This window comes from Zingiber officinale, chromosome 8A (assembly GCF_018446385.1).
Source record: "Zingiber officinale cultivar Zhangliang chromosome 8A, Zo_v1.1, whole genome shotgun sequence".
NCBI classification, from domain to species: domain Eukaryota; kingdom Viridiplantae; phylum Streptophyta; class Magnoliopsida; order Zingiberales; family Zingiberaceae; genus Zingiber; species Zingiber officinale.
This window is the reverse complement of record NC_056000.1, coordinates 45,786,841-45,931,019: the sequence shown is the minus strand read 5'-3', so window position 1 is coordinate 45,931,019 and position 144,179 is coordinate 45,786,841. Positions and strand designations below refer to the sequence as shown.

General features: G+C 41.3%; 5 protein-coding genes across 9 annotated transcripts; 2 read left to right on the top strand and 3 right to left on the bottom strand.

The window, feature by feature from the left end:
* Positions 1–26,361: 26,361 nt before the first annotated feature.
* On the bottom strand, positions 26,362–28,298 carry LOC122008792 (probable serine/threonine-protein kinase PIX13). Its single transcript, XM_042564636.1, has 5 exons — positions 27,823–28,298; positions 27,598–27,733; positions 27,357–27,499; positions 27,146–27,269; positions 26,362–27,058 (listed from the first exon to the last, which is right to left on the bottom strand). The coding sequence occupies exons 1-5, from the start codon at positions 28,192–28,194 to the stop codon at positions 26,697–26,699; spliced, it is 1,137 nt and encodes a 378-aa protein (XP_042420570.1). The 5' UTR covers positions 28,195–28,298; the 3' UTR covers positions 26,362–26,696.
* Positions 28,299–28,930: 632 nt separating this feature from the next.
* LOC122012082 (zinc finger CCCH domain-containing protein 48-like) lies at positions 28,931–31,762 on the bottom strand. Its single transcript, XM_042568537.1, has 9 exons — positions 31,089–31,762; positions 30,864–30,959; positions 30,666–30,755; positions 30,456–30,557; positions 30,223–30,366; positions 29,837–29,956; positions 29,662–29,721; positions 29,233–29,321; positions 28,931–29,154 (listed from the first exon to the last, which is right to left on the bottom strand). The coding sequence occupies exons 1-9, from the start codon at positions 31,755–31,757 to the stop codon at positions 29,022–29,024; spliced, it is 1,503 nt and encodes a 500-aa protein (XP_042424471.1). The 5' UTR covers positions 31,758–31,762; the 3' UTR covers positions 28,931–29,021.
* A 611-nt stretch (positions 31,763–32,373) lies between these two features.
* LOC122008790 (cysteine-tryptophan domain-containing zinc finger protein 7-like) lies at positions 32,374–41,973 on the bottom strand. 3 transcript variants are annotated; one of them, XM_042564635.1, is made up of 14 exons: positions 41,798–41,973; positions 41,113–41,185; positions 40,893–41,026; positions 40,293–40,658; positions 38,892–40,210; positions 38,379–38,791; positions 36,376–38,303; positions 36,130–36,281; positions 35,070–35,230; positions 34,319–34,479; positions 33,429–34,137; positions 33,194–33,290; positions 33,004–33,117; positions 32,374–32,627 (listed from the first exon to the last, which is right to left on the bottom strand). In XM_042564635.1, exons 1-11 carry the CDS (start codon positions 41,933–41,935, stop codon positions 33,946–33,948), a joined length of 5,037 nt encoding a protein of 1,678 aa, XP_042420569.1. In that variant the 5' UTR covers positions 41,936–41,973; the 3' UTR covers positions 32,374–32,627; positions 33,004–33,117; positions 33,194–33,290; positions 33,429–33,945. The 3 variants fall into 3 exon arrangements, with proteins under 3 accessions (XP_042420569.1, XP_042420567.1, XP_042420568.1); XM_042564633.1 differs by having other exon boundaries at positions 33,194–34,137; XM_042564634.1 differs by lacking the exon at positions 33,194–33,290.
* Positions 41,974–82,237: 40,264 nt separating this feature from the next.
* On the top strand, positions 82,238–93,581 carry LOC122008789 (potassium transporter 7-like). Of its 3 annotated transcripts, none has more exons than XM_042564632.1 (10): positions 82,238–82,465; positions 83,619–83,629; positions 83,721–83,862; positions 83,935–84,177; positions 84,284–84,334; positions 88,771–89,031; positions 89,133–89,185; positions 91,381–91,495; positions 91,583–91,837; positions 92,358–93,581. In XM_042564632.1, the coding sequence occupies exons 3-10, from the start codon at positions 83,775–83,777 to the stop codon at positions 93,443–93,445; spliced, it is 2,154 nt and encodes a 717-aa protein (XP_042420566.1). In that variant the 5' UTR covers positions 82,238–82,465; positions 83,619–83,629; positions 83,721–83,774; the 3' UTR covers positions 93,446–93,581. The 3 variants fall into 3 exon arrangements, with proteins under 3 accessions (XP_042420566.1, XP_042420564.1, XP_042420565.1); XM_042564631.1 differs by adding an exon at positions 82,593–82,731 and having other exon boundaries at positions 82,241–82,465; positions 83,619–83,862; XM_042564630.1 differs by having other exon boundaries at positions 82,240–82,465; positions 83,619–83,862.
* A 10,319-nt stretch (positions 93,582–103,900) lies between these two features.
* On the top strand, positions 103,901–106,126 carry LOC122008788 (inactive beta-amylase 9-like). The gene is made up of 3 exons (XM_042564629.1): positions 103,901–104,282; positions 104,465–104,938; positions 105,016–106,126. Exons 1-3 carry the CDS (start codon positions 104,031–104,033, stop codon positions 105,898–105,900), a joined length of 1,611 nt encoding a protein of 536 aa, XP_042420563.1. The 5' UTR covers positions 103,901–104,030; the 3' UTR covers positions 105,901–106,126.
* Positions 106,127–144,179: the final 38,053 nt, after the last annotated feature.

Here is a 144,179-nt window from a genome sequence, read left to right as displayed (position 1 = left end):
ACAACGCTTTTTGAAAAGTGTTGTCTATTATCAATTTTTTAGTGTCTACGACAACGATTTTTAAAAAACGTTGTCTATTGTCAAGTTATCATCTCAATCTGGGATGTTATGAACCGTTGGATCAAGTAAGGAGTAATAAAACCCTTAGTTTCACTCGGCACCTACCTATCTCCTGAACCCCTTGGTTTCACTCAGATTTAATCTCAGCCGCTCCATCAGATCTGGATTGATCACTACCGTCGGATCAGATTTGGGGAAATAAACTCTTCTCTTCCTCTCTCGTTCATTCTTCTGCCTTCACGTGGAGAGAAGCCACGCACACCACCTTCTCCTCTACTTCCTCTCCTTCACCAACGGCCGGAGGCCATCTCTGCTCATTAATCGCCGCCAGCCGGAACTCCCCCTCACATCCTCATCCTCTCCATCTCACCATATTCTTCATCCACTCTGCCCTTCACAATTTTTTGCCCCGACGCAACCGCAAGTATGGCCACCCACTTCACCGCAATCCGACAGCCCCTTCCTCTTCGGGTTAGAGGAGGAAGCTAGGGCACGCAACTTCAATTCCGACTCACATCAACCCCAACACCATCCTGCTCGCCACTGCCGAAGCTGCTGCCACGTCCTTCATCCGGACCAGATCTGAGCAGAACAAGTTCTGATTTCACTTCAGATCTGGCCACCATCTACCATCTTCGAGCATCCTTCATCCGGATTAGATCTAGACAGAACAAGCTCCAACTTCATATCAGATCCGATCTTCTTCAAGTATCCAACAACAACTTCTTTGTCACCATTATTGGTATATTTCTTTGATTGTTGATTGCTTCTTTGGTTTTTATGTTTTGAATGATTGTTGATTGTAATTGAATTCAAGTTCCCATGTTCTAGATTCTATATATTAGGCTTAAGTTGAATGTTGCTCACAAGTTGTTCGATGTAATGCCCCAAACAACTTTTATAGCTTTATTAATGCATTTTAGTTTCTTAATTTCTTTCAATGCTTTGTTTAGTTAAATGTTAGTGATAGTTGTCCTTAGATTGAATGCAATTAGGATAGATTAGATTTCTTTAATGCTCTAGATTTCATTCAATGCTTACTTGATGTTACTTTAATTTCCTTGCAATTATAGTTTAAGTTAGACTAGATTTTTTAACTTGCATTGTCTTTCATTTACTAGATTAGGTTTCATTTAATGTTTTGCTATTTCATTCCTTAGTTTAATTCCATCTACAACAACCATCATCTACAAGATCCGTCCAAAGCTTGGGTTCATCCATAAACACTTGTGGTTTCTTATGTGTTTGATTTCTTTCATGTTGAGTCATGTTTTATGTGAATGTTAAGTGCTTGTATTAATTTGACCTCCTATGTTTCAACTTGCACACATTATGATTTCATTGACTCATGTCCATCAAGTGTTTGATTAAATGTCTCTTCCATTATATAGGTTTTAGTTTATACAATTTCTTTAGTTTAATTCCATGTAATGTTTGTTAGTTTAGTGATTTATGTTCCCATGATGTTTGTTCTTTATTTGAATGCAATTAGTTTAGGTTTTGTTACATGCTCTAGTTTTTGTTTCACTAGATGTTTACTTGATGTGTTTTTACTTTCCATGCTCTAGGTTAGATTGGATCAAAAATCCAGACTACGAACAAGTGAGTTTCCTACTTTCCCTTGCAAATTGTTGACATGCATATATAGTTTGTCATTGGATGATTATCTCATCTATAATAATTCTTTTAAGAATTCAGTTTGCTCAAATTTTATTATCTTGAATCTGTTAGTTCTTTTATTTTTCTAGAAGTTATGCAAGCATGCTGAATTGGTTTATATTTTGAATCTTGTTTTTTCTCCTATTTCATATTTTATGTCTATTATCTAATACTTGAATTTTCTTTGTTCATATATTTTTTTCTTTTCTCACAGAATGGATTTGCATCATTGTTGGAGTTAGTTTTGGATGACAAAACTTTAATTGAGTTTGTATCTCAACATTGTGAATCTATAAACAACTACAAAGAACAGATACTAGTTATCCCAGTCAGACCTTGCCATGTGGACTATAGAAACAATCTTACATGTCATCTACAAGGTATTTACTTTCCTTATGTTTGCTTTTATGTTTAGTTGATAGTTTTATTCCGGTTGACTCTGTTATGATACATTAATTTCTTAACTTTTTTGAAATAAGGTTTTGACTTCTTGGATGATAGAAGTTGAGATTGTGAAAATTTCACATGTCGTTTGCTTATTCCTGTTGACTTTCATTAAATATTGAGATTTTGGAAATTTTACATGCAGTGTCTTTTCAGATATTTTGAATGGTGAATAGAGGTATTCAGAAACTTCAGTTAAACAGCTCGAATATGGATGATTATAGGAGCAGCAACTACATGCTATGTGGCACTGCATCCAAACCTCAAGGGTGTGACTGGAAAGTATTTTGACAAAGAACTATTAAGAAGACTTTGGTATTTAAATGAGAAGATGGTTAAAGCCAATGAGTAAAAAACATTCAAGTCAAGAGGATAAGTAACATCTATCAAGATTTTTTAAGTTCATGCAATAAGATGTAGTCGATAGGAGTAGTTTTGAGTGTCTCCTAATTAAAATTTATTTGTATGCAAGTAATTATGTTTGTTATAGAAGTGTAAGGTTGATAATTTCTATATTAATCTTAGTTGTTTATTTAATAATATGTTGTTGATTGAAATAGATTTATTTTTATTTATCTTTTATTTGTCTTTGGTATTAAAAGACAATAGTTTAAAACTTCTTATCTTTTACTAAAAAAATAACGCTTTTTTATGCGTTATGAAATTGTTGTCTTTGCTAAAAAAGACAACACTTTTTATGCGTTGTCTTTAACAAAGACAACGCTTTTTGTGTATTGTCTTTAACAAAGACAACGTTTTTTATGCGTTGTCTTTGTAAAAAATGACAACGCTTTTAAAGCATTGCAAAAGTGTTGTCTTTGCTACAAACGACAACGCTTTTTAAAGCATTGTCTTTGAGCAGACTTTTAACAACAGTGCTTTTAACAACGCTTTTTCAGCCACATAGACAACACTTTTAAAGCGTTATCTATTAGCTTTTTTCTTATAGTGCATGTAGAAGCTCCGTTCGAGAGCCTACTACCTGCGGGACGAGAAAAGAAGAAAGCTCAATCGGCCTTGGAACACGAACCATCTTCAACCCTATAGGGCCAGTTGAGAGGTGTGTGGTTAAATATGAATAATACTGTAATAGATTATGTCTTATATGTTGGGTGCTACTCGGAATTCCGTTCTGTTTCTCCTGTACAAAAATTTGTATAAGTATAGAACTTTTCTTAGCAACCCATGTGTTCTTCAAAAATTAAACTTGGATTGCAAACGAAACTTAACATTATTAATCCAAGTTCAACTCATGTGTTCTTCAGAAGTTAAATCATATTACAGAAGTTGATTAAATATCTATTTCAAGTATTAGCTTCCAGGTCGTTGGCGAGACACTCAGCCTTCTTGGTTATGGGATCATCCACCACTTCCTAGACAAAGCATTTCAAAGAAATTGAATATTTAAACTCCTTACAGTAAACCCTAGGTTTAACTACAGAGAACTCAATTGAAGCACAAAATCGATAGCCTCTTGTGTTGGTATTTCAGGATCCATACAAAGAAAAATTAAACTAGTTTTGCTGCAGAATAAAGAACTAGTTGTACCTTTCTTTGTAGATAAAGACCTCTTAATCTTCTGTTGTATTCCTCTCCTCCTCTTGGACGTCATGTGGGCGACGATCTACCAAGACAAAACATCCGAACCTTTTCTGTTGGTCCCTTTGGAGGCCGGCAAGAGGGGAGGGGTGAATTGCCCTACAAAATAAAACTCGAACCTTTCTCGGATTTCAACTATATAATGAACACTTGTAATAAATAAATAAAAGAGACTAAGTAAAGAAAAGAAGACACCAGAGTTTTACTTGGTTTGCAATCAGGGGATTGCTAATCCAAGGAATGTAAGCACACTATCTGATTCTCCTCTGGGCGGAGTAGCCTCTTTACAACGTTGACAGCACAAATGAAAAGAACAAAATTGAAAGCACAGAAAGAATTGATTACAAGTAAGTTGTTATCAAGCTTCTGGACCAAGGCTATATTTATAGCCTTGGTCGGGGCGCCTGGAAGGGTTCCGGGCGCCCTGGGGGGGATAAAACTTATCCCCCAACGTTCAGATCGAGTCAAAACTCAATCTGGTCAACTTTACTGCTCAGGGCGCCCCGGAGGGTTCCGGGCGCCCCGGAGGGCTCCGGCCACCCCGGAGGGCTCCGGGCGCCCTGGAGCCCAAAGTCAACAATGTTGACTTTTTTGCCTCCAGTTCAGCTCGTCTCGGTCCGGGTCTTGTTCGCTCCGGCTCCACTAGCTTGGGTGATCTCGGCCATCCGGAATAGGGCTCACCCGAACCCAAGTTCCGGCCTTCTCCTCGAGCAGCCTTCCTTCCCAGTTTCTCGTCCCTCAAACACCGCGCACGTTCTTCTCGTCCACCGGTGTACTCTTCCGCGGTCACCTCGTCCCTCGGACGCACCGAGCCCGTCGGCTCTCTCCCCGTGCCGTCCTTCTCGTTAGCCGCGTCTTCCGCTCGACTTCCTGTGTTCCTAAGCTCCTGCTCACTTAGACACAAGGGTTAAACAAACGCAGGACCTAACTTAGCTTGTTTGATCACATCAAAACACCTTGGGGTTCCAACAATCTCCCCCTTTTTGATGTGAGCAACCCAAGTTAAGTTAGGGTAACCATATGCAATAAAAATAATTTATATTCAACTAAGTCCAATATTTTTCAATTGAAAAATTATAGTACCTCCCCCTAGACTTAACATACTTCTCCTCCCTTTGATCACATAAAAATTGGGGTTATAAATAAGTCTAAGGTAAATTCAAACAAAAAACTTTAAGTGTAAAATATTTAATAATGTCTAAGTAAAATTCAATTTAAAGACACTCTTCAGAATTTTTCTTTCGAAAAAAAATTTAAGTAAAACATTTTTCAGATAAAACAGTCATAAGTGTTAAAAAAAAATTTAAGTTTGAAACAAAAAAAAATTATAAGGCAATATTATCATAAAAAAATTCTAAGATAACTTAAAAAAAATTTCTAAGTCAATTTTCTAAGATAATAAAAAAATTTTAAAAAAAATTTAAATATTTTTTTAACATAAATTGAATAACTCTTTTAAAGCATTAAGTAATTTAAATTAATACTTTTTCAGTTAGTCAATTAAACTTTTCATTTCGATACTTGGCTTCCAGGTCGTGGCGAGGCACTAGGCCTTCTTGGTTATTGGAGCAACAACCACTTCCTTAGACAAAGCCTCATAAAGAAATTAGTTGTTTAATTTCCTTGCTGAAAATGCTAAGTCTAATTTTTAATTTTAAATTAAATAGGTTTTTGGAACCCAATAGAGATTCCTACCTACAGGATTAACCAAGTATTTCCTAGGTATATAGATTTTTGATATATTTCTAATTTGATTTTGATGAAATCTATAATACCAATTTAAACCTCCATAATTTCTAAAAGTAGAAATATTTGAACCATTAGATTTTTTCAATCTTTCTATTTCTTCTTTTAGTTTTTCATTTTCAATTTTTAAATTTTCAAAATCCTCTATAAGATATGATTTTGCCAAAATTCTCTTTGTTTCTAAAATTTCATTTTCTAATTTGGCATTTTTATTTTCTAATTTATACATGGATTTAGTCATAGCTTTGATACCAAAGTAAAGTTCATCAGGGGGTAAGAGGCATACCTCACTTACCATATCAGACTTGAAGCCTGAATCTCCCCCTGCTTCGCTACTTCCATCTGAGGTCGCTCCTCCTTCATCGATGTTGGGTTCTGATGTACTTTGTCCTTCGTGGCTTGCCATCAGTGCAATCCCCGCATATTCTTGAGCTTCTGATTCAGATGAAGAAGTGTCATCCCAAGTTGCTTTTAGGTTGTGTTTCTTGGGTGTCTTCATTTTGACCTTCTTGAGTTCTGGGCAGTCTTCCCTTAGGTGTCCCTCCTTCTGACACTGGTCGCACCGTACCTTTCTTCTAAATTTATTAGATCTAAAAACTTTTAAAGTTTCTTACCATGTACGCTTCTTGATCGCCTTCGAGTGAGGATCCTGGTTCATCCTTGTTGGTTACAGCTAAGTTGTGTTGTCCTTGTCCTTTCATATCCTATGTATCTAGTTTCTGTAATTCAAGGGTGAAAACAACTCTTCTAAAGTACTTATCTCCGTGTCTTTTGAGATGTAGTAGCAATCGACGATTGATGTCTCTTCCGGAGTTCTTGGAAACGCGTTGAGTGAAGCAACCAGTGTGTCTGATTTGTTACCGCTTCACCAAGGTTGATGAATCCGAAGGTTAACTCTTTTATCTTTGCATGTAGACGAGCCATTTCCTCACCTTTTGCCATTCAGAGGTTTGTTCACTAACTTTGAAGGATGTCCCTTCTAGCGAGCTTTACTTGCAACGTCCGTTTATGGAGTTCCAAGAACTTCTCCCAAAGTTCTTTAGTAGATAAATAGTTTCCGATGCGGTTGACCTCTTGAGGCGGTAACACGCTCAGCAGGTGATGTTCCGCACGACTGTTTGCTACCGACTCATTCTGCTCCTTCTTTGTCCAATCGCTCTCTTCTTTTTCTTTTCCATCTTTATCTATTGGAGCTACAAAACCATATTTCATAATAAACCGAATTTCAAAATCTATTTTTAGGAATACCTCCATACGACGCTTCCAGTCTGCGAAATTCCCCTCGAGTTTTGGTGGAACGATGCTTGGTCCGGCCATCTTGTTGCTTCGATCGGCGGTTAGTCCTCCTGAAGCGCCTTGCTCTGATACCACTTGTTGGTCCCTTTGGAGGCCGGCAAGAGGGGAGGGGTGAATTGCCCTACAAAATAAAACTCGAACCTTTCTCGAATTTCAACTATATAATGAACACTTGTAATAAATAAATAAAAGAGACTAGGTAAAGAAAAGCAGACACCAGAGTTTTACTTGGTTTGCAATCAGGGGATTGCTAATCCAAGGAATGTAAGCGCACTATCTGATTCTCCTCTGGGCGGAGTAGCCTCTTTACAACGTTGACAGCACAAATGAAAAGAACAGAATTGAAAGCACAGAAAGAATTGATTACAAGTAAGTTGTTATCAAGCTTCTGGACCAAGGCTATATTTATAGCCTTGGTCGGGGCGCCTGGAAGGGTTCCGGGCGCCCTGGGGGGGATAAAACTTATCCCCCAACGTTCAGATCGAGTCAAAACTCAATCTGGTCAACTTTACTGCTCAGGGCGCCCCGGAGGGCTCCGGGCGCCTTGGAGCCCAAAGTCAACAATGTTGACTTTTTCGCCTCCGGTTCAGCTCGTCTCGGTCCGGGTCTTGTTCCCTCCGGCTCCGCTAGCTTGGGTGATCTCGGCCATCTGGAATAGGGCTCACCCGAACCCAAGTTCCGGTTTTCTCCTCGAGCAGCCTTCCTTCCCGGTTTCTCGTCCCTCGAACGCCGCTCACGTTCTTCTCGTCCACCGGTGTACTCTTCCGCGGTCACCTCGTCCCTCGGATGCACCGAGCCCGTCGGCTCTCACCCTGTGCCGTCCTTCTCGCTAGCCGCGTCTTCTGCTCGACTTCCTATGTTCCTAAGCTCCTGCTCACTTAGACACAAGGGTTAAACAAACGCAGGACCTAACTTAACTTGTTTGATCACATCAAAACACCTTGGGGTTCCAACATTTTCTTCTTCTCCTCCAAGCATCGTCGGCCACAAAGATTGAAGCAAGGTGTCGTCGGACTCAAGAGAAAGAAAACAATAGAAGAGGGTCGGCCACACAAGAGAATAAAATAGAGAGAGCTTAGGTTATATGTTTAGGGAGCACCTTCTCTTTTATAATCTTTGCTAGCGGCTAAAAAGGAAAGTTTTAAATAAAATTTTCCTTTTATTTGCTATTATGGATGGTTACAAAAAAAGGAAAGATTAAAATCTCTCTTTTAAACCATTGTAAATAGCTATAAAAGGAAAGATTGTAACAAAACTTTATTTTAAACAAAATCTTCCTTTAATTCCTATAATGGTTGGTTACAAAAAAGGAAAGATTTTAACAAAAATTAAAATCTTTCTTTTAAACCATTGTAGATATTTACCAAAAAGGAAAGATTTTAACAAAATTAAAATCTCTCTTTTAATCCTATGTAGAAAGCTATAAAACGAAAGATTTTAACAAAATTTTATTTTAAATAAAAACTTCCTTTTCTCTTCTATTATGGCCAACCCCTATTAGTTAGAGCCCTAGAGCCAATCATTTGATGATTATATGGACTCATTGTATCATATTCTTGTATATTAATAAAGGCATTTGGATTTTGGTTATTATACTTACTTGTATTGGTGCCAAATAAACTAAGTATAATAATGTCCTTGAGTAGATGGTTCTCACCTATATCAATCGGTTAGTTGAACCGATAGTGAGATGATATAGGGAACACTACTCTTAATCATTCCTAGTCGAGTATTAACATTCAGGGACAATGTTAATGCAATAAGACTAGCATGTAGGTCAACTCGATGACTTGATCTCACAAGTCATGGATATAGAGATATCAAGTTGACACATGGGTATACATTAGAGAATGTATACTGAATGACCCACCATGAGAAAGTATCATGGATCGTTATATGAGTGTCATATACTTTCTCATGTGGCTATTAGTATGACTACTAGTCCTTAGACCTGAAGTCACCATAGATCCCTACATAAGGAGTTATGTACTTTAGTTTCGTCAAACGTCACCCGTAACTGGGTGGACTATAAAGGCGATTACTGGGTATGTAACAAATTATGCGGAGGGATGTGAGTGATGTAGATGGGATCTATCCCTCCTATATGACGGGAGTGACATCGGTATTCTTGATAGAGTGAGACCACGAAGTGCATGGCCATGCCCAAATGAGTCAATATAGGATATTGAGCTCATTTGATTTAGTGTGTCTACTTGGTGTTCAAGATTTAGATTGATCAGAGGATGACACGGTCTATGCCTCACATTGATCAATCTAGATGTCTAGGATAGAAGGACACTTGTCATATATTGTGAGGAGTCACAATTAGTAGTCACAAGGTGATGTTGGATCTCGACATTTCTTGTAACTTGGGTAATAATGATGTGTTGCTAGATACCGCTCATTACTTATGCTCCTAAATGGGTTTAGGGCATTGCCAACGTTACAAGAACTTATAGGGTCACACACTTAGGACAATTAGATGGAGATTAGGTTCATATGATGAACCAAGAGGATTAGATTCATTTGATGAATCAAATTGGATTAAGAGTAATCCTAATTGGGCTAACTTGAGTTCGACTCAAGTTGATTCATGTGTTCAATGAGTCTAATTTAGATTTTGACTCATTGAATCAATTTAATTAAATGAATTAGATTCATTATATTAAGTTGGCTTGAATCAAATGGTTAGATTAGATCAACCATGGAAGAGATTGGGTCAAGTTTGACTTGACTTAAGAAGGAAGATCAAAGGTTAATTTTGACTTGACCTTTTGCCACCTCATTGGTGAGTTGGCATTAGGTGGACCAATGATGATATTCCACATTATCATGGTGTGCCACCTCATGAGAGTTACTAGTGAGTGCCACCTCATGGAGGTTACATTCTCTCCTTGATGATAACTTAATGCATTAATGAGGGGAGTTACAATAGAGAGTGGCCGACCACTTTTGATTGAATGAGAAATTCAATTTGCTCATTCAAGTGATTACTCCTTCTTCTTCCTCAAGCTCTCCCTCTCCCTCTCCTCCTTGCTTGGCCGAATCTTACCAAGTTGCTAGCACACCTTTGTGTAAGGTTTTCTCCACCTACGTGTCCGTGTGGATACTTCTAGAGGACCGACGCTTGACGGTCTTGAGATCCGACAATTCCTTGGACGAGCGGGAACGCGAAAGGGCACGCAACAAGGGTAAAGCTCTCAACACATAGATCTAGGAGTAGATCTAAAGTTTTTGAAACTCGTATTTGTATTTCGTTCGGTTTTCCTTGCACGGATCTACGGCTTTGGGTGATTCGGGGTTTCCGCGACGCGAAAAGCGATTTTCGCGGCTCGAAGAACCCAACAGTGGTATCAGAGCCACGTGCAAGGCGAATACGAGTTTGTTTTTTGGTTTTATGAAAACTAAAGTTTCTGTAATTTTCTGTAAAATTATGTTTTTTGGGTTTTTATGAGTATTTTTCTCAAGTAATCGAAGCACAAGTGTTTAGACGCTTGTCGGCTTCGACTACCGGGAAGATTTTTCCAAAACGGTGATGTTTCGACCCAAATCCGTTTGGGACAGCGAGCGAAGGCGCTGTAGGATCGCTTAGGAGCAACTCACGATGGTTAGATCGTGGGTAGGGGCACTCCCCTAACCCCGCAAGGGGATTTGCTTCGCGATTGCGCCCGAACTCGCTAATCGGGACCGCCGGGAAAATTCTTCTCAAAGGTTTCGTCCCAAATTGTTTTGGGACAGCGAGTTTAGGCGCTGTTGGATCGCAAAGGAACCCTCGCGATGGTTAGATCGCGGGTAGGGGCGCTGCCCCTGGCCCCGCAAGGGGATCCGTTCCGCGATTGCGCCCGAAACCGCTAAACGGGACCGCCGGGAAATTTTACTTGTAAAAATTATTAAAAAATTAATTTTAAAATTATAGAAAATTATGAAAAATATATAATTTTGAATTATATATTAATTTTGTGATAGTCATGGTCCAAAAACCCAATATGATTGGATTGTGTTGTAATTCATAATACGGCCTACGTGCCGTTATGTGTTTGCGCGTGTTGTATATTTTTAGTTTTCGCGACCTGCGCGTCGTGCCTGTCTCATATATTCTGGTTGTAAATTAGATTTAGACTCGAATGTAACTCGAGTTTCAAATTGTAATGTACAAATTGGAGCGGTGGAGGGTCCACACGAGACGAAGTTCCGAGGTGGGCACGAGCAACACAAGGTGGTCAAAGGGAGGAGCTTGGAGAAGCTGTTAACCCTAGGTTGACCATTCGATCTTCTCATTGGCTTGAGAGGATCGTAGTAGGGCCATGACTAAATCACAAATAGATTAATTAGTTAATTGCTTATGTATATGATGCATGTTTAATAAGTAATTAATTAATTAGTGCCTTACGATTAGATTAGATCTAAGTCGTGCACATGATGCACCCTTGCGATTAGATTAGATCTAAGTCGTGCACAAGATGCATCCTTTTCGATTAGATTAGATCTCAATCGAACCAACTCTAAATGCCTAACCGTGCCGTGATACCTATCACTATCTCGATCACATGTATTGTTGAATCTGCCAAAGCAGAGCAATACATATTATCTTGGTAGGGTACGGAGGGACAATCTTGGTCCCGCCTATCAATGCATGGGTGAATACAAACTCAATTAGATTGAGTATTCCTAGTTGCTCGGTTAGATCGAGTCAACTATAGGCATTCTTCCAACGGTTGGAAAAAATAGGTCAAAATCACATCTATATTAACTCTCGGGCGTATTAGCCAAAGCTAACTCGAGTTTTAATATAAATGCGGATATTGATTTTATAAACAAGAGTTGCATAGAGATGTAATTGGTAATCGTTACCTACCGATCATACTAAGCATTAGCCAAAGCTAACTCAAGGGTTAGTATGATGTGGATCTTGTCCCACAAGAATTATAGTATTTAGTGGGAGCATCATTTAGTTAAAGGCCTAATTAAATGATTTTAAAAGAATATGATATTTATTTCTACAAATTTTCTATTGTAGATAACCATGACGTCGAACACGAATTCCTTCTCCCTGCGATCTGTCCTTGAGAAGGACAAGCTCAACGGAGCGAATTTCCTGGACTGGTACAGGAACTTGAGAATAGTTCTCACCCAGGAACGTAAACTGTACGTTCTGGAGCAGCCCATTCTGGAGGCTCCTCCTGCCACTGCCACGCGAGCTGACCGGGATGCTTACAAGAAGCATCAAGATGACGCATTAGATGTGTCATGTCTAATGCTCGCAACCATGAACTCTGAGCTTCAGAAGCAACATGAGTTGATGTGTGCTTACGATATGGTTGAACATCTTCGTCAACTATATCAAGGATAAGCAGGGCACTGGAAGAGGAACTTCACAGGATACCTGAAAGATCTTAACAAGAAGAGAAATAAGATTTCTACTTCAGGTATAAATGTTATAGAAGTCAACCTCTCTATTTCTTCGTCGTGGGTATTAGATACCGGATGTGCTTCGCACATTTGTACTAATGTACAAGCACTGAGAAATAGCAGAGCATTGAGAAAGGGCGAGATAGACCTACGAGTAGGCAATGGTTGCTGCTGTTGCTGTAGGGACTTATTTTCTATCTCTGCCCTCTGGGCTGATACTAGAGTTAGACGATTGTTGTTATGTGCCTGCATTGACTAAGAACATTATATCAGTTTCTTGTTTGGACAAGAAAGGATTCTCGTTTATAATAAAGAACAAATGTTATTCTGTCTATTTAAACAATATGTTCTATTGTAGTGCACCTCTGATGAACGGACTCTATATTCTAGACCTTGAGAGCTCTATCTATAACGTTAGTACCAAGAGGTTCAAATCGAACGATATGAACCACACCTATCTCTGGCACTGTCGCTTAGGTCATATAAATGACAAGCACTTATCCCAGCTCCATAAGGATGGTTTGCTGGACTCATTTGATTTTGAATCATATGAGATATGCGAGTCATGCCTACGAGGCAAGATGACCAAGACTCCCTTTAGTGGGCACAGCGAGAGAGCGACTGATTTGTTAGGACTCATACATAGTGATGTATGTGACCCTTTCAATGTTGCGGCTAGAGGCGGTTATAGGTACTTCATCACATTTACTGATGATTTCAGTAGATATGGTTATGTGTGTTGGTGCGGTTAGCACTAACGATTTAACCCAAGTTTTGATGAATGACAAATCAGGTTAAGTTAGTTTTGTTGTTGTCTGACACTTTGATCCAGTGTGCAGGAGAAGTCCAGACAGGTCGACGGGCTGACCGGATGTCTGACACGTTGCAACGGCTAGTTTCTTCGCTGTTTCTTCTTCGCAGGTATAAAGGAGACGAGGGCATCTTCTGTGAAAGAGCTTCTTCCTCTTCTCTTCTGCTACAGAGCTGCTGTTCTGGTGCTTGAGCTTTGTTGAGCTCTTCTTCGCAAGCTTCGCGTGAGCTTCTTCCTTCGGCTGGGACTCCGACTGAGCTGCTGATGTGGTTGGCGTCTGAGAAGCTGTTGCTTCTTCAACAGTCGACAAGAAGGCAAGGGTTGTTTACATTTGCTGTGTATTTACTTCTTGCTTCTCTTGTATTTGTACTCCTTATCTTGCTATTGCAAGAAGTAGTTGTGGCGAGGTTTCTCCACCCATAAGGAGCTCATATTTAGCCGGTTCTCCGGGGACTCATCCACCGACGGATTGGTAGGCTTCGTCCACCTTACGGACAAGCCGAGGAGTAGGAGTTCATCTCCGAACCTCGTTACATCGGTTTGTTTTTCTTCTCCTCAGTTTCTTCCTTGTATTTCCGCTGCGACTAACCCTAACTGTAGGAAGAACGCGAGAATTTGGGGCGGCTATTCACACCCCCCTCTCTAGCCGAGTACGAACGATCCTAAGAGTGACTACCTAGCTGAGTGTGGGATTCTATCTCAACTCACTCCTCCTGGAACACCACAGTGGAATGGTGTATCCGAAAGGAGGAATCGTACCCTATTAGATATGGTACGATCTATGATGAGTCACACAGATCTTACGACATATCTATGGGGATATGCTCTAGACACGGCAGCTTTCATACTCAACCGAGTTCCATCAAAGGCAGTGATAAAGACACCATATAGGATATGGACTGGGAGAGATGCCCAGGTGTCTTTCATGAGGATTTGGGGTTGTGAGGCTTACGTACGACGTCAAGTCTCAGACAAATTAGGACCCAAATCCGACAAGTGCTATTTCATCGGATATCCCAAGGAAACTAAGGGATATTACTTCTGCATTCCCAGTCAGCACAAGGTGGTTGTGGCAAAGACTGGGGTCTTTCTAGAAAGGGACTTTGTTTCTAGAAAGACTAGTGGGAGCGCGTTCGATCTTGAAGAAGTTCAAGATGCGAACAATAGCACTGATGCCTCGATGGAAATTGAACTGGAACTACAAAGTGTTATGGATGATGTTGTTCCACAAGGAGTTGAGGAACAACAACCGGTTCAAGTAGACATACCTCTTCGCAGGTCTGATAGGGTACGTCGTCAGCCTGAGAGATACTCATTTCTCTTGTCTGACCATGATGACGTTATGCTTATAGAGGATGAGCCTACCACCTATCAGGAAGCTGTGATGAGACCAGATTCCGAGAAATGGCTAGAGGCCATGAGATCCGAAATGGAATCCATGTACACCAACCAAGTATAGACTTTGGTTGATCCACCTGAAGGGGTAAAACCCATTGGGTGTAAGTGGGTCTTTAAGAGAAAGACTGACATGGATGGACTTATCTATAAGAGTCGCTTGGTAGCTAAAGGTTTCAAGCATATTCATGGTATTGACTATGATGAAACCTTTTCTCCAGTAGCGATGTTTAAGTCCATTCGGATCATGCTTGCTATTGCAGCCTACCATGACTATGAGATATGGCAGATGGATGTCAAAACCGCGTTTCTGAATGGAAACTTGCTCGAGGATGTGTACATGACACAACCTGAGGGTTTTGTAGATCCACAACATACTAGTAGAGTATGCAAGCTGCATAGGTCCATTTATGGACTAAAGCAAGCTTCTCGGAGCTGGAATCTTCGATTCGATGATGCAATCAAACAGTTTGGTTTCATCAAGAACGAAGATGAACCTTGTGTCTACAAGAAGGTTGTAGGGGATATAGTTGTCTTCCTCATATTGTATGTGGATGACATACTACTCATTGGGAAGGACATCCCTATGCTTTAGTCTGTCAAGACCTGGCTAGGGAGTTGCTTCTCAATGAAGGACTTAGGTGAGGCATCCCTCATTCTAGGGATACAGATCTATAGAGATAGATCTAAGAGATTGCTTGGCCTAAGTCAGAGTACATACATTGACAAGGTACTCCTACGGTTTGCCATGCAGAACTCCAAGAAGGGATTTCTGCCGATGTCACATGGCGTGAGTCTTTCGAAGACTCAAGGTCCCTCTTCTAGAGAGGAGAGAGACCGCATGGATCAGATCCCTTATGCCTCAGCCATAGGATCGATCATGTACGCCATGCTATGTACTCGACCTGATGTCTCGTATGCTTTGAGCATGATGAGCAGATACCAGTCAGATCCAGGTGAAAGTCACTGGATAGCGGTCAAGAATATTCTTAAGTACTTAAGAAGGACTAAAGAATATTTCTTGATATATGGAGGCAATGATGAGCTAGCTGTAAAGGGTTACAGTGATGCTAGCTTCCAAACCGACCAGGATGACTATAGATCGCAGTCGGGGTTCGTATTTTGCATTAATGGTGGTGCTGTCAGCTGGAAGAGTTCGAAGCAGGATACAATAGCTGATTCTACAACAGAAGCCGAGTATATTGCTGCATCAGAGGCAGCAAGGATCCGCAAGTTCATCACTGAACTTGGGGTGGTTCCTAGCATCGCTGACCCAGTTGAGCTCTATTGTGACAACAATGGAGCTATAGCACAGGCGAAGGAACCTCGCTCACACCAGCGGACCAAGCACATACTACGGCGCTTCCATCTCATTCGAGAGATTATCGATAGAGGAGATGTGAAGATTTGCAGAGTACCTACAGAGGCTAACATCGCAGATCCCTTGACCAAGGCTTTGGCACAGAGAAAGCATGATGGTCACACTAGGTCATTAGGCCTTAGAGCCTATACTGATTGGCACTAGTGCTAGTGGGAGATTGTTAGTTAGAGCCCTAGAGCCAATCATTTGATGATTGTATGGACTCATTGTATCATATTCTTGTATATTAATAAAGGCATTTGGATTTTGGTTATTATACTTACTTGTATTGGTGCCAAATAAACTAAGTATAATAATGTCCTTGAGTAGATGGTTCTCACCTATATCAATCGGTTAGTTGAACCGATAGTGAGATGATATAAGGAATACTACTCTTAATCATTCCTAGTCGAGTATTAACATTCAGGGACAATGTTAATGCAATAAGACTAGCATGTAGGTCAACTCGATGACTTGATCTCACAAGTCATGGATATAGAGATATCAAGTTGACACATGGGTATACATTAGAGAATGTATACTGAATGACCCGCCATGAGAAAGTATCATGGATCGTTATATGAGTGTCATATACTTTCTCATGTGACTATTAGTATGACTACTAGTCCTTAGACCTGAAGTTACCATAGATCCCTACATAAGGAGTTATGTACTTTAGTTTCGTCAAACGTCACCCGTAACTGGGTGGACTATAAAGGTGATTACTGGGTATGTAACAAATTATGCGGAGGAATGTGAGTGATGTAGATGGGATCTATCCCTCCTATATGACGGGAGTGACATCGGTATTCTTGATAGAGTGAGACCACGAAGTGCATGGCCATGCCCAAATGAGTCAATATAGGATATTGAGCTCATTTGATTTAGTGTGTCTACTTGGTGTTCAAGATTTAGATTGATCAGAGGATGACACGGTCTATGCCTCACATTGATCAATCTAGATGTCTAGGATAGAAGGACACTTGTCATATATTGTGAGGAGTCACAATTAGTAGTCACAAGGTGATGTTGGATCTCGACATTTCTTGTAACTTGGGTAGTAATGATGTGTTGCTAGATACAGCTCATTACTTATGCTCCTAAATGGGTTTAGGGCATTGCCAACGTTACAAGAACCTATAGGGTCACACACTTAGGACAATTAGATGAAGATTAGGTTCATATGATGAACCAAGAGGATTAGATTCATTTGATGAATCAAATTGGATTAAGAGTAATCCTAATTGGGCTAACTTGAGTTCGACTCAAGTTGATTCATGTGTTCAATGAGTCTAATTTAGATTTTGACTCATTGAATCAATTTAATTAAATGAATTAGATTCATTATATTAAGTTGGCTTGAATCAAATGGTTAGATTAGATCAACCATGGAAGAGATTGGGTCAAGTTTGACTTGACTTAAGAAGGAAGACCAAAGGTTAATTTTGACTTGACCTTTTGCCACCTCATTGGTGAGTTGACATTAGGTGGACCAATGATGATGTTCCACATCATCATGGTGTGACACCTCATGGGAGTTACTAGTGAGTGTCACCTCATGGAGGTTACATTCTCTCCTTGATGACAACTTAATGCATTAATGAGGGGAGTTACAATAGAGAGTGGCCGACCACTTTTGATTGAATGAGAAATTCAATTTGCTCATTCAAGTGATTACTCCTTCTTCTTCCTCAAGCTCTCCCTCTCCCTCTCCTCCTTGCTTGGCCGAATCTTACCAAGGTGCTAGCACACCTTTGTGTAAGGTTTTCTCCACCTACGTGTCCGTGTGGATACTTCTAGAGGACCGATGCTTGACGGTCTTGAGATCCGGCAATTCCTTGGACGAGCGGGAACGCGAAAGGGCACGCAACAAGGGTAAAGCTCTCAACACATAGATCTAGGAGTAGATCTAAAGTTTTTGAAACTCGTATTTGTATTTCGTTCGATTTTCCTTGCACGGATCTACGGCTTTGGGTGATTCGGGATTTCCGCGACGCGAAAAGCGGTTTTCGCGGCCCGAAGAACCCAACAACCCCATGCTTGGGCACCAAGCATGGCTTGGCCACCAAGCATGGCTTGGCCGGCCCACATCTTGGGCACCAAGGAAGGCTTGGTCGGCCCCTTGCTTGGGCACCAAGCAAGGATGTGGTCGGCCCCTCACTTGGGTAGGAAGGAAAATCAAAACGGGTGAATGCGAGGTTTTATAGAGGCTACAGCATGGACCGAGATGAGGAATTGGTTTTGACCTCCTGATGTGCTTGAGCTTCCTATGTTCGACCCGAACACTCAACTCAAGTTCATCAATAATAACTCATACCACTAAAGAGTTATTATTGAACTACCACATCAATCTCATATTTTATTATGGGCTCATTCTTATCATGAGTGCATTAATCTCCCTGTGTTTAAGATATCGAATATCCATTAATTAAATGAGTTACTAACAACTCATTTAATTAATATTTAGCTCCAAGAGTAGTACCACTCAACTTCATTGTCATGTCGGACTAAGTCCACCTGTAGGGTTTACATGACAATCTTTATGAGCTCCTCATAGGGGTATCATCAACCTAGATAACTAGGACACAGTTTCCTTCTATAATCAACAACACACCATATAAATAATATTATTTCCCAACTTATCGGGCTTATTGATTTAACGAATAAATCTCACCCTTTGATAAATTAAAGAAATAAATACTAAGTATATGTTCTTGTTATTATATCGGGATTAAGAGTATGCACATCCATAATAACATAGGTTATGTTCTTATATGCAGTTAGTATAAAAGGAACAACCTCAAATGATCCTGTTCAATACACACATAGTGTACTAGTGTAATTTTATAGTCAAGATAAACTAATACTAAATTACACTGCAACTATTCCAATGGTTTGTCCCAATCCATCTTGGTTGTGAGCTACTATTTATAATTTATAAGGAACTGATAACATAATCTTCTGTGTGACACCATACACCATGTTATCTACAATATAAATTAAATGGACAAATGCATTTAACTAAATGCAGATATTTGACCAATGTGATTCTCATTTCAAAATAAATGTTTATACAAAAAGCTAGGCTTTTAGTATACATTCTAACATTATAAACGCGGGTGAACGATGAATAAAATTCACAAGTAACCTAGACTCTTGGGTCAATCAACCAAGTTAAAAGTCGAGCGGTGATTATAAACCCTAGTTTACACCAACGGTCGAGCAGCGCCCTTAAACCCATGTCTTCGTCAACGATCGAGCGGCGACCTTAAACCCATGTCTTTGTCAACAGTCGAGCGGCGACCTTAAACTAATGTCTTTGTCAATGGTCGTGTGTTGACCTTAAACTCCTGTTGTCGTCAATAGTCGAACGACGACCTTAAACCCATGTCTTCGTCAACAGTCGAGCGGCGACCTTAAACTCCTGTAATCGTCAACGGTCGAGTGGCGACCTTAAACCCATGTTTTCTTCAATAGTCGAGCGGCGACCTTAAACCCATGTCTTCGTCAACGGTCAAGCGACGACCTTAAACTCATGTCTTTGTCAACGGTCGAGCGGCGACCTTAAACCCCTATCGTTGTCAATAATCGAGCGGCGACCTTAAACCCCTATTATCGTCAACAATTGAGTGGTGACCTTAAACCCCTGTCTTCATCAACGGTCGAGCGGCGACCTATCTTCATCAACGGTCGAGCGACAATCATAAATCCCTGTCTTTGTCAACGGTCGAATGACGACCTTAAACTCAAGTCTTCGTCAACACCCGAGCGGCGGCTACAAACCTGAGTCTACAACGAATAACGGATGATCGGTCCCTCTAAAAATAAAGTGTATGACAAATGAAGAGGATCGACGAATATATGAGCTGAGAATAAGGCTGACTAGGAAACATGCTGCTCCAATAAGCAGTTTTCACTAAAATAAGGTCATTCAGCAGCGTTGAATTGATCGCTCAAACATTCCAGCGATTGGTTACATCGACGATAGGGAGGATATAGCACCACACTTAGAAAATTTTGGCAAAATGGTAAGTCTTTCATTGTCCTACTCGATCCGAGCGGTGGTGAATGCATGCACAAGTGCGACAACCAACAAAGCAAAGAAACGTCGAACGGTGATGCATGATGAAATACAGAATCAAATAAACAAGGATACGTCGAACGGGCGATCATGCATTAAAACTTAGAAAATTTTTACAAGCTTGTGAGGGGTAGTACAAAAAGAGGCGAACTTCGCATGGGACGGGTTCACTCCAGGTAGTCCAGCACATCATCGGGCAGTAACTCAGTCATCTTGTCCTGACTGATGCCCTTGTTGGTCAAGGAGGTTGGCATGTAGACGCCACCCTTCAGCTGGTCGAGCGTCTCATCAATGGCGAGGTTGAAGAGGCGGAGCGCCAGGTCGGTGAGCCGGTCATTAAAAGGGTCTAAGCGGAGGTAGTCTCGCTTCAGAATCTTGAACTGGCTTGACTCGACACCGTGATATATTTCCAATTCCATTCGAGAGGCCTCTAGCTCAGCTTTTAAAGTAGTCAGCTCGGCATCCTTAGCAGTTAGTTGTTCTTGCGTCGCTGCTTGTTCAGCCGATCAGGTCTCTTGCTTGTCATTCAGAGTTGCGACTGCCTCCTTTAGGTTTTGAGTCAGGATCCAAGTCTCTTTGTTCTTGATCTCTAGGTCCTCAATAGCTCGAAGCTTCCTGGTATTGGCCGAAAGGATCTTCACCTCGAAGGACCTGGTCTACTTATTGAGCCTCGGTAGTTATGAAGCCTGCTCGATGCTCTTGCCCCTCTTTGCCTCCAGCAGCTCGGCGCTCTTGCCCCTCTCTGCCTCCAGCAGCTCGGCACTCTTTTGCAAATTGGCCTTCAGTTGAGCGGCCTCAGCAGTCAACTGCTCCAAGCGCGCCTAAGAAGCCGCTGAATCGCCGCTCGGAGCACGCAATTGCTAGATTTTATGCTCCAAAAATGCAAGCCTCTGACACATGGTCAGGCTCTCGACCCAGTACTACAACAACAGAAAAATTGTAAGAGTCGAGCAAATAAAAAGAAGTAAGTATGAAGGTAACGTACATACCCCAGTGGACATCTGGATATAGCTATTCGCAAACTCCCCTGGAGAGATGACCACCGCACGGGCCGGGCATCGACCCATATTTCTGCGAGCGACCCTTGGATCCGTATCTAGTGTTCGAGGGTGTGGGACGTAATGTCGTCCGAACTACGCCATTTGTCGGTCGGCAAATGGATAATTACCGGTATCTACCTCTGGCCGCTCAGACTAGAGGGTTCTGAGGTAGCTTTGCCCGCAGACTAGGGCGTGGGGACTCGTCAAATGCGGGGCACTTGGGTCGCCGACAAAGATTGGGGCGGCATGAAGGCGACTGGTGGTGCGCAAATTGTCCCCAGCGACAGCCCGAACAACGACGGTGTCTGGTCGGATGACAGTGAGTGTGGAGTGCTGCGGCTCCTTGCTCTGGAAGAGTAGGCATGGGCGTCTCACCCTGCTCGGAAGATGGTCGTGAGTCGGCTTGGGTTGGAGTCTGCAAGGAGGAACTGGTGGAACGGGAGGACGCTTCAACGCGGTGCCTCTTGTGTTGTCGCAGGGATTTGCCGGAAGTGGCTGACTTAGAAGATATCACAACCGGCTGCATCGAGGACCATTCGAGGGGAAGGTCCGCTGTAGCGGCTGCCCCACTAACCGTAGTTTGACTTCTTCCACCCTCGTTGGTCGGCGCTTTCGCTCCTTCGGCCTCGCCGAGTGGATCCTCGTGGGAGTCGACCGGCTGTAGGCCTCGGCTCTCCAGTTTGACCACTGTCGCAGCATTGATCTCGACGTCCAAGAGTTTGCTCTTGCCGGCCAGACGTTCCCTTAGCATGATGCGAGCTACAAAAAAGAAAGCAAAATCAGTTAGATTAAAGCGTGAAGAGAAGAAAGGGCATACCTAGGCTGGACGGAAGGCTCGTGCGAATCGGGCTCAAGCCGAACACGTAAAGGACGCTCTCCAACAGCAACCGGTGAATGTGATATTTCTGACCAGCTAAACTGGACGCTGTCTAGAGAAAGTCTGATCAGCATTTGTACTTCCCGAGAGATAGGGGATTCGTCACCTCTATCTTCCAGCCGGTCAGAAAGTTTGGCTGCTCGAAAAAATGGAGGAAAAAGTAGTGGCCCCTCCAATGCTTATTGGAGGACGACATCTTATCAAAAAAGACCAAGCTCACTCGGGCTTGGAACAAGGTCCCCGGCTCAGAAAATTTAGGGTAATAAAAATAATGGAAGAGTCAAGGAGTCAGAGGAATATCGTGCAGGTGGAACAAGATAACTACCCCGCACAACAGTCTAAAAAAATTCGACACTAACTGGATAAAGGAAATATGGAAATATTTATAAACAACAGAGAAGAATGGATGAACCAGGAACCGCAAGCCAGTGGTAAACTAGTCCTTAAAAAAATACAAAAAAATCCGCGGGCAGATCATGTGGTCGGTCGTATGCAGATGGAATAGCAATTTGGTAGTCTGATGGAAATTGATAGGCGGATTTTAGACTTTCAATATCGTCCCCGTCGAACCTGGACTCAGCGGAAGTATACCAGATCCTAGGGATAGGGAAGGGAGCTTGCGAAGAACTGGCCATCGAAAATAAAAGATGCAGGAAGGAGCAGCGCACGGATTCAGATAAGGAAAAGGTGAAGAAGCTTACAAAAAAGATCGTCGGAGAAGAAGAAAAGGTGAAGCGTCGCAGAAAGCTCGAAGACGAAGGCACCACAGAGTGAAGAAGATGACGATGCAAGCGAGGTTTATAAACCTCGCGGTCAATCGCCCTGAGCCATTCGATCTAGGGTTAAAAAAACTAGGAGAAGATCTGACCGTAGAATTTGAAAAGGCGTCTATCACATCACCAGCAAATATCCACCTGTTACGTCAAACGTGCGGTGGCAAAAAGTGGGGCATGGTATTCAGTTAGCGGAAGACATTAATGAGGCTTAATTAAAAGGTATGGTCGCATGCTCGGCCATAATGATCAGAGATTTGCACGGTCTTCAAGAAATTTGGATGATGTCAGCTACTATGAAAGGGCGCTCATCCGAGGGAGCGCAGGGAAAAGAAAATTTTTGCCAAGTGTTGTTGCCATTGTCCTGATCGACACAGAGAGTGGGTTATCACACTGCCGAGTGGCCGATTCACTATCTACCTTGGTAAGTATGATCCGAGTGGCAGCTACAAATCAAGCCTGGTGAAATAAAGCCGAACAGCGTAAACTCTTATTCCGAATAAAAACTTGGGAGTGTAGCTGGTCCGATTGAACGTGGAAGCCACTGAAGACTCTACTGGTCCAGTCAGTCAGACTTGCAGCCTCCTTCGACTAGACTTAAAGAGGAGGTTTGTGATTCAGCGATAGAGGGGGCCCAATTGGCATGGGTCAACTGCCGAGGTGGAGGTCAAAGTCAAGGTGGTCAACTCCAAGGTGTCAAAAGGCTCACATACGGTAGCCAAGCGTGAGGACGACTACAGCGGCCGGTCGAAGCAATCAGGGCCCGATCGGCAAGAGCCTACAAAGGTCGGTCGGGTAATAAGTGTTCGGGCGAGCCAACCGTCTAGTTCGGATAATACGGTACGACAGCCAAATGCTCAATGTGGAGTAGCAGAACGCTAAGGAGACCGGAGAGCTTGTTCGAACGGGAGGAGCATGCTACTACACTCAGTCACCGCAGGGAAGAGAAATTAAGGTCGACAGAGCGGAAGAATCCCGATCGAGCGGCTACCCCGCTCAGCCAAGCAATGGGACCTGACTATCAATGGAGCGGAGGAGTCCCGGCCGAGTGGCTACCCCGCTCGACCAAGCAGTAGGACCATTGTCGTATTTCTCAATATCCTTCTGGGAGATAGTGCCGCTGACATAAGGCATGGTCGACAGACGAATCGTACGACGGAAACTTCTACTATCTTGTCAGGGATATGTATGCCCTATTAGGGTATGGTGTTAGAGGTACTTTTCTGACATATAAGGGTGTAAATGAACCAAACCGCTCATGAGCAATTCGAACCTTGATTCGATAAAGCTCGTTTGAGCTCGTTTAATAAGGTTCATTAAGATAAACAAACCAAGCTCAAGCTTCACAATATTCGGCTCATTAGCTCATGAGCATATGCGTTAAGCTCATGAATCAACTTTTAAATAAAGCTACTAATAATTTTAATATTAAATTTATAGATTTTACACTTTACTTATGAAATATAAAGATAAATATAAATATATTAAGTTTATTTTTTATAATAAAATTATAAATTTTCATAAGAATATTATAATTTTCTCTAAATATATAATTTAATTTTTAATGAATATTTAAATTTATAATTTATATATATTAAGTTTGTTTAAGATCGATAAAAGCTCAAATAAATTCGTGAGATATGAATATAATCATTAAATAAAGTTCGAGCTCGACTCGATTATAAACGAGCCTAACTCAAATATTCAAGAGTTCGGCTCGGCTCAACTTGATTACACCCTATTGACAGATCCCTTCATAAGACATATTGGATATCGTGTCCATACCTCGAAGAACGTGCACGCCCCCCGGCAGGGCTCTATATAAAAGGGGTCCATCACTAGTGAAGGTACGCGTGATTACTGTTTGCGCTTGCGTTACTGTTGCTCCGCTTTCCTCTATATTTTCGATGACTGATTTAAGTATCGGAGGGTCAACGCCGAAGACACTTTCCTAACTCAGTACTGACATTACTTATTTTATAAAATAAAGCACGTTCTACCGTCAGTCAACATAACAGTCACATCTCTAATTTTTCATCCTCCCGTTTTCAAACAGGATGAGATGAGTTACACGTGCTAGATCTAAAGTTAGTTTAACTTAGATGAGTGTAGGTCTGTCCACAGGTCGTCGGGTCCTAATCAGATCCAGTCTGAACCCGTAACTACGTCAAAGGCCGGAGCCAGTTATGATTCAAACCAAAAAAATAATCATTGAACCAGCGATTCAACGGGTGTCATCTTCCACAGCGATTCAAACTAGTCCACCACCACCTTCTCTTCCTCGTCGCTTCCCTCTTCTCTTCCTCTCTAGGCACCGTCACACCGGCGCCCTCCGCTCCTCTCTCTCCTAACGCGACCGCACTAGCAGCCTCCGCTCTCACTTCGACCAAAGCCCTAATCCTTCGCCCGTGGGCCACAGCATCCTGCCCCGCGCAGCAACCTTTGCATGACGAGTCTACCTCCTGCAGTGAAGGCAATGGTGAAGGCTTCCTCCTCAATGAGGCGGGCAACGGAGGAGGCTTCCTCCTGGGGAGGACTCCGTGCCGTTTAGAGAGGATGGAAGGGGTGGAGAGAGTGTTGATCAGATCTCGCGTCCACTCCGATTGAGGTCAGATGTGAAGGAAAGGGAGGAGAATAAGTGGCCGGAGAAAGACGACAAAGCGGAGACTTTGCTGCCTTTAACAGCGGGAGGATCGCCATAGGCGAGCGTCGCTATTGTGAGGGTCAAGGCCGGCCTAGATTTTGAAAGGTCGAATAAAAACTAAAAATAAAAAAGAGGTCATTTTATTTATATCAAAAATAATAAAATCGTAAAATCAATGTTATAAAAATAATTTCAGTAACTAAATACATAAATTAAATTTATATTTAGATATTTTAAATTTTAAAGAGATATAAATAGAAAAAGGCTGGTGAAGCCACTGCTCGAGTACTTCATATTTTTCTTTTTTTATTGGATACTTTTATAAAAAAAACAAAAATATATAGATTTTTTTTAATTTAATTTTTTAAAATAGAGGTTAGAATTATTTACTTTTTAAAAAATATAAAAAATAAAAAAAATAAATAAAAAAAAGTGGGCTCACTTTTTTATTTTTTTAATGAATTAATATTTACTTTAAAATATTTAAAAATTAGAAAAAAAAAAATGGACCCGCCTTAAGTGAGGCCTTGTGTGTCGCCCATCTTGACCACCCAGGCCAACTCTGATAATGATAGATAGATACAATAGGAATGGGGATTTCCTTTAGGATTTTTTTTTTTTTTTTTTTTTGTCACGAGTCAAGACATCGTAAAAAGTGAACTATATTGAATTCGTCGTAAACTCTGAATTGAATCATAATCGACGGTTTTGAAAGATTAAGATTAAGAACCGATTTTTTATGAACTGTCAGAATCGTCGATTTCTAAACTATGATCGGGTCTAGATGAGTGACTCAATCCGTGGGTTCTAATAAGCATGATTCGCGTGCCAAACCTAATTCAAAAGAGATCCAAACATAGGTCGATCGGACTTGGACCCACGACAGACATTTCCTGCTGGCAGTCACAATCTACGACAAATTGCGTCATGCCTAATTCGATGCGACACTCATTCCGAAACCTCTAGCCTAACCATTTCTCTAATCATAAAGGTAGATACCATGATCAAACTCTTTTTTTATAAAATATAGTTTAACGTTCTTAATGATCTCCCAAAAGAGGAAGAAGCTAATAAGTTGCCGCCAACCTACTTTGCCTTTTTCATTTTTAAAATCTTATCTTTTTTGTTCTTCGATCCTTCAAAATCAACTAAAGCGTTTCCTACATATCCAAAGAAAAACCTTGTTTATTTGTTAATCCGATCTTAGAATTCAACAGAGCAACACAATCCTCCCTTTTGTTTTGTTCTCACCTCCTTCTTCCTCCTCCAACAGTTTGGTCATTGCTTCCACCTTACTGACCAATAAATGCCTCTCTTTGTGAAAGCTCCATTAATTCATCTTTTTGTGGAGGTGCAAGTGGAAGGCATGCACATTGCACTAATCTCTCAAGTCATCATCAGAAAATAAAAATAAAAAACAAAAAACAAAAATTAAAAGAAAATAAATAAATAAACGGCCAAAACTGTGGGACTCGTGCAATCGAAAGGCCTTCGACGGATGGCTAGTTCTGTGAGTTGCTGGAGCTCTGGGAAACACTTCTGGGTCTGCCTTTCAGGGTTTCTAGCTCTATCTGCTCCAGGGCCTGCACCACTTCTTTCATCGAAGGCCGGCTCTTTGGGTCGACCGTGAGGCACTTGAGGGTGAGTTGGGCGGCTAGGCGAGCCCCCTTGGAGGGATACTGCCCCTCGAGCCGGGGGTCCATCAGTTGGGCTAACTTTCGGCGGTCCGCCAAGTGGGGTTTGGAGTATTCTACAAAGTTGTGCTGCCCGCTCGGTCGACTCGGGTCGAACGCCCGCTGCCCCGAGAGCACCTCGAGTAGCACCGCTCCGAATCCGTACACATCGCTCTTTACGTACAAATGACCTGAGTGAAATGTTGAACGAAACAACCGTAAAGGGACATGGTCCAAGAGAATAGAAGTATCTTCTTGGGAGTTGTGAATATGCTTACCCGTGCTGACGTATTCGGGCGCGGCGTATCCATAGGTGCCCATGACTCGCGTGGTGACATGCGAGTCCCCTTCGCCCGGCCCGTGCTTTGCTAGTCCGAAATCCGAGAGCTTCGCGGAGTAATTCTGCATTCACCCGACAAACGAACAGACGGTCAATCAACGAACTCCGCGACGGGAACATAGTAAAAAAAAAAAAAACACAGCATTCACCGAGTCGAGGAGGATGTTCGAAGCCTTGAAATCGCGATAGATGATTTGCCTCTCGGACGCATGTAGGAACGCGAGCCCTCGGGCCGCGCCTATGACTATCTTGAGCCTCAGGCTCCACGGAAGTGGCTCGAAGGCGGCCCCTCCTGCCCCCAAATTTCCAAAGGCAAAAACACAGACCCTTTAGAACTGTACGCTGCATTGGGAACGAACACTTTCTAACTGAATTAACGGCTGAACTCACTTCTGAAGAGGTGGTTCTCGAGGCTTCCCTTGGCCATGTACTCGTAAACAAGAAGGTGCTCCTTCTCGTCCAAGCAGTAGCCCAAGAGCTTGACGAGGTTCGGGTGCGAAAGCCGGCCGAGGAAGTCGACTTCCGACTGCACTCAAACCTTTGTGGGTGAGCCCAACTGGTTCACAAACTACCAAATTTGTTGAGAGAGAATTATGTTATTTTTTTTTCTTTTACCTGCCACTGTTCAAGGCCCTGCATGCCGTCGATGTTCAATTTCTTGACGGCCACCACCATGCCGAAGCCGCTCTTGGCCGGGTTCAGGGTCTTCTCCTCCACCCAGCCCTTGTACACCCTCCCGAAGCCTCCTTCGCCGAGGACCGCGTCGGCCTTGAAGTTCCTCGTGGCGGCTCGCAGCTCCGAGAAGGTGAAGACCCGGAGGTTGGGCGCCTCGAGGATCCGGCCGTCGGGGAACGCGTCGTCGGCGCTGATGAAGCTGCCGTCGGACTGGCTGAAAATGCTCCCGCTGCGCGTGGAGAGCCTTTCGATCGCCGGGCCGCTGCTGCTTGCCCCTGAATTGGTTGCAGCGACGGGCAGGCAGTTCCCCATGCCTGGTTCTGAACTGGTGCTCGTAGCTCTGTTCTGTTGGATTTTATCTCTGCTCTTTAAGAGAAGAAGAAGTGTGGAGAAGGGAAAGGGAAAGGGAAAGGAAAAGGATAAGAAAGGGAGGGAGAAAGAGCAAGGTTGACCAGTGTGTTTGGATTGCGTCAATGGGCACTAGCAATGGATTATAGGAAAGTAATGCACTTGTTTATCATGAAGAGCATGTGTCTACTTGTGTGCCATGGAATAATCATCACTCTGCCTTTCTGTCGCTATTCTCGTTGACCTCGATCAATTTGGCCTCCCTAGTAGACTCTCTCTTTTGGTCATTGTATCACCCTGCAAATAGCTTCTCTTGTTTTATATCTCGGGCTATAATGTTTAATGGTTCGAAGTGAATTGATGTCGATAGTCTAACTCAATTTCAAGTCGACTGATGATGCACAGCTTTTGTCGCTGAACACTAAGCTTAAACTTTGTTTTGTTGTGTACAAAAATGAACACAAACTTTTGGCTCAGTGTTTTTGATGGGTGTACCTAGACTCTTTGTTTCTCGTCTTCTGGCCCTCGTTTTTGCTTTTTCACTCGTCCCTTTTGCTAATACAGTAAGGACAATCTTGTATGTTTGTATTGAGAAGTATAAGGATACAAATTTACAATGTGTTGTAGGTATGAAAAAGAGCAAAAATATTATACAGAAAAATAATTGAAAAGATATACATACAAGATCATCTTATCTCAATTAACTCTACAAGAATAACTCTCAAACTATGAAAAAAAAATAAGGAATGAAGTCACACTCTTGTCTAGCTAATACATCTTGCACCATATGACTAGATACTAGCAGTCTCACACTTCCAGACATCGAGCAGTCCAGTAACATGTCCAATGTAAAGATATCCACCAGGGGAAACTTGAATACTGTCAATTTCTTCTTTGCAACCAATATAACCTCTATCAATGAATCTGCAAAACAACAGAACATTTTCTATTAGTTTTTGCTCAATTCAATAATGAAGAAAAAAGACAAAGTAATAGACATACGATGGCAGTTCATAGATGCGAATGGAGTTATCACTACAAGAGGATAGTAGGATGGGTGCCCCCTGAATCCCACGTAAACAAACAGGACCCTGAAAATAATAACAAAAAAATAGAATTAATTAGTAGATCCTTATAAATGGACTACAAAGGTGTGTTTTCAAAACATAAGCATGGGGTTTTGTCTAGTCACAGTAGCATTTGTCGAATTTAATTTGAGCATAAAAATTCAAAATAAGTTCAACAAGAATGTCTATGTTTCACATAATTAATGTCAACAAAACTCACAAATGTTTCTTTATCTCTCATTACCAAATAAAACTAGATTTTTATGAACATGTTGCCTAAGGGTAAGGGAATTCATTGCTTGCTTGCTTCTTTATAATCATGTTGTGTTTAAAAATTTAGTTTAACAGTACAAAGATTACTTACATGGTCTTCTTGGTGGGAATATACCAATTTTAGATTTCCACCTTTGGTAGTTGTCCAAATCTACATCGAGAAGATTAAAAACAATGATTAGAAACATCAATCACCATTTCAGTGAAGTCAAATTGAATGTTGTGCAATAGAAAAAAAAACATGGAGAATGTAAAAGAAAACTAACTTTTATTGTGTTGTCCAAGGAACATGAAATCAAAAATTTATCATAACGTAGCAACGACAAGACTGCCAACTTATGTTCAATGACTGTCTGTACACATTCCAAGGTATTAAGGTTCCACACCTGAAGGAGAAGATAATGAAATATTAGAGAAACAACATTCTTCTACACAGATAAAGCTGAAATCAAGTTAAAAAATAGAAAATACAGCATTTATTTCCTTCAAATATCTTAGCAAATGGAAAAATGAGGAGATGCAAAGTCTTCCATTGTGTATAATATGCAGGCATCATTTGTTTTAACTAGAACTAAAGAACTCATTTCTGTAACTAGTATCAAACGAAACAACAAATGACTAACTTGACAATAATACATGACATGATTCTTACTTTGATAGTGTGGTCCATGGAGGCAGAGTAAAGCATGTCGCCCACCATAAATGAGGTTACTGTAAGTTTATGAGCAACAAGGGAGGCTGCTAGCTCCAGAGAGTTATTTTCTGAATCAATTTTCCATGTTAGTATACTTCCATCCTGCAGCAAGAATATAGGGATGAGAATTCAGCAATCAAACAGAAAAATGTAAAGCATATAAAAGCAGGATAAGCAAGCATATAGAATACCTGAACACCAGCAAATAGCAATCCGTTGGCAGCAGCCAAAGAATGGACCTGTCCATTTGGTCCATCAAGACAAGTCTGAGTTCCCATTTTAGTGTTCCAGACCTGCATTGCCACAAGGAACAGGGAAAGAAAAAGTAAAATTGAATATGCAATTACTCTCTGAACAGGGAAAGAAAAAGTAAAATTGAATCGAAGTATCTATTTACTGACCTTGATAGAATTTGGAACTCCTACAAATATCCAGGGTACTTCACTTATCAGAGAACCCACTTCCCCTCCCATTTTGAAGCTAGCAAGGAGCTGTATCAGGTGAATGTAAAGGGGAGTTTGGACATCAGCGATACATGAATGCAAGGTTTTGGAAGGGAGAAAGAAAGAGATTATGTTAACAGGTGTTGCTGTATATACCTGACCAGTATGGCAATCCCAAATCCTTAACCTTTCGTCCTTTCCTCCAGAGAACAACGTGTCTGAGTCATCTGGAAGTGTGACTCCTGAGACGGCCTGCACATAACAATGATGTCAAACACACAATTAATAATGTGCGAGCAACTCGGAGATCATAGCCTAAAATTCGTTTTCTTTTTTTGAAATTAAAAAAAATAACACACAGGGGAAAGGAAAGTAACTCACGTTTTTGTGCCCTCGGAGAGAAGCGAGATGGGAGAATACTCCTCCGCAAGTAGAGTTCCCGGCGAAGAACTGGCCGCGAATCTTGTTGTCGTTGGCCTTTCCGATGGGTGGGCTGGCGTCCCGGGCCTTCTCCAACTCGGCGGGAGGGTCAGAGGTGTTAGGGTTGGTCCACGCCAGCCGCCGCTTCTTGATTGTGGCAGCCACAGGAGGTAGTGCGTCGGCGGCATTGTCGTTCTTCTTTGCGACAACGGGTGGGCTGGCATCGCAACACTTCCCCAACTCGGAGGGATGGTCGGAGGTGTTAGGTCTGGTCGATGCGGGGCGCAGCTTCTTGATTGTGGCATCCAGAGGAGGTGGTGCGTCGGCGGCATGGTCGTTCTTGTTTGCGACGACGGGTGGGCTGGCGTCGCGGCGCTTCCCCAACACGGAAGGAAGGCCAGAGGTGTTAGCGTAGGTCGGCGCCAGCCACCGCTTCATGATTGCGGCAGCCACAGGGGTCGGTGCGTCGGCCAACTCGCCATGCAAAAAGCGGCACGGGTGGCGATTGCACCTTCCCGCCCGCCAGTAGTAGCAGACTCGGAGATGGGAAGGCGCCGTGGCATGGTAAGAGGAGTTCGGCCTCTGGTAGACGCGCTTGATTCCCCGTCGAACGAAGTCGGTCTTCTCCATCTCTGGAATCGCAGATTGAAAGAGAAGAGTGGAAATAGTCTCAGGAAAGGGTTTGTCGGAGCTTATATAGGTGGCGTAGACGAGAAGCAATCCGAACAAGTTTGGAATTGGAATCAATTCATTAACTCAAAATTATCAAGTTCATTAGCTGGTCCATTATCCTGCTCAATTTCCAGACCCATTATCAGGTAAACTAGGTTAAGGCCATGGATTTGGGTATCATTATGTTGGGCCGCCCATTAGCAGGATCATCTATCTACAATTTTGCCCCAGACCTTTCTTTCGTCAAAATATTTTTGTGTTTTTTTTGCTGAATGCTCTACGATATTAAAAGGTATATCAGCATCCGCTACGATACATTTGTAAGGTTTACTTGAAGTCAAAAAAAAACTTCCGTAAATTTAACCTGGTCGTCATAAACTCAGTGTTGTTAACTAGTTCAATATTTTTACGACATTAAAAGGTATTGTCGGATCAAAAATGATAATTTCAGTAAGAGCATTAATAATAAAAAATACTACCAAAATTTCATACATACAAGTAATGTGTTTCTCGCTTTTACTATCCTGGATTCATGATCTTTAAGTGCAATAATAAAAAACAAAGGGGGAAAAAATTCTCTTGAAGCTTTTCAAAGAACGCATCTTTATTCAGTAAAAATAATCAACAGCAAACAGCGGAGAAAAAAAAATATTCATCTCGACTAATAGACTATAGAAATTTATAAAGGAAATGAATGAATTAGTCAGTGGTGACGTTAACTATGCATGGGGCAAGAGGCTCAGCGCTTGAACTCTGAACTCCAAACGCTCGCCTGTACAATTCGCACAACATTATTGTGTTGATGCCCATCTTGTGGCCTCGTCCAACCTGAAAAAACAAAACAACCAAAAAAAAAGAGCGCTAACGTTAGTACAATCATGTCATGGTGCACGATCAAAAGAGCAATTTTCATATTGTTACCCATTGTATATGCTTATCAATTTACAATAATAATAATAATAATAATAATAATAATAATTCCATTGGGAGATTCACTTTCTTATTGATTTCTCACTTAACAAAAATAGATTGCATAAACAATATTGTTAATAAATTACAGTATAGCCTTCTTCAATAAAAGAACAAGGTGTGAATATTTTCTTCAATATATTTTTTTTTTACTTTAGATTGGGGGGCATTCTTTTTGAATTTTACCCTTCTGGCTAAGATTCGAATCTTCCAAATATAAGTCCAACAGTTTTACCACTTAAGCAGCTCAGCAGGAAAACTGACATCGACGTGAACATAGCTGCTGCAATCTTGCCCCCCAGCTACTGCTACTGTTAGTATATTTTACACTGTTATGGATCGAGATACCCTGCAAAGAAACTAAAGTTAAAATAACCCAAGAAGACCCAACTAAAACTAAAATGAAAAATTCCAGGTGAATTAACCTCTCACTGAATGGTTAGCAGAAGATTCTGTTAGAAAATGGACAACTTGATTGATTCCTTTAAACCATGAATGTCAGTCTACCTCATTGACGATAAACTAGAAAACATGGAAAAATGCAAGTACAAATATAACATGCCAGCAAGATGACAGAACGTGAGAAAGATAAGTCCAAGTAGTAAGCTCATCTGGCGCCAGTAATTGGATTCATATATAAATGAGATAACACGAACTTACCGTATTTGTTGTATCCGATGTGATGGGGCTTCAAGTATTTGAAAGAAGTTATTGGGCCTCAGCACTTGGTGACTTTATAGAGCAGTTCATGCATCTGTACCAGTTCCAGTCATGTTCACAGGCATCTCTCTTTAACGTTTATGGCGGAACCTCGACAGAACAAATCAACATGAATATCAGGGCCCATGATACAATCAGCTCGTGTAAACTCCACTTCTTTTACAGGGAGACCGACGATAGATATAACCCATACTCATCTCTTATGCATTTCCTAATCCCTGGTCAGTATCTAACAAAGCCTGCAACGTCCAATGTACAAAAAATTGCAAGCCAGCTTTTCTCTTTACACATTCAATCAATCGAGCTGGAAAGTACCCAGTCTCTTCGTGGAAAACATTATTCAACTTGCAGCAGAAAATTAGTTTTGAGCCTAGGATGTCTGCCAATGAAGAGACTGCAACAGCAGAAGTTATCTACAGGTCTATTCACAGAGGAGTTCTCAACTAACCACAAGCTTCTAACGACCAATAGACTCCAGTGAAACTCTTACAAGTCGAAGCAACCCTTCCACATCATGAAAGTTGAAGTCGAGGGCCTTTTTCACTGAAGACAGGCTGTCTGGCCTGTCCTTGTCAAGATTGGCACTAGCAGCTGCAATCGAAATTTGTATTTTCCTAGTTGCTTCAAATGCACAGTTTAGGTCGTTTGCCTGCAATAAAGTGCAGTGGAACCTTTTTTTATATGTACAAAAAGGAAACTACCACGGAACACTTTAGACACTAGGACAATAATCTAGTCAGTTTTCAATTGTTACACAAACAGAATAAGAAAGTTGGCGTGTATATATACGGATCACAGTATGAGAAAGCAAGAGTAATCTATTAACTTACATAATGAAGCAAACGCATAACTTGAGGATGATGGCGTGCAGCTAAAATATGGTTGCCAGCAACTTGTGGAGAACTTACACCTTTCACTGAAACATTCTTACTCAATAACGCCTGATTGTTTAAATTATCAACATCCGACGCAGAAGAAGATGGTGATTCACCTAAAATCCAAAGACAAACAAATATCAAAAACCAGTGCATGGTATGCTAACTGGCATGAGAAAAGGAGGGGGCTAAATTAGCCCAAAAAAAGGTAAAAGGAAATATGAATACTAAGATGGAAGGTCATCCTCAAAGTTTATTCACTTCTTACCAAGAAAATCATACTTTCAATTAAAAATGTACTTAATTATTAAGGCATGATTAAGTAAAGGAAATCATTATAGCTATAGCAAAGCATCAGATACAATTCACGACCAGAACTCAATGAATAAATTAAGCTACTAAGGAATTGGTAACTGGTTATTTAAACATGCACCCAGAGGGGAAAAACAAATAATTGTTAACCAGTAAAATAGACATCTAAATTGAGTGCACTAATATTGTTCATAGACAAAAAAAAAAGTTATAATCACTTGAAGCACGAACTGAGGGGAACTTAAAGTAAAAGGGCACCATCAGCAAAACTACCCTAACATGGCTTCAGTGATCAAACAAGCAAGTATGATCTCTAAAGACAATCAAACACATTAGCCTTCAAAGATAATGGAACCTGAAATGTATGACTATTGAAAATGCCACACTTCCAAACCTGGAGGAAGAAACTGAAAAACAGCTTGCAGCTCATGCCGGTCTCTACATGCATTAGGATTTTTACAGTATGCAGCCTTCAGATAAGCCACTTCGATGCACTTGTATGCTAGAGCAGCTGAAGCCATCTCCTTAATTCTCTCACATTCACGGGCTACAAATCTGTCAAGATAAAGTATAACATTATTGCATAATTTTTTGACGTGATAGATTTATATCCCTGACACAGATATTGAAGTAGTGCAGCACTATTGCATAGTTGTCTTTGTTATAACCTATATTTAATTATTTATTCTTGGTTGCTAAATTTTGTACAACATTGCTATTTTAATCATACATAAAAGATGACCTTAACATCTAATTTAGACCAACCATTTTAACAGCATTAAACACCTGAGAAGTGGGTAAATCTCATTATTTGAAGCTTACTATATAAATCTAGTTAACTATATTCAAAACTGTTTTAGCACAACCCTTGATCGTCATGGATAAGAAGTGACCCTATAATTAACAGGTTGGTGGTAATTAATAAATATCTCAAGCCACACAAAAAATCAAACAATTTGGTTCAGCTGAACCAAGATTCAAAATCTCAAAATATATTGTAGGTTCGGTCTTCAACCAAAACAATTCAGATTCAGTATCATATCATGTCATGTTGGTACCGTTATTGTATGCTATACACACACACACTGGTATACACACACACATATGCATGCGTACACACACAATAAAACATATTTATGCATACATATAATATGTACATACAATAAAACATATATATATTCTTACTTATTTTTGTCATTCGCTTTGCTCATGAAATTCCGAAATCGGGTTAACAGTCAGTTATGGTATAATAATCAACCGTCCTCAATGTGTTTTACAACATAAAAATAAAAGATATCATGAGTTCGTGACTTTAGGATTGGCTACAAAATTTTATCCAAACACATTTAATTGTATACAAGAACTTGGTGTATACTATGAGGCCTTGGAGTATACTAACTTTAATATTGCATATAACATTACACCAATTAGTGTTCATGTAATTCTTAACTTACTCGCAGAGTTTTGCCGTTTCAAAGTACATTTGTGCTGCTTCTGCTAATTTAGCACTATCAAAAGTAGCAGGTTCTATAAGAGAGGCAATATGTAGAAATTTCAAGGCAGCCTGAAAAAACAGGTCAGTGCTTTCAAGTTCTCGTCCTTCAATCTGCAAAACATCATTTGTAAGAAGCAAACAAATTTTTTAATCACATTGGAATAGCAGTCAGTGTGATCAGAGTGATACGTGAGAGTACATTTACCTTTAGGCGATTGGCAGTGTGTTTAAGATCTCTTGCTTCTTTAATAAGAACAGTATAGTTTTCCTTTCTTATTGGACTGGATGTGTCCGGACCATTAGAAATGGCATGTCTCGTATCAGTATGGTGTGATCCACAATGACTATCTGGATGCTTCTGTTGTCTTACCACTTTCAAGGCATCAGTAGTTACTGCATCACCCATCTCACCATCAGATCTATGATGCTTGAGAGGTGTAGAGACAACACAGCGAGCTTGAGTTTCTTGTTTATCTCGAGAAGCTAATTTGAACAGTGACTTCTCTTGTCCAGTCAGTAGATCTGGGATACGAGTCTTATGTGAACCATTTTGGTGCACTATTTGCTCATGTTCTAAAGGTGCCACTTGAATTTCTGGTTTGGAACTTCTAGCTCCAGTAACTAAATTTTTTGAATCTACATTTCTTTGTTGATTGGCATGCACAGAATTACCATTCATGTCCATATGATCCTGCAAAGCAAATGACAAACTATTATCTATTTTACTTGTTGTCCATCTCGAACTGTGTTCCTTCTTCACCAAGCAATCCTTCACACACTTGTCATGGGTGCCATCTTTTTCATTCCTACAGGAATCAGCAATAGTCGCAGGTCTGTAGCTTCTCAGATTATTTGCAGAGTTCAAATCTTTGTTATCAGAAAGAGAACCAGAAGCCTTAAGCCTACTTTTTTCTGAATCAGACTTAGAACCTCGATGTTTCTCTTTAATTCCTGAAGCGCTTTTACCAGACATCCGCTGTAAGGGGTCACCCATTTGGTGATGCCTACTGGCTTTCTTTATGTCCTGATAATCATCCTTGTACGGATTATCTCCATTCTCAATGGGGAAAGTCTTATCATGAGCACTCTGTTTCACAAGCAGTTTCTCATCATATTTGCCAGCAGTCGACAGGGTTTTTCCCTTCTCCAAATAGCCAATGGTCCCTCTGAAAGAATCTAGATTAGCAGAATTTGCTGCCTTATGATCTTCAATAGATTGTTTTTCAAAAGAAAAGCAATTATCCTTCCTGCACTTTGCTGCAGGTCTATTTCCCCTGTGAACTTCAACAGCTGTACATCTCTTGGGACTTCCCAACACAGATGAATCAGTGTGAGTAGCATATTTTTTATCAGAATTCTTTTTGCTTGATTCTTTTTCTATAATTGGTATCCTCAAAGGTGATGATGAAACTGACTCAACAGGAGATCCCTTTGGTTCTGGAATATTGGATCTACTTTTCTGGGAACCAGAAACCTTTGAAGAACTTGAATTAGCAGCTAAACTAGGTTGCACAGAGTTAGAACCCCTCCACTTTGAGGAATTCCTCTTTAAGGAATCAAAGTCCAGATCCCTTGAGAATGCTGCATTCTCCTGGCCCCGATTTGAGGGGTGGTCTTTCTCAACCAAATTGACGGTTTCCTCATCCATTTCATCAGGTATGTAATCTCCATTGGCAACCAAGACCATTCTAGATATTGTTTGCTTTTTATCCTTCCTGTTATTGAGGTTACTGATCTTAGATATCTTTCCTTCAGACACTGATAAATCAGCCTTTTTATCCGGAACACACACCAATTGACTAAAATTTTCTTTGATATTGACCCCATTTTCCTCATTTTGGTTAGTTGCAAGTGCTTTCCGGTTGCGCTGACTTTCTTGGTGCAATAGTTTCTTCTTTGTGATAAGGGACTTCTTTACATCCGAAGTACTGAGGTGCTCCTTGATATGTCCATTATCAAAACACAGAACATCATCCCTTACTTTGTTAGATGGGGTTGGATTGTCTTGCATATCATATTCTAAGCTCTGCAAGCGTTCTTTCTTGTGCTTCTTTGGTGATCTAAGATCATCTTGATCAACAATTCTCTTACTTTTTGATTTCGAATGTTTCTCATTTTTTTCACTATGAATACCTGAAAAGAACAAAGAGACAAGGAAATATTGTCTTGTTCACATGGCCAAAAAAGATTGACAAGCAAAAGCAATACCTCCACTTGAATAGAATCCATGATTTTTATGTTTGTCTTTTTGCTTTGGCTTGCGCTTTTCTGTGCTGAAAGTAGTTGATCTTCCTAGAGTACTGACTGTACCTTTACATGACGAATTAACTTCAGCAGGCAGATTTTGATTAGCATTAACTGAGACTTGGTCATCCTTTTTTACAGAATTTGGAAACTCTGAAGAGATTGATTGATTTAGTACCAAAGCATCTTTTTGAGAACTTTTCTTCTTCATAGTAGTAGGCACTCCAAGATGGATTCCACTAGCCAAAGATGTGCTTGCAGCAGGAGGGTCAAAGCCATCTAGGCTAGCAACATTTTCTGAAGCAGGGGCAACATACAATGCATGCAGAGCATTTGTTGTGTCATCCTCACTGAAATGGCAACTATTCATCCCCGGCCTACGCAAAAATATCAATATGTTAGACCATAAAGAAAAGGTAATATGTCAAGAAGCATAAGCAAAGAACTGATCCAGTTTGTTGATGAAGAGGCACTTACAACCAATTCAGCAAATTACATTGCCATTTGGGTGGCAGCTGACCAGTATTTGTGCCATATGGTAAGAGGCGCCATTTTTGACATATGTCACATAGTACCCAATTCTCTTCAATAACAATGGAGGCTTGAGGAGCAATGGGTGCATCTGCAGCAGGGGCATTGCATGTCAATGGTACAGAAACTGGTTCACCAGCAGATGTACCTAAAGCTAGAGTGTCCCCCATCTTTTTACCACCAGACCTTTCCTTGAATGGCCGAAAAGGCACAATGGATTCTTCATGCTTGTGTTTCATGACCTTATTCTTAACCTTTAAATTATTTGATGAACCAACTCCAGTCTCTTCGGTTTTGATATCCCAGTTGCTATTTCCATAAGATTCCTTAGCACCAGACCCACTAAGACATTTAAGTGGTTTTTGAGCTTTAGACTTCTCCTCATGATCACCTTTTCCATGAAATTTTTTCTTTTTTTCATTTAATGCTGCAGATGAGCTTCCACTTACACTGTCCTTCACAACCTCTCCAAAATCAGATTGACTTGAGATTACTTTTCTTTTCTTCTCAGGTATTTGGTCCTTTGCTTCAGCTACTTGCTCATTCCTCCTCTTCTCTCCACTTGAGTCAGTGTTCGAAATCTCAGAACCTTTATCAACCTTGACTCTCCCTTCTCTCTGGAGATCAGGTTTCCCATTCTTTTGATTATTTGTATTTTGATCCTCAAATGCTCTCTCTGTCATGCTTGTTTTTTCACTTGATTTCCTTTTTGACTGAATGATTCTGTTTACTGAATAGCCAACCACATTATTTATTGTGCTATCAACTAGCTCAAACTTTTTTTCTTTTGTAGGACCAGTACCAGGATTCTCCTTTGGTAAATCCTTTCTGATTTCCATTGGGTGATCCAGGGCGTTGCATTCAGTGTGTACAGTGTTTTCACCTATTTGTCCATCTGCTTTTTTAGTATTTTTTGAATTGGGAGAAACCCTAGCAAAAGAAGTAGAGGCAAGCACTTGAGCTGGTTGAACTTCTATGTCAATTCCCCTATTCAAGATTAGGGCACCTTTGTCTTCGGAAGACTTTGCTCCCTGTGGCCTCCCATTCTGCTGACTCAACTTAGTTGGCTTCTCCAGCAGACCATTTGATTCTCTTGAATGTGTAGAAAAATCAATAAAGCCAGGTGTAGTTTCAGACCTTTCCTTGGACAGTTTCCCTTGTTTATATGGTTTGTTCAAAGAGAGCTCTTTTTCAATTGAGTGAAATAAACAATCTTGGAGTGGTGAAAGAAAATGGACACCAGGAATAGGAAAACATGTCATAACCTGCAGAAGAAGATTGATTAGGATTATAAAAAAATATGAAAGAAATCCTACCCAATATGACAAGAGATAAAAGCAAATTTACCTGGATAATAGTCCTGGGAGATTCATCAGATGCATTATCCGATTCAGGAAAAATTCCATTGCTTCCATCAGGACTTTCCTCAGAAGATGGTGATGGAGAAATATCTAGGCCTAGTCCACTGTAAATAGCAGCATTATTTCTAGCCAAGCTGTTGTCAGTACCCACTTTAATGCGAAGCTTCAGCGTTTTGTGGTCAGAACAATTGGTTGTCTTAATAAACGGTGTCTGCAGCAAACTAGGGTCCTGAGTGTTTGGTTTATTCATAGTGATATCCCATTTGCATGAATTGTCCACTAATGGAACTGCTGCATTATTACTTTTAGGAAAAGATGAACTCAACGTAACTGAAGTGTTCTGCTTTGTGACCTGTAAGTATGAGCTGGTGAACTCAATCTTGCTTACTAACTAACGAACATCATCTAGCATTTAGCAGTGATTCTGTGAATAAACTTTTTCTATTTGAATCGGCAGAAAAATGTGTTTTCACATAATAAATGAAGGAAAAAAAATGATGCTGAATAACCAGATTTTTGTTGCAGAACATTACTTAGAACCGATTTTAATTGAGACTTAGCACCTAACATAAAACCAATTGCATACCTCAACTGACATGTTTGAGGGAGATTTAGCGACAATTTGATTTGCCACTTTATTTGGACTTCTAGGATGAGATAAAATGGAAGGAGAACGCTGATAGGTAGGTAAGAATGAACCATATCCTCCAAACTTTGCACCTGTAAATTGGATGCATCTTTATGAGCTGAGAAATCTATACAAATTGGATGATCAATGAGTTCCTGGGACAAATTTTCTGCCTTACCCAAGTTTTCTGCAGAGACCCCAGCTTCAAAGTCTTTCTGAAAATGTCCCAAGACATCCTGTATTTTTTCATCCTAAAAGAAACAATTAAAAGAAAATAATATCACATACCGCCTACCGGTGATGAATGTGGTCTAGACTTTGTTTAACAGTTTGCAAGGAATTTTCCAATCTTGTTGATTGGATGTAATCCAAATTGCATCATATTAAAGATAAATTCCCTAGTCTTATGCACTACAATTGTCATGCATTTAGAAGCAGTATAATTTTCACGGCTTCAGGAAAAAAAATTTATCTAATTCTCTGATGCCATAATGCTGGCAACTGGAGCTTCGCTCAAGAACAAGAAAAATCCAAGACTAAAAGGATCTTTTTTATTTTGAATTATCAGATGAACCTTTTTTTTCTTTTAACAAAAAAGAAACTCATCTTTAGAACCATACCCGCTTCCACTCGTTCTAAAACGTGATTAAGATCAACACTCATTAATTAACCCAACCACCAGTAATGCAAATGTACGACCAAACAAAAAATTGACCACATCAGATTACCTGTTTCCGCAAAGCTCCAGCATGAGATGAATATTTCTATCCTATTTCAATCGTAAAATACAGAATTTCCAAGAGTTCTACAACAAAGAAAAGAATGCAAACAAACGAGTGGGGAAACCAACTGAGAGGACTTACGATGTAGGAGAGAGCATCGGGATCGATGCTGCGGTCTTCCTCCTGACTGGAGTACGCCTCGCCTTCCTCGAGCTCGATTTCCTCCTCCATGCTTCCTAGCCCCCTTCTGGCATCCTCCCTCCTTACCGCCGACAGCATCCAATTACGCAATCCTCACCCCCTCCACACTTCTCCCCTCCCTCCCTCCCTCACTTGAAAATCCAAAAAAAGCAAAATATCTTGAATCCCCTTCCTCCGGCGGTCGAAACCCTAGACTCCCTCACCGGAGGACGGCGGCTCCCAGGTCCCGCGGCGATCGGCGCCGGCGCAACACGCGGGGTGGTCGATCCCCGAGATCGAGATCGAGACTTCTCCGGACGAGATCGGGAACGGCGATCGCCACGAGCGCCCTGCCACTGGTTCCTTTCGATCTCGTTCGCTTGTTTGGTGTTCTTCGAGAATGAGAGAGAGAAAGCGAGAGGAAGACGGGGAAGGAAAAGATAATAAATAAAAATAACTATATTATTCCCAATTTTTTTCCCCCTACGTTTCTCCTTTTATGCAAATTGATTGTAAAAATTGTAATAAAAAAAAATTAACTACTTTTTATTTCCCCTCTATTTAATAGTATTTCAATAATTTTCGTTAGTCGGAATTTTAATTTTCTTATTTGAAAAATAATAAAAGGTAAGAATTTTCTAATTTTCGTTAGTCGAAATTACTGTGGTTACTAACTTTAAAACTTTAATTGAATCGGCCAAAACCCAACGCTAGCTGTTTGGAATTATGAGAGCCTGACATTAATTAAAAATAGATAAAGCTCAAAACAGTAATTTTTAAAATTTTATTATTGAAAGAATATTTCTTTTTAAAAAATAGTAAGAAGGATATTTTTATTCTATTTTATATTTAAAAAATATTTATTTTAATATTATTATAATATATATGATCTAATTTTCGCCAAAGTTACACTACTATAAACGTAATCATTATGTGAATGAGTGAAATTTAGATATTGCGTTAGAAACTGAACGACGGAAATCGAATATTTCTCAGATATAAAATCATTATTAAATTTTAATATTTTTCTCATTATCATTAAATTTTCTTGAACTTTGGAATCTTGCTCATTTAGTTGTCGGGCACGTGTTTCTTAATACGGGTGATAGTCTAGATTGGCAGGCCGAAAGCCCACTTCTAGGTACCCATGTTTTTACCCGATAGTAGCTTCACTATGGACAGATGACGAAGACCCGTCGAGTACAGTTGCGGCGGGGACTGCTTGTACCACGTTGCGTCTTGCGTGGCATATTCCAATAATAGAAAGTGTTTGGATTTTTTTTTTTAAGAATTAGGATGTTCCCGTTTCACATTTGAAAAAGAAAAAATTTACATACAGGCCAAATACAATTTTACATGTAATCCTCATTAAAATAAATCTTTGTTTCTATTTCCTAGTCAAATATATTTATCTAATTATTTTTGATATTTTAAATATAAAAAATTTAAAACTGAGTATAATTCCTCTTAAATTCAGTATATTAAACTAGAATCTAGTATATTTTTGAGATTCTTTTTCCACCTCAATTGGATGGAAAATATATTAGATTTTTTTTAAAAGGGTACTCAATTGAATAAAAATATACTAGATTTTCTTTAAATAGTGTTGAATTTATGAGAAATTATATTAAGTAGGAAAAAAGTCGTACTCAATTTAATAGAAAATATACTCGATTGTAGTTTAAAGTGTTAAATTTAATAGAAATTATACTCATTTTTAGACTATTTATACCTAAAAATATGAAGGACATTTTTAATAAAAAATATACTCAAATATATTAGATTTTCTTTAAATGATACTTAATTGGATAGAAAATATACTAGATTTTCTTTAAATGATACTTAATTAGAGAGAAAATATACTAGATTTTTCTTTAAATAGTATTGAATTTAGAAGGAATTATATTAAAATAGAAAAAAAATCATGCTCAATTTAATAGAAAATATACTCGATTAATATAAAGTGCTGACTTTAAAAGGAATTATACTCATATTTAGATCTTTTGTATCTAAAAAAATTTTAGGGACAATTAGGTAACAATATTTGCATGAGGGAATTGAAGCAAATAAAATTTTACATGCAGGGAGTGGAAACAAAATTTTTTATAAATGAGGATTGCATATAAAATTCAAATTGTGATTGACGATTTTTCTCTACTTTACTCTTTGAAAAAGGTATATTTTATATTAATTTACTACTCCCATTTTAGTATTATATAATTATATCTTATATAAAACAAGTAAAATTATTTTCAACTAATTAAACTATTTTAATAATTAATTAAAAATTGTTACAAATTATAGCAACTGTCAATATGTTATAATTGCTATACATTTTAGTTTTTAAACTATAAAATAAAATATATTTTAGTATATATTTTTTAAATGTGATGCCCTTTTCATAATAACAACAAGAGTAATCTTGCCGAGTGAAGTGTATTTATTAATCAATAATTAAGCAACTCTTATACATCGATCAGACATGAATTACTCAATAGAGAGAGATTAACCGCAGTGACATCCAGTATATTTACAATTTCACCTGAGTAAGTAAAGGGATTAATAAAACTTAAGAGTACTTCGAAAGGATAAGGATCAGTCGACGACAATAATTGGAGCAACGTTGTGTGGAAAAATCAGGCATTCAACTTAGTTTAGTTGTTGGCTCATGAATGGTTGACCACCAAATGACAAAAATTGTCCTTTTTGTATCAATACGTGTTAAGGAGACATAGGAGCATTTAGTCCCGTGGTAGACTTGTTGTAAAGAAAGGTCTACAACAGAACAGGAGATGGCTATCCCCCTAAGAATGTTCAGAGTTTTCAAATAACAATATCGAGGCATTCGAATTTTGACGATCGGGGGAATCTCTTATTATTGTTATGATGTAGGAATGCTTCGTCGGTCAGTAATAATACGGTGTGGTATATGGGTGGTTCTGAAAGTAACGTGTATGGGTGGTTCTGAAAGTAACGTGTAATTGATAGTTAAAGATGATATTATAATTAAAGTTAAGGAGATATTATAATTGATCATGTTCAGGAGTTGAGTCGATGGACACTGGAGATATGGTATTCTTTGTTATATTTGGATGATGCAGTTGTTGTCTTCGGATGACGCGGACCTTCGGCGAACCTGTAACAAAGCCGAGTCGGGAAGGGGTTCCCGATGACGACCCTCCGATGCTCAAATCAGGCAACGGCAAGGAGAAGCAGAGTAATAAGACGAGGACTATAGCTACAGTAAAGATGAATGCGTACCTCCGTCGAAGTTTAGGGGTCCTTATATAGGATCCCTGGGAGGTGTGCACGCTCCTCAAAGCATACCTCGGAATGGACGTGTCAGAAAAGTGTGTTTAACTCCATACCGTAATCGTCCGAGCATATCTCTGACATGACAGTAGAAACTTCCACCGTACGATTCTCTGTCCGATCCGGCCGCCGACCATGTTGTCTGTCAACGGCACATGTCTCGAGAAGGATATCACCAGCTGTCCCTTTTGTCCTCTTCTGAGTCTTTTGTTGGTTACTAGGCCGAGCGGGAGGACCGCTCAGCCATCCTAGCGTCCGGGAGTGCAAGCATACCGAACCGAGTGAGAAGATCACTCGGTCACATACTCGGACGGGCTTGCAACCTTAGTCGATCTGTCGCTCAACCAAGCAGACAGGTTGCCCAGCGGATCAGCTCTTTTATACAAGCACTCATGAGCATCGGAAACCCGACCTGAGGTCGAGTTGTCGTCGCGCCGGCCTGAGCGCTATTCCAGCCGATCAGCCAAGCGAGTCTCTCCGCTCGGTCAGACTCTTAGGTTGACCATCTTGACTTTGACCTCCATGTTTCGTTAACCCCTACTCGTGCAGGCTCCCCTTTCTTACCACCGGATCACGTGCCTTCCCTTCAAGTCTAGTCGAAGGAGGTCGTAAGTCCGACTGACTGGACTATTAGTTTGGTGGCCTGACGGCCGCTCCGCCGTTGACGTAAGTGCTTCTCTGCTCGCGTGCTATGAAGGTGACACACAGCCGCTCGGCGGTCTAACCATTGAGGCACTACGCTGGTCGCTGATTGTCTTGCCAACCCGGTGGCGATCAATGCTAACGTCTTAAAGATCTTCTCGGAATTCGTGCAAATCATCGTCATTAAGGCTGAGCATGTAAAATACCAGAAAATAGAGAATAATGATAAGAGAATTTTCCTGAATTTTTGAAAAATTTTCGGGAATTTTTCGGAACTCGTATGGACGAGTTAATGGGGATAAAATTTGGGTTCCCGAAAAGGCCTGTTTAGGCTACCCTATTTAAGTGAGGAATTGTATATTTATTTATTTTGTTTCTTATTTCTTTTCTTTCTTTTATTTCTCCGTTTTCCTCCTCGCCGAACCCCGCGTGCCTTCACCCGAGCCTCGCCTCGCCCTTTTCTTCTTTCCCCCGTCGAACTGAGCCCTAACTGCTCCTCGCCGGTTTCCTTTGTTCTTCCCGAGCCGCCGCGATCAAATTCTCCCCTTCACCGTCGGCGCGAAACCTTCTTCTCTCTCTCGCGCGCGTGGGATGCCACTTCTCCTCTGCCCTAGCGGTCGCGATGAGGACTGAGCCGACCAATTGATCCACTGCCTTCGATCTCCCCTTTGCCGTTGCTATTCCGTCGTCGCCGACCGCCGTGCCCTAGTCTTCCTTATCACTGCTGGTTTCTTCCTCCTTCCTCGGCCATCTCTGCACGGACACATCCCGACTCTAGCCTCTGCCCCGACTCCAGCGACGCCGTCCCTGTGCCCTAGTTCATCACTGCCGGCCCCTCTTCTAGCCTCCAGCCACTGTGCCCTAGTTTTGCTCTTTACTGTGGTTCTGTTTTGTTGTTCCAGTAGCCACAGCAGTTGTGGATCGAGGTAAGCTTCGTTTGTTGATTAGGATTATTGCTTGATTGGGTGTCAATCTATTTCATCTGATCCGAACAGTGAAGTATCCAGCAAGGAGGTTGGGTTCGGTGGAGGGTCTTGGTTTCGGCAGCTATTCCATTTGTAGGCATTTTGTTGTCAATATCAACACTCCCTGCTATGGATCAACAATCACAGCCGTTGATTAAGGTAAGCTATGTTTGGAGTTTCGGTTGTATTTCTATGAGTATTTGGAGGATATGCATTTGTATTGGATTATGTTGGAGATGTTGTAATCTGCAGTTGCTTGGTTAGTTGTGGATTTAGGTAAGTTATGATGGATTCATGTTTAACTTAACCTAAGGTGATTATGGAAGGTTTAATCTATTGTAGTTGGATGAATTAAGTACTGCTGATTTATGTTGGATTAGATTTAATCCTTGGATTCATTAGATATGATCATATTGCTAATCGTAAGTTGATTAGCGAAAGGAAATGATTGTGCTGATTGAGGATTATTGATTAAGGAGATTAATTCAAGTTAATCATTAATTAGGGTTAATTAATGATGGATCGATTAGGGTTTTTCCTAATTAAGTTGGGTTGGATTTAGCTAGTTGTTGTTTATAAAATTAGCTAAATTGTATATCACGTTATCTGCAGGACTTTGATGCGAGACGAGTATCTCGGAGTCAGATTTTGATCATTTTATCGGAGGCGGGTACTTTGACTTATGTCTTTTGATATGCATGATAAAGTGTTTAACATATAGCAAGAATTGTGTTTCCACTTGATTCGGTTGGTCACTATATGATCTGTTACATGTTGTTTGTTTATTTATTATGCACTGCATGTTATTATTTATCTGACCATACATGCTTTCGGTAGTGACCCAACCATGTGATACATCATGTTCAGGACCTAGGGTTTATAAGATACCCTAACTGTTTGTGTACCTTCCATCTGATACATTGACTTGTGGTACACCTTTTATTTATGTATGGATCTTGCTATGCTATTCATGAGATTGTCATGCTTAGTATCATGCATCATGTTTGCATGCTGTGCGATTGTCGACTCCACTATGGTTGAGCTCATCGCCAGTTACATGTACTGCACACACCACCCATGGATTAGTTGTATATCTGGCTGGTGTGTGGCGGTTCTGCTGTTTGGCTCCGTTGGTCAGGTGACTCAGCGTGGTAGCCGGCAGTCAGTTCCGCTCTGTTTGGCTCCGTTGGCATTTAGTGTAGCAGCGTGGTAGCCGGCAGATGGTGGACTCTGTTTGGCTCCGTTGGTCAGGAGACTCAGCGTGGTAGCCGGCAGAGATTTCCTCCCCGTCGTTGTGTACCGGGAGATGAGAGCATCGAGCTCCCCATTTATGATTTGGGGCCGAGGACAGGAGTACTCCCGGGCAATTATTCTTCATCGTATTGACTGTGAGTCAAATTGACATGCATTTATTTCATTTTATTGTTGTGATTCAAATCAAAGATACATTTATTTGTCTCATATTGAACATATATATTATGATTTATTATATGCAAAAGTATATTTTTCTTAAATTTTCTATCTTAATGACTATTGCTTAATTCATTTTATTTCTTTTATCATCCTTCTCGATCTCCATCTTGTAGCGATAAACATTATGTTTTGTTTTTATTATTCATATCGTTGTACTGCTGAGTGTTGGACTCACCCGCCTCCATTGTTGATATTTTCATGTTGAGGTTGTTCGAAGGCATGACCCCCATCCGCACGTAGAGCTAGTTCTCTATTAGTTCGTTATTTGTTTTACTTTGGCCTTTTTCTATATCAGACTTTGTTTTAGTATTGTCTTTGGATTTTTCCTATGGATATTGTATGGAGTGACACCTTTTGATGGATTTTTGATATGATATTGGATTTCATTCTACTACGTGCCTGCCTGGACGGCAGAAGAGGTGAGATCGTTGGATTTGAGCTTTACGAGTGTAGTGGAGTAGGGTGGATTTCGAGTCGAGTCCTATTGTTACTGAATATCTTTATAAACTGCGTGGTGTTTGTTTTTGTTTTTGTTATCATTCCAGCCGCCTGTGGCTGATGTATATGTGATATGTAGAAAGTTTCATATTGTCCGCCGTACAGGGGAGATGCTGCCGAAATTTCTTCGGACAGAGACTCCTCTGGGGCGTGACAATTTAGTGGTATCAGAGCAGGTATACGATACTTGCTTTGTGTTCTGGATTTTTGAGAGCTTAAGTTTTACGATCTTTGTTTTCGTATTTCGGATAGTTGATATAACCTGATACCAATTGATATGGTATCAGAGCGCCAAAGTTTGGCGATATTTGTTGGATTTCCGTGTGTTGGATTTTCGAGATTTATCTGATACCAATTCATTGGTATCAGAGCAGGGTGTGATACTTGCTTTTGGTATTTTGGATATTTTTATACTTGCCCTAGTTGCGAGACTTATTGGTGTGGGCAGTTATTTTCGGTTGCACGGATTTGTCCGTTTCGATTATGTTATGGACTTCCGTTTTGGATTTATATGGATTTCCGGTGTTTGTTTTTTTCTCGTACGGAATTCCGAGGTCATTTTGGGGACTGGACAGCGATGGAACATCTCCAGACGGCATATAGGTATGATGTTTAATTTTATAGTTTATGATAGGTATTAGCATTCTTTATGTAGTACCTGTTTAGTTGTAGTAGCACATATTACATGTGATGAGTTAGCCATTGAGCATGGTTGACCTTAATAGAGATCAAGGATTATAGTCTCTGGTGATTTTTCTTATCATACCATCAGTAGTTTTAGCTTCTGTTACTACTCATAGGGGATGGAGGCACATACCAGCCTCTGCTATTGTTAGCTGGGTAGTGGATGATACCTATAGACTCCTGTTGACTTAGCCAGTAGAGTTTTTATACTCATACCTTTTGGATATTTGGGTACCCGATACGATGGGAATTGGTCATTGGGAGTTACCATGTTTGATCATTATTGAGAATGGTTTGAGGTTGAGGGATTTTGTGAGATCAGATATTGTGATATGTTGATTTCTTATGGTTTATGAGAGTAAATGTTATGTGGTTGTCTGATGATCAAATATTAGATATTTGTTTTGATGATCTATTAGTGGATAACTAATTTGATGATTTATATTTGGGTTGTCATTGATGGTGACATAGTGAGTGTCATTTATGATATTCACAGGTTTGATGATTATAGTTGGTGATCAGATATAGATCAGGTGCTAGAGAGTTTACAGTTGAGTGTACCTATGAGATTTTAATAAATCTGGTTAGTTGTGGTTAGTTAACAGGATGATAAAATTGATATTTGCTTCCTCTGATATTGGACTATGTGGATAAATAATGATTTGATGTTTTGAATGCTAATTAGCTCTCATGGGAAGTAGAGATTTATTCATCTGATAGTATGTGGGCTGATATTTTTGAGGATAAAAAAAAAATGAGAGTGTCGTGATGTTATTAAATTCTGACTTTTGTCTTTTGGGTCATACACATTTATACTTATGATATTATGTGGGTTGACATTTTCTAGTTTGAGTTGATGTAATTAGTGTTGAATTGACCCATGAACTGATTTAGTTATTTGACAATGTTGTATACCATTTTATCTTAGTTAATTTTCGTCAGTAAATATTGATTTACTCTTGTTAAATCGGTCAGTAGAAGACTGATTTATGTTTGTCGAGTTGGGTAGTTGTGGTTTGATATACCTTAGTTGCTTGTGGAGGATTAAGGTATTCTTGATTAGTTAGTAGATGAATGATTTAGTTTTGTTGGTTGATCAGTAGAGGATGGCCATACTCTATTTTTAGAGGTTCGAACCTTTAGGTTATTTGTGCTTAGTTATGTATCTAGAGCACATTTGGGTACATGTTTTGTACTGACGTGAAAATGAATGATTTAGCCATATATCATTATCGGCTTGGATAGGTTATAAAGGATCGATGTATCCTATTCCATGAAGATTTTGACCGTGGATTGTATATACCTGGTGGGTTAACTTAGAGGGTGTTTGGGATATGTGACCCCGCTGATGTAAGGAAGTGTAGAGCTAATTGCTTAACACTTATGGGATACAATTGTTACTAGTGTATACTGGAAGAGTACATTTGGATTTATGATGATAAAATTTTCCCCATTGGATATAGTCTTGGTAGTGTATGACATTGACTTGCAATGTTATACCATGGTGTGTATATCTTTCTTGTCCGATACTAGTTCCTTTGAGCCTATAGCAGGGTTGTTACTGGAGGATTAGGCTGCTTTATTTTGGGTTGCTTTTGATTGATGTATTCATGCTTGATACATATGCATGAATTTTGTTTAAATATACCGGTAACCCATGAGTGTTGGTAGCATAAGGTTGGTTCCTTTGGTTGAGCTGGTATGCTGATTTTGCATGTCTATGTTGCATGTATATTATGATTTGTTATGTGTTGTAGGAGTCCTGTGGTAGACTGTCCATTTGCAAGTAATATATGTAACCATGTTCTGATATGGTTTGAAGGTTCCTAGTGGATTATAGATATGTAGTTCGGTGTATGTATCTGGATGTGTTATTGAAGATATCTTGTCAATTAAATCCGAGTTGTAGTATAAGTACATCGGTGGTGTTTTGATGGAGGCATTTTGTCGATTTAATCTGAGTTGTGATATGTACGTATGTGTTTGGTGTGATATCAGAGGTATCTTTTTGATTATGTTTGATTTGTGAGTGCACCTGGGTTTAGTATGCTTATTTGGAAGTGTATGTTGGATATACTTTTGGCATAGGTGAAGATATGTCATGTGAGTGTGGTTTGAGGTGTATTGTTGATTTTACCTATGTTGATTTTGCACACGGGTTCGGTATGCATTGTTGGAGATATCATACTGAATATACCTGAGTTGTGAGTATGTTTGGTGTATAATAATTGGAGGATTTTGTTGATCATACATATGTTGTGTGAGCATGTGTGCTAGGTGTATACATTGGTAGCAGTATGATGATTCTACTTATACTGAATGCAGAATGTGGAGTGACTGCATTATGTCATTTGTTGAATTAACCCATCAACTAATTTTCCTATCAGTGGATGACCCACTAGGATGCTGATAGAGTTGATGATGGATTGGAGTAGTTACTAGGTTGCTATATCCTAGGCTAACCACAGCGAATTGTGGTAGAGAGGTTTTGTACAGTCTCTAGCTGGATAGTTAGGTGCCTTGGGGTACTTAGATATTGTTTTGTGTGGAGCGTTGCTCCCACATATCACGGGTTGCTGGTAGCGGAGCATTGCTCCTATATTTATTGCAGATACATGTTTCAGATTATTTGTGGTGGAGTATTGCTCCCACATATTGAAGATTTCTTGTGGTAGAGCGTTGCTCCCACATATGTGGTGTTTCCTGTGATGGAGCGTTGCTCTCACTCTGGAGGATTTATTCTTTGGTGATTTATGTTATTGATGATCAGATTTTTCGATTTATTATTGGAGATCTTATGGATAGGAATGTCTGTGATACGGACATTATGTGTCTTGATTTTTGCCATATAGGCTTACAGTGCCTTAGATGTTTTCAGGGACTCGATGATCCTGATATGTCGAGGATGTTTGGATAGGTTTCCATTATCTTTGTGGACGATGATGTGATCTATTACGGATCCGAGGTGAGTCACGTACACTACCTTTGCATAGATTTAGAGATGATTCGACGAGAACATCTATATGTGATTATCAGTAGTGCTGGTTTGGATTGTCTTTTGTTATGATGTTTGGGACACACGGTCACCAGTAGGAGTGTACCGTGATTCCACAGGAGATAGAGGTTGTTACCGTTGGGAGCAGCCAAAATCAGTGTAGGAGATCCGCAGTCTTTTGTGACTCGCAGGATCTTACAGACCTTTCGTCGAGGGTTTCTTCCACATAGCTATGCTACTTTCACGCGTGACCATGAAAGGCGTGAAGTTTACTTGGACTGGGGATTGCAAGACCAACTTCTAGGAGCTGAAGCGGAGACTATTGTCGGCTTTGATTTTTGGTTTTTACCTTCGAAAGAGGACGAATTTATTCTCTACACCGACGCGTCTCTACAGGGTATGGGTGCTGATCTGAGGTAGCACGGTAGAGCGTTCGTATATGCTTATCGATAGTTGATGGAGCATGAAAAGAAATACCCATTTCATGATCTGAAGTTGGCCGCTATTATGTTTGCCCTAAGGATTTGGCGGCATTACCTGTATAATATTACATTGAGATTCTCACTGACCATCGGAGTCTCAAATATCTGTTCACTCAGAAGGAACTTAATCTTCGACCGAGGAGATAGATGGAGTTCCTGAAGGATTATGATTGTACCATTAGCTATCACCTGGGAAAAGCTAATGTGGTTACCGATACACTTAGTTAGAGGTCCAGAGGGACTTTAGCTTGCCACCGAGTTGTGGTCACAGATTTGATTCAGGATTTCTCTGAGTTAGACATTGAGGAGCAGGGACAGACAGAGCAGAGTATTCTTGTTACCATAGTTGCTCAGTCGTCGATCAGGACGAGAATCCGAGAGACCCAGTTGTTGAGATCGAGGATGTCAGAGGCATAAGACTGCCAGAAGTGTTATGCTGACTGGAGTCGGAGACCCTTAGAGTTCTCCCTTTGCGACAAGGTATTTATGCGAGTTTCACCCACGAAAGGGGTGAAGAGATTGGCCTCAGAGGAAAGCTAGCTCCGCGATACATTGACCCTTTCCAGATCCTGGAGAGGATTGGAGCAGTAGCTTATCGGTTGGACACCGTCTCTAGTAGGTGTTCACGATGTATTCTACGTATCTATGTCGAGGAGATACGTACCCGACCCGACACACGTGCTGACAGATATCTCAGTTTCCGTACAGCCTGACGTGACATTACATTTGAGGAGATTCCGGTACGGATTCTTGACCGGAAAGAGCGTCAGTTGCGGAACAAGACTTTCCGGCTGGTTAAAGTCGGATGACAGCATCATTCGGATGAGGAGGCTACTTGGGAGCTCGAGGATACTATCAGAGCTCGATATCCCCATCTTTTCACTTGAAGTATGTGATTTAGTTTACCGTTCAGCATGCATACTTTTTATATCTGTTGTTAGTACTTGCTGATGGTAGAAACGAAATTTGGGGACCAAATTTTTATTAGTGGGGGAGAATGTAAAATACCAGAAAATAGATAATAATGATAAGAGAATTTTCCTGAATTTTTGAAAAATTTTCGGGAATTTTTCGGAACTCGTATGGACGAGTTAATGGGGATAAAATTTGGGTTCCCGAAAAGGCCTGTTTAGGCTACCCTATTTAAGTGAGGAATTGTATATTTATTTATTTTGTTTCTTATTTCTTTTCTTTCTTTTATTTCTCCGTTTTCCTCCTCGCCGAACCCCTCGTGCCTTCACCCGAGCCTCGCCTCGCCCTTTTCTTCTTTCCCCCGTCGAACTGAGCCCTAACTGCTCCTCGCCCGTTTCCTTTGTTCTTCCCGAGCCGCCGCGATCAAATTCTCCCCTTCACCGTCGGCGCGAAACCTTCTTCTCTCTCTCACGCGCGTGGGATGCCACTTCTCCTCTGCCCTAGCGGTCGCGGTGAGGACTGAGCCGACCAATTGATCCACTGCCTTCGATCTCCCCTTTGCCGTTGCTATTCCGCCGTCGCCGTCCGTCCACGCGAGCAGTCGACCGCCGTGCCCTAGTCTTCCTTATCACTGCTGGTTTCTTCCTCCTTCCTCGGCCATCTCTGCACGGACACATCCCGACTCTAGCCTCTGCCCCGACTCCAGCGACGCCGTCCCTGTGCCCTAGTTCATCACTGCCGGCCCCTCTTCTAGCCTCCAGCCACTGTGCCCTAGTTTTGCTCTTTACTGTGGTTCTGTTTTGTTGTTCCAGTAGCCACAGCAGTTGTGGATTGAGGTAAGCTTCGTTTGTTGATTAGGATTATTGCTTGATTGGGTGTCAATCTATTTCATCTGATCCGAACAGTGAAGTATCCAGCAAGGAGGTTGGGTTCGGTGGAGGGTCTTGGTTTCGGCAGCTATTCCATTTGTAGGCATTTTGTTGTCAGTATCAACACTCCCTGCTATGGATCAACAATCACAGCCGTTGATTAAGGTAAACTATGTATGGAGTTTCGATTGTATTTCTATGAGTATTTGGAGGATATGCATTTGTATTGGATTATGTTGGAGATGTTGTAATCTGCAGTTGCTTGGTTAGTTGTGGATTTAGGTAAGTTATGATGGATTCATGTTTAACTTAACCTAAGGTGATTATGGAAGGTTTAATCTATTGTAGTTGGATGAATTAAGTACTGCTGATTTATGTTGGATTAGATTTAATCCTTGGATTCATTAGATATGATCATATTGCTAATCGTAAGTTGATTAGCGAAAGGAAATGATTGTGCTGATTGAGGATTATTGATTAAGGAGAGTAATTCAAGTTAATCATTAATTATGGTTAATTAATGATGGATCGATTAGGGTTTTTCCTAATTAAGTTGGGTTGGATTTAGCTAGTTGTTGTTTATAAAATTAGCTAAATTGTATATCACGTTATCTGCAGGACTTTGATGCGAGACGAGTATCTCGGAGTCAGATTTTGATCATTTTATCGGAGGCGGGTACTTTGACTTATGTCTTTTGATATGCATGATAAAGTGTTTAACATATAGCAAGAATTGTGTTTCCACTTGATTCGGTTGGTCACTATATGATCTGTTACATGTTGTTTGTTTATTTATTATGCACTGCATGTTATTATTTATCTGACCATACATGCTTTCGGTAGTGACCCAACCATGTGATACATCATGTTCAGGACCTAGGGTTTATAAGATACCCTAACTGTTTGTGTACCTTCCATCTGATACATTGACTTGTGGTACACCTTTTATTTATGTATGGATCTTGCTATGCTATTCATGAGATTGTCATGCTTAGTATCATGCATCATGTTTGCATCTTTGCGCGATTATCGACTCCACTATGGTTGAGCTCATCGCCCGATTACATGTCTTGCACACACCACCCATGGATTAGTTGTATATCCGGCTGGTGTGTGTGCTGTTTGGCTCCATTGGTCGGGTGACTCGGTGTGGTAGCCGGCAGCTCTGTTTAGCTCCGTTGGCATTTAGGGTAGCAGCGTGGCCGGCAGATGGTGGACTCTGTTTGGCTCCGTTGGTCGGGAGACTCGGTAGTAGTGGCAGAGATTTTCCTCCCGTCGTTGTGCTTAGGGAGATGAGAGCATTGAGCTCCCCATTTATGATTTGGGGCGGAGGACGTGAGTACTCGAAGATTCCGTCCACTCGATCCTTTGTCGAGGCGGTGATGTCAGAGTGCACGGTCACCATATGTATTTATTTCATTTTATTGTTGTGATTGCTGCACTTATATGCTGCATTTATATGGATGCATTTGATTGACATGCATATAGGATTATGATTTTCTTCGGTCTGACGACCTGTTACCTTTGTACCTTGATCCCGGTTAGTACAGTTATCTCCTGATTTCGTTTCAGTTGCATTTATTCCTTCTCGTATTCAGGAGACTGTACGCATGATTAGTGTTGTTTTATTATGCATATCAGTTGTACCTGCTGAGTGTTGGACTCACCCCGCCTCCATTGTTGATATTTTCATGTTGAGGCTGTTCGGAGCAGTTCCAGTCGCTGACCCCCCATCTGCACGTAGAGCTAGTTCTCTATTAGTTCGTTATTTGTTTTACTTTGGCCTTTTTCTATATCAGACTTTGTTTTAGTATTGTCTTTGGATTTTTCCTATGGATATTGTATGGAGTGATACCTTTTGATGGATTTTTGATATGATATTGGATTTCATTCTACTATGTGCCTGCCTGGACGGCAGAAGAGGTGAGTTCGTTGGATTTGAGCTTTACGAGTGTAGTGGAGTAGGGTGGATTTCGAGTCAGAGTCCTATTGTTATTGATTACTATTATTAACTGCGTGGTTGTGACAGCCAGAGGCTGAATATCTTTATAAACTGCGTGGTGTTTGTTTTTATTTTTTGTTATCATTCCAGCCGCCTGTGGCTGATGTATATGTGATATGTAGAAAGTTTCATATTGTCCGTCGTACAGGGGAGATGCTGCCGAAATTTCTTCGGACAGAGACTCCTCTGGGGCGTGACAGAGCACGCGGTCACGCTTGCGTAATGGAGCTCATTAAATGCGCCCCTATGAGTGGACGACGCATGGCGATGCTGCCGTCATCGCATGATCGTATCGTCGGGTTAATGTGACCCTTGGCCTTTTTGAATTATACGGTGGGATCTGGTCCTCAGGTCCTGTGACCTGAATCTAACGGCTCGGAGGAATTAAGCCCAACCTTTATAAAGCATTCACCGCCCCCTCCGCCGCAGTTTTGCGTTCGTGCGTCCAGTGGCTTCCTATTGCGTTCAGTGCTACGGCGAATCCGTTCCTTCGCATTCCGGCAACTCTTCCTCTCCTTCGACCATCCTCTTCTCTGTAAGGATTCTCTGCCTTTTGCCTCTTCATTCTTTCGTGTTTCTCTTCGCATTCTAGTAGTGTTTGCACCCATTTTCTACTGTTCCGATCATCTTCTTCATTGACCCCTTTGCCTTTCTTCGGCTTTTGTTCTTTCTACGGTTCCGGTGATGGCTAGTTCTTCTCAGCCTTCGGAACTGGCTCCAGGCCCATGGTACACGATCATGGAGTCGCGGTTCGACGCGAGTGACGCGGAGAACCGGACCAATGTCTTCGATCTTCCTTCTGATTTTGAACTCATTTTGGCCTCGCCTTCCGATCAGCCACATATGCCACCGCGTGGCACGATCTGTGTCTTCCGAGATCAGTTTGTGGTCGGACTGCGGTTTCCTATCCACCCCTTCATCATCGAAGTCTGTAACTTCTTTCGCATTCTGATCGCCCAGCTCGTCCCTAATTCTTTTCGCCTCTTGTGTGGGGTTGTGGTGTTGTTCAAAATCCACAACATACCTCTCCGTCCTGACATTATTCATTATTTTTATTATCCCAAGCAGTCCGAGCTGGACACTTATCTATTCCAGTCTCGGATCGGGTTAGTCTTTTTTGATAAGATATCTCTCTCTAATAAACACTGGAATGATTACTTTTTCTACCTACGACTCCCCGAGCTGCCGCCTTTCCGAACAAAGTGGCAGGTCGGACTTCCTACTCCTCCCGTGCTGAAGAGATATAAAACCCGACCGGACTATCTCCAAGTTGCAAGTATGCTGGCCGGCCTGAAGTTCGATATCCATAAGCTGCTACCAGAGGGAGTGATGTATATGTTTGGTCCGAGTCCGAGCCAAACCAAGCTCCCGAACAGCTTTGGTAAGGAACTTAATTATTTGTTTTGAATCTAACTGATTTTCTTCCTTTTCTTTCGCAGCGAGCATCGTGATGGAATTCGTGTTGTTCGGTATCCTGAAGCAGAAAACTGACGCGATCGAGGCGGCAACAGCCAAGGAAATGGAGCGACATGACATTGCTCCGGTCGGCTCTCATGAGGGTGAGAGTGAAACGGTTGTGGGGAAGTCCGTCGCTCGGACCTCTCCCGTTGAGATTGGCGCAACTTCTAGCAAACAGCCTGCCATTCGGGGCGACGATTCTGAGTTGGGGGTTGATCTTCCCCTTATCGGACGGAAATGACGTAGATCGGGGACGCCTTTGCACTCGGCCGCCTCGGCAGCCCAATTATCTGAGCAAACAGGCCCGGTCTGCCCCAGAGACAATCCTCCCTCTGTGGAGGCCCTCTCCTCCGATCAGACCCCTTCCCAGCTAGATCTGCCAACGGACCCCATCGCGGTGCAGCCGGTCAGCTCTTTGCCTCCAACGCATCGGAGGCTTCGTCACTCGGGTATACTCTCTGCACCCGCCGACCAGCTGTCCGGTCCCTTAGCGTCTGCTCACACAACACCGGGTGGGCGCCGAACAATAAAGATCGTTCTGCACCTTCCAACGGAGGCATGCATGGTGGAATCTGATCGGCTTACGACCCCTGAACACGTTATCACCATCCGATGACCACTCGCCAAAGTATGGGAGGACGCCCGCGCTTGTGTCGCTGCAATGCCTCCCGGTCTGCTGGCCAACAGCTACCTGCAGCATGCCACCGGCGTAAGTTTTTTGTTAAGAACTCTTTCACGTGATCTTTCCGAGCGATACTCAATAGCTCCTTATTTGACAGAACTGGGTGGAAAGTGTGGTCATTGTCAATCGTATGGCGATGCTAGAGGATGAGCTGAAGAAGCTCAAAATCTCCGGCGGGTCGTCTTCCTCTCGTGGACTGTCCTATGCCGAGCTGTAAGCAAAGCTGACCAAGACGAAGGGACTATTGGAGGCCGAGCGGAAGAAATCGGCTGATCAGGCGCACCTGCTGGGCCAGTTCGAGAAGCGGGTCAAAGCCTTCAACCACAAGATAGAGCTAGCGACTACTCAAAAGAATAGTGTCATCGTCGATCTGGACGCGAAGAACGTAGAAGCCCGAGCCCTGGAGCAGCGGGTGAAGGAATTGGCCGACCTGCTGGACGTCGAGAAAAAAGGTCGCTCAGCGGAGATGGCAACTCTGAAGGAGGAAATGAAGACCCTCCAAGATGCACTTGAGGCTTCCCGGGTTGCCCTTAAAGAGTATCAAGAGGCTGAGCCGAGTCGCTTCGCTGTAATGAAGCAGAACTACATTCGCTTGACCGAATTCGTTCAGAAGGTCTGCGAACGGCTCGTTCTCGCCTTTGAGCTGGCCATCACTGCTACGACGGATCATCTGAAAGCCAAGGGTCACCTCGCAGAGTCCATGACCATCCCCATCCAGAAACACGTCGCACTCCTCCGCACCATACCTAAACACCTTTTTAACTACCTCGAGTGAGGTCCAAGTGTTCTTATAATCCCGTCGCTCGGCCGGAAAACCTTATTTTCAATGAAGCTATCTTGTTTGCTTTCTCTCCCTGTTAGTATGCTTTTTCTGGTTGGTGTAAATAGTCATGCGACTCGATAGGGTGTCATGCCAGAGGGTCACGGTTCTTTCCTTACCCCTGAGATTTATGGTCATCCCTTGACCATCACTAAATGTCGGGTCATATCGTAGTCGCTCGACGGTCTTCAGGCAGGGGGGTTTATAGTCGTCGGTTCGACTCTAGTGTTTAACATTGCCGCTCGACGGTCTTCAAGCCGGGGGGTTTATAGTCATCGGTTCGACTCTGGCGTTTAACGTCGCCGCTCGACGGTCTTCAGGCCGGGGGGTTTATAGTCGCCGGATCGACTCTGGCGTTTAACGTCGCCACTCGACGATCTTCGGGCCGGGGGGTTTATAGTCGCCGGATCGACTCTGGTGTTTAACGTCGCCACTAGACGATCTTCAGGGCGGGGGGTTTATAGTTGCTGGATCAACTCTGCGTTTAACGTAGTCGCTCTACAGTCTTCAGGCCGGGGGGTTTATAGTCATCTGTTTGACTCTGGCGTTTAACGTTGCCGCTCGACGGTCTTCAGGCCGGGGGATTTATAGTCGCTGGTTCGACTCTGGCGTTAACGTCGCCGCTCGACGGTCTTCAGAACAGGGGGTTTATAGTCGTTGGATCGACTCTGGCGTTTAACGTCGCCGCTCAACGGTCTTCAGGCCGGGGGATTTATAGTCATCGGTTCGACTTTAGCGTTTAATGTCGCCGCTTGACGGTTTTCAGGCCGGGGGGTTTATAGTTGTTGATTCGACTATGACGTTTAACGTCGCCGCTCGACGGTTTGATGGAGCTTGGCCATGTTGGGACCGATTATGTAGCTAGAGGGGGGATGAATAGCTCGGTGCGCTCGTCGTTCTCTTCGTTGCTTGTTTCTTCATAATATGCAGCGGAAAATACAAAGAAACAAAATACACAATGCTAACAAGAGGATTTACTTGGTATCCACCTCACAAGAGATGACTAATTCAAGGATCCACACACTCACGCACCCTCCACTAATAAAACACTCCTTTATGATAACTACCAAAGGCGGAGAAGCCCTACAAGTTCACACTACAAGAAGAACAGGAAAGGGAACAAAATATAAGCAAAAGCTTACACGTTTGCACAGGAAAACCCTAACCCTAGATTTCTTCTTCTTTTGTAGATCCGCCTCTTGACTTGGAAATGCCTCCAAAAACCCTCAAGATCTGGCGTGAGAACTGTGGAGAAGTGGCTGGAGTCGCTGTAAGGATCGGAGATGAAAGCCGTGGAAGTTCTACCGAGAGAACAGCTCGTCAGCAGTTAAATACGACACCAACGGTCGGATCCCGATCGATTGGATTGCTCCCAATCGATCGGATTGCTCCCAATCGATCGAGGAGGCTTTGGATCGATCAGCGGATCGATCCAGAGCGCCTCTGTGCTCTTAGGAATGGCCTGGATCGATCAATTGATCGATCCAGGGCCTATCGCGCAGAATCGCACTTCCCAATCGATCCTTGATCGATTGGGGGCTCTGGATCGATCGGTTGATCGATCCGGAGCTGTTCTGTGTGATCGCGCACTTCTCCCAATCGATCCACTGATCGATTGGGAGGAGGCTTGTCGAAGACTCGCCCAATTGATCAGTCGATCGATTGGGCATGAGTCAATCGATCAGTTGGTCGATCCAACTCATGATTTCTCCCAAAATCAAGTCTAAAGTCCCTTAAACCCACATACGGTCAACCATGACCTGTTGGTTCATCGTGCCTAGCATCCGGTCACCCTTGACCTGCTAGGACTTGCTCACCAAGTGTCCGGTCAATCCCTTTGACCCACTTAGACTTTCCTCCTCGTGTCAAGTATCCAGTCAATCCCTTTGACCTACTTGGACTTTCCACCTCGTGCCAAGTATCCGGTCAATCCCTTTGACCTACTTGGTCTTTCCAACACCAGATGTCCGATCAGCCTTGATCCATCTGGATTTCCTCGTGCCTGGTTTCACTCACCAGGACTTCCTTCTGCTTAGCTTCACTCACTAGGTCTTTCACCTAGCTTCACTCACCAGGATTTCCTTCTGCCTAGCTTCACTCACTAGGTCTTTCAACTGTCTAGCTTCACTTACTAGGTCTTTCACCTGGATTCACTCACCCGGATTTTCCCGTCAAGTATCCAGTCAACCTTGACCTACTTGACTCTCCTTCACACATGAACAACTGCACCTGCAATCTTCATGTATTGACTACATGTATTGCCAAACATCGAAACCACAACATCAAGACTCGAGCTTGACTCAATTCAAGCTCAGTCAACACGGTTAACCTTGACCTGGGGAATATTGTACCAACAAGCCGTTCGGCGTGAATTTGGTATACCTTTGTGTTTTATGATTTCATTCCTGTAGTCAAAAGGTGTCGCAGAACGGAAATATACAAAATGAATTACAATGGCGCACCTTTCACCTAGCTCGGTACGGCTGGAGATGGTTAGCGCTCCAGGGCCGCTCTAGCTGCCGTCTATCTTCATCTTCCAGGTAGTAGACGCCCGATCGGAGCTTCTCGATGACCTTGAAGGGCCTAACCCATGGAGCCTCCAACTTGTTCACATCACCGACCAGCTTCACCTTTTTCCATACTAGGTCGCCCACTTGGAATGCCCTGGGGATCACTCATCTGTTGTAATTCTGCTTTATTCTCTATTGGTACGTCATTAGCCGAACGGCTGCTTTGGCTCGCGTCTCGTCTATCAAGTCCAGCTCTAGCTACCTTCATTCGGTGTTATCCTTGTCGTATCGTCGCACCCAATCAGACTCTATTTCGACCTCCACGGGAACGACAGCCTCACCTCCATATACCAAGTGGAAAGGCGTAACTCCCGTTCCCTCCTTTGGGTTTGTGCGGATTGCCCATAGTACACCTGGAAGCTCGTCCACCCAGCTACCTCCGACACGGTTGAGCCGAACCCAAAGAATACGTAGGATTTCTTGATTGGTGACTTCCGCATGTCCGTTGCTTTGTGGGTAGGCAACGGAGGTGAAGTGCTGCTGAATGTCGTACCCCTCACACCATTCTCTGAGTTGTTGGCCGACGAACTGCCGACCATTGTCGGACACGAGCCGTCGTGGGATGCAGAACCCACATATTATATGTTATCAAATAAACTTCTTGACCATCTGCTCGGTTATTTTTGCCAGCGGCTCGGCCTCGACCCATTTGGAGAAATAGTCCACCGCTACAAGTAGAACTTCTGCTGCCCGGTCGCCATAGGGAAAGGTCCCACAATATCCATGCTCCATTGATCGAATGGGCAGGATAACGTGGACGCCTTCATCTCCTCCGTTGGCCGGTGGGTGAAGCTGTGGTATTTCTGACAGGAAAGGCACGTGGCGACGGTCCGAGCGGCATCTTCCTGGAGGGTCGGCCAAAAGTACCCGGCAAGCAGAATCTTCCTTGCCAACGAGCGACCGCCTGGGTGTCCTCCACAAGACCCGTGATGCACTTCTTTTAGTATATATTCCGCGTCCTCCGAGCTGACGCACTTTAGTAACGGACGGGAAAAAGCTTTTTTGTAGAGTTGATCCCCGATGAGGGTGAACCGACCAGCTCTCTTTCTTAGCAACCGGGCCTCTTCCCGATTGAAAGGCGTAGCTCCTGATCGCAAAAATTCCATGATCGCCGTCCTCCAGTCACCCGGGAACGTGAGGCCTTCCATCTTGTCGATGTGAGCCACTAAGGACACCTGCTCGAATGGTTGTTGGATGACAATCGGCGATATTGCACTTGCAAGTTTAGCCAACTCATCCGCTGCCTGGTTCTCCGCTCGGGGGATTTTCTGTATAACGACTTCGCAGAAGTTGGCTTTAAGCTTTTTAAAGGCCTTCGCGTAAAGCTTGAGCCTTGCATTGTTTATCTCGAAAGCTCCTGAGAGTTGCTGGGTGGCAAGTTGAGAGTCTGAGTAGATTGCCACTCAGCTCGCTCCCACATGTCGAGCGGCCTGCAAGCCAGCTATGAGGGCTTCATACTCTGCTTCATTATTGGTTGCCCGATATTCCAACCGGACAGACAAATACATCCGTTCTTCTTGAGGAGAAAGTAATAGGATACCTATACCACTCCTGATTCGGGTGGATGACCCATCCACATATACTCTCCATAAAGCTTCGGGTTCGGGATTCTGCACTTCGGTGATGAAATCTACCAAGGACTGCGTCTTAATCGCCGTGCGGGGTTGATACTGGATATCGAATTCACTGAGTTCAGTGGTCCACTTAATCAGCCATCAGGATGCCTCCGGGTTAAGGAGGACTCTCCCCAGAGGGATGTTCGTCATGACGATTATTGTGTGCGTGAGGAAATAAGGTCGAAGCCTCCGAGCGGCAAGGATTAGCGCGAAGACAAGCTTTTCTAGACCAGTGTAGCGGGACTCGACATTCTTTAGAATGTGACTCAGAAAGTACACCGGCTGCTCTTCGTCGTCCTGCTACACTAACGCCGAGCCAACAACATGCTCGGTCGAGGATAAGCAGATGCGGAGTGGCTTGCAAGTAGTTGGCTTAGCTAATACAGGTAAAGAGTTTAGATAAACCTTTAAATTTTCAAACGCCTAATCACATTCTTTGTTCCACTGGAATTTGGTAGCTCGGCGCAAAATCTTGAAAAAAGGCAGGCTCCAATCGGTCGTTCTGGAGATGAACCGTGACAGAGCCATTATCCGACCGGTGAGGCGTTGCACTTCCTTCAGGGTTCTGGGAGGTGGCATGTCCTGCAATGTCTTTACTTTGCTAGGATTCGCCTCTATGCCCCGCTCGGTGACGATGTAGCCTAGGAAGCGTCCACTTTTTTCTCCAAACAAACACTTCTGAGGGTTCAGCTTGACTCCATACATCCTCATCGTCCGGAAGGTCTCCTCTATATCTACACAAAGATTGGTCGCTCGGAGTGATTTAATGAGTATGTCATCAACATATACCTCCAGGTTGCGCCCGATCTGCTTCCGGAACACTTTGTTCATCAGCCGCTGGTATGTAGCCTCGATGTTTTTTAATCCGAACGGCATCACGTTGTAGCAGTAGGTGTCGTCCGCCGTAATGAAGCTCACTTTCTCCTATTCGTCCCGGGCGAGCGGCATTTGGTGGTATCCCTGATAGGCATCTAGCATGCATATTAGCTCGCATCCAGCAGTCGAGTCCACCATTTGGTCAATTTGGGGCAGAGGGTAGAAGTCTTTTGGGCATACCTTATTCAGATCCCGAAAGTCGATGCAGACCCTCCACTTATTACCCGGCTTGGAGACCAGCACCACATTCGCGAGCCAGCTCGGGAACTGCACCTCCCGTATATGGCCGGCCTCCAGAAGCTTCTCGACTTCCGCTCGGATGATGACGTTCTGCTCGATACTAAAGTCCCTCTTCCTTTGCTTCACTGGCCGAGCGTCCGGTTGGACATGGAGCTCATGTTGCGCGATACTTGGTGAGATGCCTGGTAGCTCGTGTGTCGACCATGCGAAGACGTCATGGTTCTGCTGTAGGCACGCGATCAGCTCTTCCTTCTGGCCCGCTTCTAGGTCGGACGCGATGAAGGTGGTGGCTTCCGGGCGACAAGGCTGAATCCGCACCTCCTCTTTTTCCTCATAAACTAAGGTCTGTGGCTTCTTGGTTATAGTGTTTACCTCAAGGCGCGGTGTTTTCCGAGCGGACCTGGATTCAGCTTAGACCATCTCCACATAACATCGCCGGGCGGCCAGTTGATCTCCTTGAACTTCTCATACTTGATCCTCTACGGGGAACTTAACCTTCTGACAAAAAGTGGAGACGACCGCCAGAACTCATTGAGAGTCGGTCGCCCCAATATCACATTGTATGCGGAGAGAGCATCGACCACGATGAAGTTAGTGGTCAGCGTCCTCTGAAGTGACTCTTCTCTTAGCGAGATAGCCAACCTTGTTTGCCCGACCGGCATAACCTCGTTACCAGTGAATCTGTACAGGGGGGTTGTCATCGGCAGCAACTCGGCTTGGTCAATTTGAAGCTGGTCAAATGCCTTTTTGAAGATGATGTTGACCGAACTGCCTGTATCAATGAATATGCGGTGGATAGTATAATTTGCTATTACTGTACATATGATAAGAGTGTCGTCGTGCGACACTTCAACACCTTCTAAGTCACTGGGCCTGAAGCTGATCTCGGGCCCTGTGCCTGCTCTTGATTGTAGCCGACCACGTGAATCCTGAGCTGCCTGGCGTGCGACTTCCTTGCTCGATTGGAATCTCCGCCGGTTGGCCCCCCTGCTATGATATTGATCTCCCCCGAGCGGCGTTGCTTCTGTTTTCTTCCTCCCGTGCGGATGGTCTAGCTCTCTCATGAGAGGTCCGGGGTTGATCACCGTGATGTGGTCGCTCGGAGGATCGCCTAACTTCTCGCCGCCCGGCGTCCTGGTGCCGATGTCGCTGGTTGGGCGAGGGCGATCGGCGGCGGTAGTTTCTTGGCAATGGAGAAACAACTGGAGCGAACCTTCGACAGTCACGGGTGTTGTGACTAGCCGACTGGTGTAGGGAACAAAACATAGGAGTCCATACATTTCCCCTTGCCTTCGGCCGTTCGGATGTCACATGCTGAACGGCGCGTGGTCTAGCTTCTTGATATGGCCTCATCCCCTCGGCTCGAGGCCCTCTAGGTGGTTGACTGACCGGCTGCCTCCGCTCGGTTGACACTGGTGGTTCAGTAGGCGTCTCCTTCCTTCTGGTCGCTTGGGCCTCCTCCACGTTAATATACTCGCTTGCCTTTTTTAGCATATGGTCGTAATCGCGAGGCGGCTTCCGGATGAGCGAACAGAAGAAATCCCCAGTAGTCAGTCCTTGGGTGAAGGCGTGCATCATGGTCTCGGATGAAACTGTCGGGATATCCATGGCCGCCTAGTTGAATCGTTGAATGTAGGCTCGGAGAGTCTCTCTGGGCCCCTGCTTCATGGAGAATAGGCTGACGCTCGTCTTTTGATAGCGCCTGCTGTTTGCGAAGTGGTGGAGGAACACTATTCGGATGTCCTTAAAACTCCGAATCGATCCGTCCGGCAACCTTCGGAACTATCGTTGCCCGAGCCGGATAGGGTAGTGAGGAGAACTCGACACTTAACTCCGTCAGTGTATTCATGGAGAGTAGCAGCATTATAGAACTTACCGAGATGGTCGTCTGGGTCAGTCACACCAGTGTACTCTCCAATTGCCAGGGGGCATAGTGTCTCGGGAGCGGATCCTGTAGAATCGCCTCTTAGAATTTGCTATTGATCCGCTCGGGAGAAGCATCGGTCCAAGGTGTCTTGCCCTTCTTGACGTCCCGAGCGGGGGCCTCATCAGATGATCCTTGGTTGGCCTGGGTGAGCTCGGAGGGAGTTTGGAAGAGGGCCCGATGGAACGGAATAGGGGCGGGGTGGCACGTCTCCTAGTGTGCCGGTCTGCCCTTTATTTTGCGCCCAAGTGGAGTGCTGCTTCGGTCGATCTTCCTGCACCACTCGGGCACCTGATGTTGAGGCAACCTGCTATGCCAACCGCTTAGCTTGAGCCTTCTACTGTTGCTCTACTATCTTCGCCGCTCGCGCTTGGATGAGTGCGTCGAGTTCTTCGGGGGAGAGCGTCACGGTGTGTTGGCGTCCAGCTTCCTCCATTTTCTCGGCCCGGATTCAGGTACATTCCCACATACGGTGCCAATTTGATCCTGTCCGGGAGTTGAGTCGATGGACACTGGGGGCGTGGAGCTCTCTGCTGTCTTCGGATGACGCGGCTGCTGTCTTCGGATGACGCGGACCTCCGACGAACCTGCAACAAAGCTGAGCTGGGAAGGGGTTCCCGGCGATGACCCTCCGACGTTCAAATCAGGCAACGACAAGAAGAAGTAGAGTAACAAGATGAGGACTGTAGCTACAGTAAAAATGAATGCGTACCTTCGTCGAAGTCTAGGGGTCCTTATATAGGATCTCTGGGAGGCGGCATACGCTTCCCGAGGCGTGCACGCTCCTCAAAGCATACCTCGGAATGGGTGTGTCAGAAAATTGTGCCTGACTCCATACCGCAATCGTCCGAGCATATCTCTGACATGACAGTGAAAACTTCCACTGTACGATTCTCTGTCCGGTCTGACCGCCGACCATGTTGTCTGTCGGTGGCACATGTCTTGAGAAGGATATCACTAGCTGCCCCTTTTGTCCTCTTCTGAGTCTTTTGTTGGTTACTAGGTCGAGCGGGAGGACTGCTCGGCCATCCTGGCGTCCGGGAGTGCAAGCGTACCGGACCGAGTGAGAAGGCCACTCGGTCACATACTCGAGCGGGCTTGCAGCCTTAGTCGATCTGCCGCTCAACCGAGCAGATAGGCTGTCCGGCGGATCAGCTCTTTTATACAAGCACTCATGAGCGTCGGAAACCCGACCTGAGGTCGAATTGTCGTCGCGCCGGCCTGGGTACTATTCTAGTCGATCGGCCAGACGAGTCTCTCCGCTCGGCCAGACTCTTAGGTTGACCATCTTGACTTTGACATCCACGTGTCGTTAACCCCTACTCATGCGGGCCCCCCTTTCTTACCACCGGATCAATAGTCAAATTTAAAATCAAGTGATAATTAAAATTAAGAAGATATTCAGGATATATGTAGTCAGATAGATCATTCATCTTTAGGGCTTAGCCCCCCATTCTTCTGTGTAAAATTTTCAACATATAATAGGTCGGACACATAGCTGGTCGGACTTTTTAGGCTTAGCTCCCCACTCTCCTATGTAAATCTCTCATAATAAAGTTAGTCGAACCTAGAGCTGGTCGAACCTTTGGGACTTAGTTCCCCACTTTTCATGTGCATGTCTCTCAGTATACATCCGGTCGGACGTAGAGCCGGTCGGACCTTCAGGACTTAGCTCCCCACTTCTTCTGTGCAAGTCTCTCAACATACAGTCGGTCGGACCCAGAGCTGATCAGACCTTCGGAACTTAGCTCCTCACTTCTTCTGTGCAAGTCTCTCAGTATACAGTCAATCAGACCCAAAGCCGGTTGAACCTTCAAGACTTAGTGTTAGGACCCGTGCGACCAGCAAGAGAAGGTGAATTGCCCTTTAAAACGAAAATAGAACATTTCTCGTCTTTTGAAATAATAAGACACTTGTATAAAAATAATTGATAAACTAAAAAGAAAGAGGCTACCGATTTTTTACTTGGTTACAACTGGGAATGTTGTTAATACAAGACTCTGAAACACTACTCAAATTCTCCTTTCGTCATAGGCAGAGAAGTCTCTTACAAACGTTGGAAGCACACAAAATAGTAGAACACTTAAAGAAACTCGTATACAAGTGATTCTAGACTACTAGTATCATGGTTATATTTATAACTCTACTCAGGGCGCCTGGAACCCTTCCAGGCGCCTAAAGGGGGATAAAATTTTATCTCCGTCATGACGGCTCGTGCCACGTCGTGTTTGGCTAATTTTTCAACTTTGGGCACCAAGAGGGGTTCCAGGCATCTGAAACAAAAAAGTCAACATCCTATTGACTTTTTGGTTCGGGTCTTCCTCTTCGGTTTCGCTCGTTTGGGTTATTTCTGACATCTGAAATAGGCCTCACCCGAACCCATCTTCTGGCATTCTCGAGCAACCTTCTGCTTCGGTTTCTCATCCCTCGGAAACGTCACTCGCCTCATTCTCGTCCGTCAATGTACTCTTCCGCAGCACATCGTCCCTTAGACGCACCGAGTCTGTCGACTCTCTCCCGTGATGTCCTTCTCACTAGCTGCGTCTTTTGGTCAACCTCCTGTGCTCCTAAGTTCTTGCACACTTAGACACAGAACATCAAAACATAACAAGACTTAACTTGACTTGGTTTGATCTCATCAAAACTTCCACGGGGTACTTATAATCTCCCCCTTTTTTAATGTGAGCAACACCAGGTTAAGTTAGGGTAAACCAAACAAAAATAGTAATGAATTTTGTATTTTTTTTAAAAAAAATATGTAAAAAAAATCTACCTCCCCCTAGACTTTACCCCTAATTATCTCCCTTTGATCATATTAAAAATAGGTATTTTAAAATGACTTGGAAATAAGTCTTAAAACAAAATATAAGGGAAACAAAGTCTAAATCAACCATTATCCAGAAAATTAGGAAAATATAAATTTCAAAAAATCAAATTTTGAAAAAATATTTTTAAATTCAACTCTTTTTTCTCAAAAAAAAAAAGATAAAATTAATTTCAATGAGAAATTTTGCAACATAATTTATTTGAAAGCATTAGATAGGTTTATAATAGTTAAATGCTTAATAATTAGTTAATTAAACATTCATTTCAGTATGACTTCCAAGCTCTCGCAAGGCACTAGATCTTCTTAGTTATTGAAACAACAACCACTTATAGACAAAGCTTGTTAAAGAAATTAAATATTTAATTTTCTTTCTGAAAGTCTTAGGTCTAACTTAAAACAAGTCATGCACAAAAAGATAATTTTAATTTAAACATGACTTTGGAACCTAAAACAGATTCCTTCCTACTGAATTTATCAAAAACTTTATAGGAACATACTTCTGTGATATTCTTCTAATTTGGCCTTTATGATATTTAAGATACTAATTTAGATTTCTATAATTTTTTCAAGTATTTTGATTATCATATGCTAAGTTTCTTGATTTTTCAATTTAGTTATTCAATTTTTCATTTTCATCTTTTAATTTATCATACATGTCTAAGGTGCATGTATTTGCTAGGATTGTTCTTAATTTAAAAACTTCCTTTTTCAAATTAATATTTTTTATTTTTAGTTTACATAGCGATCTTGTCATGGATTTAATACCTGAATATAACTGGTTACGGGTAGTAAATATATCTCACTTACCAGATATGCTCTAAAGTGTGTTTCTTCTTTCTCACTGCAACTTTCTTCTGAGGAGTCTCCCCCTTCATCTATGCTCTCCTCCTAGTGGCTTACCATCAGTGCAAGTCAAGCATACTCCTCCAAATCTGAATCTGATGATGACTCGTTCCACATCGCCTTCAGGGTTTTGTGCTTTGTTGTGGTTGGTCCCTTCTTGTTGTCCTTCTTCAGCTTTGGACAATCATCCTTGATGCGCCCCTCTTTATTGCAGGTATAGCATCTTACCTTCCTTCCTCTTCTTTTCTTTGTCTGCACTTAATTAAACTTATTAGTTTTAAAAAATTTCTTGAATTTCCTTACCGTGTATGTTGTTTCATCATCATCGAGGAGTTGTCGGTGTCTGATTCATCCTTCTTGGCTTTTAGAGCAATGTTATTTGATTTCTCTATTTCCTGAGAACCTATACAGTGAGACTCATGAAGCTCAAAAGTTGAAAATAAGCTTTCAAGAGTACATACCTCAAGGTCCTTAGAGATGTAGTAAGCATCTACTAAGGATGACCACTCTTGAGTTCTCGGAAAAGAGTTAAGTGTGTACCTTAAGGAGTCACAATTTGTTACCTTTTCTCTGGGATAGTTGAGCTAGGTGATCATGTCTTTGATTCTTGCATGAAGTTGGGCTACCTTCTCTCCCTTGTTCATCCGGAGGTTTGCCAGTTGGCTTCGGAGGATGTCCCCTTTTGCTAGTTTGGCTTCTGAAGTACCTTCATGGAGCTCCAAGAATTTCTCCTAGAGATTTTTGACGGAGTCGTAGCTGTTGGTGCAAGTTACATTAACGGTCTAACTTAGGTTTTGATGAATGATAAAGTAAGTAAGTTAGGTTTAATGTGATCTAACGATTTAACTAAGTGTGCAGGAGAAATCCATATAGATCGACGGGTTGATTGGATATCTTGCAAGAAATCCAGATAGGTCGATGGGCTGGCCGGATATCTGGCACGAAGTCCAACTTGGTCAACGAGTCGACCGGATAGTTGGCATAAAGTTCAGACAAGTCGACGGACTGACCAAATGTCTGGCAAAGCGGTAAGTTATGGTAAGTCACTAGAGGAAAGTGACTTAGTAGGAAGCATTCCTCGTTTGAGGGAATAGTAGGCGTCGATTCAACTTAGATCTATTTGGAAAATCTAAGTTGAGATCTTGACTAGATTTTGATCTCGAGAAGACATAATCTAATTACTACTCTTGACTATAATTGTGCTAACACTTATTTCTTATTTTGCAGGGTAATATAAGTTTTATTGTCTCGGACTAACTTCATTTTGTAGGAAATAAAGCTATTAGAAAAGTTGGTCCGGGCGCCCGAAAGCGGTCTAAGCGCTCGGAATGCCCAAAATTAATCTTGTTGCCAGCTTGGAGCACATTGATTGGATGGTTGACGTCACAGTCCTAGCGCTCGGAAGGGATCCAAGCGCCTGGAATTGCCTATATAAGCAGCCTTCCACCAGGAGCACAAGATCCTGCGATGCTGTGAAGCTTCTCCGACAACCTGCGACTCAATTTTTATTTTCCATGTTGTCGGTAACTTTATTTTATAGTTCTTGTACATATTGTGTAACTCTTTTGTGAACTATTAGTGAATTTCCCAACAAAAGCACTCTCACGTGAGGGCCTTGGAGTAGGAGTTTACGAAGGCTCCGAACCAAGTAAAACTTGGTGTGTTAGCGTTGTTTTCGTTATTATTTTTTGCTGCGTACTTTGACTCAATAACTATTTTTCAACGATAAAATGTGTCATGCTTTGAGGAATTGAATTTAATCTTAATTGGCACAAATAAGAAAAGCACAAGAAATGTCAAGTTGGGATTTTGACATCTTCTTAAGGAATTAAGGGTAAATTTAAGCCTTAATTTAATTTGTTTACTCTTTGTAAGAGTAAAATGTGCCATTATTTGAGAAATTTGATATAATTTATATTGACACAAATTAATCAAGTGCAAAAGAAATGTCAAGTTGAGTTTTGACATTTTCTTAAGAAAATATGAGCACTCTAGAATTACTTTTAGGTTTAGCTAAGGATTTAAGGACACTTAGATAGATAATCTAGGTATATTTTATTTATGCTAATTGTCATGCTTTGTTTGCCCATCACATGCCATGACATCATCTTTTGCATTCATGCTTATTATGAAAAACAACAAAAATACCATAGCATGTCATACATATATCATGTACCTATAGTATATGTTCTTTTGAAAATTATATTCATTTTGATGTATGACATAAATCATCATGCATTATTTTAATTTCCTTGAAATCAAGGACAAATGGCATTGACTAACAAGTGACATCCTAGGTGGATGTTCAAAAATTTCTAAAATACCTCGATAGATATGCATGATCCCTAGTTTAGGGCAAAACCAAACTTTGCATCTCACAAAGAAGCATAAAGTGATTTATATGTGTTTTAGTATATATTAGATACAAGTGAGGTGTTAGGATGATGAACAAAACTCAAGATGTTGATTTACTGCATCTTGTTGAGTTTTTAAAATTCATCAAAACATATAGCTATGTGAACTCCAATCATTGGGAAAGCTAATGTACAAGTCATATGCATTGAGCCTAAAGAACATGGTTAAAAATTGGTTTTGAAAATGATTTTAAATATACTTTAAAAAACCTTTGTGAAGACTATCTTTTGATTGTAATTATCAATGAAAAGTTAGACACAAATTAGAAGAAAACATTGAAGTTTTTACAAGTTTCCAAGTTTGTGTCAATCTTTGAAAATAGGAAGTATTTTCATAGAAAATTATTTTTTCATGATAGTATATACCCTAAATAATGTCTACAACGATTTTCATATTTTTTAGAATTTTTTAAAATTTTTGAAGAGTTTCTAAATTTCGCTAAAATTGAATTTCAAAAAATCAGAGCTCCAATCGATCAGTCGATCAATTGGGAGGCCTCAATCGATCGGTCGATCGATTGAGAAGACTTTTTCCGCGCACAGAATGTCACAGAATCGATCAGCTAATGATTGACCTCAACTGGATCGATCGGGCGATCAATTCAAAGGGAGTTTCTGCTAATAGAAGCTCGCGGAATCGATCCATGGATCAATTAAAATGATTTCAATCGATTGAGACTCAACCCCAATCGATTGGGAATGCTATTTTCGACTGTAAATGTTTGATTTTAGCATTTTAAACCATTTTTAGTCTAGATAACCATTCCTAACCCCTTGACACACATTTGTATATATTTAGGGGGAGTTTTCATAATGAAAACACGAATGAATTGGTTAAGGGAGACTAAGCAAAAGTTTAGGTTGAGGTTTGGTTTCAATATTGAAGTTTACTTTTAAATTTGGATTTCCTAAAGATTTAGGGATTCCAAGTCATTGTTGGTGCAATGACAAAAGTTACGAGCATATTTTTAGGGGGAGTCGCTCGCTAAGGATATGGAAATTATTTTCCGAAACCATGGAAGGTGGTATATCCTTCGCTTGAAAAATGCTCAAGGATGAGCATTGGATACATTGAAGGGTATAAGACCTTCATTGTGGTGTTGTGAACAACGAGTGAAGTTGTGAACAACGATGAATAACTCTTCAGGGGGAGAGTTCTTTTTTATATGTGTCAATAGGGGGAGAATGTAGGGTTTAAGTTAGACCTTCATTACCTAAAGAGTGAGTTTGCCCTCTAGGAAAGGGGGAGAATGAAGGAAACTCTCATTCATACTTTGGCATGAAAGGAAGTTGAGGTTATGGGATTAGCCTAACTTAAAGGTATTGTCAAACATCAAAAAGGAGGAGATTGTTGGTGCAATATCCTTTTGGTCAAGGTTGACCTGGTTGACTAAGCTTGAGTTGACTCAAGTTTGAGTCTTGATGTTTGGGTTTCGATGTTTAACAATACATGGAGATTGCAGATGCAATCGTCCGTTTGGGGAGATTGTTGATATAATTTCCCTCTGGTCAAGGTTAACCAGTTAGATATGAAGAAGAGTCAATTAGATCAAAGGGTTGACTAGATACTTGACTGGGAAAGTCCTAACTGGAGGTTAGGCAGAGGTGAAAGTCCCAGTGAGTGAAGTCGAGTAGTGGGAAAGTCCTGGTGAGTGAAGCCAGGCAGGTGAAAGTCCCGGTGAGTGAAGCTGGGCAGTGTGAAAATCCTGGTGACTGAAGTCATGTGAAAACCCTAGTGAGTGAAACTAGGTGAAAGTCCTGGTGAGTGAAGCCAGGTAGATGGGAAGTCCTAGTGAGTGAAGCTAGGCAGATGGAAAGACCTAATGAGTGAAGCCAGACATGTGGAAATCTAGGTGGGTCAAGGTTGACTGAACACTTGGTATTGAGAAGTCCAAGTGGGTCAAAGGATTGACCGGATACTTGGCACAAGGAAATCCAGATGAGTTAAGGATAACCGGGCATCAAGTGGAAGGAAGTCCAAGTGGGTCAAGGGTGACCGGACATTTGACACGAGGAGAAAAGTCCAAGTGGGTCAAAGGGATTGATCATACACTTAGTGAATAAGTCCTAGCAAATCAAGGTTGATCGGATGCCAGGTATAATGTTCCAACAGGTCACGGTTGACCGGGTGTTGGAATTGGAGAGGTCACGGTTGACCGGATGTTGGAATTGGAGACCTTGGACTTGGTTTTAGGCAAGTCAAAGGTGGTTCAATCGATCAATTGAACCAAAGTCCAATCAATCAGTCGATCGATTGGATGTGCGCCGCGAAGAAAGATGGCTCAATTGATCGATTGATCGATTGGGAGCTTATGTCGCACGCATAGAAGCTTTCCCAATCGATCAGTCGATCGATTGGGGACCTCCAATCGATCGGTCGATCGATTAAGGGCGGGCTAGATTTCTTGCGCGATTGCGAGAAAGCTTTAATCGATTGGTCGATCGATTCAGGCTATTTCCAGATAGCACAGAGGCACTCTGAATCGATCAGCCGATCGATTCAAAGCCTCCTCAATCGATTGAGAGTCATTCAATCGATTGAGATCCGATTATTGCGTAGGTTATAGTCGTTGGTGAGCGCTTTCATACGCAGATCTTCGACTCCACTTTCAGCGATTCTTCTCCACCAAGCTCAGTGACACACGCCGGTTCTTGAAGGGTCTTGGAGTGAAGTGCAGTTACATTCCCAAGCATCAAGAGGCATTCCCAAACAAGAAGAGAGCATAAGTGTTGTAAACCTTGTAAGGTTTGTGTTTGTATTTATTCTTGTTTTGAGTTGTATACGTGTGTGAGTCTTGTACGAGGTTTCTCCACCTCCGGAAGTTACCGAGAATGAGTATTTTCTTAGTGGAGAGTACTCCCGTGTGTGGATCCTTGGATTAGTCACCTCTTCTTAAGGTGGACACCAAGTAAATCCTTGTGTTAGCATTGCAGAGTGCTTCGTAGTCTTATTCCGCTGCCTATCAACAACAACGAAGCAAGCAATCAAATGCGATGAGCTATTCACCCCCTCCCCCTCTAGCACATTTCGACCCAAACACCTTCCAATGTTTGAAGGCACTTCGGATACTGTTCCCCTCCTTTTACCCTGCAAGTTAGGTTAGTCCAATACAACAATAATCTAACTTGCAAAACAACATTAGTATAACAATAATATGATTAATTTATGACTTAGCCTCTATCTTTCAAATCATGATCTAGTCAGGGTCTCAATTTAGATTGCCGAAATGGACCTAAATTAGACCGACTCCTATTGTCCCCTCAACTGGGAAGCGTACTCACTTAGTCACTCTTCTCGAGTGATTTACCTCCACTTACCTGCCAAACACCTGGTCTTCCAGACCTATTTAGACTTTCTCTAGTCTTGCTTAGTATCTGACCAAGCTAATATACTAAGACTTTCCTGCAACACTAAGTTAGTACACTAGATAACATAGTAAAGTAAAATAGTGCTAACAGATTTCAAGATTCGCTAGTCTGGTCGACCGTGCACGGTCGACCGAAAACCAGTCAGTCACACATGCTTGAAGTTTGCTCTTACAAGACTTCTCATTACTTAGGGTTACCTCTCCTAGGGTTGCCCAGCTTCACTCATTGGGACTTCCATTGCCCGACTTCACTCACTAGACTTCCACCACCTAACTTCATTCACTAGGACCCGACTTCACTCACCAAGACTTCCACTACCTAGCTTTACTCATTAAGGTCCGACTTCACTCACCGAGACTTCCACTACCTAGCTTCACTCACTAGGGTTTGGCTTCACTCACCGAGACTTTCACTACCTAGCTTCACTCATTAGGGTCTGACTTCACTTACCAGTGTTGGATTGAGAATTCGCTAGAAGGGGGGTGAATAGCGATTTAAAACTTTAACGAGTACGCAACGGATAGAATAAATGAACAACGCTAACACAAGTAATTTTTTACTTGGTTCGGAGCCTTCGGTGACTCCTACTCCAAGGCTCGCACTCGTCGAGTTCTTTCGTTGGGCAATCCACTAGCAATTTGAAAAGATATTACACAATTGAATTACAAGAAATGCTAAAAGAAAATTCTGACAATAATTAAGAAAAGAAGAAAGAAAGAAAGCACTTTGTCGGAGTAGCCTCGCGGCGTCGCAGGAGCACAACACACTAAAGCTAGCGTTGAAAGATCTTGTCGTTGTTCGTTCTTTGCTTCAGCCTTCACCCTCCTTATAGGAGGTTCGAGGCGCTCGGATCCCTTCGGGGCACCCTGAATGTAAAGTAGCCGAGCCAATCAACGAGCTCCATGTGTCAATGCGATGATAAGGATAAAACTTGCCTCCGGGCGCCCGAATCCCTTTCGAGCGTCCGGACCCTTTTCCAGTAATCTCCTTCCTACAAGAAAACATTAGTTTGGAGGCAAATGTAAATTATATATCCTGCAAAACAAAGTGTTAACACAGTTTATAATTAAATAAAATATTAATTAAATTACGTCTTATCGAGACCAGAACCTAGTCAAGATCTCAACTTAGAGTTCTGAAATGGTTCTAAGTTAGATCGGCGCCTAAGTTCCCTTCCCGGGAACGCGTCCTCACAGTCACTCTCCTCCAGTGACTTACCTTCACTTACCTGCCAGATGTCCGGTCAACCCGTCGACGCGTCTGGACTTTGTATCAGCTATCCGATCAGCCCGTCGACCTAGCTAGACTTCGTGCCAAACATCCGGTCAGCCCTTCGACCCGTCTGAACTTCGTGCCAGCTATTCGGTCAGCCCGTCGACCTAGTTCTCCTGCACACTTTATCAAAGTGTTTAGAACACAAATGAAACTAACTTAACCTACTTTGTCATTCATCAAAACTTGAGTTAGACCGTTAGTGCTAATCGCACCAACAACCAGAACTTCTCTTTGCCTAACCTCCTGTTAAGACTAGTCACTCAGTAGATTTCTCACTTGTCTATCATTCGGTTAGGATTTATACTTGCTAGTCATCTAATCCTGACTAGACTTCTCTTTTCAAAATATCAAATCTTGTTTGGATTCAACCTTTGGTCAAACTGACCAGACTTAGGTATATTGTCAAATATCAAAATCCGAGAGGTTAATTGCACCAACACCTTATCTATAATTAACTACTTAATTATTAATTAGGTTATCTTAATTGATTAAATTAAAGTAGAATGTTTTGATGGTCGGACTAACTCTTAATTAATACAGTAAGCATGTAATTAAGATATCATTACTAAAGGATGGAACCAAAAAACAGGAAAGGAATTCACGGTCGAAAAAATCACTAGGGAAAAACATTAAAGAAAAAAATCTCTCGAGGAAAAGAGAAAAAAAAAAGTAGAAAATCAAAGGAGAAAAAAACAAAAAAATAATTATGATCTCGCATATAGCGGCTGATTGTGGACGCAAGAGGCAACACCTCGCGGGGTTGCTGATCGCTCGAAGCCTGATCACGAGTTGGGTCAGGAGAAATTCGACACATGAGTTGAAACAGAGGAAATTTGTGCAGGACACTCAGGGCAGGCTGAAGGCATAGCCATTAAGCCCATGCTTAGGATCCTATTATATTGGGATCTATAAATTATATATATATATAAATTAAATATGAATATTAATTTTAAAATATATGAATATGAATATTAAATATTTAAAAGTATGATTAAAATAAATTTTAGTTGAGATTTATTTTTATCAGTAATTTTAAGTTTTTAATAGCTAAATTATATTTGGTCAAAAATTTTAAATTTTTTATAGATTAAATTTGGATCATTTTTATTTTTTTTTACTCAGGTTAGATTTAATTGATAATTTTAATTTTTTACTATTAAATTAGATTTAGTTGGTATTTTTTTAATTTTTTTATTAAAATTAATTAGTAATTTTAAATATTTTAATGATACAAATTTAATTTATTAATCAAAATTAAATTTTGTTAATCAATTAAAATATTTATTGGTTACACTTAATTGATATATATATATATTTATTTATATAAATATTTTTGAAAGTCAAAAACATATTCAATAATGTAGTATTATTTATTTCTTAAATTTTATTTTTCTTTCACTTTTTTAATAATTCACTATTAATATTTTCTAACTAAATATTTTTGGATAAATAAATTTTAATAATAATTTATCAAAATTAAAATTAATAAAAAAGTAGTTTAGTTCACAAAGCTCCCGTCAACGAAGGATTCGAGGAAGAGTCTATTATACGTAGTGACTATATCTAGTATTCGAACATATTTCCTCTATGTCACATAATAATTTTACTATTATGTCGAGACTTTTTTTCCTCGAAGTAAATATTAATTAATATTATATATATATATAATTAAAATGTATATTAATATATTGTATTACAATAATTTATTACTGTTTCTAAATTAGATAATATAAAATATTTTTATTTTTTAAATTTTACTAATAATAAAAGAAGTGAGGTTTGACATAAGATAAAGTTATTGTTGCTTGGCATAGTTGATCACATTGCTTCTAATTATATAAATAATTATTGACAATATATGAAACAGTCCTTTTAAATTTTACTAACAAAATTTAATGTCGCTCTCGAGACATAGTTGAGTTGGATAATACGGGATAGATATTGTTACAATGGATAATATATTGAATTTTAGTAAAGTTAAGAAAAATACACTCCCCGTAGTGGCCAACTGTAGCTTTCCGATTTACCTCCTCACAAATGGTCGTAGGATTGATCGTGTTGAGCTGTTAGGGTGACAAATTTCATCTTTTACTATAATTAATAAAATTATATGTTTCTAATATTAATTTTAAAAAATATTAAATTATTTTTTCTATCTAGGACTTCAAGGAGAATGATTGAGACGGCTGGCTCTGAGGACACGGTAATAGTTAGCCCTCCGTAATTAACATATTTAAAATTTGAATTTCAATGTATGGTAGGAGATTTTTTTCTCCACCAAAAGGGAATATAGAACAACTGAATCATTAACATTTTTTTAATTTACTGTGAACTGATCATTTTTAAGATTAATGAATTTTAAAAAAAGTAAATACTTCGATTTAAAAAATACTTTTCATCCAATTTAAACGATTAAATAAAATCTCTATAAAATGATTCATAATTTTTTAAAAAATCTTTTCCACATGATGGCCCAACGGAATATTCCATTATTTAACAACATGAGAACCTCAAAATTCACCTCTAGTTGTATATTTCTTTTTATTTTAAAAGAATTAAAAAACAAATATCCAGATAATAATTGTGCAAATAATAGAAGGATTTTAGATGGACAAAAGAAATTTAATATTATTTAGTTTTACGCCTACACGCTTCTTACGCGGAGAGAAGAGTCGCATAACACGTCCAATTGCCGTAGGACGATGACACGAGAGGATAAAGTTTACTTTATTAAGCAGTTAATTTATTTATTATTATGTTTTAAAAAATTATTCTCCTTCGCTCACTGAGAAACAAAGTGATGCACGATTCATTTGGACCAATTTACAATCTTGCCCTCTAAATGTTATGCAATTTATGGAACACCCCTGTGTGCAAACAATTTGTGAGATGGTCACAATTTTAAAATGTCATTTGATAAAAAACTCGAATGAGTAAATTGTTGTTTGGTTAAGTGAAAAGATGGGCTAATAATTGAGGATGAAATGATAATTTGAAGTCTAAGTGGAGTTTTGTGAGAAATATATAAATTTTAGGAGTAAACTATTTTTTTATATATTAGGTGCATCCTAATTTTACCATCCCATTAATCTTAGCATATTCCAGTCTCATATTTCACCCATCAAATAAATTTGCATGGTAACTTCTGACATGTCGAGTTTCACTTATAGTTAGTCATCGGAGGTATATCTTATGTGAGAATTGAACTTGAATATGTGATAAATATATTCAGTCTCTAAAAGATCGGAAGTAAAATAATTTTTTTAGTTAGTTTTAGGTATTTAGCCTTGGAAGTAAAATAATTTTTTAGTTAGTATTAGGTATCTAGTTCTTCAGGCTGACTAATTCTGAGATGACTAATTCAATCTTACAAAAATTTTCTACTGATTATTAGGATAAATTTGAAAGTATTTGAACGGGCAGACTAGCAGCCCAACATCTCAAATTTATAATCCCACTAGAGAAAATGTCTTACAATACGTCGTGGTTGGGAATCTAATCGTGGATGCTTGGGGGACTCCGCATATATTAGAGCAAAAGGTGAAACTATCACTTTAAAAACCCCTCCAGGGTGGCCACACACACTTTGGAAAGAGATAAATCACAAAGATATTTATAGTGACCCTTTGTACGAAGGAGGTCAAACACCCAATGAAACATTTTACATTTGTTGAAAATTAATTTAAGATATATTGGAACAACCACATATACAGGTACCAACTACGTCAATCTGTGAGGGTGGGAGACTCCATATATATTCGATAAAAGGTGAAATACGACGGCTCCCCATGACTGTCTTACACTATTGAAAGAGAGTACATTAAGAACGGTAGATGATTCACACAGGGAGAGACTCCATGTATATTATAGTAAAAGATGATTATGATCATCCAAGGTGCTTCTCATAGCTATTTCCTAAATTATATGAAGGGAGATAAATCACGAAAACAACTTATAACTAACTGCCAAGTGACTACGGGGTGGGAGGAGTTTTTTTTTTGGGAAACGGATCTCCTGGTCCACAAAAAAGTGGACCAGGGGATGATTCACTCCCAATTATGGCCAAATCTTAGTTACGATCTGACCGCAATAGGTTGCAATCCCTTTCTGGATTTATCGTCCCAAATAGATTATAGTTTGGGTCGGAGTGGGTGGCCGGAGATCGCTCAGAGGTTGTCGGAAGTGGGCAAATGTCTAGGTTGTCAAGCGCTGTGCCAGGGATGATTTCTTGACCACTCGCTCTGACCCAAACTATAATATAATAAGAATGATAAATCCTAAAAGGAATCATAATCAATTATAACTCAATTATGAATGACAATTCAAAATGAATCATCCCTGATTTACTTTTTTTTTTTTTTTTTGAACAAAAAAATCTAGTCTCTGTTTTCCGAAGATATACGTCAATTAAAAATTAATTCATGTCTCGTTATAAGAAAATTGTCACGCTCTAATTAGGACATCCTATGAGAGGAGACTTATAATTACTCTATAGGTCCCTTATAGCCCACCGGAAAAAAAAAAACTAAAAAAATAAAAAAAAATATGACCACTGTTGATTTAATTTTTGGGAAGTAATCGTTAACTATTAATTTTATTATATAAAAAAATAGAATCGATGAGAGCGGTGACGCAACGCTTAATTCCATTAAGGTTACCGGATTCGCCTCTCCACTGAAATTTTACAGCGTAAGATCGGCAACGAACTCTTCGCGAGGGATTCGGTCTTTCTTTTCTCTACTCTGCTGCGAGAATCGGCGGATTGGGAATGGAGGCTTCCTTGCCTGCGAATCGATCTCCGAATTAGGAGAGCAGCAACTGCGGCGGAGGTCATCGGATGCGATGGATCAAGAGGGAGGGTCAACTTCCTACGATCAGCGGGTGAGTAGCCGCCGGATCGAGATCGTTTTCTTTTGGCTGTCCTCTTGGTTTTTGATTTGGCGTATCCTTTGTTTTGGCTCGATGCTTGTGGCTTTTGATGTTTGTGCTGGAAATTTACTTCTTCTAGGGGGTTGGAATTGGAACCTTTTCATGTGCGAGCAAATGGGAAGGCGATCGATTTCCTTTCGATGTCAGATACTTCCATCCAGTAATCAAGTGTTGAGGGGTGGGATAGACAGTCGGGTGCTTGTGATTCGGAAACTTAGGTCTGTGAATAAGTTTGGTTTTCAATTTTAAAATTAGAACTTGAAAATTATTAAGGAAAAAAGGTTATTTCCAGTTAACCTTTTTTAACACCATTCAACTCTGATAAATTCAAGAATTAAAAATAAAGTGAATGAGACATATTTATTTATTTATTTTTAATTCTATTTTCTGAGGAAAGAAAATGAAAAATAGAAGCTTTTAGGAGAGCAGTGTTTTTTTAATACCTTCTCCTGCTGGTGTCTGATGGTTGATAGAGAAGGTCTGGAATATGTGGATTTACAGGGTTTGCTGAGATGTAAATAGTGTATCAGGATGAATTTTGTCTGCATCTAGTTCCAGCGAGATACTAACTGAGAATTATAGGAAAGATGAAAGGAATGTTTCAGTTGCTATGCATTGAAACATTTGAATTCTTCAACATTTTCTTTGGAAAAAAGGCAAAAATGTTCAACTGTTAGATCGCTTTGTTGGATAATAAAAAAATAACCAATAGTCATCGTACATATGATTTTTTTTCTTCCAAAATTCTTCACAAAATATTTTGATTGGATGAGCATTAAAGAACCATTTGTCGGTTAGATATAGTTGATAGAAAGATGATCACTTGTGAGCATGTGGTTGCCCATACATCCACAATTCCAATAACAGATGACTGGTCTTGTTGGCATTAACTTCATAAAATGCATCTATTCCAGGAATTTTCACTTGCTAATTAATAATTTAATTTCGTGCTATATGGACGTTTGGCGCCTAGAACGGTATATCACCTCAAATAAATTTGGCCATTATAGCAATAAATGAAAATTACTTGCTTAGTAATTGAGTTATTTTAGGGCCTGTTACTTGTCTGCTCTTACATGATTGATTCTTTCTCCTTGTCCTGCAGGTGAATTGGAGGTGCTACTACAAAAATTTGCTTCTTTTGTCATATCAAAGTTTTGGTGTAGTTTATGGTGACTTGAGTACATCTCCTCTTTATGTGTACAAGAGTGCATACAGTGGAAGGTTGAACCAATATCAAGATGAGGAGACTGTGTTTGGCATGTTTTCTTTGATATTCTGGACATTAACTATAATCCCTCTGCTAAAGTATGTATTCATTGTCCTGAGTGCTGATGATAATGGTGAAGGTATGACTAACTAATTCTATTACTTCAGTTGATTTATTAGATTTTACTAAACTAAATTAAAACTGTCCTCAGGTGGAACATTTGCTTTATACTCTCTACTTTGTAGACATGCCAAATTCAGTTTACTCCCTAATCAGCAAGCAGCTGATGAGGAGCTGTCCACGTATTATCGTAATGGAACTCGAAGTGTGATCCATTCACCATTGAAAAGGTTTCTTGAGAAGCACAAAAGACTGAGGACTTGTTTACTTCTCATAGTGTTGTTCGGTGCTTGCATGGTGATTGGTGATGGTGTTCTTACACCTGCTATTTCTGGTACATTTCTTGGAATGCCTTTCTGATTTATTTATACGTTGTCAAATTTTCTTCTATTTTATCTTGAATGTGAGCTTGGACATGCCTCGTTGTAATGTTTTTACAGTTTTATCATCTATTTCTGGGGTACAAGTTCGCACCAAAAACTTTCATGATGGTACGTATTGTGAAGTTCTGCATTGCATAATTTGCAATATCTTTTAATTGATTGTTTCTTGCTTCCTATCTCGTCATTTTAATACCTCTAGCTTTACAGGTTAACTTACTAATTTTCATTCTAATTTGTTTTTATATGGAGACTTGAGTGACTCTTTTAGATATCTGATTCATATATCCACTTAATCATTTGCCCAGTAGTATGGATTTTGTCTTGATTCCTGGAAGTAGGGTAGAACTGATTAAGCCATTGGTTATGAATAAAGAAGAAATCTGTTTCTTTAAACAAGTAATATACGCCCTTAGTTTTAGTGAATTAAGTCCATGTAAGTATCTTTATATATAATAAATGCTTCTGGAAAATTAATATGTAAACAGTTTGTTTAGTACAAGTAGTTCAAAATGATCATGTGCAGGGCTCATAAATTTTTAGAGATGTTGCTATACATTGGTTATTGGTTGTTAAAATATATGATTTATGGTTCTTGAAAATTTCTCATAATGTCCGAGCACTAATTGCTCATGGCCTCTATTTGGTTACATGTGCCACCAAAAAAGGGAAAATTAAGATCACATTAGATAAAAATGATGCATAATCAGCTGCTCATATCCAGAAGATTTTAGAATTATCTTATCAAAATTGTGGTTTTCTAAATTTTGTAAAATTGAAACGCATCTCATCAAATGAAGGTAAATTGAAATGATTGGTTGTATATTAATTTTTAAGGACTTTCCACTGTTTTAAATTGAGGTGATTAGGGTGCATGGTTGAGCATTCAACAAGGTCAGTGGTTTTAGATAGTCAGATTGTAGCAGAGCAATTCATACAAGTGAGCTTCTGGGTAATGTTTCTTAGTTTGTAATTCTCATTGTTCTTTCTGCATAGTCGACAACCAGTGGAATATGGTTTGAGAAAGGTAAACAGCGTGGTTCAGTGTAGGTTGCAATAATGAATCATGTTTCTGCAAACATTTGTCAATCAATGCCCACTCAGATGCAATCTCATGTTTAACTTCCTGCCAGAGTACAACATTTGGAAGAAGTATAAATTTTTTAACGTATAAATACTCCTACTCTTGTGATCAATAAGTTTATGGAGGATTAGAATCATAAAGAAGTTCAAGGAAGGATCCATATTTGGTAATAATAATGTGTTGATTGATTTTGGATTGGGATATTATGATTGAATTTTACAATAAATATCTCACTTATCACTTTTCTGCATTTTAGTCTGAGCTATTGTCATGCTTTTGAATTCATCTTCATCGCACGAGCACAAAAAAAAGGTTTCTAAATATATATATATATATATATATATATATATATATATATATATATATTTGATATGCTGCGGACGAAGTGCTATGGACTTCATTCGTGACAATGGTTGAGGCGCCTGGATTGAATCCAGTCTCCTCAATTCATACAGTACTTTTTTTTTTTAATTTAGGTGCTCAAGAGGTATATATTTAGGGTGCCTAATATGATTTTTTTTTTTTGTTTATTATTTTTAGCTCCGGGTTAAGTCAATTAGATTTTACCTTTAGGGTTTAGAAGTTGGGTTATAGTGTTCAAGATAAAAAAAATTTTAGGTGCTCATGGGGTATAATTTATGTATTTTGGGGGTTTATGATTTAATATTTAAAGGATTTTTTATTTTTTAGAAATAAAAAAAAATTTTGCGATAGCATATAATCTTATATTAGTTAATACGTTTTTTAAGAAAAGAGAAGAACACTTAGTCACATTCAAAAGTAGGAATAATAAATTGCAAATTGACTTTCTTATGGTTAGGAAGAATGATAGAAAGATTTGTAAAGATTGTAAAGTCATCCCTAGAGAAAGCTTAACTACCCAACATAGATTAGTGGTGTTGGATATACGTCTCAAACATAGTATCAATAGAAAGAAAATATATACGACTCCCAGAATTAAGTGGTGGAAGTTAAAGGATGAGAAACAAAATGTATTTAAGGAGAAGGTAGAAGTATAAGCATTATGTGAAATATACGATGACTTTAATACAACATGAGATAAGATGACATCAAAGTTGAAAATAGTAGCTAAGAGTGTACTCGGTGAGTCAAAAGGGACATACACCACTAAGTATACAATCTTGGTGGTAGAATGAGAAGTCCCCTCGGATGGGTCTAGTGACTAGCGCATAAGGTGTTGCCACTATGAGATTTGGGTTTTGAATCTCGACAAAGCTGAGGTAAATACCTCCCTTATGTGCTAGTCACTATTCCAAAGGCTAGTAGCCGTCCATGATTTACCTCCTCCGTGTTGGCCCTGGGACGGGTTGGCGGGGGCGCTGGGAGCGAGTGTATTCGTCTTTTGCCACCTTGGTGGTGGAATGAGAAAATACAAGAAAAAGTGAAGGAAAAACGAATAGCCTATAAGGAATTATATATTTGTAAGAACGAGGAAAATTTAAAAAAAAATGTACAATAGCCAAGAAAGAAGCTAAGAAAGTAGTGAGTGAAGCAAATAATGAAACTTTTGAACGATTATATCACAAATTGGATACAAAAGAAGGGGAAAGAGACATTTATAGAATAGCTAAAGTGAGAGAAAGGAAAATAAGAGATCTTATCCAAATAAAATGTATTGAAGATGAATGTAATAGGATATTAATAAACGATGGAGAAATAAAAGAGCGGTGGAAGAGGTATTTTTATCAACTTTTTAATGAAGTTTTAAGTGACCAATTTAACTTAGGTAATTTAAGTAAGTCAAATGAACATAGAAATTTTAATTTTTATCGTAGAATTCAAACTTCAAAAGTAGAACAAACTTTAAATGGAATGCACAATAGAAAAGTGGACCAGATGATATTCCGATAGAGGTATGGAAGTGCCTAGGGAAACAAGGTATTGAATGACTTAGAAAATTATTTAATATGATATTAAAAACGAAAAAAATGTCCGATCAATGGAGGATAAGTACTCTAGTTCCCTTATATAAGAACAAGGGAGACGTACAAAATTGTGCAAACTATAGGGGTATTAAACTAATGAGTCATACCATGAAAATTTGGGAAAAAGTAATAGAAAAAGATTAAGGAAGGAGACCACAGTGACCGAAAATCAATTTGGGTTTATGCTTGGAAGGTCGACAATAGAAGCTATACATCTTCTTAGACAATTAATTGAAAAATATCGGGAGTAAAAACAAAATATACACACGGTATTCATTGACTTAGAAAAAACTTATGATAAAGTTCCAAGAGAAATTATATGGAGAATTCTAGAAAAGAGAGATGTTAGTGTAACATATATTAAACTAATTAAGGATATGCATGAGGATGTAACAACCAGAGTAAAGACTTCAGGCGGAGTAACTGAAGCATTTCCAATAAAGATAGGATTTCATGATCAACTCTAAGTCTCTATCTTTTTACACTAATTATAGACGAACTCACTGTGCACATTCAATATACAGTACGATGGTGCTTGTTGTTTACAGATGATATTATTTTGGTAGATGAAACACGTGAAAGAATAAATGCTAAATTAGAATCTTGGCGGGAAACACTAGAAGAGAAAGATTTTAAGCTTAGTAGATTAGACAGAATATATGGAATTTAAGTTTAGCAATATTAGAAGTAATGAGACAATTGTTAAGATAGGAGAGGATGAGTTGTCCGAAACCGAGAGATGTAAATATTTAGAATCATTTTTGCAAAACGATAGAGGAATTAAGAGAGATGTCTTACGTAGAATACAAGCAGGATGGTTGAAATGGAGGGGAGTGTCGAGTGTTTTGTAACTATAAAGTATCTCTAAAACTTAAAGGTAAGTTTTATAAAACCACAGTTAGACCTGTTATGTTATATGGAGCTGAATGTTGGGCTATGGTTCGAGCACATGAGCAGAATATGAAAGTTGTAGAGATGAGGATGTTAAGGTGGATGTGTGGACATATGAGGATGGACAAAATAAGAAATGAGAGCATTAGAGAGAAAGTATCTATTGAGGAAAAACTTCGAGAGACACATTTAAGATGGTATGAACATGTACGACCAATAAATGCTCCAGTTAGGCGATGTGAAATTATGACAAATACGCATATCAAACGAGGAAGAGGAGGACCAAAAAAGATTTGGTTAGCAACAATAAAACAAGGTAAAATTTATTTAAGTATAGATGATGATATAGTAGTAGAGCTCAATGATGTAAAAAGATTCATATAGCCGACCCCACCTAGTGGGATAAGGCTTGATTGTTGTGTTGTTGTTGTTGAAAAAAAAAGAAAAAGAATCAAGAATTCGAGGAGCCTCGATCAAGGAGTCGAGGAAAGTTCCGTAGCGAACGGCCTGCAGCATAACACAATTGTGTGTGTGTATTCATTTTCTTATTTCACCTCCCAGTTTTGGATTCTGTACAAATTTCATTCATCTATTTTTTTCTTTTGTTTGCATCACATGTTGTACAGGCGAGGTGGCAATTGTTTCTTGCTTTGTGCTAGTTGGCCTTTTTGCATTGCAACGTAGGGGTACTCAAAGGGTGGCCTTCATGTTTGCACCCATCGTTATTATTTGGCTGTTGTGCATTGGTATTATTGGACTGTACAATGTCATTCACTGGAACCATAGGATATATCTGGCCCTTTCTCCACTCTATGTGGTTAAGTTTTTCAAGAAGACAGGGAAAGATGGTTGGATATCTCTAGGCGGTATACTTCTTTCAATCACAGGTAAATTACGGTGGTATTTCAACATTCTTATTGTTAAAGGCTTCAAGCTACCTTTTTTTCATCATACTGACCTAATGCTCATAGTTTCATTGCATTTGCAGGTACAGAAGCTATGTTTGCAGATCTTGGCCATTTCACTTCAGCATCCATTAGGGTAACAATACACTTTGACTCATTTTTCAGATTTTGATGAATAGTTAGAATTTATTTGACAGAATCCAGAGTAGACGATTAGACATGACTATCTCTAGTGATAAATTAACAAGCACTAACCAAATGTCCGCCATCTTAGCAGATAAAAAAAGGTGTGATGTATAGATATCTGAGCATAATATCATGTAGTAGGTACTAGTGAAGTATGGATATATGGTTACACTAGCTAGCAAAGACTAATTGGAACAAAGTCCAGTTTTGACTAAGTTTGTGTAGTTGGCGATCATGAGCTTAAGTTAAGCCTTGTTTACTTGGGAGGATAGGAAATAGGGAGAAACAACTGAGATTGAGAGAGTTAGAGATATGAGGGGAAAAAAGGGAAAAAAAAAAGATTCTCTTCTTCGAATGATACTTGGGTGAACAAAAAGCTAGACAAAAAAGTAAAAAATAAATAAATTGAAAACTTGATTGATTGACAAATGCCGACCATTGAAGTGATAGATTGCCTGCCATATTCAAGCCGAAGATGAAGTCTGATCAGGTTATCCCTCGCATTTCACCAAATAAATAAGGGTGAAAATCAACTTTCTTTCATCCTTGCTTTCTTTCAAAGTAAACATGCCCAAGTCTTCCTTCCACATTATTATTATTGTCCATTGGTTTGCTCCTCAAATAACAAGTTGTTTACTTTCCATAATTCTTTAGTAAATTGATACAATGGCCAACATACAACTATCACTTGTGGTACGGATAACAGCTAATTACTTTGTCATTTTCTATGTCATTTTTTTGTAACCTTTGTGATTCTCTAAGGTGTAAAAGGATGATCAGTGGACTCTATAGTTTGATATACTGAATTAGTAAGATTAATAAGGTAAGGAGTATAGTGGGAGGCTAGAGAATCTAACAGCATTAATAAATTATAAATAACAAAATTACCACTAATGAGTAAACTCTAAATTGTAGATGATGTTGCTAATCGTGGTAAATGATTCACTTAGCTGACTATAAATAGTTGCGAATTGCTACATGTTGAAGAAGATGTTGTATTTGGTGGATAAAAAAGGATGGAGACCTAGCAGAAGATACTTTCACCACCCTAGTCCCTTTACATGCAGAAGGTGGCTAAGCAATTGCTTGGAGAAATAAATCAATCTTTTGGTGAAAGAAGATCATTGCATCACATTAGCATCGAGCCTAGAAATTGGTTAGATTGGATCAATCAAGTAGGAAGCTGATTGGTCAATCTGCACTTTGTAAGCATTAGGTGTAGCCATTTGATTTATTGTCTCACCAAAAACTTAATCTGGAAAATTTCTTGCAACTCCTGAAGTTTCCACCTTTTGGTAGATTTACTCAATTTTAAAATACCAGTGTTGGTATCAGTACATGGTAGAATGACGGAGTTCTGATGACAATTAGCGTACTATATGTCAGTATGAGATAGTATTGGTGTACACCCGTCAGAATGAACAAAGAGGAAGAAGAAGAGGCCGATGTAGACTTAGGAAGATGAGGAGGAAGCAAAGAAAGAGGGAACTAGAAAAGGACTTATTTTTGGCTTAGACTTCCACCAGTTCACTGGTGAAATTTCATATTAAAAATACTTACAGATGGTTTGGAGGAGAAAGGTGCAAATGGAATCTGGAGTTTATAATCTGGAGCCTATATATATAGTTTGCTGGTCAAACTGAGCAGAGTGAACATTGATGGGAAAAATTGAAATGTTGTCACGAATCTTGTCTTTAATGCATGTCCAACATCACTGGTACGAAAATTTCTTGCTTTTATATAGCTAAGGAATCTCACAAGGTTGATTCAACATTATTTTATCATAATCAAAATAGGATACAATGTGGCAGACAATTAATTAACACAGATTTTGATGTGCTTGCTTACTGCTCTTCTTGAAGCTCTCTTTTCAGTGTTTTTGCTCATTGAATTAATTTTAAGGTAATTTATATATGCAATCCTTGTTGATTGAACAAAAACTGTTCATGTTGAAAAAAAATGGATATATCTGTCTTTCTTTCTTTTCTTCTTTCCCATTTTACAACATTGATTTCTCTTTATATTTCCTCTCATAATTTGCAATGAGCAGACACTTTGCAAATTTTTTACTTGCACATGTCCAACAATTTTTAAGCTGCTTCAACAATTCCATATATTGGATCTTTTGACAAACTTTTGTCCCAGGTGGCATTCATTAGTGTCATATACCCATGTCTAGTCCTTCAATACATGGGGCAGGCAGCATTTATCTCCCGAAATTTCTCTGAAATAACTACCAGCTTCTACGAATCAATACCGCGTATGTCTTTACATAGCTGAAATGCTACTAAACCAAGATAAGATGCATATTTAACAGTTTTTATTTTCCATTTTCTTTGTGTTATAGAACCTGTTTTTTGGCCTGTTTTCGTGGTTGCCACACTTGCTGCTATAGTTGCCAGTCAAGCTGTTATCTCAGCAACATTCTCAATCATCAAACAATGCCATGCTTTGGGTTGTTTCCCACGGGTCAAGATTGTCCATACATCAAGATGGATCTATGGCCAGGTATACATACCTGAAATCAATTGGATCCTGATGGTGCTTTGTCTTGCTGTGACTATTGGTTTTCGTGACACAACCGTCATTGGAAATGCATATGGTAAGTGAACCTCTACTACAGCAAAGAGTTGTAAACAAAAGAGTTTCTATATTATCATTTGTATGTCACGATTCATTTACTTTTTGTTTACCATTATCTCACATTGCGTGTAAATATGACATCATTAACATGCACTTTCATGTTACTAAGGGCCAGTTTAGATGCTACAATGAGATTACTCTTTTATTTACTATATACTGTGTCTGTTCGACTTAAAGGACCACTCACTTCTTTCAACGCTTGGATATTTTTGTTTTCCATATAAAGAGTTTACATTCATGTCTTATTTCATTTCTCGTTGAAATGAATGGGTGCTTTTGTTGCATTTTCTGCCTCTAAGAATCTAGAACCTGCATTGTCAAGTGCAATTGCTTTTCCTCCATAGGGCCTAGTTCATAGTTCTAAGAATTAATCATATCATTTGAGTGTTATGTCCTTGAGTTTATTTATTGTTTCTTGTAGATGCAACTAAATTTGTCATTGATTTGTTTATCACGGTAAACCTTTTTTGTGATTGCAGGTATAGCATGCATGACCGTCATGTTTGTGACAACATGGTTGATGGCCCTTGTTATCATATTTGTATGGCAAAAGAACAACTTGTTTGCGCTGATGTTTCTTCTCCTTTTTGGGAGCATCGAAGGTGTCTATCTGTCCTCTTCACTTATCAAAGTTCCCCAGGGAGGATGGGTACCTCTGGCGCTCTCCTTTGTCTTTATGGTTGTAATGTATGTGTGGCACTATGGCACCCGGAGGAAATATCTCTTTGACTTGCAAAACAAGGTCTCAATGAAATGGATCCTCACACTAGGACCCAGTCTTGGAATTGTTCGTGTCCCCGGAATTGGACTCATCTACACAGAGTTGGTTACTGGCGTGCCAGCTATATTCTCCCATTTTATCACCAACCTCCCTGCTTTTCATCAAGTTCTTGTGTTTGTTTGTGTGAAGTCAGTCCCAGTACCATTTGTTCCTCCCGATGAACGATATCTCATTGGCCGGATTGGTCCTAGATCCTACAGAATGTACAGGTGCATAGTTAGGCATGGCTACAAAGACGTACAGAAAGACGAAGAGAACTTTGAAAACCTTTTGGTTTTGAGCATTGCCAAATTCATTCAGATGGAAGCTGAAGAAACATCTTCCGGTAGTTATGATTGCTCACCTGAAGGAAGAATGGCCGTTATTCAAACTTCTGACTTGTCTGGCACAACGTTGGTGATGAGAGATGCTGATCAGCTTGCAGGTGACCCTAATCCGACTAGGAGCAGCAAATCAGAAACATTACAAAGCTTGCAGTCGCTGTACGAGCAAGAATCCCCAAGCGTGACCCGCCGTCGTCGAGTCCATTTTGATCTGCCAGACGCTGAGCACATAGACCCTCAGTTGAGGGAAGAGCTACAGGCATTGGTGGAGGCGAAGCAAGCAGGAGTTGCCTACATACTGGGACACTCATACATAAAAGCCCGTAGGACATCATCCTTCACGAAGAAGTTTTTCATCGACGTTGCCTACTCATTTCTCCGAAAGAACTGCAGGGGCCCTTCAGTGGCTTTAAGCATACCACATATCAGCCTTATAGAAGTGGGCATGATCTATTATGTGTAATCAGTTCTTATTACCGACAATGCCAAGGTATGAACCTGAATGTGATATGACTGTTTCACTTAGAACTTTGAATTTTTTTCATGTCAAGCAGTTCTATAATGTATTTCTTGTGCTAAAAATAAGAAGCTTTTACTAAGTCTGATAGGGGCTGAAGGGTTTTTATCAGCTAGCAACACATTAATCGCTTTGCAAGTTAAACTCTACCTCTTGTAGTTATGATGTAGACTCATTATAGATGCTTTTTTTCATCCATATATTGACCCAATTGATTTGTTGTTGTTGTTGTTGTTTAGTGTTGTAGATGATTAAATATAGAGAATTTTGTAGGAACCATGGATATTGGGGAATTTATCACCCTTATATTTTGCATATTTTCTTCATCATCGCCAAATCATGTTGGATCATTCATCCAACGCTGGACTTACATCCTGAAATAATTATGTATTACGGGTTGTCATATTCAGTTAAACTCAATTAATATTTTGGATATTTGTTATTTATTATATTTAATAGGGTATGACCCTTTATGTGTAGAATTATAAAAGGAACTCTTAGGAGAATCATGTTGATCCAGAAGACCAAGTCGCATGACTCCAGAAGGTAAATGACATTATGGTTCTTAATCATGTGAAGTAATTATTCTTTTTTCTTCTCCTAGAAATTCTATAGATATTTTATTTTCTTTTTTTCTTCTAGTAAACGAACCTAGTGGAGTCAATGTTTAAAGTTTTTTATTCATGAAGTTTATTCAATTTTATTTATTAAAAATCTTATCGATTTAAATTGAATTTGAGTATTTTATGGAGCTCAACTAATAGCATAGGCTTATCAAATGCATGTAATTTATATTATTTTTATTTTAAAGATACTTATAGATAATTTAAAATTATAAAAATTTACAAATTATTATATTTGGTTTATTTAAATGGTAAAATTCAAAATCAGTCACTCCTTGCGTGTTATATATTAGTATAATTTACGCCCCTAGATTCGTAATCCTATGACTCGCTGGAATAATTTAATAAATCTAAGAAACTAAAAGTTAAAATTATGTGTGACTTGATAAACTATCTAATTATTGATGTTTATTTTTCTATTAAAAAAAGAATCATATTAAAATAAATAAGGTAAAAATATAAAGTTATTAAGTAACTGTTATAATTATTTTAAAATGATTTTAATTAATTTTAAATAATTTTGAAGGTAAAGGAATAATTATTTTAAAGTAATTTTAATAAAATTTAAATAATTTTTATGGTAAAAAAAATATTTTGATATAATAATATTTTTAAAGTTTAGGATTTATGATAATAAAGTGATTTTAAGATTTAAAGTTTAAGTACAATTATATAGCAATTACTGTTAGGACCGAAAAGTAGCTAGAGGGGGGGTGAATAGCTTCGCGTGTGCTCGTCGTGCTTCGTTGCTTGTTTCTTCAAAGTGATGCGCAGCGGAATACAAAGAAACAAACTACAACAATGCTAACAATAGGATTTTACTTGGTATCCACCTCACAAGAGGTGACTAGTCCAAGGATCCACGCACACACACACACCTCCACTAATAAACACTCCTTTTCGGTAACTACCGAAGGCGGAGAAGCCCTACAAGACTCTCAATACAAGTAGAAGAAAGGGTAGTAAAGAATAAGCAAAAGCTTACAAGAGATGCAGTAAAAACCCTAGTTTCTTCTTCTTCTCGTTGCAACTCGCCTCTTGACTTGGATGAACCTCCAAGAACCTTCAAGAACTGGCGGTGAGGAGCTTAGAGAGTGCTGGGGAGGAGCTGTGATGAATCTGGAATCAATCGGTGAAGTTCTACTGAAGGAATCACACGCCAACAGCTATAAACGACGCCAACGGTCGAATCCTAATCGATTGGATTGCTCCCAATCGATCGGGGAGGCTTTGGATCGATCCACGGATCGATCCAGAGCGCCTCTGGAAAAATGCCGGATCGATCCACGGATCGATCCAGGTATTCTGGAAACAGCGTCCCAATCGATCCATCGATCGATTGGGACCTCGATCGATCCACGGATCGATCCGAGGTTCTGCGAGGACTCACCGGATCGATCGGCGGATCGATCCAGATCTTCTGGATCGATCCATGGATCGATCCAATCTTGGATCGATCCACGGATCAATCCAAACTCTCGGATCAATCCACGGATCAATCCAAACCTGCTGGATCAATCCACGATCGATCGAACCTTGGTTTTGTCCAAAACCAAGTCTAAAGCCCCCTAAACCAACATCTAGTCAACCATGACTTGTTGGTACATAAGACCTAGCATCCGGTCACCCTTGACCAGCTAGGACTCTCTCACCAAGTGTCTGGTCAATCCCTTTGACCCACTTGGACTTTTCTCTTCTTGCCAAGTATCCGGTCAGTCCCTCTGACCTACTTGGACTTTTCTTTCTCGTGCCAAGTATCCGGTCAATCCCTTTGACCTACTTGGACTCTCACCAAATGTCTGGTCAACCTTGACCCATTTGGATTCCTCTTGCCTGGCTTCACTCACCAGGACTTTCCCAATTGCCTAGCTTCACTCACTAGGACTTCCCAATTGCCTAGCTTCACTCACTAGGTCTTTCACCTGGCTTCACTCACCAGGATTTTCCTCCTGCCTAGCTTCACTCACTAGGACTTCCCAATTGCCTAGCTTCACTCACTAGGTCTTTCACCTGGCTTCACTCACCAGGATTTTCCTCCTGCCTAGCTTCACTCACTAGGACTTCCCAATTGCCTAGCTTCACTCACTAGGTCTTTCACCTGGCTTCACTCACCAGGATTTTCCTCCTGCCTAGCTTCACTCACTAGGACTTCCCAGTCAAGTATCCGGTCATCCTTGACCTACTTGACTCTTCTTCAATCAACCTTGCATTGTCAAACATCGAAACCCAAACCAAGACTCAAGCTTGGTCAACCAGGTCAACCTTGACCTGAGGGATGTTGCACCAACAATCTCCCCCTTTTTGATGTTTGACAATACCAACACTATCACTTACAATACCACATGTAAGTTAGGCTAATCCCATAGCCTAAACCTTCTTCATGCCACTAGGTAATGAATACATAAGTTAAGCCCTTCATTCTCCCCCTAAGAGGGCAAACTCCCTCTAGGTAATGAAAGCCTAACTTACTCCCTTTCATTCTCCCCCTATTGGCACACATCAAACCATCTTTGAGCACACATCAACCCGTGCCTCAATTTTAGGCACTCTTCAACAAATGCCCCATTGTTGAAAACTCTCCCCCTGAAAAGTTGCTCATCGTTGTTCACAACTTCACTCGTTGTGACCAACACGATAATGAAGGTCCCATACTCTTCATTAACCTTAACCCTACATTCTCCCCCAATATAGGCAAATGCCCATCCTTGAGCATTATCCACTTGAAGCCACTTGAACAATGAGGATATCCACTCCCCATTAAAGTTCAAACGCTCAACCTTGAGCATGTTCTTAACGGAAGGTTGACCACCTTCCAAGGTTCATGAAAAATAATTTTCATGTCTTTAAAGAGTCCCTCCCCCTAAAGACATGGTGGTAACTTCTGTCATTGCACCAACAATGACTTGGAATCCCCAAAACTTTAGGAAACCCAATTTTAGAAGTTTTGAGGTTCAAATATTCAAAATTTGAAACAAACCTCAACCTAAACTTCAACTTAGCCTTCCTTAACCAATCCATCCTTGTTTTCCACACGAAAACACCCTTTTTATGTATACAAATGTATTTTCAGGGGTTTGGAAAGGTTATCTAGACTAAATTAGGTTTAAAGATGCTGAAATCAGGCTTTCTCAGCCAAAATCAGCAACTTGGATCGATTGGAGTTGGGTTCCAATCGATTGAACCTTTCTGAATCGATCCACTGATCGATTCAGACTTCCTGGATCGATCGGCTGATTGATCCAGCGAGCTTCTGCTCGCAGGAGACTTGCCTTCTGAATCGATCCACGGATCGATTCAGGCACTCCAATCGATCCATGGATCGATCGGAGCTCTGATAGTAGCTGAATTTCAAAATCAGCCAACTTCAGAAACTCCTAGAAAATTCTACAAAAATCCAAAAATCATGAAATTTTGTGTAGGCATTATTTAGGGCATATACTATCAAGGAAAAATAGTTTTCTATGAAAATACTTCATATTTTCAAAGATTGACATAAACTTGAAAACTTGCAAAAACTTTAGTGTTTTCTTCAAGATTGTGTCTAACTATTCAATGGTGATTACTATCAAAAGATAGCCTTCACCAAGGTTTTCCAAAATCATTTTGAAAACATTTTCAAACCAATATCCCACCATGTTCCTTGGGCTTAATGCACATGACTTATACATTAGCTTTCCCAATGATGGGAAAACACATAACTATGTGTTTTGATGAACTTAAAAACTCAAACGAATGCACTAAATCAACATTTTGAGTTTTGTTCATCATCCTAACATCTCACTTGTATTTAATGTGCACTAAAACACATACAAGTCACCTTATCGTCCTTGTGAGATGTAAGATTTTGGTTTTGCCCTATTTTAGGGATCATGCATATCTATCAAGGCATTTTAGAGATATTAGACATCCACATAGGATGTCACTTGTTAATAAGTGTTGTTAAATGTCATTTGTCCTTAATTACAAGGAATTAAACTTAATGCATGATTATGTTATGGCATACATCAAAAGGAAATAATTTTTCAAAAGAAAATATCCTATAGCTACATGATGTATGAATGTCATGACATGTTTTTTTTTTTTTCATAATAAAAACATGAATGCAAAAATAGACATGATGTCATGGCATATGATGGGCAAACAATCATGGCAAGGTTTAGCATAAATAAAATATACCTAGATTACCTATCTAAGTATCCTTAACCACTTAGCTAAATCAAAAAGCATAAACCCTAGATCGCCCAATTTCCTTAAGAAAATTCCAAAACCCAACTTGACATTTCTTTAATCTCTTGATTTGTTTATGCCACTTAAAAATTAAGCATACCCTCAAATGTTGGCATATTCCATTTTTCCTCAAGAGTAAAAACGTAAATCAAGGCCCGGATTGCCTTTAATTTCTAAGAGAATACCAAAATCCCAACTTGGTATTTCTCTAGGTTCACTCAATTTATGTCATTTAAGATAAAATCAATTTTTCCACCATTAGGCACATTTTACTCTTCCAAAGAGTAAATGATAATTCCATTTCATTTTCAAAGGTTAACAAAAACCTTGAAAATGCTCCTTAAGTGTCAATTTCCTCAAAGTTGGGTTAACTACCCTTCTAATCGGAGTTGACACTCTCTAACCCATCTATGGGGTAGAGAAGATGCTCCTAGGAACCCAACACCTATTGGTGCTCCTTGGATGCTCTAGGTACTCACTAGGGATAAGTTCCCTAGATACCTTCCTAATGACCTTGTTGGGCTTCTTAGAAGCCTTGGTTACATTTTCTAGGTCAACTCTAGGGATAGCCTCCCTTGTGACATTGTTAGTGACTTTCTTAGACTTCTTAGAAGTCTTAGTCACATTTTTCGCAAAAATACTCTTAGGGATAACTTCCCTAGTATTCTTGGCTTGACCACTGGACCTAGGGATTGTTCCATAACTATATGGAACTCTATGGTACGAGGGCACATCCTTCTTAGCCTTTGGTTTGTATCCCAACCCTCTATGGCCATTGGATGGCTTTGATTTTCCTAGCCCTAGGTATTTCTCATTTTGCCCTTGTAGGATATTTTCCATCCTCTTTAGGGTCTTTTTCATTTTATCAAGCCTTGACCTCAAGACTTGATTTTCTATCATTAAATCCTTAGGTTTTGGTCCATGAGCATTTTTGTTCTTGGGCATGTATCTATTATCCTTAGTGTTCCCGCCCAAGTGTCTATCTACCTTCCTAACCTTAGGTTGGGTAGTCTTGGCATGTAGGGCCACATGCTTTTCCTTAATGCCCTCATGCTTTCTATTCTTATGGTAAATTGCATTAAAATGATAAAAATTAGAACTATCATGCTTTTTACCATAACGTAAAGGGGTAGGCTCAATAAATGTTACCTTCTTCTTTACCTTGGAGGCTCCCCCTTGACTAGTGCCTCCTTGAGCCTTGACCATCTTCTTCCCCTTGGGGCATTGACTTCGGTAATGCCCTTTTTGTTGACACAAGAAGCACACAATGTGCTCCTTACTCTTCTTTGTCCCAGGGGTGGTCTCCTTAGGCTTCTCCTTGCCCTTTTGTGTCACTTGACCCTTCTTCTTGGCCAAGTTGGGACACTTGCTCTTGTAGTGCCCACTTTCCCTACACTCAAAACATATTATATGATTTTTATTTTTAATTGAAACATTTATACCTTCTTGTGTAGGGATGGAACTTGCTCCTCCATTTGATATTTCTTAAATTTTGGAGGTGGCACCATCTTCTTCTTCTTCACTTGACCCGGATGTGGAGGCCTCTTCTTGCTCCGGGTTCATTGATCTACACTCCCCCTCAAACCTAGAGGTGAGGCTTCATCATCTTGTACATTGAACAAGGAGTATGCTCCCTCCTTGTTCTCTTCATTGCACTCCCTTGAAAATGAAGCTTCTTCTTGGACTTCTTCTTCGGAGGTTGAGCATCTCTCAACCTCGGAGTCCTTCTCTTGGTCATGCTCCAAAGAGTCACCCTCTCTGGATTCTTCTTGCTCTTGTACAGTGGAGGGGATCTCTTCATGAAGCTTGGCCAATTTACTCCATAATTCCTTTGCATCTTCAAATTCTCCAATTTTGCAAAGGATGGTGCTTGGCAATAAATTGACCAAAAGCTTGGTCACTTTGTCATTGGCCTCGCACCTTTGAACTTGCTCTTGGCTCCACTTGCTCCTCTTGAGAACTTTGCCTTTTGAGTTTGTTGGAGTCTTGAAGCCTTCCATAAGAGCAAACCATTGCTCTATCTCCATCATAAGAAAATTTTCGATTCTTGATTTCCAAGAATTGAAGCTCGTGGAAGTGTATGGTGGAGCCACCCTTGTGTCGAATCCGAGCCCATCTCGGAATTCCATTGTAGAAGTTGAGCTTTTGAATTTCTTTGACTTTGACAATTTTGCTTCAACTTCTTCACCCTCTAGCTCTTCTTGTTATGCTTGACCCTTCCGGCGATGATTCCGGTGAAGAGCGGCCTCGCTCTGATACCACTTATTAGGACCGAAAAGTAGCTAGAGGGGGGGGGGGGGGGTGAATAGCTTCGCGTGTGCTCGTCGTGCTTCGTTGCTTGTTTCTTCAAAGTGATGCGCAGCGGAATACAAAGAAACAAACTACAACAATGCTAACAATAGGATTTTACTTGGTATCCACCTCACAAGAGGTGACTAGTCCAAGGATCCACGCACACACACACCTCCACTAATAAACACTCCTTTTCGGTAACTACCGAAGGCGGAGAAGCCCTACAAGACTCTCAATACAAGTAGAAGAAAGGGTAGTAAAGAATAAGCAAAAGCTTACAAGAGATGCAGTAAAAACCCTAGTTTCTTCTTCTTCTCGTTGCAACTCGCCTCTTGACTTGGATGAACCTCCAAGAACCTTCAAGAACTGGCGGTGAGGAGCTTAGAGAGTGCTGGGGAGGAGCTGTGATGAATCTGGAATCAATCGGTGAAGTTCTACTGAAGGAATCACACGCCAACAGCTATAAACGACGCCAACGGTCGAATCCTAATCGATTGGATTGCTCCCAATCGATCGGGGAGGCTTTGGATCGATCCACGGATCGATCCAGAGCGCCTCTGTGCTCTGGAAAAATGCCTGGATCGATCCACGGATCGATCCAGTGCTTATCGCGCGAAACAGCAGCGTCCCAATCGATCCACTGATCGATTGGGACCTCTGGATCGATCCACGGATCGATCCAGAGGGGTTCTGTTCGCGGGGACTCACCGGATCGATCGGCGGATCGATCCAGATCTTCTGGATCGATCGGCGGATCGATCCAAATCTGCTGGATCGATCCACGGATCAATCCAAACCTGCTGGATCAATCCACGGATCAATCCAAACCTTGGTTTTTGTCCAAAACCAAGTCTAAAGCCCCCTAAACCAACATCTAGTCAACCATGACTTGTTGGTACATAAGACCTAGCATCCGGTCACCCTTGACCAGCTAGGACTCTCTCACCAAGTGTCTGGTCAATTCCTTTGACCCACTTGGACTTTTCTCTTCTTGCCAAGTATCCGGTCAGTCCCTCTGACCTACTTGGACTTTTCTTTCTCGTGCCAAGTATCCGGTCAATCCCTTTGACCTACTTGGACTCTCACCAAATGTCTGGTCAACCTTGACCCATTTGGATTCCTCTTGCCTGGCTTCACTCACCAGGACTTTCCCAATTGCCTAGCTTCACTCACTAGGTCTTTCCCAATTGCCTAGCTTCACTCACTAGGTCTTTCACCTGGCTTCACTCACCAGGATTTTCCTCCTGCCTAGCTTCACTCACTAGGACTTCCCAATTGCCTAGCTTCACTCACTAGGTCTTTCACCTGGCTTCACTCACCAGGATTTTCCTCCTGCCTAGCTTCACTCACTAGGACTTCCCAATTGCCTAGCTTCACTCACTAGGTCTTTCACCTGGCTTCACTCACCAGGATTTTCCTCCTGCCTAGCTTCACTCACTAGGACTTCCCAGTCAAGTATCCGGTCATCCTTGACCTACTTGACTCTTCTTCAATCAACCTTGCATTGTCAAACATCGAAACCCAAACCAAGACTTAAGCTTGGTCAACCAGGTCAACCTTGACCTGAGGGATGTTGCACCAACAATTACCCGTAGTTATTTAATATAATAAGTAGAATTAGTTCACTTTAATCAAAATTACTATACATAAATTATTATTATATTAAAATACTTTTCTAAATTAATTAAAATTATTTTAAAATCATTATAACTAAATTATAAATTATAAACTATAAACTTTAAATACTATTATATCAAATACTCTTTAACTACGTAATTGAGATTATTTAAATTTTATTAAAATTATTTTAAATGAGTTAAAATCATTTAAAAACTCTTGTAGCAGTCATCGGATAGTTATTATAATACTATAATAATATTAGATATATATCAGTTATTGAGTAATTTATATAATTATAGTAGTTATAATAGCACTGGTTATAGATATTTTTAAAATAAAATATCTGGTAGGATATCTTAGGTTTATATATATATATATATATATTAAAAAAAACAAAAAGAGCGTTTTTGATGATTTACATAATGAAGGGCGGCCTTACGATTTTTATCCAAATAAATTTTTAAAAATAAAATAAATCCGCAAGCAGCCACAAGCCGCCGTTTGTCATGGCGTACATGGCTGACGTGTCCAATCAGGCAGGCACGGCGGGCTCTCGTGTACGCATCCCCCCATGCTTTCCCCACCAGATTCCCTCCTCCGATTAAATTCTTTATTTTTTTATTTTCCAATCTTATACTTCCACGTGTAAGATTCTGTACTGATTCTGACTTCCGTTGGCTGCCCTTCGTGGTCGGTGGCCCATGTCTTATCCTGTATCCCCCCAACCGCCCGCGGTTTCAGTATCGTCCACCTCCCATGATTTATCCGAAAAGAGTGAAATTCCATAAACAGCCGTTATAGTTTATGTTAAGACAAGGAACGCAAGGGCAAAAGGGACTTTTCGTGATCTAGTGGATCGGAGACAATGAGTTGTTGCCCCATGGAAATCGGTAACGAGCAAAGCGTGTATTTGTGGATGAGCTTTGAGCTCTGTGGATGAGCTTGGACACGTGGCAGGACCTAAATAAGTACCGTTTCCACTTTTTGCACCATGTCTTTTTGACAGACAAAATTTTAAACCAAAATTTCCTTCGTTTTTTTGCACTTGAATTCCTATAATTTTGATTATGACAGTTTACGCCATGGAGTAATGATTTAATTTAATTTTAATATAAATTGGTAGGGTAGAATAATACGGGCGCAGATTAATCTAATTTGAGTTTGAGTTGGAAAAATATATATAATATTAAATTTTAATTATAAATTTTAAAATATAAATAATTTTGATTCAATTCAAAATAAAATTATTCGATTCGAATTGTTCATCATAGTGATTTAAATTTAAATTCAATGTTCGAGCTATTAGATTTTAATTTGAACGTATTAAATTAAAATTCTGTAAAAATAATTCAGATTGGATTTAAATTCAATTTGAATTTGATTCATGGGTGACTCATCACTGATCAAATAAAATATTATAAATTTGATAATTTTAAATAGAATTAAATATTTTTTCTAAATCTAGAATGATTTACAGATATGCACCCGATGCACTTTTTTTTGACAATAATAAAAAAAGTAGCATCTTTTTTTATTTTTGCCCTTGAAAATTTTATGTTGTTGAGTGCTATTAAAGTGATATTTGTAAACTCAGTGGGGGCAAAGCGAAGTTGGCTCTTCATTTTATTACCTCGTCCTCCTCCTCGGACAATCCCCAAAACTGACCGAAGCATTGGAACTCAAAACGCAATTCTCTTCTCCTCCTTCTCGATCCCCTTTGCGATTTCTTCTCGATTTCGTCGAGCGCAGTTGGAAGTTCGTCGGAGAAGATGGAGCTGGGTTTGGTGGTGAAGCAAGCGGTGGCTGCGACGGCGACGGCAACGGCAGCGGCGAAGGCGGACGCGATCCCGGCACGAACCCTGGGGTTCCGGGATTCGCCGCGGATTGGACCGAGGAGGGTCCGGTTTCAGCCCCCGGCAAGTGGCGCGTGGAGGAACCGGGCCGTGCGGGCGGCCTGCGACGGATCTAGCCGGCCTGAGGCGGTGGTGCATGAAATTGCGAAGGCGACGGCTAAAAACGAGGTAATTTTCATTTCTTCTTCAGTTCTTTTACTTCTTCTTCTTCCAAGTTCAAAGTTGCATCTTTTATGAAATTAGGGATTTCTTTCGGTGATTCGGATCTAAGTCAGATTTTTGAAGCAAAGAAAAGCAAGATTCTTATAGTTTTACAATCTGATAAAAGGTTTTCCTAATTTTTGATTTAGGCGAAACCGGCTCGGCTCTACGTCGGGCTGCCGTTGGACGCCGTCTCCGCCGGCAACGTCGTGACCCACGGGAAGGCCATCGCCGCCGGCATGCGCGCCCTCGCTCTCCTCGGCGTCGACGGCGTCGACCTACCCATCTCATGGGGCGTCTTCTCAAACTCCGGCGGCGACTGGTCATCCTACCTCGCCGTTGCCGCCATGGCACGCGATGCCGGCCTCCGCCTCCGCGTATCCCTCCACCTTCACGCCCACGGCCGTCCTCAATTCCCACTCCCCCAGTTGGTCGAGCGCGCCGTCGCTGCCGACCCCGACATCCTCTTCACTGACCGCTCGGGCGGCCGCCACCGCGAGTGTCTCTCCTTCGCCGTCGACGAGCTTCCCGTCCTCGACGGGAAGACCCCTTTAGAAGCCTTCGAGGAATTCTTCCAGAGCTTCCGCGTCGCCTTCACCGACTTAATGAACTCCACTATTACTGTAACAAAAAAGCTTCCTCTTTTCTTCCTTTTTCATCTAATTAAGAACACCCATAAAAGTCGAATCTTTGTCCTCAGGACATCACCGTCGGTCTCGGGCCCAACGGCGAGCTCCGCTATCCTTCTTTCCCGTCTTCCGGCGGCAAGTCTTCCACCGGTGTGGGCGAATTCCAATGCTACGATAAATACATGATGGCTGATCTCAAAAGGTGCGCCGAGGAAGCCGGCAGCCCCTTATGGGGCCTCTCCGGTCCCCACGACGCCCCTGCCTACGACCGCTCACCGGACTCCGGCACCTTCTTCAAGGATCACGGCGGTTCGTGGGAAACCCCTTACGGCCAATTCTTCCTCTCTTGGTACTCCGGCAAGCTCCTCTCTCACGCTGATCTCGTTCTCTCCGTCGCATCCAAGGTGTTCGGCGATTTTCCGCTCTCGGCCAAGGTGCCGCTCGTGCACTGGTGGCACAACACCCGGTCGCGGCCGTCGCAGCTGACGACCGGATACTACAACGCCGAAGGCAGAGACGGGTACGAGGCGGTGGCGGAGATCTTCGCGAAGCATTCCTGCGCCATGATCGTCCCCGGCATCGACCTCTCAGACGCAGAGCAACCGCAGGGTGCGCGGTCGAGCCCGGAGTCACTTCTAACTCAGATCATCCGAGCATGCAAGAAGCAAGGGGTGCGAATCTCCAGCGAGAACTCTTCCATCGTCGGTGTCGGCTCCGTCGGCTTCAGTAAGATTAAGGAGAAGATTATGGGCGAGATCTCAGGGTTGGATTCATTCACATATAACAGGATGGGTGCTGAGTTCTTCTCGCCGGAGCATTGGCCCCTGTTTACGCAGTTCATCTTGAGCATGTCGCTGCCGGAGATGGACCCCGACGACATTCCTACCGACGAGGAAACGTTGTCTCTTCCGATGAAGTCGGTGGCGGAGAAAGACCGGCAGATGCAGGCAGTGTAGTAAGTGTATCATTATGATCTATATTGAGTAATGTCGATATGTTAAAACATAGATATCCAAGAACAAATTTGTACCAGTAGAACTAAATTTCCATGGATCTTGCTAGACGCCCTAAACTTTTATTTATGGGATTTCATGGAAATTGCCTTTCCGTCATTTATAGACTTTGTACTATTCAGGAGCTAAGTCTGTCCTAAAATAAAGTTTCAAACTTGATTTTGATTTTTGTTTTATAAGTTTGAATTTAGTTTGTTTAAGTCCCAGCGCAAATGATGATTGACATAATCTAATGGCTGATCGATCACCTCTTAATTAGTTGGGTAAGTTGAATACTGGGTGTTAATTAAAACAATTAAAAAAATTAGTTTGTGAGTTTTAAATTAGATCATGTTTGATTGTAGGATGTTATTATATTTTTAATCTTATGTGATTATGATTTTATAAGATTGTTTGTACGTTTTAATATATTCTTTGTTTATTCATGAATAATTCGTATTGTTATTATAAACATTAAAACAATTGATAACCTTTTTTTATAAATATTTAAAAAAATATTATTTTAATAAATTACTCAAATTTATTCACTTAATGAATATAAATGAATTCTAATATACTCGTAAATAGTTAGTTCATTTATAATTCTACAAATCCTTTGTATAGTGGGGAGGTTAAAAAATATTTTTTTAAAAAAATCTTTTGATTAACTTAATATGAAATTTGATCTTAATTTTGTTAATTATTAGTCTAAACCTCTTCTTTGCTTTGTCTACCTCATTATTTGGATTGTTATGACTTATGAAATTCAGAAACCTATAAACTATTTTAATTATACTTTGTGTTGGCTATAGTTATGATTTTATTTTATTATTTTGTTATTTTTATGTCTTAGGCAAAAAATTTAAAATAAAAAAAATTCTTGTCATTTGTAAATTTATTTTGATTAAGATATAATACACGGATGGGACGAAAATAAAAAATTCATATTGAACAAGACAGGGATGTTGCACTATTCACATCACCAGATTTGGTGATGGAGAGAATTTTTTTTAAAATTTTATTATATTATTATAAAATCAAATGTAATTAATTAATAATTATTATTTTCTTTATCTTTATTTATAGTATAATTAAGTATAATTATTATTTATTATAAATTTAAATTAAGTGTATTTAATAGCATATTTAAATTTTATTATGTATATTTGTAAATATTTAATTTATTAAAATTATTGTTTTAATTTTATTTAATATATTTTAATTATAATTAATTATCATATAAAAAATTAATAAGAATAATAGAATATTCTAAAGAATATTCTTTTTGGTGTGATATGATGTGGATGGGTTAAAGTTAAAATAGTATTTGATACTTAAATTGTACCATTGTAGTATGAAAATTACATCAAATTTGATAATGTGGATTGGAGATGGTCTTAAGAGAGGGGACTGTCATCAAATCACATTTTTTTATTCTCTTACATCTCTTACATCTACTAAAAAAATATTAAGGTGATGTCGATCTCCATCGACCCTCCTTGGCTCCGTCTTCACTAGGGATAATATTTTTTTCCCACTGATTTCGATATCTCTAGGAAAAATTTAAAACAGGACGGATTATGGGAGACATTATCAAGTTCAAATTTAGATTCAAGAAATTTTTAAAATTCTCGTCTGCCCCCATCCCCACCCCATTGTCATCTCTGTGGCGGGGATGGGAGTTTAATCCCAATGGATTAGGGGATGAGGATTTTTTGATTAGGTTAGAGATAGGAATGGGACGAGGATGAAGATAGTGATTTACTTTAGGGATGGGATGACAAACTTGTTCCTACCTTGTCTCATTATCATCCCTAGTCTCGGCCAACAACTAAAACATCAATGCAATAAAAATAGAAAAAAAAATCAAGATTGATATTAGGGGTGTCAAAAATGAACTCGACTCGTTATTCCGACTTGAGTTTACTAAAAAATTATTGGATTTGAGTTGGGGTTTTCAGGTTCAGGTCAGGTTTGAGTTAGAGGATGTTCGGATTTTAGATTTTTATGTTGGGTTTGGGTTGACTCGAATTGATCTGAATTTAGAATTTAATGAGTTTTTTAGAGGTCAGATCTCTTGGTCTAAAAAAAATAGACCAAAGGATGAACCACTTGCAATTGCAGTCGAATTATGGCCGTGATCCAACCACAATTGGTTGCAATCTCTCTTTGAATTTATCATCTCCTAACTTATAGTTTGGGTCAGAATATGTGATTCCTTGACTAATCTAAAAAAAATCTTCCTAATTTACTTATGAGATAAATTTGAATCACAACTTATGGACTTTTAAAATTTAAAAACTCATATCTCTCAATTTGAACTATAGAATATAGGTTGTGATAAGAAAAAGGTGGAATATAGGTCTTAGGACATTGTCAAGGAAGCTCGTAAGAATATAATAGTTTTGATTTGAAATTATTTTGAAGTCCTAAAACCATTAACAAGTTTTGATCTAAACTTCTTAATAACCTTATATGTTCAGAATTTTAAAAACTTGATATAGTATGAATTATGGAGTGTTAGAAACCCTTTGGTAGTATTAGTGAGTAAGTATGACATACTTAGGTTATTTAATGAGTTTGTATCAAATTATCACATGTGAAGATTTCAAAAAATACATATATATCTCAATTAGGATGTGAAATCTAGGTTTGAAGACAAGATCATGTTTAAGAGGTTTTTAGGAGTGTAATAGTCTTGATTTGAAGTGATTCCTAAATTTATAAAGTAGTAACAAGTTTTAATCAAAATTGGTTGATGACCTTATATATTTAGAATTTCAAAATCTTAACATGATTTAAATTAGAGAAGTCTTAGAATTAACATGATTACTACAAATTGAGTCTAATGCATCACCTATAAAGTGTTATTTTTGGCACTATAAATGTTACATTATGCTTAAGGTAACTCTTTTGACTCTATCTTCTAAAGTCCTGTCATGTTAGATATAACGCAACACTTTTACCATTTTATGCAACACTTTCTTGAACTATTGCAATATATAACAAAGGCAACACTTCTTTATATATAACAATTTTTTCTCTCAAAAGCAACACTTGTTTTTTTGTTATTCTTGAGCAATAGCAACACTTTTTATTATTAATAGCAACACTTTTTATAAATTTTTAACCCAATAATGCAACACTTTCTCTACAAATGCAACACTTTTTATTAAATTTTTTACTTCTTAAGTGCATCACATATTGCTTCATATGCAACACTTATATTTGTGTTTTATTTTTAAAAAGGTAACACTTTTATCCATTAATGTAACATTTATTTTTTCACGAATATATTATTGATAATGTAATTTTATCATCCAATCAAACACAATTCTACAAAATAAATTATTTGAAATATGATCATTGTATTGCAAACGTTATACCAGACTATATTCTCCTTAAAATTTTACAAAAAAACCAACAATTGACATCTAAAAATATATAGTTAGCTAAAGTATTATACAAAATCCATCAATTAATATCTCCATGAATCCCTCCATATGGCATAAACATGTTCACAACCATAATTTTGTCATATACATATTTCAGTGTGAAGCTCATTTCAAAACTTGAATCATCACAATTCTTGTATGACATACAATTCTACATAGCTATACAAATCTTTGTGCCACAACTAAAAATGAACCACCTCTCAAATACAAATATACCTTGACGTACTTATCCACATACCCTTGCAGAAAACACAAAGCAACAATCTTTACTATGCAAACTCCAAAGAAACTATGATTGCAATTGAATATAAAGAAGCATAATCAATTAAGAGGGGGCAAAAGAAAAAGTAGACTAACAAGAGTATATTGAACTTTACTAATAAAGCTTGGCCACCTACACTCAAAGTAAGTATCCTAATATGTTGTTTTACCCATTTATAACAAGTACCTAAGACTCTTAGTCATAGGCTTGTTAACTATTTCTTCTTCAAGAATAAAGAAAGCAGTAAATAAAAATAATTGAGTAAACAAAACATGCAACCACCAACCAAGAACGCCAAGTCAAGCATAAAATAAAACAAAAATACAATTAGCTAAAAGCAAGAACATCTTATCAACTCCAGAAAGAATGAGTTCAGAAAATCACATTGAGGCATACCAAGCATATAACCAAAGATGCTTGTAGCTGTATTTTTCTATTTAACATCTTAGAACCTTAGACAATATTAATAGTAGAAAGAACAATAAATTCAGGTTAAGTTGGAGTGAAATAACTAGTTAGTGAATCTTCACATTCTATACAAATCATTTGTCTACACACACCATAGCTTTGATAATAAACTAAACAGGTTCACAAGTTTAATATCATATGAAGGAACTAAACATCATAAATGTTCAAGAATTGGAAACAAGAAGCATGACATGCTCAATAATATTTTCCCTTCTTTTCTAATGGTAAATTAGTCGCTAGAACCAAGGAAATAAACTGCATCTGCTTCTACAAACCTTTAAGAATTATCTATATTTACAAATATATGACAATAACATACTAGATTGATTTTCCAGAGGCAATCAAACTTTCTTGGAGCCTTAAGCTGTTGTATGTAAGACATAAAACTACTTCAGGGGTGAAAATTGTTCCAACGGGTTTTGTTACAAAAAGAATTATCGAACAAATACCCACTTTCCCTAAGTTGGGATGATGGAGGGGCGTAGTTTCCTAAGGTAATAAGATATTTAATAAACATACTAAGAGAACTACACTAATGCACAAGAAAAGGGAGACCTTGTTGGTGCAATCATGCCCTGGATGTTTTCAATGTGTTAGACAACTATTTAAGTTTAGGTTAATACGCTTGGATCTAACATGTGCTGTAAGTTTTGCAGGGAGAAGTCCAAGGAGGTCGAGGACCGGAGTTTTGGCAAGAAAGTCCAATGATGCGTTCATCTGGCACGAGGTATTAGTTGGGAAACCAGCAAGCAATCGATTGGTAAATCGATTTAGGCGCGTAACTATGGAACAGAATACTGTTGAATCGATCAGCCGATCGATTGGAGGAAACCAATCGATCGATTGATAGTCTCTGCACGAGAGCATAGAGGGAACTTGGATCGATCAGCCGATCGATTCACATGCTTCCTGTGCAAGCACACAGTGCGAACCTGAATCGATCAGCCGATCGATTGAAGATAACCAATCGATCGGTCGATCGACTCACAAGATTTTTGCATGAAGGAGCAGTGCGATTTTGAATCGATCAACTGATCAATTGGAGGTAACCAATCGATCGGTCGATCGATTGAATCCACTTCTGTACCTATGAAATTTGTGGCTGAATCGATCCAATGTTGGCCCAATCGATCGTGACGGTGCTCAACTGCTATATTTGAATCGATTGGAGATGTGTTCAATCCATCGACGACGACGATTACGTGAGAAACGACTACTTTTGAAGACGAATAAAAAGGGGATATGCACTGTAATAAAAACAACGTTTTTCGAATACTCAATGTGCTAAGCAAAAAGAGAGCTCTCCAAGTGATTTCAAAGCAAAAGATTTTGAGTCTCTTCCTCTTAATCCTAGATCTCATCTTGTAAGAGGAAGAGGCAACCTTGTAAAGGTTTCGCCACCTTCGTTTGTGATAACGAGAAGGAAAAGTTCATATTGGAGTTTGATCGTGTGGGTGTGTGCCTTGGATTAGTCACCTCAAGGAGGTGGAGACCAAGTAAACCAAGGAGTTAGCATTGTTTTCTTATTTGTCTTGTCCTTCATTTCTCTCTATTTGCTTTCGCTAACAAGTTGTAGGTGAAAAAAATCGAAAAAAGACTATTCATCCCCCCTCTAGCCGAACGTAAAGGTCCTATCAGACCTTACTCAACTCTATATCAAGGTTTGGAAATTCTTTCCTCAATGTGCATACCTAAAATGGAAATTGAGAGATGGAATGAATAGAATTAAAAAGGACAAAAAGGTAAGGAATACCACAAATTTAAGATAGAATAGTCAGTGCAATAATCTTATCCATTGTTTTTGGTATAAACTTTTGCCCACCAAATCCAGGTTCAACAGTCATTACTAGAGTCATTCCCACTGGTGTTTCATACTCAACCTTTCTCAACAGAAAATGCCAATCATCAGTAACATATAAAAGTAAGTATAAACTAAATATTAGGATTTCAGATCCCTAATGTTCAATACTCACAAAAGAAAGAGAATTTTCCAAGAGATTTAAGAACATGATATCATCAATAGAGACATAACAAATGAATTACCAAGGGATACACTTGTTCAAATCATACCAATCTACCAGAATATGATTAACCAAACATAATCACAATTAGGGTTAGAAAATCCTAATTGAATTAACCTAATCATTCCACATACTCACCAAATCTGTGGTGGCTCACGACTGAAGAGGTTCATAGCTGAAAATGGTAGTCGGAGCTGTGAATCGCCCTCAAACAGTGATTGTCGGAGCTGTGGATCTGCTCAAGTGTGGCAGTAGGTCACATCGATGATCAGTAGAGAGAGATCGAGAGTATGAGGATGTGCAGAGGTCGTGATTGGCCGCCTGCAATGCTGGTTATAGCTAGGTGCTAATGCCTATGGTCGAATACAACTTCGACAAATGAGATGGTGGTGAAAGGAAAGCTAAGGATCCGCTGCTCATGATCCCTCAGATGGTAGCAACCCCTCCTCTCTAACGTTAGCTCTAGCAACCAACCACAACCCCTTCCCAAATAGCAAAGGGCAACTCGACAGTGGTAGCGATGGTTGTGCACACGATCCGGTGTCAAGTACCCTTCGACGATGGTGTCAATGTATATGTCGGGCTAGGGGATGAATCCCTCTCTATTGTCAATGCCAAGGGAAATAGGCGTGCGCTTGATGACGAAGAGAAAAGGGGCGAGGGCAGAGAGAGGGAGATCAGTAGCCAGGTGCCATGCGTGCTCAGGACGGCTGACATCTACTTTGGTGTGTGGTAACGTTGTCGTCGCTCAACATCGTGGCTTCAAGTTGATTGGTGATGGGCGACCATCATCGAGCTTCTCAACGAGGAGAGCCTCGAAATAGGGCATGGGTCACCGACGATGATCGGCTGGGACTATGTAAGAGGGGAGACAAATCATAATTGGAATCGGGAGGGGGAGAGAGCGGTGATGGCAATTTGCGACGAAGAGATCGAGAGAAGAGGCAGGTAACAATGAGTTTGGGAGGAGAAAAGGATAGGAAGATTAAAACCTAAGGTTAAATCATCACCTAAGTTTTTTTTTTGTTCTCCCTCTTATTTACATTAAAAAAAATGTTCAAAACATTTTCCCCTCGCTCTCAATTAAAGAAGTTGGCAACACTATAAAAAAAATATTACATATATAAAATAAAAATGTTGCATATTCTTATAATTATTGCAACTGTTAGAGTGTATACTAAAAGCCTAGCTTTTGGTATAAACATTTATCTAGAAATAATAATCACATTGGTCAAATGTCTACATTTATGATAAATGTAGTTGCTCAATTAATTTATATTGTAGATAACATGATGTGTGGTGTCACACACAGAAGATCATGTTATTGGTTCCTTATAAATTATAAACAGTAGCTCACGACCAAAATGGAAAGGAACAAACCATTAGAAGGTCGTAGTGTAATTAGGTATTAGTTTATCTTGACTATATAATTACACTAGTACACTCAGAGTGTATTGAGTAGGACCATTTGAGGTCGTTCCTTTTATACTGACTTTATAAAGGAACAAAGACCTCGATTATTATGGAAGTGTGTGCTCTTAATCCTAATATAATAACAAGCACATATATTTGATATTTATTTCTTTAATTTATCAATGGGTGAGATTTAGTTCGATGAATCAATAAGCTCGATAAGTTGGGAAATGGTATCACTTATAGTGTGTGTTGTTGATTATAGAAGGAAACTGTGTCCTAGAGATACTAGGTTGATAATGTCCTCAAGAGGAGCTCATAAGGATTGTCATGTTAAACCCTGCAGGTGGACCTAGTCCGACATGACAATAAGGTTGAGTGGTACTACTCTTGGACTTAGATATTAATTAAATGAGTTGTCAGTAACTCACTTAATTAGTGAACATTCGATATCTTAAACACAGGGAGACTAACACACTCATAATAAGAAGGAGCCCAAAAATATAATTTGGGATTGGTGCGGTAGTTCAATAATAGTTCTCTAGTTGAATGAATTATTATTGATAAAATTAAGTTGTGTGTTCGGGGCGAACACGGGATGCTTAATTTTATCGGGAGACCAAAACCAATTCCTCCTCTCGGTCCCTATCGTAGCCTCTTATTTATAGAGTACTATACCCACCTATACCCACCTTCTATACCCACCAATAGGGGGCCGGCCAAGCTAGCTTGGGAACCAAGCTAGGGCCGGCCTAGGTATAAATTGGGGTGGCCGGCCCTAGCTTGAACCCAAGCTAATGGGGGCCGACCAAATTAAATTAAAAAGAAATTTTAATTTTAATTTTTATTATGTGGAAGAAATAATTTATTAAAGAGAATTAAAATTAAAATATCTCTCTTGTAAAAGATCTACAAAAGATTAAAGAAAGAGATTAGATCTCTTTCCTTATTTGTAGATTGGTGAGATATTTTATTTTCTCTTTAAAATTATCCACATGTTGATAAAATTAAAATTATAGAAATTTCTTTTTATCAACCATGAAGAGATTTTTAAAGAGAAATTTTAATTTTTAAAATTTCCGGAAACAAATTAGGAAGTTTTAATTGTTGATTAAAACTTGTCTAATTTACCTCTTTTGATGTGGCCGGCTATTAGAGATTAATTGAGGAAATTTTATTTTATTTTTCTCAATTAAATCATGTCAAGGGAATTAAGGAAATTTTATTGTAATTAAATTTCCTAATTTGCCTAGGCCAAGGAATATAAAAGAAGGGGTGAGGGTGCCTTCATGAGATACAACATCTATTATTTCTCTCCCTCTTTTATTCCTTGAAGTGGCCGGCCATCCTCTTCTTCTCTCCCTCTTTGTGGTGGCCGAATCTCTCAAAGGCTTGGAGCTCTTGTGGCGGCCGGATACTACTTGAAGAAGAAGAAGAAGAAGAAGGAGAGAAAGCTAGCATCTCTTGGAGCTTGGTTGGTGTTTTGTTCTTCATCCTTGGTTAAGCTATTTGTGGCCGAACCTAGCTAGGAGGAGAAGAAGGTGGTTGGTGGTTTCTCATCTCGGAAGATCGTTGCCCATACAACGTCCGAGGTTAGAAGAGGAATACGGTAGAAGATCAAGAGGTCTTTCTAAAAGGTATAACTAGTAATTTTTGTTTCCGCATCATACTAGTTATTTTTGGAAATAATACCAAATACAAGAGGCTTACGTTCTAGTATTTCAAATATGTTTTTCGAAGTTGTGTTCTTTTGTTTTTTTTCCCTTATGATTTGATTGTTCTTTTCGGTTAACCTAAAGTTATTTTAGGAATTAAATATTAGATTTCTATAAAAGGTTTTGTCTAGTCGGTGGTGGTTGCTCCCATATCCAAGAAGGCCATGTGCCTCGCCACGTCAGTACTGGGAACCAATTATGGAAATTAATATTTAATGGAATTAATAACTTAAGGTGATTTGGGTCGAACGTGTTAAGTTCCGCAGGAGATCCAAGTCAAAACCTAAAAGAACATATAGATTAATTTTTGGATCAAACGTGTTAAGTTTCGCAGGCGATCCAAAATTTAATTTAAAAGAACTCATGGTAGCTAGGAAAATGTTCAGACCTTTGTACAAAATTTTTGTACAGTGGAACCTCTAGGTTTTCCGAGTAGCAACCAACAGCAACACTAAGTAAAAAGTGTTGTATGTATACAATAAGTGTTACATTTTCTTATATAGGCAACACTTATTTAAAGTGTTGTAAATTTTTAAGAAAATTTCTCCCGTTGTAACAGTTTATAAAAGTGTTGTTTCAAAGTGATGTCTTTGCCTCAAATTGTAGTAGTGAGTGATATTGATGAGCAAGTATAATAAGCCTAGATCTTTTAATAAGATTGTACCAAATTATTTTAAGGTTACAAAGATTCCAAAAATATGCATCTCTCAATTTAGGCAGTAGAATTTAGGTCCAAGGCTATGATTATACTTTGCTCTATTTGATGAGGGGTAATCAACCTTATAATGTAATCAAGATTAGATTACATTACAAAATTAATTACTTTTGTTGGTATAATTTTAAAGTTGCAATGTAATGTAATTTGAATTATAAAAGGTAATAAAGTTTTGTAATCTTATTTACAAGACCAACAACATGTAATCTAAATATATTCCAAGTCTAATATTTAACTAAAATTTAAATATCAAATATACCCCTAGTCGTTTTAGCTCTTGCTCTTTTGATCAAACTAGGCCCGTCGAGTACAGCCGCGCTGTACTCCACCTCCAATGTCAGGGTTGCAGTGTCCAATTGCTTGGAGAAGGCATCATAGTGAATAATGTCCACGGTGTGGATTCCCGAGAAGACGATCATCTCAACCTGGCTCAACCCTTTGGAGATGAACAAGTCGATAAGCATGGCAAGCTCGAAGTCTGGCAAAAGGAGGATGTCAGTGTTGGAGACAACGGAGATCCTCCCGTCTCTTCTCCTTGACAGACACCTCATAGTGAATTTCTCCGTACTGTCCAATTAATCGTCTTAATGATCAATTGATGAGCAAGATCGAACAGAGTCAACACAAGAACGTTACATGAACGATGGCATCTCTAGCAACTAAGGTGAGGAGATCGACACAAGAGACTATTGGACCATTCGCGGTCAGCTAGAGGGGAGGGGTCGGTTGAATAGCCTTGAAAAAAAGTCAAAACCAATTTCTTGCTTTTGAACTTAGCAATGATACCATATTAATTAAAGCAAGTAATTAACATAAAAATAATAACTTAAATAAAGGTAAAAATGCTAAGAGTTTTACTTGATTATAACCTATGTGGTTGAAAAAACTCCACTAAACTCTTTCGTGAAGGCGGAGTAGACTCTTATAAACTTTGAAAGCTCAAGAATTACTAAAAAAAATCAATACAGTGATTGTTGTTTTGCACCTTAGCTCCCAGGTGCTATTTATAGCTTGATCCGGCGGTGAGAATGGGGGACCCACTTCCTGAAGGGTCCCAGCCTGAGGACAGATGGAGGGCTGACTGAGCGGGTAAGGGCCGCGTCGAGCAGTTGAGCAGGTCCAAGCGGAGCCAGATATAACCCAGCCATAGGCTTGGGTTTCCGACGCCAAGGCGGGTGTCTGCCCGGCTGGAACCGAAGGGCCGAGTGGGTGGTCCGTTCGGCCAGGATAAGGGCGAGGATACAAAGGTTAGCCGAACAGCCTATTCGTTCGGCTCGGGATATGGGATGTCAGCAAAGGCATGCCTAATGATTATGTCGTACACAAGATTTCACGATAGAGGATCTAGCCGTCACATCATGGAGAGGTTGATACAGTAGCGGTATGGCCTTATGGATGCCCTTCTGACAGACCCATACCTGGGCATGGTCGAAAGCAGGTGATTGCTTTGATTGGCGTGCCCAGGCTCCTTCGAGAGGTCTATATAAGATCTCCATTTCTTCACCGAAGGTACACGAGTCTTCTGTTTCTAAGCCACCTCTTTGTTATTCCTCGCCTGACTTGAGCGTCGGAGGGCCGTCGCCGGGACACCCCTCCCGGCTCAGTTTTGTTGCAGGTTCGCTGGAGCACTCGAGGATCTAGCAGGGAGCGCCACATCCCCAGCGTTCGTTGACCCCTGGTTCGGACAGGATCAATTTGGCGCCGTCTGTGGGAATGCTCCTGCATCCGAACGGGAACGATGGACGAGGCTGGAAGACTACATACCGTGGCACTCTCACAAGAAGAGTTGGACGCCATAGTCGAGGCGAGGGCAGCCAAGATAGTGGCGCAGCAAAAGGAGAAAGCACAGGCTGAGCGAGCGCAACAGCAGGCCGGGCGGCGCAAGCAGATCGCCCGGAATATGTTTCAACAGGAGGGTTCCCTCAGGCACTCTTCCGTACTCCCCCAGAAATCGCGCCCGCTCACGGGGAGCAAGGATCTTCATCTGATGAGCCTCCCGTTCGGGATCATAGGAAGGGCAAAACCCTCCGAGCGGACGCTTCTCCCGAGCGGAAGCACCGACTGCCACAGTTCCATTTCCCTCAAAAGCAGATACTTCATCTCCCGAATTCGACTTATAGCAAGCCCCTCCTTCTGGAACCTCAAGAGCGGGAGTTTGATGTCAGGCGATGAATCGACCGCATACGAGGAAGATGGGTGGACGAGCCGCCGAGCGGATGAAGAGGGATTGGCACTTGGATCCACCATGAAGCACAAATTATCTCCAGCCTGTCCGGGGCAAGGCGAGAGGTGCACCAATAGAATATGTGCTGTACATTTTCCGTTTGGTTGTATATTTGAAATGTAGAAGGCAAAATGTTATAATGTGCGCAATTGGAATTATTGGCCGAGCGGCCTATCTTCATGGTGTATAAGATACGAGCCAAGCGCTCTTGGCTCGATGAAGAAGGCCTCGAGCCGTTCGGCTGGAGGTATAGTATCCGAGCCAGGCACTCGCTGACGAAGGCTCGTGGAGCAATGGGAGCAGAAGGCTCAAGTAAAAGGATAAAGCAGCAGGCCGCCTCTGTTAGGATCTCTTCGTACGGCTAGAGAGGGGGGTGTGAATAGCCGACCCCAATTGCTCGCGTTTCTTTCTACAAACTAGGGTTAGCGCAGCGGAAACTAAATGCAGAAAGAAAATAGGAGAAGAAATCAAACCTCTACGCAAGGATGTAACGAGGTTCGGAGATGAAACTCCTACTCCTCGACGTGTCCGTAAGGTGGACGAAGCCTATCAATCCTTCGGTGGATGAGTCCCTGGAAAACCGGCTAAATCAAACTCCTTGTGGGTGGAGAAACCTCGCCACAATTACTTGCAACAGCAAGCTAAGAGTACAAGAGAATAGCAAGAACAAAATACAACAGGAATGTAAACACAGTAGCTTGCCTTCTCGTCGACTGGGGTCCCGGATGAAGTAGCAACTTCACGGACAGATGCAACAAGCAACTTAGCAGCAGCTGATCCAGTCGTGGAATGAAGCTCACGCGAAGCTTCAACAAGGAGGAGCTCAACAAAGCTCAAGCACAACAGCACTTCGCTACTGGAAGGAAGAAGAAGAAGAATCACAGAAGATGCCCTCGTCTCCTTTATACCTGCGAAGAAGAAGCGGTGAAGAAACTAGTTGCGTTGCAGCGTTAGAACTCGATCGATGCGTGGACCGATCAGTAACATCTGATCGGTCTGCGCAGACCGATCGAAGAACCTTCGCTTCGTTCTGATCGGTCCATGGACCGATCGGGGATCGGACCAGAAGCCGATCGAGAACCTTCGATCGGTCCGTAGACCGATCAGCTTCTCTTCTCGCTAGTTTGCCATCGATCTCCTTCGATCGGTCTCGGGATCGATCGATAACCATCGAGTAGCATCTGATCGGTCACCGAACCGATCGATGACCCATGTATCATTGGATCGGTCTGCAGATCCAAACTTCTCAACCCTAAACCTAAGGCTTCCACACCAACATCCGGTCAACCTTGACTGTTGGTACATCATGCCTAGCATCCGGTCACTCCCTTGACTGCTAGCACTCCCGCTAAGTGTCCGGTCAATCCTTTGACCCACTTAGACTTTTCCACACCGGATGTCCGATCATCCCCGATCCATCTGGATTTTCCTCTTCGTGCCAAGTATCCGATCACTCCCTTGACCTACTTGGACTTTCCAACACCAGAAGTCCGATCACTCGATCCATCTGGATTTTCCTTGCCCGGCTTCACTCACCGGGACTTCCACGCCTAACATCGGTTAGGACTTTCTCACCGCCTGGCTTCACTCACGGGACTTTCCAACCGCCTAACATCCAGTTAGGACTTTCCCGGCTTCACTCACGGGACTTTCCACCTGCCTAACATCCCAGGACTTTCCACTTCCGCTTCACTCACGGGACTTTCCAACTGCCTAACATCCCAGTTAGGACTTTCCCTCGTGCCAAGCTCCCTGCTTGGACTTCTCCGTGCCAAGTCTCCATACTTGGACTTTTCGCGTGCCAAGCTCCCTGCTTGGACTTTTCCAGTGCCAAGTCTCCATACTTGGACTTTTCTAGTGCCAAGCTCCCTGCTTGGACTTTTCCGTTACCAAGTCTCCATACTTGGACTTTTTCCCGAATCAGGTCAACCAGGTCAACCTTGACCTACGGTTGCACCAATAATCTCCCAAACATCTATTCTTGTCCCATATCAAGAATACAACTCTTCCACGAGTGTCAAACATTAAAATACAACTCAACTAGGTCAACCTTGACCTAAGGTTGCACCAACAATCTTCCTAAGTCAAACATCAAAATACAACTCGAGTCAGGTCAACTCGAGTCAGGTCAACCAGGTCAACCTTGACCTAAGGTTGCACCAACAATCTCCCCCTTTTTGATGTTTGACAAAACCCATAATCAAGTTAGGTTAACCCGATAGCCTAACTTAGGTTTTCTAACCATCTTCCAATGTCCAATGTTCTTTCCTTGAACATTCTCTGGACATTCTCCCCTTAAGTTAACCCGATAACCTAACTTGGGTTCTCCAATAATTCTCCCCCTTTTTGACACACATCAAAAAGAATTCCAATGTTCTTTTCTTGAACATTCCTTGACATTCTTTCCCTAGCTTAGGTTAACCCGATAACCTAACTTGGGTTCTCCAATAATTCTCCAATGAACACTCTCCCCTTTTTGACACACATCAAAAAGGAAAAAAAAAAAAGGGTATCAAGGTCAAGAGTTTCTTCCAAATGAAAGTCCCATACATTTCATTGAAACTCTTAATTTCCCCCTTGATACTAAACTCAACAATCAGCTTAGTGATAATCCCATATCACTAATCCTCAAAAGTCTTAAGGAGTAAAAACTCCCCCTAACAGTCAACTCCCCTTGACAATTAGGTAAAACTCCCCTAAAGGTTAACTCCCCTTGACCATTGCACCAACAATGTCTTTGTGAGTTCCAAACCTTTAGAAATCCACAAAACCCAACTTCCAGCTGAAATTTCAGACCAACAGCTGAAAATCAGCAATTCGCACGGTCCCAGACCGATCAGAAACCCCATGGATCGGTCCCCAGATCGATCAGGCCTTCACCAGATCGCACCAAGCTCTTTGGTTCTTACTGGATCGGTCTGCAGACCGATCCATGCTTCCCTGGATCGGTCCACAGACCGATCAGAACTTACCTGGATCGGTCCCCAGACCGATCCAGACTCTGATAGGCAGATTTCTGAAATTTCCTTCCCGAAATTCAGAAACTCCTAGAAAATTCCAGAAAATTCAAAAAATTGTGAAATTTTGAGGATACATTCCTCATAACATATACTATCATGGAAAAATAGTTTTCTATGAAAATAACTTCCATTTTCAATCTTGATACAAAGTTCAAAAACTTTGAAATAGTTCAAGTTTAACTCAACTTTGTATCACAATGTTCAATGATGAATGCTATCACTAGGAAAGCTTCATCAAGGTTTTTCAAATCAATTTTAAAATGCTTTTAAAACCATTTGAATTTAGGACCATAATCTTAGGGCTAGATGTACATGACTTGTACACAAGCTTTCCCTATGATCCTTAATTTCTTGAATTAGGGTCATCTAGGTACAAGGACAATGCACCTTGATCCTAACTCATGATCCTAATATCTCACACACATCTAAGGTGTATCAAACCACATTCAAGTCAATTTGATGTGAGATATGGGTTAAGGTCAACTTAGGCTAAGTTCTCATGCATTTTCTAAACACCAATTGGATCTCAATATCAAATTATATGTTTGTCCTCAAATCAATTTCATTGATTATAATGCAAGAGATGATGACATGGCATATAATGATATCATAAGTAAAAACATGTGCCAATGTCATGATGTCATGGCATAAAGTTTGAAAACTTAAATAAAGCATGACATATAAACTAGCCTAAGCATTATCATGACATTTCAAATGATAATAAAATAAATATGATGTTATGGCATGGAATATGGCAACCAATCATGGCAAATTAGCACAAACAAAATACCTAAATTCCCTATCTAAGTATCCTTAGCCTTAGCTAACTTAAAATCTAACCCTAGATTGCCCATATATCCCCCTAAGAGAAAACCAAAATCCCAATTATGGTATTTCTCTAGGTTTTCTTAAATTGTGCCAAATAATATTAAAATCGATATTTTTCAAATATGGCACAATTTACTCTTCAAGGAGTAAATAATAATTCTTTTTCATTTTCAAAGGTTATCAAAACCTTGAAAATGCTCCTTGAGTGTCAATTTCCTCAAAGTTGGGTTAACTACCATTCTAATTGGAGTTGACACTCTCTAACCCATCTATGGGATAGAGAAGATGCTCCTAGGAACCCAATATCTATGTGAGCTCATTGGGTTCACTAAATATTCACTAGGGATGACTTCCCTAGCAACCCTCCTAATGACCCTCCTAGGCTTTGAAGCCTTGGTCAGTTGGGACTCATCATGATCAACTCTAGGGGTGACTCCCCTTGTGACCTTGGTGGTCTTCCTAGCCCTAGGTTTTGTTCCATAATCGAATGGAACATCATGATAGGTGGACTTGACCACTTGGGACTTAGGTTTGTGACCCATACATTTCTTGTCCTTGGACATTGGTTTTTGACCCTTAAACCCTAGGGATGACTTCTCCATGTTCTTAAGAGTCTTTTCCAAAGTATCAAGTCTTGACTTCAAGACTTGATTCTCCTTCTCTAATACCTCAATTTTTGATTTATCACTCTTCCTTGAGGTATTCTTAGGCATATGTCTAGTTGATTTAGGATTCCTACCTAGGTTATCCTTAGCCTTAGATGGGTTGATCCTAGGGTTAGCCTTTCTAGAATTATCCTTATCTAGACTCACATGTTTAGCTCCTAAGCACATGTATTGATTCCTAAGGTTATCATGCTTGTTATTATCGATAAGTGCAATAAAATTCCTAGCATGCATTTTATTAGAATTGCAAAAATGAACCTTAGAGGTTACCTTAGGGTTTGCCTTAGCTCCCCCTATCGATGTGCCCGGTCTCTTGCCCTTGTGAGGTTGCCTCCCCCTCGGACAATGGCTCCTATAGTGTCCCCTTTGCTTGCATTGGAAGCACACGATGTGCTCCTTGCCCTTGCGTTTCGGGACTCCGGCTTCCTTGACCTTTGGCGCCGGTGGAGTCTTTCTTACCCTCTTCGGACACTTACTCTTGTAATGTCCATGTTCCCTACACTCAAAGCACATAATGTGTAATTTAATTGAACTTAAATTGCTTGAGTTACCTAGGGTTGAGGGTGGATGCGAGCTCTCTTTTTCATCCCTTTCGGAGGTAGAAGCTTCTTCTTCTTGCTCCGAACTTGAAGAAGAACTCTCCTCCTCTTCGTCCTTAGATGTTGAGTAACCCTCAACTTCTAATTCCTCTCCTCCATGATGTGAGCTACTTGATGACTCACTTGTCTCCTCTTCATGATTTGAAGTGGAGCTCTCCTCATGGTACTTGGCCAAGTTATCCCATAATTCCTTGGCATTGTTGTAACCTATCTTACACAAGATGTTAGTAGGCAATGAAAATTCAATTATTCTCGTTACCTCTTCGTTGATTTCGGATTTGTGAATTTGTTCTCTGGTCCACTCCTTCTTCTCAAGAGGTTTTCCTTCCTTATCCACCGGAGGAGTAAAACCTTCTTGTACACAAAACCAATTCATTATGTTAGTCATAAGAAAGTACTTCATCCTTACCTTCCAATACGCGAAGTCACCGCATTCGTAGAAGGGTGGAATTGTGACATCTTCTCCGAGTAGATCCATCCTCTAGCTCGTGCTCCCCGGGTGTTAATCCGATGAAGAGCAAACCTTTGCTCTGATACCACTTGTTAGGATCTCTTCGTACGGCTAGAGAGGGGGGTGTGAATAGCCGACCCTAATTGCTCGCGTTTCTTTCTACAAACTAGAGTTAGCGCAGCGGAAACTAAATGCATAAAGAAAACAGGAGAAGAAATCAAACCTCTACGCAAGGATGTAACGAGGTTCGGAGATGAAACTCCTACTCCTCGGCGTGTCCGTAAGGTGGACGAAGCCTATCAATCCGTCGGTGGATGAGTCCCCGGAAAACCGGCTAAATCAAACTCCTTGTGGGTGGAGAAACCTCACCACAATTACTTGCAACAGCAAGCTAAGAGTACAAGAGAATAGCAAGAACAAAATACAACAGGAATGTAAACACAGTAGCTTGCCTTCTCGTCGACTGGGGTCCCGGATGAAGTAGCAACTTCACGGACAGATGCAACAAGCAACTCAGCAGCAGCTGATCCAGTCGTGGAATGAAGCTCACGCGAAGCTTCAACAAGGAGGAGCTCAACAAAGCTCAAGCACAACAGCACTTCGCTACTGGAAGGAAGAAGAAGAAGAATCACAGAAGATGCCCTCGTCTCCTTTATACCTGCGAAGAAGAAACAGCGAAGAAACTAGCCGTTGCGTTGCAACGGCTAGAACCCTGATCGGTCTATGGACCGATCAGGCCCTGCGCTGATCGGTCTATGGACCGATCAGGCCCTGCGCTGATCGGTCCCCAGACCGATCAGTCAGTGCACAGAAAACTTCTGTGCGTACTCTGATCGGTCTGTGGACCGATCAGATAACCATCAGTAGCATACTGATCGGTCACTGATCGATCACCAGACCGATCGGATGACCCATGTATCATTGGATCGGTTTGCGGCCCGATCCAAACTTCTCAACCCTAAACCTAAGGCTTCCACACCAACATCCGGTCAACCTTGACTGTTGGTACATCATGCCTAGCATCCGGTCACTCCTTGACTGCTAGCACTCCCGCTAAGTGTCCGGTCAATCCTTTGACCCACTTAGACTTTTCCACACCGATGTCCGATCATCCCCGATCCATCGGATTTTCCTCTTCGTGCCAAGTATCCGATCACTCCCTTGACCTACTTGGACTTTCCAACACCGAAGTCCGATCATCCCCGATCCATCTGGATTTTCCCTTGCCTTCACTCACCAGGACTTCCACACCGCCTAACATCCCAGTTAGGACTTTCTCACCGCCTGGCCACTCAGGACTTTCCAACCGCCTAACATCCCAGTTAGGACTTTCCCAGCTTCACTCACGGGACTTTCCACACGCCTAACATCCAGTTAGGACTTTCCTATTGCCTCACTCACCGGGACTTTCCAACCGCCTAACATCCCAGTTAGGACTTTCCTCGTGCCAAGCTCCTTGCTTGCTTCTCGTGTCAAGTCTCCATACTTGGACTTTTCGCGTGCCAAGCTCCTGCTTGGACTTTTCGATGCCAAGTCTCCATACTTGGACTTTTCGAATCCTGCTTGGACTTTTCCGTTGCCAAGTCTCCATACTTGGACTTTTTCCCGAATCAGGTCAACCAGGTCAACCTTGACCTACGGTTGCACCAATAATCTCCCAAACATCTATTCTTGTTCCATATCAAGAATACAACTCTTCCACGAGTGTCAAACATTAAAATATAACTCAACTAGGTCAACCTTGACCTAAGGTTGCACCAACAATCTTCCTAAGTCAAACATCAAAATACAACTCGAGTCAGGTCAACTCGAGTCAGGTCAACCAGGTCAACCTTGACCTAAGGTTGCACCAACAGCCTCCACCTCTGGTAGGCCGAGCGGCCATGGAGGACCGAACGGGAAGTTTCGCCATCCTCCTGGCCTTAGATAAATTTCGACGAAGTACATTGTATCCACCTCACTCCACGGGTATTCGGGAGTTGAGAAATTGCGTTAGATCTTATGCTGATCGGCAGGTTAGTTTTTCAGATATAGTTTCTTTCGGGCGTAGAATTCATCGTAATTTTCCGAATGAAGGCCCCGAGCCGTTCGGTCGGCGGTATAATAACCGAGCCAAGCGCTCGACCAATGAAGGCCCCCGAGCCGCTCGGCTGGGAGGTTGATATACGAGCCAGCCAGAGGCTCGAAGACGAAGGCCCCGAGCCGCTCGGCCGGAGGTAAATTATTCATGCAAAATGCTCAAAAAACCGAAGACCCCCGAGCCGATCGGCCGGGCGGATTATATACGATCCACACGCTCGATGGAGAAGATCCCCCGAGCCGATCGGCAGGGAGGATTATATACGAGCCCGTGGCTGCCACGGACTCGATGGCGAAGACCCCGAGCCGATCGGCCGGGTTTGAATTAGCCCTCAGGACCGTCTAGCCCAGACGTTAAACCGTAGAGCCGCGCCGACCGGCTATAAATAACCGCGTCGTCGAGCACCGACGTTAAAGATCGAGACGAGCCGGCGTCTATAAACGTCCGAGCGGAAGACCGACGAGCCCCGTCGCTAAAAATCGAGAGCCGTGCCGACCGGCTATAAATAACCGCGCCGTCGAGCACCGACGTTAAAGATCGAGAGACGAGCCAGCGTCTATAAACGTCCGAGCGGAAGACCGACGAGCCCCGTCGCTAAAAATCGAGAGCCGCGCCGACCGACTATAAATAACCGCGCCGTCGAGCACCGACGTTAAAGATCGAGAGACGAGCTGGCGTCTATAAACGTCCGAGCGGAAGACCGACGAGCCCCGTCGCTAAAAATCGAGAGCCACGCTGACCGGCTATAAATAACCGCGTTAAAGATCGAGGAGTCGATAAACGCGTCCGGAAGACCGACGAGCCCGTCGCTAAAATCGAGAGCCGCGACCGACTATAAATAACCACGCCGAGCACCGACGTTAAAGATCGAGGCGAGCCTGCGTCTATAAGCGTCCGAGTGGAAGACCGACGAGCCTCGTCGCTAAAATCGAGAGCCGCGCCGGCTGGCTAAATACCGCCGAGCACCGACGTTAAAGATCGAGAGACGGTCCAGCGTCTATAAACCGACGAGCCCGTCGCTAAAATCGAGAGCCGCCCGGCTATAAATAACCGCCGAGCACCGGCGTTAAAGATCGAGAGCGAGCCGCGTCTATAAACGTCCAGCGGAAGACCGACGAGCCCGTCGCTAAAAATCGAGAGCCGCGCCGATAAATAACCGCGGCGTCGAGCACCGACGTTAAAGATCGAGAGACGAGGCGTCTATAAACGTCCGAGCGGAAGACCGACGAGCCCCGTCGTTAAAAATCGAGAGCCGCGCCGACCGGCAATAGATAACCGCGCCGTCGAGCACCGACGTTAAAGATCGAGAGACGAGCCGGCGTCTATAAACGTCCGAGTGGAAGACCGACGAGCCCCGTCGCTAAAAATCGAGAGCCGCGCCGACCGGCTATAAATAACCGCGCCGTCGAGCACCGACGTTAAAGATCGAGAGACAAGCCGGCGTCTATAAACGTCCGAGCGGAAGACCAACGAGCCCCGTCGTTAAAAATCGAGAGCCGCGCCGACCGGCTATAAATAACCGCGCCGTCGAGCACCGACGTTAAAGATCGAGAGTCAAACCCGCGACTGTGAGCTTACTGGACGAAACTAAGGACGCCAAATAACGAGCGTTCGCAAGTACTAAATTGATTAAGTCCGATCGGCCATCAATTTGCCAATACTTCGCATTCACTGAATGCAAACAGCATAGCCAAGCGCTGAACGATTTCGAGGAAAACAAGTCAACTTATTAACCCGATCGGTCGTCTAGTGTGGAACACGTGGAGCTTAACTGATTCTACGAATAAGCACCAAACAGACAAAAAACGACAATGAAGGGCAAGCAAAAATAGACAAAAGAAGACAATTACGCCGATCGGCACATGCAAAAATTTTACATCAACAGATGAAATACAGAAAGTACTGGGAAGAACTCGCTTCACTCCGGGTCCTCAAAATTAAAAAAGGCGTTCGGGATATCGTCAATCATAGCCGCCAGATCTGAAGAGGGAATGCTCAGGTCAGCAGGAAGGTGCCCTCCCTTCTTCAAATACGCCATGGTGACCTTGACCGCCTCGGCGAAAGTTGAGGAGACGTTGCTCGACCGAACCGCTCCGAGCGGAGGTATTCTTGGCGTGCTGCAGCTAGGCGACTCGGCTCCCTTCCTTGTACTTTCTGAAAGCCGCTCGGGAGGCAATTAGCGAGTCTGGAGAACTTTCTGGTCCACCTCCGCTTTAGTGCGTTCAGCGGAGCGCCCATCCCGTTCGGCAGCTAGTTGGGCTTCCAGATTCTTAGATTGCGATCTAGGGCTCGGACTTCAACTTTCATCTTGTCGGATCAGCAATCGCCCGCTTCTTCCGGCCATTGGCGCGCTTCACGTCTGTGTCGCGTTCTTCACCAGCTTCAAGTCGAGCCACCTCAGCTCGAGGCCTTCTGTTCGGCCTCACGGGCTTGTTTCTCCCGCTCGGCCGATGGACCCCCCGAGATTTGGAGTTTTTCCATGAGATCCTCCAGCTCGGCCAGCCGATGGCTAGTGGCGATTTGCTCGGCCCAATGCTGTAAGGGAAACAATAAAACCAGAAACCAAACAGTAGCAGGACACAAGAAGAAAAATGAACCTACCTGAGTGGCCTGCTGCATGTGGTTATCACCAAGCTGCTTGGGCGTCATGAGGGCTACCCTAATCTGAGCGTCCTCAAAAAGCTTGGCGAGCGGACCCCTCAAGGTTATCTCATGAACGGGGCTTGAAGGCCGATCGGCAGACAATAAGTATTCCTCCGATGGGAATCGAAGGGTAGTCTTGACGGTCGGGTGGCCGACCGGCACTTCCTCAGCCTCAGTCGCCTGGCCCGAGGACTCCCCAATGGTTGAGGTTTCGCCCAACCGTCGTAAGCGACGACGAGTCAGTGGAGGAGAGCCAGAGGGCTGTGCGGTGGGCGAGGCCACTGAGGTCCCGATCTGCGATGGCGTGCGATCTGGCAAAGCGACCTCGATCGGCGCCTGTGGTTCGCCTTGGGTCGGCGGAAGGCTGGGGTCTCTTCGACGTTTCCGCCGAACTTCCCGTGGTGAATCCCCGGCCTGGGGGACTCCCAGCTCGGCTGGGGCAGAGGAAACAGGATCTGCCTCAACCTCTGTTGAAGCGGATGAAGTAACTTCTGTTTCAGGGGCGGATTAGACCCCGCTCGGCGAGTTCTTTTTTGGTAGCCGCCTCAATTTCCACGGCTTTCAACTTCAGATGATCAGTAGCCTTGGAGCGCCACATGACTTCAGCTGCAGTAGAAAAAATTAAATCAGTTAGACAAAAAAAGGCGAAGTGAGTAAAGAGTCCTTACTCATGCGGTAGGGAAGATTGGCCCGAACGGGAGATAATCCAAAAATGTACAACACCCCCTTGAGAAGCAACTGGTCGATTTTGTACCGCTGACCGGACAACCAGTTTGCCGCATGAAGGTAGGCTGGATTGCTTCTGAATTTGCCGAGCTCCGGCTGGGTCGGCACAGCGGTCTGCCATTTAGTTCGGAATGCTGGCCGCTCGGGAAGTCGCATATAGAAGAAAAACTCCTTCCAGTGCTTGTTGGAGGTCGGCATATTATCAAAAAATTTGAAGCCTATTCTACTTTGGAAAATAAAGGTGCCCAACTCGGATTGTTTGGGGTAGAAGAAGAAGTGGAATATTTTGGGGTCAAGTGGAATACTATGCAGCCTAAAGAGGACGACCACCCCGCTCAGCAGCCTAAAGGAATTCGGCACAAGTTGGCCGAGCGGGATGCGGAAATAATTACAAACTTCCAAAATAAATGGATGGGTAGGAAATCTAAGGCCGTCCTGGAATTGGTCTAGAAAAAAGCAAATGGTACCGATCGGCGAGTTATGGGGCCGATCGGTCGGGTCGGCTATAACTATTTCATGGTCGTCCGGGATCCCGTATGTCCGAACAAGACGCCGAGCACCCTCCTCGTCAAATTTACTTTTCATACTCATATACCATGGACCGTGAACATGGGTAGCGGGTTCGGAAGAGCTCGCCATCTCGAAGAGACAAAAGGATAGCAACGAAAGAGAGGTGAAACGATTAGGAAAGACCTGGTAAGCGAGGAAAGAAGGCTCACTAAGAAGGAGATGGGCGGAGAAGATCGCCGGTGAGATGATAGCCGCCGAAAAACGGAAACTGGATCGCCGGAGGCCGCAGCAACAGAGGAGTCAGAAGGACAAAGCACGAGCAAAGATGCGGCAGAGGAGGAGGACTAAGGCTTTATACGGCCAAACTCGATTGGCCTCCATCGTCCGATCCAGGTCACGAGAAACAAGGACGTCATCGGGCCGTCCATTTCAAAACAATCGGCGTCCCATCGTACGGATCATCACCGCCACGCGAGAAGAGCCACGTGGCGCTCTGTCACCAGGCGCAATTAATGTGCCCATACCGCGCGTGCTTCGACTTAATGAAAAGGATTTGCGTGATTTTCGAGAAGATTTAGACAAGCAAACATCTACGTGGAGCGCCAAGACATTCAAAACGAAGAGTCGAGTGGCTGAATTTGGCATAAGGGCCGAACGACTCAAGGGATATTATAAGCGACGGTAAGGCGACGACCGCCCGCTCGGACACATAGTCCAGTCAGTCGGACTCATTGCCTCCTTCGACTAGACTTGAAGGGGAGGCAAGTGATCCGGCGGTGAGAATGGGGGACCCACTTCCTGAAGGGTCCCAGCCTGAGGACAGATGGAGGGTTGACTGAGCGAGTAAGGGCCGCGTCGAGCAGTTGAGCAGGTCCAAGCGGAGCCAGATATAACCCAGCCATAGGCTTGGGTTTCCGACGCCAAGGCGGGTGTCTGCTCGGCTGGAACCGAAGGGCCGAGCAGGTGTCTGCCCTGCTGGAACCGAAGGGCCGAGCGGGTGGTCCGTTCGGCCAAGATAAGGGCGAGGATACAAAGGTTAGCCGAACGGCCTATTCGTTCGGCTCGGGATATGGGATGTCAGCAAAGGCATGCCTAATGATTATGCCGTACACAAGATTTCACGATAGAGGATCTAGCCGTCACATCATGGAGAGGTTGATACAGTAGCGGTATGGCCTTATGGATGCCCTTCTAACAGACCCATACCTGGGCATGGTCGAAAGCAGGTGATTGCTTTGATTGGCGTGCCCAGGCTCCTTCGAGAGGTCTATATAAGATCTCCATTTCTTCACCGGAGGTACACGAGTCTTCTGTTTCTAAGCCACCTCTTTGTTATTCCTCGCCTGACTTGAGCGTCGGAGGGCTGTCGCCGGGACACCCCTCCCGGCTCGGTTTTGTTGCAGGTTCGCTGGAGCACTCGAGGATCTAGCAGGGAGCGCCACATCCCCAGCGTTCGTTGACCCCTGGTTCGGACAGGATCATAGCTGATCCCGTCCGGAAGCTGAGTCAGACAGAGGCGGGCGGTGCTGGAGTCGGTGTTGACGGAAAGTCGCTATGAGCCTGGTCAATCTGACAACCGACGGGAGAGTTGATACGAATGGATGACGAGGGGTGATGACGGAGATGGAGAAGCAAGGACTCTGCGCACACTCAGACGAGCCCACGAGTCGGTAGAGACCGGAAACCAGGGAAAAAGTCCCCGGGTCAGGCCCTCCGATGTTCAAGTCAGGTACTTTTTTTCCAGAAGTACAGAGAAAATATGAAAAGTAAGAAATGAGTGTGTAATGACGAGTGAGTGTACCTGCATAAGGGACAAGACATCCCTTTTTATATTGCAACGGATGCTTTTGGAGTCTGGCGGATGTCAGAGAATATCGGATGTCAGGCTTTGTCTGGCGATGAATGACACGTAGTGTTCTCCTATAGGTCTAGGAAGGAATCAAATGACTGTGAGCACCCGACCATTAGCATATTCTTTGACAGACAGTGATTATTCCCTGACAAGTTGTTACGATTCCTTGGCTTGCTTGTCGTGTAGTGCCCGACCTACTTATTCCTTTATCCCTGTACCGGCTCTTCATATTTGTTGATCCCGACCTGTGGGCGCAGACCTGCAGCCATCCTGCGTTTATTGTTTCCTGTTGGGTTTAGCAGGCCACGGAAACCGCTTTTCGCGTCGCGGAAACCCCGAATCACCCAAAGCCGTAGATCCGTGCAAGGAAAAACCGAATGAAATACAAGTACGAGTTTCAAAACTTTAGATCTACTCCTAGATCTATGTGTTGAGAGCTTTAACCTTTGAAGCGTACCCTCGCAAATCCCGCTCGTCCAACGGTACACTGGATCTCGAGAGTGTCAACGTAGACACTCCTCTAATGATATCCACACGAACAAGGAGTGTCTCTCACACTCAAAGGATGGAGAAAAGAGCCCCAAGTGTGCTAGCACTTTCTAGAGCTCTCGAATGGGATTGGAAAGGAAGAAAAAGAGGATGCAAAAAGGAATGTCATACACTCAAGATGTAGTATCCCTCCTTTGTGACCTTCACTCTTCCTTTGCTCTTGGAATTCACTCAACCACCTTCTCCTCCCTTGGAAGCTCACGGCAACAACATCAAAACAAAGAGGAAAAGACCAAGGAAGAAGATGGAATGAATGCACACATTATTACCACAAAAACAAAACTCCTCCTCACATTTGTGTGGCCGGCCACACAATGTATCCCCCTCATTTAATGTGGCCGGCCACATTAAGTGGTATGGGTGTGTAACCTCCATGAGGTGGCACACCATTATGAGGTGGTGATGATGTGGCAAGGATGTGTCATGCCATGTAGGATGAGTCAACCTACATGATGTGGCAATGCATCAAGTCAAACTTGATGTTTCAACTTCCATTTGGTCAAGTCAAAATTGACCAATTTCTTCCTTGTTGAGTTAAATCCAACCTTTGATTCAAGTCAATTTCAATTTAATGAATCTCAATTCATTAATATAAATTGACTCAATGAATCAAATTTAAATTAGACTCATTCAACAATTGAATCTAATTGAGTCTAACTCAATAAGTCTAATTTAAATCAATCCGAATCCAATTGGTTCATCGTATGAACATAATCCAATTGGTTGATCCTATGAACCTAATCTCCATCCACTTGTTCTTTGTGTGTGACCCAATAGGTTCTTGTAACGTTGGCAATGTTTCTAAACTCCTTTAGAAACATAAGCAATGAGCGGCATCTAGCAATACATCATTGCTACCCAAGTTACAAGAAATGTTGAGATCCAACATCACCTTGTGACTATTAATTGTGACTCCTCACAATATATGACAAGTGTCCTTCTATCCTAGATATCTAGATTGATCAATGTGAGGCATAGACCGTGTCATCCTCTGACCAATCTAAATCTTGAACTCCAAGTAGACTCACTCAATCAAATGAGCTCAATATCTCATATTGACTCATTTGGGTATGGCCATACACTTCGTGGTCTTACTCTATCAAGAATATCGATGTCACTCCCGTCATATAGGAGGGATAGATCCCATCTACATCACTCACATCCCTCTACATAATTCGTTACATACCCAGTAATCGTCTTTATAGTCCACCCAGTTACGGGTGACGTTTGACGAAACCAAAGTACATAACTCCTTATGTAGGGATCCATGGTGACTTCAGGTCTAAGGACTAATAGTCATACTAATAGCCACATGAGAAAGTATATGACACTCATATAACGATCCATGATACTTTCTCATGGCGGGTCATTCAGTATACATTCTCTAATGTATACCCATGTGTCAACTTGATATCTCTATATCCATGACTTGTGAGATCAAGTCATCGAGTTGACCTACATGCTAGTCTTATTGCATTAACATTTTTCCTGAATGTTAATACTCGACTAGGAATGATTTAGAGTAGTGTTCCCTATATCATCTCACTATCGGTTCAACTAACCGATTGATATAGGTGAGAACTATCTACTCAATGACATTATTATACTTAGTTTATTTGACACCAATACAAGTAAGTATAATAACCAAACAAATGCCTTTATTAATATACAAGAATATGATACAATGAGTCCATACAATCATCAAATGATTGGCTCTAGGGCTCTAACTAACAATCTCCCACTAGCACTAGTGCCAATCAGTATAGGCTCTAAGGCCTAATGACCTAGTGTGACCATCATGTTTTCTCTGTGCCAAAGCCTTGGTCAAGGGATCTGCGATGTTAGCCTCTGTAGATACTCTGCAAATCTTCACATCTCCTCTATCGATAATCTCTCGAATGAGATGGAAGTGTCGTAGTATGTGCTTGGTCCGCTGGTGTGAGCGAGGTTCCTTCGCCTGTGCTATAGCTCCATTGTTGTCACAATAGAGCTCAACTGGGTCAGCGATGCTAGGAACCACCCCAAGTTCAGTGATGAACTTGCGGATCCAAACTGCCTCCTTTGCTGCCTCTGATGCAGCAATATACTCGGCTTCTGTTGTAGAATCAACTATTTCCAGCTGACAGCACCACCATTAATGCAAAATACGAACCCCGACTACGATCTATAGTCATCCTGGTCGGTCTGGAAGCTAGCATCACTGTAACCCTTTACAGCTAGCTCATCATTGCCTCCATATATCAAGAAATATTCTTTAGTCCTTCTTAAGTACTTAAGAATATTCTTGACCGCTATCCAGTGACTTTCACCTGGATCTGACTGGTATCTGCTCGTCATGCTCAAAGCATACGAGACATCAGGTCGAGTACATAGCATGGCGTACATGATCGATCCTATGGCTGAGGCATAAGGGATCTGATCCATGCGATCTCTCTCCTCTCTAGAAGAGGGACCTTGAGTCTTCGAAAGACTCACGCCATGTGACATCGACAGAAATCCCTTCTTGGAGTTCTGCATGGCAAACCGTAGGAGTACCTTGTCAATGTATGTACTCTGACTTAGGCCAAGAAATCTCTTAGATCTATCTCTATAGATCTGTATCCCTAGAATACGAGATGTCTCACGTAAGTCCTTCATTGAGAAGCAACTCCCTAGCCAGGTCTTAACAGACTGAAGCATAGGGATGTCATTCCCAATTAGTAGTATGTCATCCACATACAATAAGAGGAAGACAACTATATCCCCTACAACCTTCTTGTAGACACAAGACTCATCTTCGTTTTTGATGAAACCAAACTGTTTGATTGCATCATCGAAACAAAGATTCCAGCTCCGAGAAGCTTGCTTTAGTCCATAAATGGACCTATGCAACTTGCATACTCTGCTAGTATGCTGTGGATCTACAAAACCCTCTGGTTGTGTCATGTACACATCCTCGAGCAGGTTTACCTTCAGAAACGCGGTTTTGACATTCATCTGTCATATCTCATAGTCATGGTAGGCTGCAATAGCAAGCATGATCCGAATGGACTTAAACATCGCTACTGGAGAAAAGGTTTCATCATAGTCAATACCATGAATCTGCTTGAAACCTTTAGCTACCAAGCGACCCTTATAGATAAGTCCATCCATGTCAGTCTTTCTCTTAAAGACCCACTTGCACCCTATGGGTTTTACCCCTTCAGGTGGATCAATCAAAGTCCATACTTGGTTGGTGTACATGGATTCCATCTCGGATCCATGGCTTCTAGCCATTTCTCGGAATCTGGTCTCATCACAGCTTCCTGATAGGTGGTAGGCTCGTCCTCTATGAGCATAACGTCATCATGGTCAGACAAGAGAAATGAGTATCTCTCAGGCTGACGACGTACCCTATCAGACCTGCGAAGAGGTATGTCTACTTGAACTGGTTGTTGTTCCTCAACTCTTTGTGGAACAACATCATCCACAACACTTTGTGGTTCCAGTTCCATCGAGGCATCAGTGCTATTGTTCGCATCTTGAACTTCTTCAAGATCGAACGTGCTCCCACTAGTCTTTCTAGAAACAAAGTCCCTTTCTAGAAAGACCCCAGTCTTTGCCACAACTACCTTGTGCTGACTGGGAATGTAGAAGTAATATCCCTTAGTTTCCTTGGGATATCCAATGAAAAAGCACTTGTCGGATTTGGGTCCTAATTTGTCTGAGACTTGACGTCGAACGTAAGCCTCACAACCCCAAATCCTCATGAAAGACACCTGGGCATCTCTCCCAGTCCATATCCTATATGGTGTCTTTATCACGGCCTTTGATGGAACTCGGTTGAGTATGAAAGCTGCCGTGTCTAGAGCATATCCCCATAGATATGTCGGAAGATCTGTGTGACTCATCATAGATCGTACCATATCTAATAAGGTACGATTCCTCCGTTCGGATACACCATTCCACTGTGGTGTTCCAGGAGGAGTGAGTTGGGATAGAATCCCACACTCAGCTAGATAGTCACGGAACTCATGGCTAAGGTATTCTCCACCTCGATCGGATCGAAGTATCTTAATACTCTTGCCAAGCTGGTTCTGTACTTCATTCTTGAATTCTTTGAACTTTTCAAAGGATTCGGACTTATGTGTCATCAAGTACACATAACCGTATCTACTGAAGTCATCAGTAAATGTGATGAAGTACCTATAACCGCCTCTAATAACATTGAAAGGGTCACATACATCACTATGTATGAGTCCTAACAAATCAGTCGCTCTCTCGCTGTGCCCACTAAAGGGAGTCTTGGTCATCTTGCCTCGTAGGCATGACTCGCATACCTCATATGATTCAAAATCAAATGAGTCCAGCAAACCATCCTTATGGAGCTGGGATAAGCGCTTGTCATTTATATGACCTAAGCGACAGTGCCAGAGATAGGTGTGGTTCATATCGTTCGATTTGAACCTCTTGGTACTAACGTTATAGATAGAGCTCTCAAGGTCTAGAATATAGAGTCCGTTCATCAGAGGTGCACTACAATAGAACATATCGTTTAAATAGACAGAACAACATTTGTTCTTTATTATAAACGAGAATCCTTTCTTGTCCAAACAAGAAACTGATATAATGTTCTTAGTCAATGCAGGCACATAACAACAATTGTCTAACTCTAGTATAAGCCCAGAGGGCAGAGATAGAAAATAAGTCCCTACAGCAACAGCAGCAACCCGTGCTCCATTGCCTACTCGTAGGTCTATCTCGCCCTTTGTCAATGCTCTGCTATTTCTCAGTGCTTGTACATTAGTACAAATGTGTGAAGCACATCCGGTATCTAATACCCACGACGAAGAAATAGAGAGGTTGACTTCTATAACATTTATACCTGAAGTAGAAATCTTATTTCTCTTCTTGTTAAGATCTTCCAGGTATCCTGTGAAGTTCCTCTTCCAGTGCCCTGCTTGTCCTTGATATAGTTGACGAAGATGTTCAACCATATCGTAAGCACACATCAACTCATGTTGCTTCTGAAGCTCAGAGTTCATGGTTGCGAGCATTAGACAGGACACATCTAATGCGTCATCTTGATGCTTCTTGTAAGCATCCTGGTCAGCTCGCGTGGCAGTGGTGGGAGGAGCCTCCGGAATGGGCTACTCCAGAACGTACAGTTTACGTTCCTGAGTGAGAACTATTCTCAGGTTCCTCGTTGAGCTTGTCCTTCTTAAGGACAGAACGCAAGGAGAAAGAGTTCGTATTCGACGTCATGGTTATCTACAACAGAAAATTTGCAGAAATAAATATCATATTCTTTTAAAATCATTTAATTAAGCCTTTAATTAAATGATGCTCCCACTGAATTCTATAATTCTTATGGGACAAGATCCACATCATACTAACCCTTGAGTTAGCTTTGGCTAATACGCCCAAGGCTTAGTATGATCGGTAGGTAACGATTACCAATTACATCTCTATGCAACTCTTGTTTATAAAATCAATATCCGCATTTATATTAAAACTCGAGTTAGCTTTGGCTAATACGCCCGAGAGTTAATATAGATGTTGATTTTGACCTATCTTTTTCAACTGTTGGAGGAATGCCTATAGTTGACTCGATCTAACCGAGCAACTAGGAATACTCAATCTAATTGAGTTTGTATTCACCCATGCGTTGATAGGCGGGACCAAGATTGTCCCTCCGTACCCTACCAAGATAATATGTATTGCTCTGCTTTGGCAGATTCAACAATACATGTGATCGAGGTAGTGATAGGTATCACGGCACGGTTAGGCATTTAGAGTTGGTTCGATTGAGATCTAATCTAATCGAAAAAGGATGCATCTTGATCACGACTTAGATCTAATCTAATCGCAAGGATGCATTATGTGCACGACTTAGATCTAATCTAATCGTAAGGCACTAATTAATTAATTACTTATTAAACATGCATCATATACATAAGCAATTAACTAATTAATCTATTTGTGATTTAGTCATGACCCTACTACGATCTTCTCAAGCCAATGAGAAGATCGAATGGTCAACCTAGGGTCAACAGCTTCTCCAAACTCCTCCCTTTGGCCACCTTGTGTTGCTCGTGCCCGCCTCGGAACTCCGTCTCGTGTGGACCCTCCACCGCTCCAATTTGTACATTACAATTTGAAACTCGAGTTACATTCGAGTCTAAATCTAATTTGCAACCAGAATATATGAGAAAGGCACGACGCGCAGGTCGCGGAAAAATAAAAACATACAATACGCGCAAACACATAACAGCACGCAGACCGTATTATGAATTACAACACAATCCAATAATATTGGGTTTTTGGGTCATGACTATCACAAAATTAATATATAATTCAAAATTATATATTTTCATAATTTTATATAATTTTAAAATTAATTTTTACAATTTTTATGAGTAAAATTTCCCGGCGGTCCCGTTTAGCGGTTTCGGGCGCAATCGCGGAACGGATCCCCTTGCGGGGCCAGGGGCAGCGCCCCTACCCGCGATTTAACCATCGCGAGGGTTCCTTTGCGATCCTACAGCGCCTTAGCCCGCTGTCCCAAAACAATTTGGGACGAAACCTTTGAGAAGAATTTTCCCGGCGGTCCCGATTAGTGATTTCGGGCGCAATCGCGAAGCAAATCCCCTTGCGGGATTAGGGGGAGTGCCCCTACCCACGATCTAAACATCGTGAGTTGCTCCTAAGCGATCCTACAGCGCCTTCGCTCGCTGTCCCAAACGGATTTGGGTCGAAACATCACCGTTTTGGAAAAATCTTCCCGGTAGTCGAAGCCTACAAGCGTCTAAACACTTGTGCTTCGATTACTCGAGAAAAATACTCATAAAAACTCAAAAATCATAATTTTACAGAAAATTTAGTTTTCATAAAACCAAAAATTAAACTCGTACAAGCCTTGCATGTGGCTCTGATACCACTGTTGGGTTTAGCGGGCCGCGAAAACCGCTTTTCGTGTCGCGGAAACCCCGAATCACCCAAAGCCGTAGATCCGTGCAAGGAAAAACCGAATGAAATACAAGTACGAGTTTCAAAACTTTAGATCTACTCCTAGATCTATGTGTTGAGAGCTTTTACCTTTGAAGCGTGCCCTCGCAAATCCCGCTCGTCCAACGGTACACCGGATCTCGAGAGTGTCAACGTAGACACTCCTCTAATGATATCCACACGAACAAGGAGTGTCTCTCACACTCAAAGGATGGAGAAAAGAGCCCCAAGTGTGCTAGTACTTTCTAGAGCTCTCGAATGGGATTGGAAAGGAAGAAAAAGAGGATGCAAAAAGGAATGTCATACACTCAAGATGTAGTATCCCTCCTTTGTGACCTTCACTCTTCCTTTGCTCTTGGAATTCACTCAACCACCTTCTCCTCCCTTGGAAGCTCACGGCAACAGCAGCAAAACAAAGAGGAAAAGACCAATGAAGAAGATGGAATGAATACACACATTATTACCACAAAAACAAAACCCCTCCTCACATTTGTGTGGCCGGCCACACAATGTAACCCCCTCATTTAATGTGGCCGGCCACATTAAGTGGTATGGGTGTGTAACCTCCATGAGGTGGCACACCATTATGAGGTGGTGATGATGTGGCAAGGATGTGTCATGCCATGTAGGATGAGTCAACCTACATGATGTGGCAATGCATCAAGTCAAACTTGATGTTTCAACTTCTATTTGGTCAAGTCAAAATTGATCAATTTCTTCCTTGTTGAGTTAAATCCAACCTTTGATTCAAGTCAATTTCAATTTAATGAATCTCAATTCATTAATATAAATTGACTCAATGAATCAAATTTAAATTAGACTCATTCAACAATTGAATTTAATTGAGTCTAACTCAATAAGTCTAATTTAAATCAATCTGAATCCAATTGGTTCATCATATGAACCTAATCCAATTGGTTTATCCTATGAACCTAATCTCCATCCACTTGTTCTTTGTGTGTGACCCAATAGGTTCTTGTAACGTTGGCAATGTTTTTAAACTCCTTTAGAAACATAAGCAATGAGCGGCATCTAGCAATACATCATTGCTACCAAAGTTACAAGAAATGTTGAGATCCAACATCACCTTGTGACTATTAATTGTGACTCCTCACAATATATGACAAGTGTCCTTCTATCCTAGACATCTAGATTGATCAATGTGAGGCATAGACCGTGTCATCCTCTGACCAATCTAAATCTTGAACTCCAAGTAGACTCACTCAATCAAATGAGCTCAATATCTCATATTGACTCATTTGGGTATGGCCATACACTTCGTGGTCTTACTCTATCAAGAATATCGATGTCACTCCCGTCATATAGGAGGGATAGATCCCATCTACATCACTCACATCCCTCTGCATAATTCGTTACATACCCAGTAATCGCCTTTATAGTCCACCCAGTTACGGGTGACGTTTGATGAAACCAAAGTACATAACTCCTTATGTAGGGATCCATGGTGACTTCAGGTCTAAGGACTAATAGTCATACTAATAGCCACATGAGAAAGTATATGACACTCATATAACGATCCATGATACTTTCTCATGGCGGGTCATTCAGTATACATTCTCTAATGTATACCCATGTGTCAACTTGATATCTCTATATCCATGACTTGTGAGATCAAGTCATCGAGTTGACCTACATGCTAGTCTTATTGCATTAACATTTTCCCTGAATGTTAATACTCGACTAGAAATGATTTAGAGTAGTGTTCCCTATATCATCTCACTATCGGTTCAACTAACCGATTGATATAGGTGAGAACTATCTACTCAATGACATTATTATACTTAGTTTATTTGACACCAATACAAGTAAGTATAATAACCAAACAAATGCCTTTATTAATATACAAGAATATGATACAATGAGTCCATACAATCATCAAATGATTGACTCTAGGGCTCTAACTAACATTTCCCGCTTCCAGACCTGCGCATGCTATTCGTGTATGTTTTTCCCTATCTGTTAACCCTGGACTGACTCCTCGTATCAGCTAATCTTGACCTGTCGGTGTTGACCTATCTCTCCTGACCTGCGCTTACCACTTCAAAACTCCAGACCTATGTGTCTCTTCCTGTCCTATGCGATCTATTCTGTAATCTCCCGACCTGCCTTACGCTGTAAAGTCGCGACCTGTTAAGCTTTGATATAATTCTGTCTATCCTGCATCCCGACCTGTACGCTTGATCCACGCATTGTGACGTAAGACTATAAGTCCCGACCTGTATCCTTGGTTGGTCTATTCCGACCTGTACGCTTGATCCATGCACTGTGACGTAAGACTATAAGTCCCGACCTGTATCCTTGGCTGGTCTATTCTGACCTGTATGTTTGATCCATGCACTGTGACGTAAGACTATAAGTTCCGACCTGTATTCTTAGCTGGTCTATTCCGACCTGTACGCTTGATCCATGCACTGTGACGTAAGACTATAAGTCCCGACCTGTATCCTTGGCTAGTCTATTCCGACCTGTACACTTGATCCATGCACTATGACATAAGACTATAAGTCCCAACCTGTATTCTTGGCTGGTCTATTCCGACCTGTATGCTTTGATCCATTGACACGTATGTCCAGTCCTGAGCCATCATTCGAGACGCCATTCATGTGTAACCCAACCCATCTTGTAGCTGAGCCCCTTGAGCTACCCGTAAACAGGCTCTTCGACTTCCACGTAGGTCAGACTTTTGACTCCTACATAGGCTTGATTTCTGACCGCCACTTAATCTTGACTTCTGACAGCCACATATGCTTGACTTCTGACCGCCACGTAATCTTGACTTCTGACTGCCCCGTAGTCTCGACTCCCGCCCACATCATCTCACTGACCCCACAATAATGCACAGTATCAATAACATTTTAGAAAAAGTTACTGTATTAAAGATGCCTCGGAACAGTTGGAGATACCTCCAGCTGGATAAAGTTTTATCTGCTGCTTAACGGTCAACCAACGGTTCTACTCGAATGGAGGTGCCTCGGTCAATCGGAGGCACCTCGACTACTGTTCATTTAAGGCGCTTCTAGAGGCACCTCATGTACTATTCATTCGAGGTACCTCAAGTTCATCAGAGGCATCTTGGTTCCCAAATATGGTTTAATCAATTCTAACCATTCGAGACACCTTTAAACAGTCGAGGCACCTTGAGTCTTCAGGTCCACTTTGCTTGAGTGATGCTCCGATCATCTGCAGTTGAACTCACACGAATCCAATTCCGACCTTCTTCTCAAGCATGTTTCCTCCCCGACTTCTCGTCCCTTGAATGTGCTGTGTACATCCTTCTTGTCCACCGGTGTATAATAACGATGTCTGTCACACTTGTAAATCAAACTAACAATGAATATTCACTGAACCCCTTAATTTCACAATAACGTTGTAGTAACGAGCCCAGGATCGCTCTCGAGGAATCAACAGTATGATGTAATCTAGGATTGTCTTTTTATTCCTATTTTTTGGGGTTTTCTATATAAAAATGGAGTTGGGGGTTTTAAAGCTTTAAATCTAAATCTAACAAATGAAAAGCACAGAAAATAAGAACTAATCTAATGCATAACTAAAACCTACCTATGTGCCAACAATCAAACCTTAACGCATTGTCACTCCTACATTGAGATTAAATCATTGACACACTCTTAAACTAAGAAATGAAATACAAGATGCAAATAAATCTGATCTACAACACCAATTAAAACCCTAGCTTGAATTTAAACTCTAAACACTTAACCAAGCAACAAATTAAAATTAAACTAAGCTTCAACAAGGAAAGAAATGCTAACTACTTGCATAAAAATATAACAAAACATAAAAGTAATCTGTGCTAAGCTATAAAACAGTAACAAAGCTAAATAAACCCTAACCGATCCAACTCACAACCAATCCATACAAGTTTCACACTCTTGCCGTCACACAAGAGTGCCAAAGTCGAGACCACCCAACTTTGGACCTCAATGGAACATCTCAGTGGCATATCAGCTCAAGGAGTGCTCAACTACACCGACGGACCACCCCCGGCGAGCTAAGAACATCCCGGAACCCACTCAAGTGCCGAAAATGCTGGAAATTTGCAAATCTGAAACTCTGGATCGGAATGAGCACTGTGGATTGCGGATGGGCATCAGATGAAGCTCAGGAACGCCGGCGGACCACCTCCAAGCGTCTCTGATGGGAATCGGAGTCGCCGATTGGAAGACCACCTCCAAATCGGCGCTGGAACAGAGAAGAACAGAAATGCAAAATTCGCCGGAAGAAACACCCACCGGAGGCTCCAGATGATCGGGATGAGCTGCCGTAGAGATTATCACCGAGGTAGAAGCTTGAGAAGATGATTGGAGAAGAAATAGGGGTCGGAATTCGGAGAAATGCCGCGGGGACGAAGCTGCTGTGCGTGGAGGATTCGACGAAGAAGAAAGGGAACTGTAGCTTCTGTTTTAAATCTGATCCAGATTTGAACGGACGGCTAGGAGCAATTTGGAGCTAAATCAACGGTGAAAGCTTGCCCAAAATCCGATCCGAAGGTACTGATCTTGATCTAGAGTCTGGATCTACCCTCCCTTAGGTCGGATCGATCAGATCATCACTGGATGGCCCAGATCTGCCGATCTTCAATGAACGGCCCAGATTAATCCGGCTGGATCAATGGCTGGGTGAACTCAGATCTGGATCAAAACTTTTGGATCTTCATCAATGGCTTAGATCTGCTCCCCATTAAGTTGGATCGGCCAGATCTTCAACAGATGGTCCAGATCTGTCCTATTCTTGATAAACGGCCCAAATCGACCCAAAGCTTGATCTTGTCTTTTGAACTCCGATTTGAGCCCAATTCAGGTCCAAATAGATCCAAATCTAAGATCCTTTGATGCCTACAAAATAAGAATCAAATATTAGCATCAAATAACACAAAAAAGAATATAATTTGTAATTAAGTCCAAAATCTATGCAATGCACAAAAATGTAATATAACCATGATTTAAACTATGAAACCAACATCAAAACCATGCATATATGAATCAAAATAATGCAGTAAAATCATGGTTATCAAATCCCACACACTTAGTCTTGAACGTCCC

Excerpts from the sequence above, each read along its gene's own strand:
- LOC122008792 (XM_042564636.1), bottom strand. The coding sequence starts at position 28,194 with ATGGGGAACTGCCTGCCCGTCGCTGCAACCAATTCAGGGGCAAGCAGC. Across the intron at positions 27,270-27,356 it reads CGAACATCCTCCTCGACTCG|AATTACTCCGCGAAGCTCTC; the intron begins GTGAATGCTGTG and ends GGGTGAATGCAG. Across the intron at positions 27,059-27,145 it reads GCCCGAATACGTCAGCACGG|GTCATTTGTACGTAAAGAGC; the intron begins GTAAGCATATTC and ends CATTTCACTCAG.
- LOC122012082 (XM_042568537.1), bottom strand. The coding sequence starts at position 31,757 with ATGGAGAAGACCGACTTCGTTCGACGGGGAATCAAGCGCGTCTACCAG. Across the intron at positions 30,756-30,863 it reads GGGATTGCCATACTGGTCAG|CTCCTTGCTAGCTTCAAAAT; the intron begins GTATATACAGCA and ends CACCTGATACAG. Across the intron at positions 29,957-30,222 it reads CCATGGACCACACTATCAAA|GTGTGGAACCTTAATACCTT; the intron begins GTAAGAATCATG and ends CTTCTCCTTCAG.
- LOC122008790 (XM_042564633.1), bottom strand. The coding sequence starts at position 41,935 with ATGCTGTCGGCGGTAAGGAGGGAGGATGCCAGAAGGGGGCTAGGAAGC. Across the intron at positions 35,231-36,129 it reads GAAACGGCAAAACTCTGCGA|ATTTGTAGCCCGTGAATGTG; the intron begins GTAAGTTAAGAA and ends TTATCTTGACAG. Across the intron at positions 34,480-35,069 it reads TTTTCAGTTTCTTCCTCCAG|GTGAATCACCATCTTCTTCT; the intron begins GTTTGGAAGTGT and ends TTTGGATTTTAG.
- LOC122008789 (XM_042564630.1), top strand. The coding sequence starts at position 82,427 with ATGGATCAAGAGGGAGGGTCAACTTCCTACGATCAGCGG. Across the intron at positions 84,335-88,770 it reads CACCAAAAACTTTCATGATG|GCGAGGTGGCAATTGTTTCT; the intron begins GTACGTATTGTG and ends CATGTTGTACAG. Across the intron at positions 91,496-91,582 it reads CTTCTACGAATCAATACCGC|AACCTGTTTTTTGGCCTGTT; the intron begins GTATGTCTTTAC and ends TTTGTGTTATAG.
- LOC122008788 (XM_042564629.1), top strand. The coding sequence starts at position 104,031 with ATGGAGCTGGGTTTGGTGGTGAAGCAAGCGGTGGCTGCGACGGCGACG. Across the intron at positions 104,283-104,464 it reads AGGCGACGGCTAAAAACGAG|GCGAAACCGGCTCGGCTCTA; the intron begins GTAATTTTCATT and ends TTTTTGATTTAG. Across the intron at positions 104,939-105,015 it reads TAATGAACTCCACTATTACT|GACATCACCGTCGGTCTCGG; the intron begins GTAACAAAAAAG and ends CTTTGTCCTCAG.